The 128,140-nt window shown below is 38.0% G+C and overlaps 1 protein-coding gene and 1 non-coding gene across 5 annotated transcripts; one reads left to right on the top strand and one right to left on the bottom strand.

Annotated features, from left to right (window-relative positions):
* Nucleotides 1-23,775: 23,775 nt before the first annotated feature.
* On the bottom strand, nucleotides 23,776-23,990 carry LOC123456774. Its single transcript, XR_006634656.1, has one exon. It is a non-coding gene; the product is annotated as a small nucleolar RNA U3 (small nucleolar RNA).
* Nucleotides 23,991-55,188: 31,198 nt separating this feature from the next.
* Nucleotides 55,189-127,861, top strand: Mcf2 (MCF.2 cell line derived transforming sequence). 4 transcript variants are annotated; one of them, XM_045140263.1, is made up of 28 exons: nucleotides 55,189-55,241; nucleotides 60,354-60,468; nucleotides 62,327-62,417; nucleotides 74,602-74,721; nucleotides 75,484-75,600; nucleotides 76,979-77,128; nucleotides 80,049-80,182; nucleotides 81,062-81,176; nucleotides 84,640-84,759; nucleotides 86,985-87,176; nucleotides 88,358-88,549; nucleotides 89,795-89,963; nucleotides 91,182-91,229; nucleotides 94,881-94,918; nucleotides 97,962-98,050; nucleotides 99,902-99,968; nucleotides 101,111-101,226; nucleotides 101,330-101,399; nucleotides 103,962-104,054; nucleotides 110,551-110,643; nucleotides 111,660-111,785; nucleotides 112,459-112,680; nucleotides 118,644-118,736; nucleotides 119,530-119,608; nucleotides 120,502-120,568; nucleotides 123,706-123,827; nucleotides 125,563-125,675; nucleotides 127,052-127,861. In XM_045140263.1, the coding sequence occupies exons 1-28, from the start codon at nucleotides 55,217-55,219 to the stop codon at nucleotides 127,082-127,084; spliced, it is 3,009 nt and encodes a 1,002-aa protein (XP_044996198.1). In that variant the 5' UTR covers nucleotides 55,189-55,216; the 3' UTR covers nucleotides 127,085-127,861. The 4 variants fall into 4 exon arrangements, with proteins under 4 accessions (XP_044996198.1, XP_044996199.1, XP_044996201.1 ...); XM_045140264.1 differs by lacking the exons at nucleotides 55,189-55,241; nucleotides 60,354-60,468; nucleotides 62,327-62,417 and adding an exon at nucleotides 66,882-67,226 and having other exon boundaries at nucleotides 127,052-127,859; XM_045140266.1 differs by lacking the exons at nucleotides 55,189-55,241; nucleotides 60,354-60,468; nucleotides 62,327-62,417; nucleotides 75,484-75,600 and adding an exon at nucleotides 66,882-67,226 and having other exon boundaries at nucleotides 127,052-127,860.
* Nucleotides 127,862-128,140: the final 279 nt, after the last annotated feature.

The raw sequence follows: 128,140 nt of genomic DNA, 5'->3' as shown, positions 1-128,140 counted from the left end.
TACCTTCACATACTATAATTGTAATATTGTTTTGGAGCATAAAGGCAGGAATTTTTATCTACTCATATTTTATTTATTGTTATAATTTCTATGTGCTAGACTATACCATCTGGTTGAAAAATAACATCACAATTATGAGAGCCTGATGTTTTAGCTGATGTGGTGCCAACATTCACTGTCAACCTCTAGTCCACCATGAAACGTGGGTGCAGCTTTCACCCTGTGGCACCTGAAGTCACTCTGGCTCCTCTTTTACCTTCATGCAGTGAGAAGTCTGTGTCCATAAAGCTGCAATTAAGTTATTTCAGAGCAGCCTGATCATACTAATACCAACTTTCTTCAGAGGAACCATTGTGTGATGCTGTCTCCCTTGATGATGGCATGGGAGGAAGTCATCCATCTTTTCTATGAGCTCTAAAAATTTTCTTTTCCTTCATCTACATAGATAACATATAGTGTTGTGTCTCTTTAGGAGTCTGTTTCCCAATGGGCCTTCTCCAAAGGACAGCCTGAATAATAAAGACTTTTATTTCCTGATGTGGGCCAAAGTTCCAGACCATCTGCTCCCATCAGTCTCTGCTTCCCTTTTCTTATTAGTTATTCAATACCTTCATTCCCTGATAGCCTGTGGGCTCCACTGTGAGTAGTGAGGAAAGTTCTTGCAAAGTTCAATCCTGGTCACACAGTAAGATCCTCAATAAATTCAAGTGCTGTATGACTGTGGCACAAAATAATCCCAGGCAAGGTTGTGAAGGCCATAGTCCCTCACCCATTCAATACCTAAACCACTTTCATCTCAAAGCAGCATCGGTAAGCATGCAGAGTTTATCACTTATAAACAGGGTAAACTTGTGCAAGTCATCTACCATCTCTGTGTAAGAGGCTCCCCATCTGTTGACTAGATATAATAAGAGAATAGGTTTGTCATATATGTAAGGTTCTCAGAACATTTTAGTAGGCCCTACATAAATTTCACCAGATAATAACAACATATTTTATTAACTTCCATATGACCCAGTTATAATCTCCCTGAAGATAGGATGCCCTTCCTGGTTTGATTCTCTCATATCCCTTGATGACTAGCACAGTAACAAATGAATTCATAAACTGACTACTCAGAGGCTTACTCTCTTCTAGTCACTAGTCTAATTACTGCCCCTATGCCTTGCCACAGCTCTTAAGTGTTTTCCTTCCTCTGAATCACTTCATGCACTTTTTCTAGATCTAGACCTACTGCAAAGTCACCTTACAGCCAGTTCTTCCAGATGTGTCCTAAGGGAAAACACAATTTATTCCTGAGCAACAGTTCTGGGTATAGTATACCAACCTTTGGAGAACTTTTAAATCCTAATGTATAATTGACAGTAATAATGCTACTTCCATACTTGTGACATCTGGAGATCTGGTAGACATGCATTTTTGGATTTGATTCGAATAATTGATTAAAAATAGATAACTGCCGGGCGTGGTGGTGCACGCCTTTAATCCCAGCACTCGGGAGGCAGAGGTAGGAGGATCGCCGAGAGTTCGAGGCCACCCTGAGACTCCATAGTAAATTCCAGACCAGCCTGAGCTAGAGTGAGACCCTACCTCGGAAAACCAAAAAAAAATAAAATAAAAAATAAAAAACAAAAATAGATAACTGACAGCAAGAAACTATACAAATAATATGTTGAAAGTTATGTATGAGACAAACTGAAATATGTAATCCTTACAATGTTAGGATAGTGAAATTATGGAATAACTGCTTTGTGAGTGACTGACAGAGGATAGCTAATGGGAAGAATGGCAGATAATAAGGCTTTATACTACTGAAACATAGGTAACATAATATTGAATGCAAGTGTGGATTCACAAAACCTGGGCATGGTGGCTCTTGCCTATTATCCTAGCACATGGGAGGCTGAGGTAGCTGGATTTCTGTGAGTTCAAGGCCAGCCTGGGCTAAAGTGAGACCATGCTTCAAACAAACAAGCAAACAAAAAGTAAATTCACAAACAGAATCAACTCAAGAGTGTAATTTCCCTGTAAAATACAAGGATCAAATGTGCTTTCAGTACAGTTTAACCAGATGTGCATTGTGGGAGAAATTCCACTTAGACTTTTCCAATAATTAAACTCATGTGAGCTATCACAGGACAGATGGCTCTGCTATTTAAAACAAATTATAACCTTCAAAGACGAACATGTACTATTGAAATGTAAATATAATTCTGCTTTGCATTTTAGTTGTAAAGCAGATACAGCTAATGTAAAGACATCAGTGATATTTCTTAAAAAGTAAAGTGTAGCAGACAGCTTCATGTTCACTGAGATGAACTTCCAGACCAGGCAGAGTTATGGAGGAAGTGATATTTATTGAAGCCTACAGATCCAGGAGAAGTTCCATAAATGGCAGAAGAAGCTGGCCTGCCTTCACAGGACCAAGCAGAGAAAGAGAAGTACAAGCCTAAAGGTCAAAAGCCACAGCACACTTTGGGAACTCCAGCTAGGCACACTTTGCGTATCTTTAGATTGTAATCTGAAACCCACCATCACACCTTAAGATCCACCCAGTGACACTGCCTCCAGCCAGGTGGCTGCAGATGCAAACTACAAACAATAAAGAATTGAATATATTGGGGGCCATCTATTCAAACTACCACATTCCACCCCTGGCCCCCAACCCATTTATAACCATCACACATTGTAAATTGTACTCAGTTCAATTTCAAAGGTCCCCACAGTCTTGACCAATTTAAGATATTACGACCTGTAAAATCAAATAAGTTAAACATTTCTTACATATAAAAGCACAGAGTAAACATTTTCAACTGGTACAGGGCATAGCAAGGAGAGATTAAAACAATGCAAACTCAACCACTATCAAACAAGCATCAAACTTCTGCAGTTCAAGTTCAATACAACCAGGGACTGATGGTCTCCAGATTTTCCAATTCTGCCCCTCCAGCTGGGCAGAGTTGCCAGAGAACACTTCCATCCTAGGCCAACAGTGCACCCTATGGTAGCCCTTGCATTGTGCTGGTATATACAAAACATCTTCAGTTCTCCATGCAAACCACAGTCCATCTTCCAAAGGCTCCTTCAGCTTATCAGAGCATCAGGTCCTGCCTCATGCTGCATCTCAGCTGCAGCTCCTGGAACTGTGTGCAATTCACAACCACTCCTCACATCTTCCATGCTTCTGAATCCAATACCAATATAGAGCACAGCCATATTCTTAATTCACAGATAAAATAAATCATAACCTTGAAAAGCAGGTTCCTTATCCAATCAACTGTTTCTAAAAGTGTTTGCATTTTTATGATAGTCTTTCCTCAGGCATCCTTTCCATGGTAAAGCAATTGGGCCATCTTCCTTGAAGATTGCTAATATGTTTGACAATATCAGATTCAGTAACCTAAAACAAGTCTCAGTACCTGTAATTTTAACTTGCTTGAGGTTTTCCATCTTAAAATCTTAAATCTCTCAGTCCAATATGTCTAGCTAAGCACATCAGTCCATTACAAACTTAACCTTGATCAAATTCTCTGGACCTGGGCAGCAGGACGCAGCCAGCCCTTATTCCAGTAGCCCAGTTCCAACCAAGTCCTCTGTAGTCTTTCCTTCCTCTTAGAAAGCTCATTAAGTCAAGCCTCAAGGTTCAATGTTGTCTGCACTTAGCATTCTCAGACTTTCATCAGAATAGTCCATAAAACATGGCTTACCATTCTAGAAGACATCCTCAGTTGCAAGCACCAAGTCCATGCCTATTCCTCCAAAACAAAGGTTCCAAAAGATTAACATCCACATGGTCAGGTTCAAACTACCACATAAAGTAAGAATATACTTTAAATGACAAAAATATTAATCACACAAAGTTTATTTATTAAATTTGACAATGTTTCTGGAAGCTTCTGAAGACTCTTTTTTAGGCATTTAAATGATCTGTTGTATTGAATAATTTTGGATATTAGAAAGCCATGGCAGGCTATTACTTTTGTTTTCTTTCTATGCCTCAAAGTTGGTCTGTATATAGAATATTGGTAGCAATTTTAACTTCTGTACCAATCACTGATGTGTCATCCCAGGATGACATTGTGCTCCCTCTGGCATATTCATTATTTTCCTCCAAGCCTCTATTTTATTGTCTTGCCGTTTTATTGAAATAAAATATTCATCCAAGAGTGGTTGTTCATGCCTGTACTTAGAAGGCTGAGACAGAAGGATTGTTGTGTATTCAAGGCCAGCTTGGGTAATAGTAAGAGCCCTGTCTAAAAAAGAGAAAAAATAAATAATTAAAGCCAGGCATGGTGGTGCACGCTTTTAATCCCAGCACTTGGGAGGCAGAGGTAGGAGAATTGCCATGAGTTTAAGGCCACACTGAGACTACATAGTGAATTCCAGGTCAGTCTGGGCTAGAGCAAGACTCTACCTCAAAAAAAAAAAATTAAAAATATAGGACCAATGTTCATTGTTTAGATATCAGTGTTTTAAAACTTTGATTATTTTTGAGGTATTGAAAATGTAATATGTCTACATTTGCAAGTTTTAACAATTGAGATATTAAAAAATAGCTTGTGCTAATGTAATCTGTTAACCTCATTTCAGCATTGATTTGATATTGAAAGCCTAGGCATGTTTTGTTCAACACTTATAAAAAGGCAACTGACAGTGGGAAATGTGTATATTACTTACTGAAATAGTGTTCAAAATTGTAAACACTTTAATATTAAAATGACTGTGGTTGATATTGAATAATGCAATTAAGGCTAGGTTTGCTTTTCTATTTTTTAAAATATTTTTGTATAGTTTGCAAGTCTTTTAGGATGACAATGTATTATCCTTATAATGCAAAGCAAACATAAAATTTATATCACAAAATTAAAGTATCACAAATTTGAATACTTTAATACTCCGATTTCTCAAAACAGAGTTTTAACCTGCAGTCCAGTTGTAATTGCATCCACAAACATGTTCTAGTTCAATACTGAAGTATTAAACATTGATCCATTACAGCTGCTCTTCTGTGTAGAACATGATTGCAAGTGAAATGCGATGAACATGCCAGGGCTGAGATACTTCCATTCATTCACAATTGCATTTTCAGATGTCACCAGCCTAAGGACTTACTATCTCACTACAAGTATAGTGATATGGGTGAGGCAGGACCACTGGTCCCCAGGGTGCTTTTCCAGTGAGCACTTGCTCAGGTGCCTGACACTATCAATCTTCTCTCTGATCTTTCATAATTTAGTGGCTTTTATGCAATGGTCAGTAGGGTGATTTTCTTGTACCTTCAGTCTCAACATCCCAGATTGAAATCAAGATGCTGGTATTGTGTCCACAAATGCTCACAGAGAGTTGAAGAAAAGTAGTGGGAGAAATTGAAATGCATGATCCTAGATTAAGAGAATATCCATATGATTATAGTTTAATGAGTAACTTTGTCCTTTTAGTACAAGAAACAAAACCCATAAAAATTAGTTGTTGAAACTGTGAAAAATATTTAATATTAACATAAGAATAATTTTAGATCATTTTAGAAAAATATTGCATTTCAGAGAAAAATCCATTTTGTGTGATCTGATACCTTCTCAAAATCAAGCAAGACCTAATATGAAAGAGAAAGTCACCAATCTCCTCTTTGGCATATCTGTGTATGTGTATGTATTATATGTTCATATATAAATTAGGCAATTGTGTGCATACTATTTTCTCATTATTTTAACCTAAAAATCATGAGGCCACCCCATATTAATTAATTGAGATGTGTACATGTTTGAAACAGGTAAGTAGTATTTTAGGATGACAATGTATTATCCTTATAATGCAAAGCAAACATAAAATTTATATCACAAAATTAAAGTATCACAAATTTTGAAACATTTTAACCTAAAAATCATGAGGCCACCCCATATTAATTAATTGAGATGTGTACATGTTTGAAACAGGTAAGTAGTATTGTTTCATGCATATGCTTAAATGTTCCCAAGTTGATGACTATTGAGATATCTTACTCCCACAGGCTGCCTGCTATTATGAATAATATTTTACATACAAAATATCTGCATTATTGCCAGATTTGTTTCTTAGTACAAAATCAAAGGGGTCAAAGGATATATGTGTTCAAAATTCTTGGCTGGGGTGGCAGGCTGGAGAGATGGCTTAGCGGTTAAGGCACTTGCTTGTGAAGCCTAAGGACCTAGATTCAATTCACCAGTACCCATGTAAGCCAGATGCAGAAGGTGGTACATGTGTCTGGAATTCATTTGCAGTGGCTGAATGCGCCCATTCTCTCTCACTCTATCTGCCTCTATCTCTCTCTCTCTCTCTCAAATGAATAAAATATATTTTTAAAAATTCTGAGCTGGGGAGATGGCTCAGTAGTTAACAGAGCTTGCTTGCAAAACTTAATAGCCTGGGTTCAATTTTCCAGTACCCACATAAATCCAGATGCACAAAGTCGCACATGTGTGTGGAATTCATTTGCAGTGGCAGAGCCCTAGCATACCCATCCTCTCTCTTTCTTTCTGTCCCAGTCTCTTTTTTTCTAATAAATAAATAAATAGCCAGGTGTGGTGGTGCATACCTTTAATCCCGGCACTCAGGAGGCATAGGTAGGAGGGTCACTGTGAGTTTGAGGCCACCATGAGACTACATAGTAAATTCCAGATCAGCCTGAGGTAGAGCCAGACCCTACCTCAAAAACAAATAAATACAATCTTTTAAATCTGATATATAGATGCAAGGGATGTAACTCAGTTGATAGTGAGTTTGCATGAAGGCCAGCACAGCAAAAACCAGGGGTGGTGTTGCTTGCCTATAATCCTGGCACATTGGGCAGGAGGATTAGAAGTTCAAGGACATCCACAGTCACATAGGAAGTTTGAAGCCAGGTTGGGATACTTGTGACCCTTTTTCAAAAACAAAATCTATCATACATATATATACATACATACATACATACATACATACATACATACATACATACATATATATCCAAAAATCTATATTAATCTATACCACCACCAACAGAGGATCAGTGTCCCCTCACCATTCATAGCAGTAATCATTCCCAATACCTCTGAGTTTAGTGAAACTATAACATAAAGGACAAGTTTAGTCAGAATATTTGCTTTTAAAGGATTGTAGAGAATAAAAGGCAATAGAATTGTGCAGTAGAAGCTATAAAGCCAATAAAGCTGGAAATTTCTACTATCTGGGTCTTTACAGTAAAATATTTAACAATCACCCAAAACATAGGAAAAGTAGTATCTTGTTCTTTTTACTTGTATTATTTACTTCTGCATTATGGTGACCAAAATATTCATCCTGTGGCATCTTGGCCCATTTACTTGGGCAGAACATACAATGATAGCAGAAACATGTGACAGAGGGGATTCATCAATTCTTATCTAGCATGAAGCAGGAGAGAGAAAAACAAATAGAGACCATGGACAAGATATCCTCCTGTAGTAGGCAACCTTAGGTTCATTAAGATGAAGTTCCAAACCAGGCACAGTTATGGAGGAAGTGATATTTATTGAAGCTTTTAGATCCAGGAGAAGTTCCATAGTGGCAGAAGAAGTTGACCCCCTCTTAAAGGACCAAGCAGAGAGAGAGAGAGAGAGAGAAAGGCACAAGACCAAAGTCATACAGCACACTTTAGGAACTCCAGTTAGGCACACATTATATATTTTTAGATTGGAATTTTAAATCCACCACTAAACCTTAGGGCTGGACCCACTGAACAATCCACCCAGTGACATCACCTCCAGCCAGGTGGCTGGAGATATAAACTATAAACTAATAAACATTGAATATATTTGGGGCCATATAATTAAACTACCACATTTTGTCCCAGATCCCCAATAGATTCAAAACCATTATATATTGTGAATTGTATTCAGTCCAATTTTGAAGGTCCCCATAGTTTTTACCAACTTAAAATAGTTTTCAAGTCCCAAGTCTCATCTGAGATTTAAGATTGTCTCTTAGTTGTGAGTCCTGGAAAATTAAACAAGTTATATACTTTTAACATATAAAGATACAAATTAAACATTTTTAAAAGTCATAAGGCATAGCAAGGAGTGACTAGATCAATGTAAACTCAACAACCATCAAGCAAACATCAAGCTTTTGTAGTTTAAGTTCAGTGACTTGTAGTCTCCAGATTTTTTAATTCTGACCCTCCAGTTGAGATGAGTAGCCAAGGAAAACTTTCCTTTCTAGTTAACAGTCTCCATGGTAGCCTTTGCATAGTCTTGGTATATTCAAAACATTTTCAGGTCTTCATGTAAACCACAGTCCATTTTTCAAAGGCTTTTTCGCCTATCAGGGTCATCATGCTTGTATCATGTCACATCTCAGTAGTGGCTCTTGGAACCATGTATAATTCATGACCATTCCATGTATTCTTGTTTTTAAAACTAATACCATGTGTGCAGGACATAGTCATATTTTTGATTTAGGGATAAAATAAATCATAACCTTGAATAGCAGGTTCCTCTTGTAGTTAACTCTTTCCAAAAGGGTTTGTATTTTTATCATAGTCTTTTTTTAGGCATTGTATCCATTGATTTAATATAAAACAGTTGGCTCACCTTTTTTAAGATTGTTAATGTGATGACAATAGCAGCTTCAGTAACCTAAAACCAGTCTCAGTGTCAGTAATTTTAACTTGCTTGAGGTTTCCCAATTTATAATCTTAAATCTCTCAGTCCAATATCTTTAGTCAAGAACATCAGTCCATTACAAATTTAACCTTGATCAAACCCTTTGTGACTGGGCAGCAAAGCGTAGTCAGCCCTTATGTCAGTAGCCCAGTTTCAACAAATTCCTCTGTAGTCTTTTCTTTCCCTTAGAAAGCTCATAAGTCAATTCTTGAAGTTCAATAGTCTGCACTTAGCATTCTCAAATGCCTATCAGAATAGTCTATAAAATTGGCTTACCATTCTAGATGGCATCTTTCGTTGTAAGGACCAATTCCATGTCCATTTTTCCAAAACAAAGGTTTCAAAATATCAAAATCCACATGGTTAAGTTTATCTTATCCTACTCCTGGTAGCAACTTCTATAGTAGACAGCTTCAGGTTCATTGAGATGAACTTACAAACCAGTCACAGTTATGGTTGAAGGGATATTTATTTATTTATTTATTTATTTATTTTTATTATTTATTTGAGAGCGACAGACACAGAGAGAAAGACAGATAGAGGGAGAGAGAGAGAATGGGCGCGCCAGGGCCTCCAGCCTCTGCAAACGAACTCCAGACGCGTGCGCCCCCTTGGTCCTTGTGCATCTGGCTAACGTGGGACCTGGGGAACCGAGCCTCAAACCGGGGTCCTTAGGCTTCACAGGCAAGCGCTTAACCACTAAGCCATCTCTCCAGCCCGAAGGGATATTTATTGAAACGTTTAGATACAAGGAAAGTTCCATAAAGGCAGAAGAGGTTGGCCCTCTCTTAAAGGACTAAGCAGAGAGAGAGAGAGAAATACACAAGCCAAAAGTCATAAAACACACTTTAGGAACTCCATCTAGGCATACTTTATATATCTTTAGATTGGACTTTTAAATCCACACCACACATTAGGGCTGGACCCCAAGATCTACCCAGTGACATCACCTCCAGCCAGGTGGCTGGAGATGTAAGCTACAAACTAATAAACATTGAATATATTGGGGGCCATCTATTCAAACTACCACACTCCCCCAAGGAATTCTCCCCAGCGACTCTAGCTATACCCTACATCCTAAAGCTTCTGCAATGTCCCAAAAGAGTGGCACCATCTGGGGATCTAGGCTTTAACACATGTGCTTGTGGGGTATGTTTGAGACACAAACCATAACAATAATGTTTACTTTTCTATGCTTATTTATGACTTGAAATATTTTTTGTAAGCATGCAGGTGTTTTTATTTCATTTTTTTGGTCAATTCCATATTTCTTAGACAGGTTCAGCAGCATACACCTGTAATCCCAGCACTGCAGAAGCTGAAGCAGAATCATCACTTCAAGTTGGAGGCCAGCCTGAGCTGCATAGTGATCTGGAGGCCCGCTGAGGTTATATAGTGAGATTCTGTCTCAAAAATCCAAAAGAAGCCGGTATGGTGGTACCCAGCACTTGGGAGGCAGAAGTAGAAGTATCACTGTGGTTTGGAGGCCACCCTGAAATTACTTAGTGAATTCCAGGTCACCATAGGCTAGAGCAAGACCCTACCTAATAAATAAATAAGTGAATAAATAAGTGAATAAATAAATAAAATAAATCCAAAAGGAGTCTGGCTTGGTGACTCATGCTTGTAATCCCAGTTGTTGGGAGGCTGAGGTAGGATTACCATTAATTCAAGGCCAGCCTAGGCTACAGAGAGAGTTCAAAGTCAATTTGTGCTACCTTGCCTCAAGAAAAATCCAAAAATAATAAGCTGAACAACTTTGTGCCTTACTTATAAGAGCTCTCTGAAATCTAGGAAAATATGCACTTTATCATGTATTTTGCAATTATTTTTTTTTGTCAATTTACCATTTGTGTATGTTGTATTTTTACATTATACAGGATAGTGTATGTGTAGTCAACTCAGGCCTTTTGTGAATAATAGTGAATGCTATTTTGAATTTGGTAGTGAAAGAATCTCTATTAGACAATGTGATATTTTAACAGAGAACTGAATAGAGTGAGAGGCATCATTTCAGATATGTAGGTGAAGCTTTACTTTGGCGATGGGAAGGATAAATGTATTAAACCATGAGCTGGGAGCTTACATGTCATATTGGAGGCACTTCCAGGAGGCTAGTGTGACAAGAATGGTGGGAAAGTCACAGAAGTTGAATTTAGACAGACAGAGAAAGAATGATGATATCATGTAGAACTTTAAAGACCATACTACAAATATTGAAATTCCTTTAAGAGTTTGAATTCCAGAGGCAGCTTGAGGTTTTAGAAACAGAAGTGTGACATAGTCTTAAGTTTAAAAGGAATTACTTGGCTATATTTTTAAATATGTATGATAGTTTATTTTTATACATTCAATACATACCAACATTCATGTACATAAATAATATAAGAAAGTATAAGTAACATAATGATGACTACACTTCAGTAAGCTTTTAGGAATGCACATCTATATCTCTATATCTATACATGCATCTATATGTTCAAAACTTAAGATCCAAAGCTGGACGTATTGTTGCACTCCTTTAATCCCAATATTTGGGAGGCAGAGGTAGGAGGATCAATGTGAGTTTGAGGCTACTCTGAGACTACATAGTGAATTCCAGGTCAGTCTGGACTAGAGTGAAACCCTACCTTGAAAAACAAAAGAAAAGAAAGAAAAGAAAAATACTTAAGATCAAGAGACATCTTAGAGGGCTGGAGAGATGGCTTAGCGGTTAAGCGCTTGCCTGTGAAGCCTAAAGACCCTGGTTCGAGGCTAGGTTCCCCAGGTCCCACGTCAGCCAGATGCACAAGGGGGTGCACGCGTCTGGAGTTCGTTTGCAGAGGCTGGCAGCCCTGGCGTGCCCATTCTCTCTCTCTCCCTCTATCTGTCTTTCTCTCTGTGTCTGTCGCTCTCAAATAAATAAATAAAAATTAAAAAAAAGAGAGACATCTTAGAGATTTCTTTGTTGGGACGGGAGGGATGGCTCAGCAGTTAAGGTGCTTGCTAGAAAATGCTGACAGCCATGTGTCAATTCCTCAGTATCCACATAAAGTTAGAAGCACAAATTGGCTCATGTATCTGGAGTTGGTTTACAGTAGCAAGAAGCCCTAACAAACACCCTTTCATCTTTCGTTCTTTCTCTTTCTCCCTTTCTTTCTTTCTTTCTTTCTTTCTTTCTTTCTTTCTTTCTTTCTTTCTTTCTTTCTTTCTTTCTTGCTTGCTTTCCCTTTGTCTCTGTCTCTCTCTCTCTTTTTCTCTCTTTCTCTGTCTCTCTCTCCCCTTAAAAATAAATAAATAAACTATATTTTTAAAGCTAAAGGGTAAAATAGTGAATAGTCCTGTAGAAAAAAGATTGCTTCTCCTAGAAAGAAATATAGACATTACAGGCAATTGAACTTCAGCAAAGATGCTGAGCACAAGCGGGGTTCTAGTTGCAGTGGCCCATGCATATTATCCCTGCGTTCAGGAGGCTGAGGAAGTAGGGTTGCCATGAGTTGAGGATTAGCCTGGACTACATAGTACATTCTGGATAAGTCTGGGGTAGAGTAAAACTCTTCCTCAAAAAAAAAAAAAAATGGTGCCAAGAACATACAATAAGAAAATGAGTGTTCTTAGGCAGGTCTTGTGGCTAAAGCCTCTAATCCTAGCTACTTGGGAGTTTGAAGCAGGAGGACCACAGGGTCAAGAGCACTCTGAGCTACCGAGTGAGTTCAAGGTGAGACTCTATCTTAGTGTAAAAGTAAGAAATAAAAGGGCTATATATGTAAATCTCAGTGGTAGAGCACTTGCCTAGCATGAGTTAAGCCCTAAATTTAATCTATAAAATTATGAAAAAATAAAAGCAGGGCTGTCACCTCAATAAATGGGATGAAAGTGTAGTTCAGTGATAGAGCCCTTGCCTGCCATGGCTGAGGCATCTGTTTTTATCCCTCAATATCAATAACTAAATAAATGAGCAACGATTGGAAAATGGTATATCCACATACAATGGCATAAAGTTAGATCTTTATCTTATGGTATATGCAAAACTGAAGTTAAAATATTCAATGGAGTATTATCCTGCCATCAAAAGAACGGAATTCTTTCATTTGTGATACTGTAGAATTTGTAGTACAGTATATTGAGTGAAATAAGCAAGGCTCAGAAAAGCAAATTCCTCTTATTCTCACATATATGTAGAATCTGCCAATATTTAATTCAAAGAAGTAGAGAATACACTGGGCATAGCAGCACATGCCTATAGTCCCAGATACTCAGGAGGATGAGGCAGGAGGATCATTGAGTCTAGGAGCTAAAGATTGGCCTAGGCAACATAATGATGCCCTACTTCAAAATAATGAAAGAGAAAAAGATAATAGATTCATTGTTATTGTGGGCTGGGCGGGGAAGGGAGATGGAGAAATTGGTCAAAGAATAAAATCTTCCATGTGAAAGAAGAAACATGTTCAAGATAACAAGTACACATCATGAGGATTACAGTTAATAACAATGTATTATATACAAGAAAATGAGAGTAGATTTTATACATTTGTATACAAAAAAGATGGAGTGAGAAATATGTGATAAAGTATGTCTGGGGCTGGAGAGATGGCTTAGCGGTTAAATGCTTGCCTGTGAAGCCTAAGGACCCCGGTTCGAGGCTCGGTTCCCCAGGTCCCACGTTAGCCAGATGCACAAGGACCAAGGGGGAGCACGCGTCTGGAGTTCGTTTGCAGAGGCTGGAGGCCCTGGCACGCCCATTCTCTCACTCTCCCTCTATCTGTCTTTCTCTCTGTGTCTGTCGCTCTCAAATAAATAAATACTTTTTTTTTAAAAAAAAGTATGTCTGAATTGTGAGCTGGTGATGTAGTTCAGTCTGTAGTGCGCAAGAATGCAAGAAGTCCTGGGTTTGATCTCCAGCATCATGTAAATTGACTAAGATGGTACACACCTGGAATCCCAGCATGATTCTATATTTTAATTTTTTTTTTAATTTGCAAGCAGAGATAGTGAGACAGAATGGGCACACCAGGGCCTCTTGTCACTGCAAACAAACTCCAGATGCATATGCCACCATGTGCATTTGGCTTTACATGGGTACTTGGGATTTGAACCTGGGCCATCAGGCTTGTAAGCTTAAATTAACCATTCTGCTAGGTATTCATGTATAAAATTATAACATTGTACATTATGAGTATATAATCTTTGTAAATTCAAAAATATCTACCTGCAAACTTGCCATTGTGTGTCATGCCTATAATCCTAGTACTTGAGAGGGAGGCTGAGTGTGGTGGTTTAAATTAGGTGCCCCCCTAAACTCAGGTGTTCTGAATGCTAGGTCCCAAGTTGATGGCAATTTGAGAATTGGAGTCAGTAGAGAAGGTGTGCTGTTTGAGGTGGGCTTATGATTGTTATAGCCAATTTCTCCTTGCCAGTATTTGTCACACTCTCCTACTGCTGTTGCTGACCTGATGTTGGCCAGGAAGAGATGTCCATCCTCTGCTCTTGCCATGTTTTCCCTGATGTCTTGGGGCTTCCCTTCAAGTGTACAAGCCAAAATAAACCCTTTCTCCTGTCATCTGCTTCTGGTTGGGTGATTTATGCCAGCAATGTAAAGCTGACTGCAACACTGAAATAGGACAGTCACCATGATTTTGAGGCCAGCCTGGGTTAGAGAATGAGATGCAGATCAATCTGAGCTAGAGGAAGACCCTATTTCTGTGTGTGTGTGCACAACATACAGTCCTTTGTTCATTCTGTGCAAAAGTATTTTACTTTAAACTTGGCAAACTAACCTTTTGTTAGTGAAGTTCATTTCTTCCAGATTTGTCCTTGAGAATAAAACAATTTTAGGTCCACTTCCTCTGCTATGATACAGTGTATGATTTGTAAAATTTGTTTCTGGGTTTTACTGCAAGCCAAGGCTTCTTCACATTTTTTAGCTACTGACAGCAAAACAGATTTGAAACTTTTTGCATGATTAATGTGAAGGTAAGAGCAAGAATGTGTCCTCTCTGGATTGGAGCATGTACAGACAGGATGTGGTAGACCCTGGGTTCTTTGGACTGAGATAAAATGAGCCACAACTGCCTTAAGTACAAATATTTATGGTTAGAGTTTCTATCTTACATTAGTGTAAGAAAAGGATGGAAGTGTGACAGAATGATTTCTGTATTTGAATATTCCTATACAAAATAGCACCCTCCATAGTCAGTCCTTTTTCTCAGAGTCCTCAATTTGTAAGACCAGTGATTTTCAGGACATGGTGCAATTCTTATAAACTGGTCTCACATACAGACTGTAATATATTGCATCTTTCTCTAATGGGTAATTGCTCTACTCTTTAGGGGCTTCTTAAAATAATTAGGAATGTCAAGGAAACACAGGAGGGATGTTTGCAATGCTGAATTAGGACCTCATCATGAGTACACCTGGGATTACTAGTATGTTAAATCTGATCAGCTGGCTCTTTACATGTGTGCTTCACAGGGAGTCTGCACCTCAGTGGCATCCCTAAGGGATCCAAGCATCCCTGTCTCTAAGCTCTACAGTGGTCAACATGAAAACCTGCCCTGCCCTGTGCTACCAGAACTTGCCCAGGGTTAGCTTGTACTTTTTGTTCCAGGATTTTTGTATTGCTTTGTTTTGTTTTTGTTTGTTGGGTTTTCGAGATGGGGTCCCACTTTAGCTCAGGCTGACCTGGAATTCACTATGTAGTCTCAGGGGGGCCTTGAATTCACAGTGACCCTTCTACCTCTGCCTCCGGAGTGGTGGGAGGTGTGTGCCACTTCGCCTGGCTTAGTTTGTAGATTTTAATGCCAAAATATACATTTTTAGTGAAGAAAAGGCCTATCCACTAGTTGAGCTCAGATTTTTTTTTCTGGGTGTTACATTTCTCCACATGAAAGGAAGCTCCCTTGCTCCCCAGAAGTTGACTGGGGAAACAGTCTTGAAAAGCAAATGAAAATGAGAGGGCTTCAGGATAAATTTTCTAAAACAATATTTCTCACTTTTTCTTCCCTTTTTTGGTTGCTTTTGAGACAAGATCTTACTCTGTAGCCAAGGCATATTTGGAACTCACTATATGCTGCAGGCTAGACTCAAACATTTGTCAACCTCCTGCCTCAGTTTCTTAAGTGCTGGGATTACAAACCTGCACACAGCTCATTCCTCTCATTTTGAGTTGAGCATCTAGTAAAGCAAAAGTTCACATTTTATTCTAGCTCAGTAGTATTGATTTATAGAGGTAGAAAGTTTCTGGGGATGGCATAAGACCATTTTAAAAAGAGCTTAGTAGTTTTCTAAAAATGAGGAAGTTAGATATTCCAGTTTGTTTTTTCTCTTATTCTCAGACTTCTAGTTTGCAAGGACCAAAAAGGCTTCAATACAAGCTCGCTATTAAAAAGACAGAAAGGGTAGGAGCAGCCAGCTAGCTCTAAGAGTTCCCTGTACTTCCATCTCTTTCTAGAATTTTCTGTCTGCATTCACTTCTTCATTTGGGGGGGGGATATATTCTCTAGTAACTTCCAAAGGATCATTTCTGGGTGACTAGCTTTGTTTTTGTTTGTTTGTTTGTTTTTCATAATTTTAATGAGAGAGAGAATCGGTGTACCAGAGCCTCCAGCCACTACAATTGAACTGTAGACACATGCACCATCTTGCACATGTGAGACCTTGCATGCTTGTGTCACCTTGTGCTTGTGGCTTACATGGGTCCTGAGGAGCTAAACATGGGTCCTTAGGCTTCACAGGCAAGCACCTTAACTGCATCTCTCCAGGCCAGCTTTTTGCATTTCCCAAAATGACTTGTATAGTTCCCGTATTTGTCTACTATTATTTTTGTATGAAAATTTGGCTTTTATATATAATCCTAAAATGAAAAGTATTTCTCATTAGTTAGTGAATGTGTGTATTTTGAAACAGGTTCTCATATATCCCAGACAGGCCTCTCCCTATATATCTGAGGATGACTGATGACCTTGAACTGATCCTCCTGCCTCCACCTCTCAAGCGTTGAGATTACATGCTTGCAATACCATGTGTGGTTTATATGGTTCTGAACACAGAGCTTTGTGCAGGTGAGGTGAACACTGCCAATTGGGCTACATGCCCAGCCCTTATATTGCTTTCTAGAAACCAGCATTGTTATTCAGTGCCATATTTGATTGTTCATCTTTTCTAGTACATTTACTTCTGTCCTTCTATAATATTCCTATCTCTATATACAGGTTTGTTTGCTATACAGGCAGCCTTTAATATTCCTAAGGACATATGTTGATGCAGTTTTTAAAATTTGTCTTGTTTGCATTTTATCAGTTGCTTTCTTATTACACTGAGGATGGAATTTGGCTTTGCTAGGCAAACCTTCTACCTCTAAAGCTATGTCTGAACATTTTGATAGCACATTTTAACATATTTATTTTTACTTATTTGAAACACCAGGAAAGGGCAGAGGGAAGGGGGCAGAGAGAGAGAGAGAGAATGGGCCCATCAGGGCATCTAGGCACTGCAAACGAACTCCAGATGTGCCATCTTGTGCATCTGGTGTACATGGGACCTGGAGAATCGAACCTGTATCCTTAGGCTTTTCAGGCAAGCACCTTAACCACTAAGCCATCTCTTCAGCCCTAATCAGGCTTTTTAATGCAAAATTTCATTTTCTACCATAAATTTATTTTCTTTTTTCCATTCCTCTACATTTTCTCTGTTCTATCTTTGACTCCTGTCAAAATATTGTACCTCATGCATCAGTTATGTCTATTGTCTTTACTCTCAGTAAACACTGTCACAGTCCTACTACTACACATTCTTAGAGATTGACCATTTTATCTCTCCTTTCTTACTCAAATATCCCACATTTCCACTCCTCTTCCCTTTTCTCACTAGCATGTAATGACTTCAGTTGGAGACTTTGGAAAGAAAATAAGTACAGGAGCTTTACTAAAGCATTTTACTGTAATTATCTCATGCAGAAGAGTAGGAAGAAGGATGAGCTATTGGGTAAGGAAGAAGAATGTTAGGCTGAACCGATGTTTCAGTAGCTAAGTGTCATTACTGCATGAGCATAAGGGCCTGAAGGGGCCTAGAACCAACCAGATTGGAACTCCAGATCCCAAGTAAAGAGCTGAGTGTGTGCACCAGTCTTGCAAAGGGGATCAGAGACCAGGGAATCCCCTGGGCTTGTGAAAAGCAGCAAGCTCTGGGATCAGTAAGAGAGTTGGCTTCAAACAAGAATGGACAGATGAGCACCCTCCCCAAGCAAGTGCACATACATGTAAATGTGCATACACCACATATCACACACATATTACACCACACACTCACCGCATTACACACACACAGGCACACACACTGCATTATAAACATAATGACCAAAAAAATGTATAAAGTGACTTTAATAAAAACCACATTTAACCCTACAAGAAGTTCTGTAACTGGATAATTTTTAGAGTGGTCTTATTTATTTGGGGCAAGGAAGCTGGACTTCTGCACTCATTGTGCTAAGTCATTGAGTATGTGCTGCTATTAGAAGGGATGGTGAACTTGAACTAGGCAACTTCTTTTAGCTGAAGAGATCCTGTAATGGGAGCTGATGGCCCAAGACTTCTCAAGAAATGGAAAAGTAAACCTTCCTATCCTGAAGGAAGATCTGAAGCCCATGGTCTGGCTTCTACTCCATCACTCATGGTGCCTATTAGTGGTGTTCTACTGGAAAGCCAGTTCTGTAACGCCCTTCCCAATTCCATGTTTTCTAGCTAAATTTTGACACATCTAGAATACTTATTTCTTTAGGTTATTTTCAGACAGAGCCTCATGAATTATCTGAGTTATCAGACTGGCTATGTAGCTGAGGATGAACTTGAATGTGGGTCCTTCTGGATGCACCACCTGAAGGCTGGGCTTCAGGTGGACTGATTCCTACATGCTAGTCAAGCATTTGAGCTTGGGAGCTAATTAACAATTCTTTTCTCATTTTCTCTATTCCCTGAACCATGTCTGTTTTTTTCCAGGGATTTTCTCCCCACTTACATCCATCCATATACTAATCTTCAAGTGTTAAGGAACAAGGCATTGTTTTAGGTGATAGTGATACAACAGTAAACAAGACACATGAGACAATAAACTAGGAAATATGCCAATAAATAATAAAACATGAGAAAATTGCCCTTACTTTTAATGAATAAAATTCAGTGTGATGGTATGGAGGATGTAGGAGTGGGGTGATGTCTTTTTTGCAAAATGATCATGGAAGATGTCTGAGGGGATACCATTTGAGCAGAGACCTGAACACCAAGAGAAACAGATGAGGTAAACCCTTGTGGTATCTAAGTAGACAAAAATTGAACAGGGCCACATACATCAAGACTGCTAGTGTGGTATTTTGGCTGCAGGAAACTGAAAAATCAAGCTGGAGCTGAGATGAAAACCCCCTGCTTGTTGACTAACAGTTATAGTGATAAAAAGGCCTACACAGCATTTTGGAGAAGAGTCTTCCACACCCTTAAGCAGCAGTGGATCCCACAAGCTTTATGACTGGCCTACCAGTCCAAATACACTAACTTGTTTAATGGTAACATGTCTAATATGGGGAAAAACAACTGCACTTTGATTAGATTTAAGGCCTGCTCCACAGGAGAGAATTCCTACCTAAGACTTAAAACTTAATCAAAAGCCTATGGCTGGGGAGGTAATAAGCCCTAGGGGGAAAACTACTTCTGGTTTCTGGCTAAATAGATATATTATGCCACCAAACTATCCTCTAAATATTTGGTTTTGTCCATTTTATTTCTGTTTTTTGGAGGTTGGATCTCCCTCTAGGATAGGCTTACCTGGAACTCAGTCTGTACTCCCAGACTAAAAGATTCCTTACAGTGTGGACTTCCAGACACAAAGTGGCCACTATCTTTATGACCTCACATAGACGAATGCTATCTATTCAAGGCATGTACAATATATGCTCAAAATGACATAAAAATACAAGAGGAACTAGTTGAAAAGAAGTGCAAGTTCAATGGAGGGGAATAAGAGTGGAAGGACAAAGTAGGGTGATGATAGGTGATAATGACCAGGGTACATTATGTGTATGTATAGAGAACATCATTAAAAAGGGTTTTTTATTTTATTTTACATATATTATAACAGGATATACACTTACACACCCTCTCCCTGGCTCCCATTACCTTGGAGGCCCTCCTCAGTGGGGTTATAATATTCATTGTAAGGTCATAAAGGCCTCAATCAGTGCCTGTGGTGCGGCAGGGGGACCATGTCTCAGTGTATTCCTACCCACTCTGTGGCTGTTACAATCTTTCCACCCCTTCTTCTGCAATACTCCCTGAGCCATGGCAGGTCTATTAGAAATCTGATATAGTATTGAGTTCTCTGTAGCTTTTGGGTCTTTGTTTTGATGGATTTTAATTGATCACAGTGTCTGTCACCATCATTCTGGAGCTGGTTTTCAGGCGAACAGTATGAGCAGTATTCATGTCCCTGCTTCCTCTGTGATTTCTCCTGAGCCTTGGCAGATCTGGGAGAGGTGGCACATCTAGTGGTGGGCAGTTAGCTATCTTCTTATCTTACCAATGGATCTTAGCTCTCCTCCATTTTCTCTGCCATCTGTAAAATAAAACAGATTCTCCAACCAGAGTGATAGCAGCTTAGGTTAAAGGAGGTATGCAAAATTACTTGAGGGATTTTTTGTGTGCTAACCCACTATTCTTCTCTACAGAGCAGTGGAACTTTCTCTCTGAAGTATAAGATTCCTTACCATGAGATTCTGCCTTGGTTTCTAGTACAGGATATGAGTTCTCTCCCACTAAGTGGACTGGCCCTGTGTCCAATTAGAGAACAGTTTGTTATTTGCAGAGGGTGCCACTATTGCACAAGTAGGTACTTATCTGGCTGGTTCATCTGTTGGTGACTGTTTTCCTCCTGCAGCTCACATAAGGCTCTCCAGCACTAGGAGGGCTAGCCAGGAGGGAGCTAGTTTCCCATTTGGTTCAAGCATGATATTCCAATGTCCTACAAGAACAGCCTGTGGTGTCTTTATCAAGAAGGTCTTACCTTTTAGCTCTGGCAAGTAAGCAAGTGTTTTGGCAATGGTCTACATTATTTTGGAGACCTCCTGGGCCTCCCTGGCCAAAAGCTCACTGTGGAGGGTCAACCCAACTCTGGGCCTGAGATTTACTGGCCAGAGTTCCTGGACTGAAGCTTTTTCCAACTTCCGTCTAAACTGTTCCCCCAGCTCTTTATTGGTGATTACATCACCAGTGCTAGTGACAATGAGGGCTTCTATTGAAGTAATTCATGTTGTCTTCACTTTTTTTTTTTTTAATACTACTAGTGTGGCTGGAAAAAGATGGACCAAGAAGCTGTTGTAAGGTGATGAGTATAGCAAGATAGGCAGGGCCTAGATCAGTTTCACTATTTATCTATCTGTTGACTATCAACAGCATGTTATGTTTCATAATGCATCTGTTTATCCATATGTGTATGTATGTATGTATATGTAAAATCTGGGCTGGCGTGATGGCTCAGCAGTTAAGACCATATATGTAAAACCTATTGTTAGAGAAGAGACACAGAGGAAGAGAGAGGGGGGAGGTGTATGTGTGAGTGAGAGAGAGAGAGAGCGAAAGGGAGATCAGAACTCTCAGAAGCTAAGCAAGTAGGAGTTCAGGAGAGGATTATCTCAAGGATTTGTCTTAACTGTGGGGGTTGACTAGGAGGCAAATTTGTACATAGGGCTGGCAGATAGGCTGTGAACTCTTAGGCTAGAGCTGAGATGCATAGAGACTTGCTTCAGCACTTCTTTCTAGGTGAAACTTTGCTGCTAGTGCCTTTAAAGAAATATATATATATATATATATTTTTTTTTTTAATTGACAACCTCTATACTTACAGACAACAAACCATAGTTAGGGCTTTTAATTGACTGAATGAGGCCACCCAGGTTTTTAAGGATTATCTCTTTTGCTTAAAGTCAACTGATTTGCAGATGTTAACACAGCTTGAGAAACCTCATAGCAGCAGTCAGATTAAGTGTTTGAATAACTATGGCCTAGCCCCAGGGAATGCAGAAAAGTAACCATCTGAGTGACTTACCTCAAACATTTGGTGATTTGCTTGTCTGTTCATATTTAAAAGTGAGGCTCAGGAGCTGATTGGGGAGCTCAAAGCTTGCTGACCTTAAAACTTTGCTATAAAGTGAGAAAGCTGAGTAGGAGAATCCCATGATGGCAGACCTTAAAAAAATACTAGAATTAGCCTTTTCTCCCTTGGAGCCCCTTCACTCACCCACAAGGAAGTCTCTGCTCTCTTTCAAGGAGAGTGTACCCAATACAGTTGTATGTTTGTAGTGGGTGGCATTTTAGCCACATTAGAGTGCTTTAGTGAATGTCATCATCTTTAGGTGCCATTCTCTCTCCTACCCTTCCCAGTACACTTCACATATCTCCAAATATCAAGGTAGCCAGCCCAGAGGTGGAGATCCAAAGAAGCCAGTTTCCTTTGGTTCACATACCTTTCTCCAACACTTGCTCCCACTTCACCCAAGTTAGGACTCCTACAATGGCTCATCATGCCTTTATTCATTTGTGACTCCAGAAATTATCCCTGTAGAGTCATAAATTAAAAAGAAGTTGTGGAAGTGACATGTTCCTTTTGCCATTTCAGACCACCCAGGCCAAGTTTTGCATGGAATAGACTAAGTCAAACATTGGATACAAGGGAAAAAGGGTGTCTTTGATTTTACATCCTTGAGAACCACAATGACCTGGGAGGGGTCTGCTGCAGCCAGTGCTGCAGACATCATGTTTTGAGCTTACATGCTAGAACTCTAGTTCTAAGCTTGGAGTAAGTTTCCTTCAGTTGCAAGGCAATTTCCTTTTATGTATTTTTAAATATATTATTTATTTATTTATTTATTTATTTATTTATTTATTTATTTGAGAGAGAGAAAGAGGGACAGAGAGAGAAAGAGAGAGAAGCAGAGAGAGAGAAGAGAGAGAATGGGTGCATCATGGCAAACAAACTCCAGACACATGCACCCCCTTGTGCATCAGGCTTACGTGGGTCCTGGAGAATCAAACCAGGATCCTTTGGTTTTGCAGGCAAACATGTTAACTGCTGTGCCATCTCTCCCCCTGCAAGGTAAATTCAAGTCATTCCAAAGTAGTGTTAAAATGCATATGGTTATCATTTGCCTGATATGACAGGATGCTATGCAGCTCCTGTTGGGGGAGGCTCAGTTGAGGCTGTTCTGTCCTTCTGGCTTGAGAGCCTCTAGACAGGACAGATGAAAAACAAGGTTCTGTGTAGAAGACATCCAAAGGCAGGACCTTAAGAACAGAAAGGTAAGTCTGGTGTGGTGGCTCAACCTGTTATCCCAGGGCTGAGGCCAGAGGATGGTTTGGAGATTAATTCTAGCCTGGTGTATATAGGTACATTCAGCTCTGACAGCTTGAGCTACAATGTGAGACACTGTTTCATTAAGAGGAGGAGGAGGATGGAAGGAGAGAAGGAAGAAAGGAAAGAAGAAAGAAGGAAGGAAAGAAAACAAAAAGAAATCTGACCTGTATGAAAAAGATAGACCAACGCAGAAGAAACTTCCACAAAACGAAAGGCAGTAGTTGGGTTCAGCCTGAGAATCTCCAAGTTCTCATCCTTTTCATCTCCTCATCTTCCCCATCATAAATTCATTCTCATCACCTTTTAGTGAATGCTCATACTGCATTCTAAGTTACTCAATCAGAGACTTCAGGAAAGGCCAAGGGCACAATCAAGACTAAAATAACAGATACAGGACTAGGAAACAGAATAAAGAATTGGCCATAGCAATAATAGTAAGATACTTTGGTAGGCTTGCCTTCAAAACATTTGAACATGAGGGTAATTTTCTTTTTCAATTAGAATGCAGTGTGTTCTCTGTGCATATTTCAAGTTTAGATTTCATATTTAAAAAATAAGATAGTGTAGCTGGGCATGGTAGCACATGCCTTTATTTCCAGCACTTGGGAGGCAGAAGTAAGAGTATCGCTGTGAGTAAGAGGCTATCCTGGGACTACAGAGTGGGTTCCAGATTAGCCTGGACCAGAGTGAAACTCCACCTCCAAAAAAAAAGTAGTGTTCTTTATTAGGAGAAAAATATTTATTTATTGCCACTCAGACCCTGTCCAGTCCCTCCAGCTCCTCTGAAGGACAGCAGGGATGATTATCAATGGCAAGTGGCAGTTGCAGCAAAACATTACCAAGAGCTGGCTTCACGCTCAGGAGAGAAGCTATACCTTCTCCTCATGGCTTCCAGTACTCTACTCAGTCAAAGAAACTTCTCTAGCAAAGAACTATAGAAATGATCCCTGAAAGTATAGTCTTGAGAAAAATATTTTATTTGTTTAAAAATATCAAGGATTTGGGCTGGAGAGATGACTTAGTGGTTAATGCGCTTGCCTGCAAAGTCAAAGGACCAAGGCTGAATTTCCCATTACCCACGTAGAGTGAGATGCACAAAGTGACTCATGCATGTGGAGCATTTACAGTGGCTGGATGCCCTGATACACCCATTCTCTCTCACACACTCACTCTCTCCCCGTCTCTCCCAAATAAATAAAAAAAGTTTAAAACATTTAGAAAAACAAAATATCAAGAATTTGATTGGGGTTATGGGTGAAAGCCTATAATACTCAGTAGGCAGAGATAGGAGGATTGCCAATTTGATGCCAGGCTAAGTTCCATAGTAAGACCCTATCAACAAAAACAATAAAACCCACCGTTTTTCAATACTAATGTGATTAAGAAATGAGTCTTTGAAATATGGTATATACATACAATGATTACTATTCAGCCATAAAATGAAATGAACTACTGATACTTGCTACAAACTATATGCAACTCAAAAATAAGATGTCCAGTGACAGAAGCAAAACATAAAAGCTTTATATATTGTATGATTTTATTTATATTAATGATTCACAATAAGCAAATCATAGAGACAGAGAGTAGATCTGTGGTTGCTAGGGCCTTGGAGGTGATGACTAAATGGTGTAGATTTCTTATTGGTATGAAGACACGCTCTAAACTTAGCTTATGATGATGTGTAGCTCTGTGAATATACAAACACCTTGTTCTAGAATATTAGAAGCCTTAAAACTTCTCTTGTAATTGCTGAGATGCATTTCCTCATGGATCAGGACACTATGTTTTTTAAGCCCTAAAATTCCTATAAGACAGAGGAAGCCTGAGAATTATAGGATTTTGATCTGGCCTAATATTTTAAAGCTTTATATCACAATTTGTTAATATGACTGTTTTCACTTCAAAAAAAAAAAAAAACTTAGGAGTTGGGGATGTATCTCAGGGACACAGTAGATGCCTAGCAGGTGCAAGGACCAGGGTTTTATCTCCAGGAAAAAAAAAAAAGCTAAATTTAAAGTGAGTTTTCCAGACAAGGTCTAATTATGCTTAGACTAACAGCCTGAATTTGGGCAGCTCACCTCAAAAGTGATCCTATCTTATAGATTTTATTTGTTTATTTATTTATTTATTCCAGAGAGAATGAGGCAGAGAGAGAGAATGGGTACACCCGGGCCTCAGGCCACAACAAGCAAATTCTAGAAGTATGTGCCACCTTGTACATCTGGCTTACATGGGTCCTGGGGAATTGAACCTGAGTCTTTAGGCTTCACAGGCAAGCACCTTAACTGCTAAGCCATCTCTCCAGCCCTCCTGTAGATTTTCTTCAGAGGATCTAATGAGAGGACAGATACACACACACACACACACACACACACACACACACACACACCATATATATAATTTTTGAGACAGGATCTCTTACAGCCCTAGTTAGTCTGGAACTCACTATCTAGTGGAGGCTGCCCTTGATCTCGCTATAACCCTGTCTCAGTCTCACCAATGCTGGGATTACAGGTGCACACCAAACTGCCTGGTTAAAAATATATTGTTTTGAAAAATAGCCTTGGTAGGCTGTACAATCAGAGATCTTAGCTTTGGTCTACCACATATACTGTTTGTTTGTTTTTTAATTCTCAGGTGACCTATATAATACTGTTGGGTTTCTTTAGATTGTACTATTTTACATAATTTTCTTTGCAGATGTCAGAATTGAGTTCCAATTAATCTCAGTAAATATTTGTTTTGACAGTATAGAAATTTAGCAATTGATGCTCATTTCCTCTTCATTGTTTTATCCTAACCTCTACATGACTAATCTTAGATAAAACCTAAATAATCCAGAGTCATAATCCCAGATTTCTACTTGAGTCAATTTTTCTACAGGCATTGAACATTGCCATTTATGTATGTCTTCATCATGTGAGCAAGTACTCGAAGCATTTTGTTAAAAGACTACCAACATCTGGGCTGGAGAGATGGCTTAGCGGTTAAGCGCTTGCCTGTGAAGCCTAAGGACCCTGGTTCGAGGCTCAGTTCCCCAGGTCCCACGTTAGCCAGATGCACAAGGGGGCGCACGCGTCTGGAGTTCGTTTGCAGAGGCTGGAAGCCCTGGCGCGCCCATTCTCTCTCTCTCCCTCTATCTGTCTTTCTCTCTGTGTCTGTCGCTCTCAAATAAAAAAAAAAAAAATTAAAAAATTAAAAAAAAAAGACTACCAACATTTACAGAAGCAGTTGTTTGTTCCCCTTCAAGTATAACTGTATTGGAAATATTCTTAAAGCATGTAGTTATCAGAGCATCAAATATAGAAAAAGCCATTTCTTTGATTGAACAACAGAAATAAAAACATTTACCCCTGGCATGATGCTTTCCTTACACATGTAAATTTTGAAAACATCAAAACAAATGAGAATATGTTTTCTGAGGAATTCCCTGAGAAGGGATGAGCTTAAAAAAATTTGTATCAGGGCCTGGATTCAGATCAATTGGTTCATTAATTTCTTCTTTCATGCTTAGCCCATGGTGTCAAAGTGACTTCCTGGGCTGGAGAGATGGCTTAATGGTTAAGACACTTGCCCACAAAGCCAAAGGACCCAACTTGGATTACCCAGGATCCATGTAATCCAGACTCAAAAGGTGGCACAAAAGTTTGGAGTTTGTTTGCAGTGGCTAGAGGCACTGGAATGTCCATTCCATCACTCTCTTTCTCTCAAAAATGTATGTGTGTGTGTGTGTGTGTGTATATTGATTCTTTTAAAAAGTGACTTCCACATTTTTGAATGTTTTTGTTTCTGGAATTTACTACATCTGGAAGGTACCATGATGTCAATATAGAATTAAATTTGATTATATGTTACATTACTCATATATTAGCTGATTTTTTTTGGTTGAAAATTTGAGAACTCCAACTGCAAGCTGGTTAAACACAAGAGAAAATGTAATCATCCATATAACTGAAAAATCCAAAGGGTGGGTATGTCTTCAGACCTGGAAGGATCCAGTTGTTTAAATATTGTCATTAAGAATCTGTTCTTTCTTTGTATCAGCCCTGCTTCCATCATATTGCTGTCATTCTCAGAGAGACTGTCTCTGCAGTCTCAGGCATAGTGCACTCTTCTAACAAAGAAAAGTTCTACCATTACTTCCAGAAAGTTCTAGAATTGTGTCTCATTGCCTTAAACTTAACACAATAGCCAAGGAGACAGAATGTTCTGATTTACTAAGTCAGGACCAACCTCCCACCCTGAAGTGGGGGTTCACTGGCAGTCTTGACCCCATATCATAGGAAAAAAGAGTGGGACATAGAGGTTCTTTGCAGAAACATTGCAATACCTAGATGCTAACTACACAAGTAAAAGTGAGAGATATCCCCTATATACATGGCAGAGAAGCCAGTATAGTATGAAACTAGTTGTAGCTTTGTAAAAAAAATATTTAAAAAATATTTGATTTATTTTCAAGGCGGCAGGGGGAGGTAAGGGAGGGAGAGAGAATGGGCACACCAAGGCCTCTAGCTACTGTACATGAACTCCAGATGCGTGTGCCACTTTGTTCATCTGGCTTTGTATGGGTTCTGGGGAATCAAACATGGGTCACTAGGCTTTGCAGGCAAGCACCTGAACCATTTCTCCAATATCCAAAATATTTTTATTTATTTGCTTGAGTGGGGTGGTTCACACAAAGGGCATATTGCTACTGTGAATGAACTCTAGATGCATGTGCCACTTTATATATCTGGCTTTATGAGGGTACTGGGGAACCAAACCCTGGCCTTCAGGCTTTGCAAGCAAGTGCCTTAATTGCCGAGCCATCTCTCCAGTGCACTATTCACATTTAATAATACAGACTGTTTGCTACCAGCCTAGTCTGCAGATGAGTTTTCATCAGGGAACCATCTCATATGTGAAGAAATCTGATTTCTTTAGATCCTATCCAAAGCAAAGGCAGTTATTTTAATTTCAATAAAATTTTATTAATTTTAATCTTATTACCTACCTCTAAATTCAGCATTTCGGAGATTCTGGTTTCATTTTTGTTTGTATTTATTTATTTATTTTCAATGTATAATTTTTTTATTGACAACTTGTGTGTGTTTCCTTCCCCTTTCCCTCTGACTTATACTTGCCTGAATCCACCCTCTTCAGGTATAAATTAGTAGTTCCCCACAGTGTATAAAAGATACACTTGTATTGGCCTATATAATAGTCCACTTTTCTGTAAGAAAACTTTGCAAAGGATTTTGAATAAAGGAAAGAAAGGAACTTGCAATTTCCATAAGGACTCATAAGGACTGTTAGCATGAGAGTAACATCGGAGGGGACACCCATGCTGACCTCTACTCAGCTGCTACAGTTTTCTGGGCAGCCCCCCATGTGCCTTCCTTCCAATGGTCCTGACTGAGCTCCTGCCTGGGGACTTGGGGCTCAGGGGCAGGAAAGGCTGAACATCTTTTTTTTTTTTTTTTTTTTTAAGGCAGGGTCTCTATTTTAGTCCAAGATGAAACCAACTCTGTAACCCAGGCTGGCCTCAATCTCACTTCCTGGACCCTATTACCTCAGCCTCAAGTATGCTGGGATTGCAGGTATGAGCCACCATACTCTAGTGGGCTGAACCTCTTATCCTTTCCTACTTGGCTTCTTTAAGAAGTTGCGTCCTCTAACTTTTTTTTTTTTTGAGACAGGTTTTCTTGTGTGTGTGTGTGTGTGTGTGTGTGTGTGTGTGTGTGTGTGTGTGTGTATTCCAGGCTGGCATCTACATAGGTATATGTAGCTGAGGATGATGGCCTTGAACTCCCTGGGCTTTAAGTACTTTAGGCATTCACTTAATAAAATAAGTAAAGCTCTTCCTTGCCCTTACTTTTCTGTTATTTATTTAGCATCTTCTCTAAAGCAATTTGATTCCTTAGCCCATAAGAGATGGCAGTTCAGTGTGTCACATGGGACTTCCCAGGCTCTTAGCATTTGGGAATAAGAACCTGGAGAGTGCGAGGCTTGGCACCCCATGCCTAAAATCCAAAAGTTTATTGCAATTGGTAGGATTGTCTTGGGAAGGGGAGGACACTTTCAGTAGTTAGTCCTTTCAGACTCTCCAGGAATGCTCTCCTCTTGGTATCTGTAAAAAGCCCTGACAGGTATACCTGTACATGCCAGCGCTGTGCACATCCTCACCTCCACCGTGCCTCTACCGTGGGAAGGACCCACCAAGAAACCTTGCACCAGTTACCCAGGGAGTGCTTTCCCCTGGCCACAGTCTCCTTCCACAGCTTGAACTAGCCTACCCCCTCCTTTCCCTTTCTAGACAATGGGCGTCTCTGCGAGGGCTGTCCCTTGAGATTCCTGGCGGCCCTCCTACCACCTCCTGCTTCTGCTTAGCCCGCAGCGGGGTGCGCATTCATGCGGAGCTGCCCTCATCCAGCGGTTACTGCGGCCTGAAGCCCTCGGTCCGAATCCTGAACTCAGAGCAAGTTTCTGGGCTCCAGTGAGCAGCGCTGAGCTCTCGGGGTCTCGGGCGTCTCTATTCCAGCTAGGGAGATGCGCCCGTACGCTCAGGAGTGGCCATTGGAGCCGAGTTCTCAGCAGTTGGCTGAGGTTAGCTAGTGGTCCCGGAGTCCCCAGTAAGAATGGCGGATGCAGGGTCCCTACCTCCCGAACCCTCGCCAATATCGGCTGCCAAGAGCTTGCCCAATTTTTCTGTGGCTCCCTGGACCCGCAGCCTCCTGCTAAGCCCAGACGGCTGCACTTTGCTGCCCATCGCGCGAGCGATCCCTGTGAAGGTGGACATGGCGATGGCCCTGCAGCGCGTGAGGATTGCGGAGAAGTATGGAAAGAACTACCTAGGCCTCCTGCAAGCTGTCTTCATTGCAGGTTAGTCCCCTTTTCCGGCTCCCTCGCCACCAGGCGGCCTGGGATGTCTAGTCTCCAGCCCTCCTCCCCCTCCTCCCCCACTCCTCCCTCCCCACCCTGTTGGGGGCGAGCACACTTTGTCTTCCCCTCCACACTTGGCCACACACATTCTCACTCCCTCACTGCGGTGGCACTCTCTGCTTTGTGCTCCCAAGGACGGCGCCCTCTGTCCATCAGGCCAGCTGCCCTGCTTTCGGACCGCGAGAAGTCCATAATCCAGGTAAGAATGTTCCCGCCGTTGTTGGTCCACATTTCCTACCCACTTCCCAACACCTGGTGAAAGTGGTACTCAACATCTTCCCAACAAATCCCGCCCTTCAGACCCCTTCCCCTTGTATGATTCCTTGAGGTTGGAAAACTGTTTTGTTGCTTCTTGTTGTTTGTTACAATAGCATGTGTGGGGAACCTAGCCAACAAGGCGCCTGGCTGGTTCTGAAGTTGGAGGAAGACTTGTTGGCAAACAACAGCTACCAAGAATTTAGGCTTCTCACTCCCACTTGTGCATCTTCCCAGGATGGTCCATGAGGTGCTCGCCTCATGGATCTTAGTTACAAAGGCAGAAGCTTTTCCTTGTTTGTCTCGGAGGGACAAACGAAAGTTAAGGAACTCACAAAACCGTTACTGCTACTGCTGCTCTTTGGACAAGGCGTGTGAGTGGTGTGAAGCAGACTTGATATTCACACATTAACCAAGCTGGGGCTGCCCAGTTTGAGGGTTGGTTTGCCAGGGAACGGTGCTGTGCTTCTCAGGGCTCAAGTTCTCTGGGACCATGGAGACCAGTGCGAGGAGGCACCTGCACGGTGCTGCAATTGATAGGCATAGGTCCTCCTGTTCCCATAGAATTCACCCTGAGCGAAAATAGATTTGGTGAAAAATTGTCTCAAATCAGGTAGCCACATCTTATGATGTTCCGAAAAGCGCGCCTTATTCCAAGCGGTCCACAAATTGATAGAGGGCATGTCAACCTCAAGAAACACATTAAGGTCCTGCCTAAGCATCTTGGTAATACAGAAGTTTTTGGTCTTGCCTGTTTTGTTTGGGAGTGGCCAGTGTTATTTTCTATGTGGAATAATAAATCATTAAGGGAAATGTGGCGATGGGCCACAAACTCCTTCAGGGCTTAAAGACAATTTCCACGCTATTTGGAGGCTGTGAAAGACCTCGCAGAAGCTGTCTCCGCTGTGCTCAGTGGAAAGTACATTTTGTGTTGTTCTCCTTGCCCTCCTGAATCTTCCGGAGAGCTGAAGCACAGCTTCATAGGAGAAATGCATACTTACTGAGACAGGCTACTTGCTAAGTAGCCTTGGCTTGCATGGAAATTGCCTGATAATCTTCCGGCCTCTGCCTCTGCCTCTGCCTCCAGAGTGCTGGGATTACAGCAGAGCACCACCATCTCCATCTCTAAATACTTATACCGATTTTGCAGTTCTGGAGATTTAACCTAGGGATTTATGGAGCTACGCAAGTCTCTACCATTGAGCTACAACTTCAGCCAAGAAATGTATGCTGTGTGGAAGGTTGTGGAAAGAAGCTAAGAGCTAAGGGATGGGAAGGAGTGCTTTTGGAATGCTGTTTATCAGACACAAAGTGGCAGTTGCATTTATGACTTCACAGTTGCTGTTGAAACCACAAGACCTGAATAATTTGAGGGGGGCAAAGACATCAAAATATAAGAGGAACTAGTTAGAAAGCAGAGATTCAGTGGAAGAGAGGTATATGGTGGGGTAGGGGGGAGAGAAGAGGTTTGTGGAAGGGGATTATGAACAGGGTACATGAAGGTTGTGAATAAAACGGTAAAGAAGAGAAAATAAGCAGTAAGTTGCTTAAGTTGGATTTGAACTTCTGTACTTAAATGATCCTCCCAACTCAGCTTCTGTAGCAGCTGGGGCCACAGGTCTGGGCCACTATGCCCAGCTTGTACTTATTTGTTTATTATTCATGTATGTATGTACTTATTTATGTGTGCATTTACTTGAGACAGGTCACTTGGGGCTGGTCTCAAAATTGAAATCCTCTTGCAAGCTTGTAAGTGTTGGGCTTACAGGTGTGCACCACCACACCTAGTATATACCTTTAATAATATATTTAATAATATTTAAATGTGAAAAGGATTCTACATAATTTAAAATATTTATATACATATATATTTATACATATATTTATGTATGCATAAATATATGTATTTATTTATACATATATATTGTGCGAAATGTTTTCATTGCTATAAGGAAATCTGAAAAAGCATATATCAGTTAATAATGTATGCATACATGGGCTTTCCTGGGGAAAGTCTTATGGGGAGAGGGATGCTTGAAGCATGAGTGGTTCAAAAATTTTCAGGTGGACAAGGGTGGGGGTGCAGTTGGAAATAGCAGAGAAATAATATTCTAGCCAAGGGGAATAATATGGGCAAAGACAAGAAGGAAGAGTATCCCAAACATAGTAGGTTTGCCTACTTGTAGGTGCTTTTAAAAGGTTTTTTTATTTGCTTACTTGCAACCAGAGAGAGATAGAGAAGAAAGAGAGAGAAAGGGAGGGATTGGGAAGAAATAGGCAGGCCTGGGCCTCCAGCCACTACACTGTGCATCTGGCTTTATGTGGGCACTGGGGGATTGAACCTTGGTCATTGGGTTATGTAGGCAAGCACCTTAACCATTTAGCAATCTCTCCAGCCATAGGTACTTTTTAAAAACTAATGATTACAGATGTGTGGTGATACACACCTGTAGTTCTAGTTACTTGAGGAGGCTTGATCCCATGAGTTTGAGACCAGCTTTGTTAACATATTCATAATGAGGCTCAGTCTCAACAAAACAAAACAGCAATGTGTGGCAGAACAAACCAATCTCAGCACCCAGGAAGGAGAGGCAGCAGTATCTATTAAGTTACGGGACAGCCAGGATTATATAGCAAGAAACTGATCTTGAAAAGAAACAAAACCTCTAGTAGTTTGGGGTGTAAATGAAATAATTCTGGAGAGATAGGCACGGTCATACCAGTCATAACCTTGTAAGTAAGACATGTTATATAGACTTACATTATTTCCAGGGCAGCAGGGAGCTATTGCAGTCTTGTAAGTAAGAGACTATGATAAGGCTGCTGCATATGGTTGAATGAGTTGTGTACTGCAAAACTCTTAAGGGCACCATTAACGCATAATACACCACGAATAATGCACTTGTCAAGGTTGCACAGTACATACATACAAACATGCAGTGCTCAGCATGCACATGGTCAACAGTGGCTGCACATGGGAGGACTGTATGCCTTAGTACAGATCACTCTGGCCATCCTGTGGAAACTGGAGTATGTGGACTAAGAAGCACAGAGGAAGACCAGTTGTAGAGGGACGAGAAAGAAAGCAATTGAAGAGAGCTGAGTGTGAGTGGGTGAAGGCATGGACTGTCACATCAGGAAATGGGGAGATGGCGAGAGGCTGGAGAAGGTAAAATTGATTTGATTTGGTGACTAGTTAATAGCATTTGTGTTACAGGGAGGACAGACACCTGAAGCCAGATGTGTAGATAGGGGATTGTTTGAAGAAATTTAGGGTTTCTTTAATTTATTATTGAATTTTAGTGCTGAGGATGAAGCTCCGAGCAGCACCACACATGCTAAGCACGTGTTCTACCATTAAGTTACATCTCCAACCCTGTGGTTCCATATTGAATGTGTGGTATTTAGGGATGAATATTTAAGTTTAAATGACCAGGTGTGCATCTGGCTTTATGTGGTCATCACCAAGTGGACATCTGAACTTCAATATTCAGTTGAGATGAGAGGAAGTAGGAAGAACTAAATCTTCTTACTATCCTGTATTAAACACCTCACAAGCACTGAAGACCTTTCCTTGAATCAATTTACCTATGAACAATCTTGATATCTAAGCATATACAGTACAGAAATTACCACACATTTATTATAAAATTGCATATGGTATTTGCCCTTAAATAAAGTTTTTCCCCCTCACATGTTGCCTTACCTAATGATGAATGGAGAAAAAAAGAGATGTTTTGGATTCCTTGCAGAAGAATGTAAACTATATCCACGTAGCTTAACCTCAAACAACTCAGTAGTCCAGTTGTGAAAAGATATTCAAGTACAAATTTGGTTTCTAGTGCAAAGTTTGCTTCATCAGGTTTTAGCTCAGACGTGCAAATAACCACAATATTCAGTGAACAATGCAGGATGGAGGAAAATGTATTCCAGTGATGATTTTATGTCAGGCCACATTATATGGGATGATGCCCATAATATATTTTTCAGGGGAACTGAGGATCTACACTTGTCTTTCCTGATTTTCCCCCCTCAAAATTGTAATCATTTTGCATGGTATGTTTTTCAAAGAGTTGACTTACCTTCCTGATTCCTGAGCCTGGAAGTAATTTCATCTTTTCTGATGACTCAAGATTGTCCTTATAACAGCATTAGTTATTTTAATGTGACATATTCAGTGCTCAGGGGCTCTAGTGGAGGCTCTTTGTCTCTATGGTAAGTGGGTACAGATATTTCTGCCTTTTAATTTGCAATGTCTGCTTCTTCTAATCTTTCCATATATCCTGTCTTTCTTACCTGTCATTTCTTGCTGCTGTGAACATGTCACTGCCTAGGCTGTACCCCCCTTTGCTCATTTGGATATGTTCTGAGCTAAGGAACATGATGGTTACTAAACTTGTCAAAGCTATCATAAAATATGAATAATAGATTATTAGTAGAGCTGTGGGTAATCTGCCTCGACTAATGCATATAAACTTTTGGAAATGGACTCTGATATCTATTGTGACTGCATTTTGATTTCTTTGGCTGAGTTATAGAGGACTCGTGTTAGTAAAATCTCTAGTTTATTGACCTAATGCAGCACACGAAATTGTAATATTTTCCTTCCTTGGAAAAGAAAATGACAAATTTTATCTATTGTGTGTTCTCAGGCACACCTATCAGTACTTGACATTTGGAGACACTTCGTTCTTTGAAATTGCTCCCAAGAATTGATTGAAAATATCCATGCCCTTGCCTGTCATCTTTTCAAACAAGCACCCTCTTTTGAAGGCTCAATGGACTGTCTATACAGAACAGAAGCAGAGGCCAGTATTGTGAGGAGATGGATCTTCTGACTGCTGATGAGGAAGGCCTTTTCTATGCTACCAGATGACAGCGGCCAGTGGCAGAACACCTTCTTCCTATTTGTTCTTTTAGCCAGACCTCTTCTTTCTCCACCTTGTAGTAAATGTATGGGATGTATGAGCTTGACTGACTTCTGGTTTGGCCCTAGAAAAGGTGACTAAGCAAAGTTCTAAAGGAGGAGAGCAACCAGGGAGTCATCAGGGGACTCTAGGGGGCAGATTGAGCAGGTTGGCAGGCTGGTAAGAGTGCTCACACAAGTTCACATGGACTGAAGTAGACTTTTTTTTTTTATTATTCACACAAGAACATGTAGGAAAAACACAGATACAATCAGGTGCGGTAAGAACTTCACGAAGTTTAGGCTTGAAGTTTTAGGAAGATAAGGAGCCATGTGAGGGTATTGAGCAAAGTGGTTGCTTGCTTGCAGATATGTATATATCGTAGGCTTCACAGGCAAATGTTTAACCACTAAGATCTTTCCAGCCCCGTTTTTTTTTTTTTTTTTTTTTTAAGGTAGGGTCTCTCTACCAGTCTGACTTGGAACTCACTCTGTAGCCCAGGCTGGCCTTGAATTCATGCTGTTTGTCCTACCTCAGTCTTTTGCAGTTCTGAGTGCTGGGATTAAAGGTATGCATCATCACCCTCAGAAATGGCTTGCAGTTTTGCAGGATGCTTCTGAATTATATGTAGAGAGTGGACTGCAGGTGGCATGGAAACATGAGTCCAGTGAGGAGAATTTTAGGATTCTTCATGGAACCAGGGAGTGATCGTGGAGTGGTTGTCTAGTGATTACCATATATATTTTGATAAGCCAGAATGATTTGATAACTATTTGGATCAGGGATATGAAAGGAGAGAGAGAGAGGGAGAAAGAGAGAGAGAGATAGAGAATAAGGAGGAGGAGGAAAAGGAGAAGAAAGTAGGAGAGGAAAGGGGAAGAATATGAGAGAGAGAGAATATGAATAATGCAAAGATATTTGGCTTGAGGCAGCAGATGACAGATTTTTTCATTAGTGTAGTGAGGGTGGCCTGCAGGGGGAGTATATTTGTGAGGAAAATTATGAGGTTGAAAGTGCTGGGGGTGTAATGTAGCATAGTTGGTAGAATGCAGACATGGTGAAAGCCTGCAGTCTCAGGAGGTGGAGGTAAGGGGATCAGAAGGTCAATAACATTCTAGCTACAATAAGTCCAACGATACATGTTAATGTCTCAAAAAGTCATGAGGATCAGAATTTGTTAACCCGGAGTTCCTTGGAGATGTGTAGTAGATAGTTACTTATGGGGAGTAGAGGAATAGTCAAGGGGAATAAAGCTGAGCTGGTATCATGAGTTTGGAAGCCACAAGTATGTAGGCTGGCATTTAAAGCTAGGGTTTGGGACAGGGACTAGTATAGCCATCAGTCAGAAGAGGCAATTAATTATTCCCAATTCTCTCTTGGGGAGGGAAGAATGCATTATGTTGAAGTGGTACTCTGAAACTACAAATTAGTTCCATTGTTTGATGTTCAAATGTTTTTTTTTGTGTGTGTGTGTGCGGTCAGATGGTTAACAGGTCACTTTGAGTCATGTATGCCTGTTCCGTCTGGAACCAATTTAATAAGTGGAGATGAAGATAGGATGTGGGGTGGTTAGGCCATGTTGAAATAGGGAAACTGCAGCTTCAGTGTTAGCTGATCGTTTTATGTGGATATGAAAAAATCTATAGTTTAGCCATGTAACAATGTAAGTTTGTGCTACAAATGAGTCTTCCCCAGCTGATTTTTTCCTCAGTAGAAATATTAAGCAGCCGCTATTGTTTTCTAATTGAAAAGACCTGGATCAAATTACTTCTGTGGTTTTCAATATATGATAACATATCCTGAAAATAAATGCTATAATTCAGTGGACACTGATGGAAATTGGTGCTGCATGGGCTAAACTCAAGGAGAACTTGCATATGAGGGCCAACAGAAGAGGGAAAGAGGAAGAAGTAAATAGGAGGTATAAAGGCAGAGAGGGGAAAAGATAGATAGGGTGGGAAGAAAGTAGCTAGACAAGAGAAAGAGAGAACAAAAAGAAAAAAAAAAAGCTGTGCATGTTAACCGGACAGATGCTGAGGTAGAAGACTTAAGCAACAATTGAAATTTACACATATCTGTGGAAAATTAGGAGCTTGAATCCCAGTGGAATTATTTCTGCTGCTGCCATACATTTTTCTCAATACCACTATGAAAACAGCATTCCAATTGGAGGGTTGGTAGGCAAGAACCCTTTTTTTTTCTAAGCCCCCCCCAACTCCTTTTGGTGAAACAGTTTCAGGTTGTAGGTGGCCTCATATTCACCATGTAATCTAGGCTGGCCTGAAATTTAGAGTGAACCTCCTATCACAGCTTTCTGAATGCTGGGATTGCAGGTATGAGCTGACAAGCCTAACATCGGATCTTAATTTTTTAAACTTTTTTTGAAATTTTTATTTATTTATGAGAGAGTGAGAGAGAAAGAATAGGCATGCCAAGGCCTTCAGCCACTGCAAACGAACTCCAAACACATATGCCACCTTGTGCATCTGGCTTATGTAGGTACTGGGGAATCAAGTCTGGGTCTTTGGCTTTGCAGGCAAGTGCCTTAAATGCTAAGCTATCTCAACTAGATGTCTAATTCTCTAGCCCTGATATTATTTTTAGCAGCTTTTATTAAGACTATTGATATACTATGTAATTAAACCAGTTAATGTATACATTTCAGTAATTTTAGTATGATCATCGAGTTGTGTATGATCCCCACAATCTAGATTTAGAATATGACCAGCACCTCTAAAAGAAACTCCCCCTTCATCCAGCTCCTGAACATGATTTTCTATATCTATAGATGTGTCTACTCTGAATATTTTATATAATAGAGTCATACAGTATCTTTTGGGCTTGTTTCTTTCACTGAACACAACATTTTCAAGATTTATCCATGTGATAGGATATATTGGCACATTATTCTTTTATATAACTGAATATTTTTATATAATTTAATATATTATATGCATATCTGGTATATGTTCAATAACCTTTAGGGTGTTACCACTATAAATATTCTTTTCTGAAATAGTTTCAATCTAGATCCCAGGCTAGCCTGGTACTTCTATGTAGTCCAGTCTTTCCATCACTCTTCTGGGTACTAGGATTACAGGTGAGCAATGGACACTTTTACACAAATTTTTGTGTGGACATGCTTTTATTTCTCTTTGGTATGCCAAGGATTGGAAATTTCTGGGTCATAGAATAACTTTATGTTTAATTTTTGAGGACTTCCCATGCCTTTTCCCAAAAGGGATATACCAGTTTACATTTCCATTAGCTAAGATTTTGTTAGAAGTTGTTTACAAACATTAGGTCAATTTAGAGAGCATTTATTAATTTATTTACCTTGCTTTTAAGATAGGGGTGCTCCCTAACTGCAGGGTATTTCTATTTAAGGAATTTCAGAATTTTTCATTGTAGTAGATAGTCACAGTCTATCCATTCACACTCTTGTTGGATATATTCATTTTATATTTTTGTTTATTTTACTATACATTATATTATTTATTTATTTTGGCTTTTTGAGGTAGGGTCTCACTCTAGCTCAGGCTGACCAGGAATTCACTGTGTAGTCTCAGGGTGACCTCGAACTCACAGTGATCCTCCTACCTCTGCCTCCTGAATGCTAGGATTAAAGGTGTGTGCCACCACGCCCGGCTCTCATTTATTGTTTTGTTTTGAAACAATGTTTCATTACATAGTAATGGATAATCTGGAACTAGCCATGTGTATCAGACTAGCCTCTAACTCACAGATCTCCCTGCCTCTGCCTCCTGAGTGGTAGGCATGAGCCACCATGACCAGTTAGATACTCATCTCTAGTTTGTCATGAATTTTAGGATGATTATATTTATTCACTTATTCCCATTATGAAAGTTATTCTAGAAGCCCTGATACAGGTTTAAAAGGCAAGATAACACCAAGGGAAAACAAAAAAAATAGCAGCTAACTCTATTACTGACTCAGTTGCCTTAGTGTTTCTGATTCTGTGCAGGGCTGGGATTGGGCAACAGAAAATAAGAGACATATGCTTTCATAATCATACTCGCCAGGAATCTGCTCAGGCCTTTGCAAGCTGTATAAGACCACTTTGCAATCAATTCTTCTATGTGGGAAAACAGATTGCAATGGCTAGACAGATGGGTTTAGACAAACTCTCAATGGATTTGCTGATACTTTTGGCAGGAAAATCATTGGCTCAACCTTATTTTTATATAATGTCAGTTATTCAGTATTGTAGTACTTTATAGAATGATTCAGTCCCTCAAAATTGACCTTTATGTTTTGGGAGGCTGAGCAAAGAATTCATTAGGCTGTGGTTGTTAGGAGGCTTCCCAAGACAATGGCCCCTCCTTCTTCCGGACTGGGAACTCCTACTTCCTCACAAGAGTTGGCGCTTGGGAATGAAGGAAAAGGTTTCCACAGACAGGGTTGTAATTAAACACCTAGTAGGCTGATGATGTTACTCTGTTCATAGAGTGCCTGCTTCACCTGCACAATACCTTGATTTCAATTGCCAGCACAGGTTAACTCCAGCGTGGTGGACAACCTCTGTAATATCAGTATCTTTGGGAGACAAAGGCAGGAGGACCAGAAATTCAAAACCATCCGCAGCTGTATAGCAATGATGAACCTGAAACTCTGTCCAAAACAAAACACAACACAACACAACAAAACAAAACAAAAGCATATACCACCCCCCCACCACACACACAAACACCTATGATAGAGTCAAAGGGTAGCAACCAGGAACATCAAGCTTAGTGGTGGAGGTTTTGCTTTCAGTTCCCAGTGGTTGCCTGCCAGTTTCCCTCATGTACTCTTTTTCATCCTCTTCCTTCTCTCATCTCTCTCTTTTGGGTTCCTTTTGTGGGGAAGATGAGAACTTACTGCACTATTCATGTTCGTCAACTGTGTTAAAAAAAAAAAAATGTTAAGCCGGGAGTGGTGGCGCATGCCTTTAATCCCAGCACTAGGGAGGCAAAGGTAGGAGGATCACCATGAGTTCGAGGCCATCCTGAGACTACATAGGGAATTCCAGGTCAGCCTGAGCCAGAGTGAGACCCTACCCTGGGAAACAAAAACAAAACAAACAAACCAAAAAAAGTTAAGTAGAAAATTCTAGATGTTTGTGTGATTCATATTATTAATAAGTTTCATTATATTGTTTCTATTATTGTTCTATTTTATTAGTAGTACTTTTTAAGACAAGGATTCAAACTGCATTCCAGGCTGGCTTCACACTCCTGGCAATTCTTCTAAATTAGTCTCCCAAGTACTGTATGAGTCAAAGCCCAGTTTTTATTGGTTATTGTTGTTACTTTCATCCTGTGCCCAATTCATAAATCAAGTTTTGTCATAGGTACATATATGTGGCAAAACACATAGTATTTAGAGAGTTTGGGAGTATCCACAGTTCTCTCATCTACTGGGGATATTGGATTTATCCATCTCCTGCAAATAAGGAGACATCTGTGAGTGAAAGTTACTTTTTTTTTTTTTAAAAGCCAGGTGTGGTAGCACACACCTTTAATCTCAACACTTTATTATTATTCTATTTTTATTTTATTTATTTATTTGCAAGCACAGAGATAGAAGAGAGACAGAGAGAATGGCCATGCCGAGGCCTCCAGCCACTGCAAACGAACTCCAGATGCATGCGCCTCCTTGTGCATCTGGCTTATATGGGTCCTGGTGAGTCGAACCTGGGTCTTTTGGCTTCACAGGCAAATGCCTTAGCCACTAAGCCATCTCTCCAGCCTGAAAGGTACTTTTGGACTTAGTCCAATTCTACTCTCTGGCGGTAAAAACTGCTAACAATTTGAGCACAGACACAGGAGTTTTTTTTTTTTTTATTAATGAATATAGACATCAACTCAATTTAATGTAACAATCTACTGTTGATTACTTCATATACAATAGAAATTATTGGAATATCTTACTGAACAAACTTTGTTCATGCCATCGGTGAACGATTTCTTATTGATGAGAATTAAAAGAAAAAAAGATCCACATAAGTAGGTGTGGTGAAACAATCGTATAATCCCAGATACTTTGGAGGCTGAGATAGAAAGATTCCAGGGCAGTATGGTCCACTTGGACATTGTCTCAAAATCATATATTATATATATGATACATAATGAGAACAAAATGGGGGCTGGAGAGATGGCTTAGTAGTTAAGGCATTTGCCTAGGAAGCCAAAGGACCCAGATTCAATTCCTCAGGACCCATGTAAGCCAGATGCACACGGTGCACATGCATCTGGAATTTGTATGCAGTGGCTGGAGGACCTGGCATGCCCATCTTCTCTCTGCCTCTCTGTCTCTGCTTGCAAAAAAAAAAAAAAAAAAAAATCGGGGGCTGGAGAGATGGTTTAGCAGTTAAGCGCTTCCCTGAAAAGCCTAAGGACCCTGGTTCAAGGCTGGATTCCACAGGACTCATACTAGCCGGATGTACAAGGGGCGCAGGGGTCTGGAGTTCGTTTGCAGGGGCTAGAGGCCCTGGTGAGCCCATTCTCTCTCTCTATCTGCCTCTGTCTCTCTCTGTCTGTCACTCTCAAATAAATAAATAAAATCTGTAGGGTGTAACTCACTGGTAGAGTCCCTGACTAGAATGTACAAGACTCTGTGGTCAAGTTTCAATATGAGAAAAAGTCTACATGTATCTAAATACTTAAGCAAACTAGGATCATACCCTATATGCTTAAGACTTATATGTGGTAAACCCAACATGACTCAGGGAAATTTTGTGGAAGACGGGGCAGAAAGAATGTCAGAGCCACATGTTGGGTCATGATATGCAGAGACATTTATGGTACCAATAACTGTGGGTAACTCCAGAATGTATGACCCATATACCTCAACAAGGAGGGGCCAAAGGGAGGGGGTAGGTCATGGATGAGCCTAATAATGGTACCAAATTGACTGTTCTTGCTGAGTACAAAACTAATTAATAATAAAAAGACTTATATTTGGATGTATGTATGTACATTTCTATTTTGAAGAAGGATCTAATTCTATCATGAACCTGGAACTCACTTTAGCATAGGCTGACCTTGAACTCAGGGCGATCCTCTTCAACCTCCAAAGTGCTGGGACTAAAAGTGAGTGCCTGGCTTCAAGTGGGTTTATTTATTTATTTATTTAGGCTCCCTTCTTTTTTTGAGGTAGTGTTCACTTTAGCTTAGCCTGTCTGGAACTCGTTCTATAGTCCCAGACTGGCCTCCAACTCACCCCATTCTCTAATCTCAGCTTCATAGTATGGTGGGATTAAAGACATGTGTCACCATGTGCACCTTCAGTTGGTATGCTTAAGAACATATTTTGCTATTAAAATTTTGATACACTGGGCTGGAGAGATGGCTTAGCGGTTAAGCGCTTGCCTGTGAAGCCTAAGGACCCCGGTTCGAGGCTCGGTTCCCCAGGTCCCACGTTAGCCAGATGCACAAGGGGGCGCACGCGTCTGGAGTTCGTTTGCAGAGGCTGGAAGCCCTGGCGCGCCCATTCTCTCTCTCTCCCTCTATCTGTCTTTCTCTCTGTGTCTGTCGCTCTCAAATAACTTAAAAAAATTTTTTTTGATACACTTAGAAGTGTACAGGACATGTGAGATGTATAATGTCATTGATTATGTTACTTTTAAATGTTCCTTAGAAAATGTATCTTTCCACATAAAAAAAGAATTTGCCCAATGTTGTCTTACTAGGCTTGTAATAAATTTGAACAAACCCATGGAGTAGCTAGGATATTTGAGAATGATATATTTGGGCATAGTTATCTCTAGTGCTTATGTCTGAAATTAGCAGAACATATATTTAAAAATTTATTTTATTAGATATGGACATACTTAGTATGCAAACAAAACATGTTGGTACCATCCTTTCCCTCATTCCTGCCCTTTTTTCCCAAAGGTCCTCCTCTTTTGGGATGCAGGTCAATCCCATGGGGATTGTAAATCACGTACTATGGGGGCAGCAGTCAGTTAATTGGACCTAAACATCTATATTTCACTCCCACTTCTCGAGACAATTCTATCAATACAACAAGAAGAATATTTTTTCTGTATTTTTCTTCAGGGATATCAAGTTCTCTTTTGGGGGATGCTGTGGGTTGAACCCATGGCCCAGGGCCTCATACATACCAGACAAATGCTTGATCACTCAACCATGCCTCAAGTGTTGTTTATATTTATTTACATACTAAAACATGCATATGTACTTAATCTATGTAATATGTGCTATATAGTCAATGTTTTATATGAGATAGGGCCTCATAACAGCTCAGGTGGACCTCAACTTTGTGATCCACCTTCCTCAACCTTCCTGACTGCTGAGATTATGGGTTTTTCCTACCTTGCCTGGTTCATAGTTCATTGATGACTCAGTTACTAGGACGCTACTAGAATATGAATTCTGCATATCTCTGGGACAATTGAGCTGCCCCTTCCAATGTGCTCTGGCCAGGCCAGCATCAGCTGCTTTTCTATTAGTGGCTTGAGAATGCTGAGATCATCACATCTTCTTTGCACTGCTGTGCCTCGGTTGGCTTCTTAGTTGAAACCTTAGCTGTTGCATATGCAGTGTAATGAGGAGGGAGACCTGAAAGTTATTTCAAATAATACTTCCTCTATTACAAGTGAAATTCTTTGATTAGGTATGAGCATTCTTAGACTTTTTGTTGATCATTACAAGGAATATGCATGTGTAGGAATATTCTTGAGTTCATATTTGTAAGCCAGCTCATTTGATTTGTCATTTTGCACCTGTCCGTTCACAAAAGAGGGTCAGTTTCACTTCCTTTGTTACCACTTGGGAAGGCCACTAACAGATATTATGTGTTCTCCTGCATGCGTCATAAACTAAAGTAAACCATTTTAATTGGATTTACAGTTGCAGATGCTTTATATTTCAAAATTAGATTTTCTAAACACAAGAAGTGATGAGCAGCCATGGAGTAAGAGATCTGCCATTTAGTCACATGTCTACATGTATATTATGAGTTCTGACATTAGTGGGTCATCTTGTGTATTTTTATAGCTTGTGCTTTAAATAGTTGCTCTCAAAAGGTCAGGTATTACAATTAAAATTTAAAAAGAGGCAAATGTAAATACCTACTGCTAAAATAATACATTTAGAATATTTAGTTAGTGGATGTGGCTCTAGGGCTGGGGATTATCATTGTATCTTTAAGCTCATATGCAAATATGTCCCTACTCTTGCACTGTGGGTATTAAATGACAATAATTCTGATGAATAAAAGAATGCCCTTCAGGTACCTTTTTCTCAAATTTTTTAATAAAAAATGGTCTGGAACATTTCAAAACTGTATAGTGAAGAAGTCTTTTCTGTTTTGTTTTTTTTTTTCAAAGTTGTGCTTCCAGAATTACCAAAGGAAGCAAACTCTCAAGTGAATTTTTTTTTTTTTTTCTGATGATGCCAATACATTTTTGTAAAAAGTCCCTTTTGTCATTTAGTAAAGATTGTCTGTGCTTGTGTCTGTGTGAGTTGTTGTTGTTTGTTTGTTTTTTTGGTTGGTTGGTTTTTCGAGGTAGGATCTCACTCTAGCCCAGGTTGACTTGGAATTCACTATATAGTCTCAGGGTGGACTCGAACTCAGGGCAATCCTCCTACCTCTGCCTCCTAAATGCTGGGATTAAAGGCACAGCTACCATGCCCGGTTCAAGATTTTATTAGGTTTTATGAGCTGTAAAATTCAAAGACACTATCAAGTCAGAAAGAAACTTCAGAATGTAATAAGGCTGTGCAAAGCAGGCTTTAACTTTTCCTTTGGAGAATGTCTTAAACTGTGGATTGACTTCACAAGTGGTAATTAGGATGGACAGAAAGCTTTTCAAACCTCCTGGATTTTAATCACAATACTTATATTTGCATATCTTTTCATTGTATGCACATGCATATACATATGAATATCAGTGTTTATTAAGGCTATCCTTTCACTTGCAGCCAATGCAAATGTAGCTGACCCAAAGAAAGGTGAGGAAGCAGTCAAACCACCCAGCTTTACCAGAGTCAAGAGCTGCTCAGAGTGCCTCAGGACTTATTCCCTGTGGAGTAGGCTAGAAAACCATTTGTTTTTCATTTCTTCTGCATGATCTATTTTATCAGTTTAGTGCTAGATGTCTTTTCACTGTGTACCCACTGCACCCTGCAATCAGTACTGTCCTAATACTTATCACTGTGCCTCCTGCCTCCTGCTTCTAGATAAAGTGCCCCCAGATCCGGCCTAGCGTCTATCTGGTTTCTGTAACCTGGCTTAAGATAGGAGTCTAAGAGAGCTTTGTGGAAATAACAAATGCATTATTAGAGAAGTTGGTGGAAAACATGGAAATAAGTAGCAAAGTTGGGTGGAAATGTGGATTAACTATCTTGTATTCTACTCTTTCCTTCCATCTTCTCTCTTTTTTTTTTCCTTCTAGTTCCCAATTTCTTCTAGTATTCCACCTAATTTTATTTGGGGGTAACACACCCCAAGTTTCATCCCTTCAAGGCGTGGTTAAAAGGCTGAGGGCATGAGGACTACTAGGTCGGTGGACATTCTTCCTAGATTTGGAAGTTATCCATTATTGCATGCCTTGTAAACAGTGGTACAATACTTAATGCATAACAGGTACTCGGGTAATACTTCCACTTCCAAATATTTTTTTCTTATAATTCATATCTTAACTTTTTTCAGGAGATAGACTCTCAATATGTAGGCTAGGCTAGCCTTGAACATTTTGACAATTCTCCTGCTTTAACCTTTCAAGTGCTGCTGAGCTTAGAGGTATGTGCCACCACACAGAGTATGCAGAGACCAAATGCCATCTCAGATTTTCTTTGACCTTAGTTGTCACATGGAATGATTTCACCCTACTTCAGACTTTTTATGTTATGTCATCCTTTATTTAGCCCCCAGCTTCATCAGTGTAAAGTTATACTTCATATTTTCTTCCAGTCTTCGCTAAAATATTTTTAAGGTGTCTTTCAAAATGGATGCTTTGTGAAAAATGAAAATTAAATCAGTGATGAGCCCAAACCCAACCTGAAAACAAGTCTTTATGCTCGTGCTATTCAATATATTCAACATATAGACTCTCTCTAATATTAGATATAAAAAACCTTGTTTAAATCATTATCATCAAAGGTTGTTCAATTGTCTTTGAAATTTAAATTGCACATCACAAATGCAGTAAAGCATCTTTTCAAATGTCTGTTGGCTACTCCATTTCTTCCATGAAATGCACCCTTTTACCATTCATCCATTAGGATTTTTTCTTATTTACTTATAATCCTCTGTTGTATCCTTTACATTAATTATTGATCTTTGTTATTTACATAATTATACTCAGTTTGTGGCTTGTCTCATGACCCCGGGTCCCATGCTGTACCACTGAACTACATTCCCAACCACACATTACTTGTTTATGACTTTTAGTGAAAGGAATTTCTTTTTATGTTTTATGCTTCTTGTAACCTGTGAGTGTTTGGAGGAGGTGGGATTCTATTTCTCCTCAGATTATACAGATAATATCCTACATTTGCTTTGACCTGATTGCCAAAGCTGTATCATTTGAATCTTCTTCATGAGCGTGTACCCACTAAAGCCAAGCCGTGGACATGGAAGTGTAACTCAACAGTGCAGTAGGTTTGCTCTGCAGCTTTGCAGACAAGGATGAAACAAGCTCCTTCATCTGGGAAGTGGCAGCAGATACCCTAGGGGCAAATGCTATCTGTGCTCAGTTGGCCTCACCTTCTGTATATTCACCCAGGTAGAAGTTGTAGCTTCTGCGGACTTCCTTGACTTTCCTGCCATCTTAGGTGTGTAACAGGATTTTTATTTTAGTTTTTCCACCCATTTTTATAACTTTGTAACAGGAAGCTCCTATTCCCCCTTACAGTCAATAAGAGAAGCTCTTTGAGGGTTTCTACATTTGACAGCTTTAGCCTTATCTTCCCAATCGCCCCCCCCCCATTTTAAGCAGTGCTGAGAGTGCACCCCAGGGCTTTCTGCTGGCAAGGAAAAAGTACTCTACCATTGAACCACACCTCTCAGCTTGCCAGTTCATGTCTTCATATTAGAAGATGACATATAAGAGTTTTCCTTCTGTATAAGACCTGAGATATACCTTAGAGAAACTGTGCTATGACTCTTTTTGCAGGTGACCTAAAGGAGAAAAAAGATGGGACTTCTGAGTGTATAAGTGTTTGTGAGTGTTTTGCAAAGATGATGCAGAACTAAACTCTTCCCACAACTGCCACCATTGTCACTCACTACATCTATCTTCACTTCCACACTAAGCTTCTGGAATTATGATCTTATTTTTTCTTGATTCCACAACAATAGCTAACATATATTGAGCACTTACCACATGCTAGGCACTGGTATGAATGCTTTGTGTATAAAAACAATTTTACTCATTACAATCAACCTAAGAGCAAAAGACACAGACTAGGTAGCTGGGATTAAAGGCATGCGCAACCACACCCAGCTCAGAAATACTTCTTTATTTGAAAACTCAAGAGGTAGGGCTGTAGGGCTGGAGAGATGGCTTAGCGGTTAAGCGCTTGCCTGTGGAGCCTAAGGACCCCGGTTTGAGGCTTGGTTCCTCAGGACCCACGTTAGCCAGATGCACAAGGGGGCGCACGCGTCTGGAGTTCATTTGCAGAGGCTGGAAGCCCTGGCGTGCCCATTCTCTCTCTCTCTCTCTCTCTCTCTCTCTCTCTCTCTCTCTCTTTCTCTCTGCCTCTTTCTCTCTCTGTCTGTCGCTCTCAAAGAAATAAATGAAAATAAACAAAAAAAATTAAAAAGAGTTAGGGCTGGAGATATGGCTCAGTTGTAGAGCACTCACATAGCATGCACAAGATCCCCAGCACTGCAAAATAAATAAATAAATAAATAAATAAATAAATAAATAAATAAATAAATAAAATAGACAACCTCAGAATGTAATGTGTATATATCACCCAAGAAAACATCAACCAAATATAGCATGCTGTGTAGATCCCCTTACTGTTGTATGGCTTTTCATGCACAACCTTTACATTTTTCCCTTTGTCATGTAGTTCCAAAGGTTGAACCCACTTCTTGTGTTGGTAATACCTTTTCTGTTTTTCATGATTCAATTTCTTTGAAAGAAAAAATGAGCAAAATTGCATCCATTGTTCAAAGGAACTGTTTTCTTACTAATACCATTTTACTTGATTTTTGTAATACTTTTATTGAAGAACAATTCCCTTGCTATAAAACCTACCTGTTTGAATTCAATGCTTTCCCAATATTCGCTGAATTTTGTAACCTATCGCTGCAATCAGTTTTATAATATTTTATCACTTCCTGAAAAATCTCTTTACTTTAGCTACCATCTCTCCAATTTCTCAAGCCGTGGTGACCTCTAATCTACTTTCTATCAATTTTGGGGTGTATGATCCCTTTAATAATGTTTTCTAACCCATGATCATGAAATAGCTTTCCCTTTATTTCAATCATTAATTTATTTCAGCAATGTTTTATAGTTATTAGACTTTAAGTTTTGCTTTCAAACTTTGTACAATAGAAATACAAATGGCTTTTGTATGTTGTTCTTGTATCCTCCATCCTTACTGAACTTGCTTATTCATTTTTACAGGTATATGCATTGCTTACATGTGTGAATTTTTTTATAAAGATGATTTCATTTGTGAATATAGTTCTGCTTTATTGTGGGAAGTGTCTTGGGATGGGGGATTTGTATATATATATATATACACATACATACATACACACATGTGTATATATATATGTATATACATACATACATACATACATACACACACATATACGCATGTGTGTGTATGTATGTACACATCCCATGACTATAGTCATGTATATGTATATATGTGTGTGTATAAATGTCAATTATGAAGAAGTTAGAATTTATTTTTGAATTTTCTACTTTTTCCTTTTCATGGTTGCATTTGATAAATTCTGTGGCACTCAATACATAATATTGAGCAGAGAAAAGTCAAAAGCTAAAATCAAATATGAGGATGACGTGTAGATCTGAGATGTGTCCAGACTGTAGAAGCTTGCTCACCTCTGGAGTTTGGCAAAGTTCTCCAGTTTCTTCTGCTTCTAGACTTGCTTTCCAGTTTTAGCTTGACTATTTTTTAAAGATTTATTTATTTATTTATTAGAGACAGAGATTGGGAGAGAGAGAGAGAAAGAGAGAGGGAGAGAGAGAGAGGGAGAGAGAGAGAGAGGGAGAGAATGGGTGCAAAAAAACCCTCCAGAACTCCAGATACATATGCCACCATGTGCATTTGGCTTCCATGGGACCTGGAGAACAGAACCTGGATCCTTGGGCTTTATAGGCATGCAGCTTAACTGCATAGACTAACTGCATAACTCCATAGACTATTTCTTTCTTTATAGTCAAATCATGTTAGGTTATCTCTTCTATTTGGAATCTCCTCTGTTAATGTATATGAATTGTAATTAATTTTTAAGCTCACATGTCCCATTATTTATTAAACCTTTTCTCCCTCTATCAAAGTAGATCTGACAATTTATCTCCTTTCCATACTCTACTGTATGAAATATTCAGTAGTTTTATGTCACATATTCCTCATTTTTCTTTTTTCTTTCCTTTATTTTATGTTTGCTTTCCTTTTTAAAAGAATTTTTATTTATTTGTGTGTATACATGTCTGTGTGTGAGAGATAGAGAGAGAAAGAGAGAGAGTGAGAGGAAGGAGGGAGGGAGAAAGGAAGAATGGATGTGTCAGGATCTCTTGCTCCAGATGCAGGATACTTTATGCATTTGGCTTTACATGGTTACTGGGGAATTAACATGGGATGGCAGGCTTTGCAAGCCAATGCCTTTAACCACTGTGCCATCTCTCCAACCCACATGTACTTAGTTTGTATTAAGTCCCCTTTCCCCTTCTCTGCCCTATTTCCCTGCTCCCTTTCCCAGCCCAACCAGGAATTCATGATCTTCCCTGCCTGGACCTTCCATTTTCTGAAATTGTAGGTCTATATCACTCTTCAGTTCTTTTTTTTGAAGCTTTACAAGGTGAGGTGAGCATCTGTATTTATATTTCCATGGACCACAGTGCCTTGTGTAGAGGAGCCAAATAAGAAAGATTGAATTACAGTGGGTTGGAAAGATGCTCCAGTAGGTGATAGCAGAAGAACAAGTTAGCAAGAACCTTGATTTTTATGTTGCTAGTCAGAATTATGTGAGCCTTTCATAGTATATTTTTATTACAGAACAAAGTATTGCATAGTTTGTTCTACTATAGTCTAATGGGAAACTATTATGTTCCATCTTTTAAATCATAACATTTGTCAAGACAGCACTTCAGTTTGTTGTGTGTGCAAAGTCATTACTGCTTACAGATGGTATGGAGTATCAGTGTTCAGACAGAAAGAGAAAAATTACATTTAAAGAATCCCATCTGCCTTGCAGCAGGATTTGAGACCCACAACAAAACCTAATTTTATCTGCCCAACACATCAGCCATAGGGGATGCTCAGAGATGATTCCTAAAAGGAAGCATTACTGTTAAGAATTTCAGATTGTAAAAATAATGAAGTTTCCTGCAAGATTCTTGATATGGTTTTGGAAGAAACTCATTCTTGGAAGAAAATAGGTTGTAAAGCCATATCTAGTTAATAATTCATGTGAGAACTATCTGAGTGTATTCTGAGTACAGATTGCACATGGCCTATCTGAAGACCAAACCAGAAGATACTGTAACATCTTAGTGACTCTCCTAAAATTCTGCCTTGAGGAGATTTTGAATAAATAAGGTATCCTCTCTGAAATATTAAAGATTTTAATATCTACCTTGGAGGATTGTTGATATTTTTAGTTGTATAGGTCCATTAATAATTCATTCTTTCTTTAAAAATATTTTATTGAAAATTTTATATATGTACAAAATGTATTTTGATCTTATATTTTTTCCTCTTTACTCTTTATTAGTGCATGCACATAGTTTTTCTTTAAATATTTCATTTATTTGCTAGGAGAGAGGGGGGGTGGGGAGAGAGGGAGAGAGACAGGAGAGAGATAGAGGAGAAAGAAGGAGAGAAGGAGAGAATATGGGTTCATCAGGGCCTCCTTGCCACTGCAAACAGACTCCACAGGAGTGTTCCACTTTGTGCGTCTGCTTTATGTAGGTCTTGCTTGGGTAATCGAACCCAGGCCATCACACATTGGAAACAAGCACCTTTAACCACCGAGGTATATTTCCAACCCACGTGTACTTAGTTTTTCTTAACCACCCTTCTGCCTCCTCTGCCCCATCTCCCTGCCCCTTCTCAGCCCTGACATCCCCCCTTCTACTTAAGATTCGTTAGCTTTCCTACTCTACTTGCTTGAAGCCTTCGATTTTTTAAAATATATTTTGTTTTTATTTATTTATTTATGTGAGAGCAACAGACAGATAAAGAGGCAGATAGATAGATAAAGAATGTGCACGCCAGGGACTCTAGCCACTGCAAAGGAACTCTAGACGTGTGTGCCCCTTTTGCATCTGGCTATTGTGGGTACTGGGGAATTGAGCCTTGAACTGGGCTCCTTAGGCTTGGCAGGCAAGCGCTTAATCACTAGAACATTTCTCCAGCCCAAGCCTTAAACTTTTACCCTCACATTGGCCTTTTTTAGTTTACTGTCATCTACACACTCCCACAATAAAAAAGAGAGCTTCTTGTCTTTGGTACCTGGGTTATCTCACTTGGGGCCAGCCTGGGCTACATGAGGCTATGTCTAAAAAATAGAATGAATGCAAAATCCTTCTTTTTGGGGTTTAGAATGTACCCTGAACCAAGGTGACATGTGTTCTGATCCTTCTACTTCTGCTTCTTGAGTGCTGGGATATGTGCATGAGTCACTATGCCATTTGTAGGGTGCTAGGGATGGATTGGGCTTTGTGCATACTAGGTGAGCACTCTGCCAATTGATCTGCGTTCCAAGCCTGAGACGTTTTATATCTTAAGCTTTGGAGTTAAAGAGTCAGCAAGAGAAATGGGAATCATATTTGTTCTTTCTTTCATATTTCTGGAAGGAATATATATGGAATTGCAGGAGCATCCAATTCAAAGCAGGGTGCTACTTGATATCAAAACTTTTAACTAGGAGTCTAGTATTTCCTGCTTCATGTTTTCAACAATAGCTTCCCTTGTCTTCCATAACTGTTCAATGAGACTGTCAAGTTTCCTGTTGACTTTCTTGTGTTAGATCCTCTCCTCTGTTGCTTTGTTGCTAATCTAGACTTTCTTAACTATCATCTCATCCTTTTTCAATAGTATGCAAATGTTATTATCATTATTATTTGGTTTTCTGAGGTAGGATCTCAATCTAGCTCAGACTGACCTGCAATTCACTATGTAGTCTCGAGTGCTGGGATTAAAGGTGCTCGCCACCATGCCCAGCTGCAAATGTTATTTTAATGGCACAGATGTGGGAAACATCTTAGGGTTCAAAAATACAACATATTTTCCTTATATGTGTGGATTTTACATGTTATGGGAATATTGTTTGGGAATATAAGAGTAATGAGGGAAGAGGTGAGGGAAGACTTACTCAAAGTTACAAGGAAACTCCCTGGCTGAGCTAAAGTGAGACCCTGGTCTTCCTACTCCCAGCATACAGCCTTTTGTTTCATACTCCAAGGCCTCTCTTATGTGAATGTTAAAATTGTAGGGTAAGTAGACATAATTTTTTACAGTTAGGCAATAGTCTGAATGGTAAAGAATCGAGTCACATATATTGCCACTTCCAGATTTGCCACCTGATATAATATCCATGAATTAATCTTTGTATGTGTTCCTGCTGTTCAAATCAGGGGGAAAATCTGAGTCTTTACTCTGTGGGGATATTTCCACTTGTGCAGGCATGTGACAGGAGGGAACATTCTGGTCCTTATAATATGTGCTTTCTACCATATCTCTATGTGACATATTTTTGACTGTTATGAACATATTTATCTGAAGCAACACAACAGTGAAAGGAGATTTGTGGATGTTTATGTCTATGCTTAGGGTTGAGAGTTATCAGGAATCTAAACATGTCAATAATTGTATATATACATATATGGTATTATGAAACTTTCTTTTGTTAAAAATATATTATTTTATCAAATAAATAAATTTAAAAATATATATTATTTTATTTATTTGAGAAACAGATAAAGATGCAGGAGAGAGAGAGAGAGAGAGAGAGAGAGGTGGGGAGAGAGAGGGAGAGAGAGAGAGGGAATGGGCATGCCGGAGCCTTCAGCCACCTTGTACCATTTTGTGCATCTGGCTTATGTGGGTCCTGGGGAATTAATCTGGCTCCTTTGGCTTTGCAGGCAAGCTTCTTAACTGCTAAGCCATTTCTCCAGCCTAAGACATTCTTTTTTTGTGTTTGTGTGTGATGTGCATGTGTGTGTACATATTTATATGTGTGTGGGGTGTATATGGGTGTACACATATATGTTGGGGCCAGAGGGTGACATTGGGTATCTTCCTCCATGGCACTCCATTTTTTTTTACTGAGGCATAGTCTCTCACTTGAACCCCCAGCTTGTCTTGGGGATCCCTTGTTTCCCCCTTCTAAGTACTGGGACTATAGGTAGGCTGGGATTTTCATGTGTGCTGAGATTCCAAACTCTTTTCATTAAGTACTTTATTTACTGAGCCATCTCTCTCTCCAGTGCCAAAACATTTTTCAAAACTAGTTTTTATATTCTGATCAATTAGACATTTATAATGACTTGTATCTTATGAAAAAAGTGTCAATTAACTGCTTAATGTTTTCATTTGGGAGAATCATTCTGTAATATATTTCACTGCTTGAGATGACTCATTGAGAATTTATTCAATTCTCTTGAGAAGTATTGGCCTTGGTAAAGCACATCTATATGGGAAGATTTGAGGAACACCAGGAAGGGTGTGTCCTCAGCCTGACACCACCAAATACTAGAACTTTGAAGGTACTTTTATCAGAGAGCAGGTGGAAAATATGGCTGCAATATAAGATGTGGAGCCACAGGCATTAAAACAGCTCTCCAAATAGCCAAGTTGAATGACCTATTTTCTTTTAAAAAGTTATCCATGTTCAAGGACCAGAGGCAGATAATGGACTTTGATTTCTGCCCCTACAGAGTTCAGTAGATTTGAACATCACAAGTTCGCATTTAAGATCTAGGACAGCTAGGCCATGCTGAACAATTCCAGGGAGTCTCATTTGTAATGATAAAAGTGAGGTACATGCTATTGTTTATTGAGCACCCACTGTTATGCCAGCAATTTTACATGTCAGTGCATAGCATCTTGAGAGGTGGATATTATTATGCCCAAGTTACAAGTGAAGAAATAGCTTGGAGGCCCAGTGAGTCTGGGTAGCTTGCCCATGCAAATTGTTATAGCTACTGAATGTGGCAGGCTGTATTGGAATCAATATCTGTGTCAGTATAGAACCACTAGACTATGGTCTCTTCTCATTTTTTCCTGATTTATAACATGGAATAATAATAATTTTAGGATTATTTATGGCCATTTTAAGGATCTAATAAAATAAACGGTTCTCAGAGCCAGGTATGGTGGCACATGCCTTTAATCCCAGCACTCGGGAGGCAGAGGTAGGAGGATCACCATGAGTTTGAGGCCACCCTCAGACTACATAGTGAATTCGAGGACAGCCTGGGCTAGAGTGAATCCCTACCTTGGAAAACCAAAATAATAATAATAATAATAATAAATAGGCCTAAAAGTGCATTGTAATTTGTGCAGTGAAAGGCACTTTCAGAAGTTCATGTGCTACAATGTCTCCACCTGACTGTCCACCCTTCAGAAAAGCCTGGATGTCCTTGTGTTTGTACCTTGTCCTAGGTTTCGTGATAGACATAGATTGTGAAACAAAGTAGGTCATTGGCCTTATGTGTCCAGTGATGTTGTCAAGAGCATGAATATCTTACCCTGTAGCCGAGAGAGGAAAGAGGAAAAGGATGCTGCTGATGTGGCTACTTCTTTCGGGCACAATGAGAAATCCTGTATGTTTTGAGCTGCACTTTGACATGGATGCTGTTTCTTGTTTGTCATAGAAACTGGACTGCTCCTCCCCGTAAAGGACATCAGTCATTTCCTAATGCAAGACATTGCCTTCCTGTCTGGTAAGCAAACTTTATCATGGAAATAAATGTAGGAATTGGTCAGTAGAGTTAGTTTGGCACTTATTATGTAAGTGGCTTTCTGTCCATGTCCATATCCATGCACCATACACCATACACACATACATTAGCATGAGAAACATTTTGTTTATTTTTATTTATTTATTTGAGAGTGATAGAGAGAGGGGGGAGGAGGAAGGGAGGAAGGGAGGGAGGGAGAGGGAGAGAAAGAGAAAGAGAATGGGCATGCCAGGGCCTCCAGCCACTGCAAACAAACTCCAGACACGTGTGCCCCCTTGTGCATCTGGCTAATGTGGGTCCTGGGGATTTGAGCCTTGAACCAGGGTCTTTTGGCTTCACAGGCAAGTGCTTAACCACTAAGCCATCTCTCTAGCCCATAAGAAACATTTTCATAAACAATATAACATGCATCTTGTTGCTAAACAAGTGAACACTAAGAATAATTAAGAGGTTTGAAATATGTGATTAAGCTGGGCGTGGTGGCGCACGCCTTTAATCCCAGCACTCGGGAGGCAAAGGTAGGAGGATCGCCGTGAGTTCGAGGCCACTCTGAGACTCCATAGTGAATTCCAGGTCAGCCTGAGCCACAGTGAGACCCTACCTCGAAAAACCAAAAAAAAAAAAAAGTGATTAAAACCAACCTTACTACTCTTTTTTTAAAAAAGTTTATATCTATTATAACCAGTACACAGTTTTTAATATTTTATTTATTTACTAGAGAGAGAGAGAAGCAGATAGAGAGAGGAAGAGAATGGTCATGTCAGGGCCTCTAACCACTCCAAACATGGAAGTCCAAACTCATACATCACCTTGTGCATTTGGCTTTATGTGGGTCCTGAGGAATCAAACCTGGGTCCTTTGGCTTTGCAAGCAAGTGCCTTAAACATTAAGCCATTCCTCCAGCTCCAGGATATATTCTTATTATCCCTTTGTCACAACTCCCATTACCCTGGGGGCTCTCCTCAGTGGGGTTATGGTATTCACTGTGGAGTCATGGAGACCTCAGTCCCTGTGGGGTAGCACTGGGACTATGCTTTAGGATACTCTTACCCACTCTGTGGCACATACAATCTTTCTGCCTCCTCTTCCACATTGTCCCCTGAGTTATAAAAGGCCTGTTGACAGTTGGATTTAGTATTGAATACCTTCTGGATTTCTGCTTTGATTAATCACCGTGTCTGTTACCATAACCCTGGAGCTGGTTGTCAGACTAGCAGTAAGAGCAGTAGTCAAGTTGCCACTTCCTCTGCAATTTATCCCAGCAGACATGGTAAAGGTGGCAACTCTCAGGCTGGGCAGACTTGTCTTATATAAAGACTTGGTTCTGCCCATTTTCTCTGCTATTTGTAAAATAAAACAGATTCTCCAGCCAAGAGTGATAGCAGCTTGGGTTAAAAGGGGAATGCAAAGTTATTTGAGAGACTTTTTGGTGTGCAAGGCCACTTGATTTCTCCAGAGAATAGAAGGGACTTCTCTCTGAAATCTATGAGTTTCCTGGCCATGTAGTTCTTACCCGGTGTCTAGTACCAGATAGGTGTTCTCTCCCATCAAGTGTGCCTCATGTTCAATTAGAGAATGATTACTTGCAGAGGCTGTGTGTCACTGTTGTACAAGTGTGTGCTTCTTATATAGTTGGTTGATTTGTTAGTGAGCAAGGTCCCCTGCTTATTCATGCTGTTGGTGACTACTATTCTCCAGTGGCTCCCATGGGCTTTCTAGCACTATATGGCTAGCCAGGAGGGAGCTGGTTCCCCTCTCAGTTCCATCATGCCAACCTCATTACTCTTGTACATTTACTTTTCTGAATAAGTTTTCAGAAACTCAGACAGGAGAATCCTGGATGTGAGGGTAACAGTTGAGGTAGATTTTGAAGATTTCTCCTCCACAATAGAAGCTTATTACTCAGAGGTTTATTACAAATGATGGCAAGCAACCTAAAAGATTTCATTTATACATGATAATGCTTACTTTTCTTAAGTATATACATAATTACTAGAACTATTTTAAATGCACACACACACATACATTTTTCGGAGGCAGTTTCTCACTGTAACTCAGGCTGACCTGGAATTCATATTGTAGCTCAGGGTGGTTAAAACTCATCCTACTTCTGCCTCTCTGTTTATAAGCAAGCACCATTACCGCCTTCTCTTAAAGCCATAGCAAACACCATTTTCTTTTCTGCCTCTATAGATTTGACTGTTTTACTTACCTGCTAGAAATGGAAACCTACAGAAGACTATTCGGTGACAGGCTGCTTTCCTTTAGCATCAAGTTTCATCCACATCATGTGTCAAGTGCCAAAATTGTTTTGTGTTTTTTTTTTTAACCAGAATTTTATTTTCTTTTCTTTCTTCTCTTCTCTTCTCTTGCTCATTCTCTTTCTCTTTCTCTTCTCTTCTCGCCTTCCTTCCTTCTTCCCCCTCTCATTCTTTCTTTCTTTCCTTCTTTCTTTCTTTTTTGAGACAGAATCTCATTCTGTAGCCCAGACTGTCCTCAACTCACTATAGCTCAGTCTGGCACTAAACTCATTGCAATCTGCCTGCATCAGCCTAATGAGGGCCTCCATTACAAGTGTGAGTCATTCATGGCTGGCCCACGATTATCACTCACTGAAAATGAATACCAGGTGCTTGTGAAATATTTTATATATGGTTTCATGTGCCTTCTGGGGAATCAAACCCAGATTATAGAATTTCTAAGCAAGTGCCTTTAATTGCTAGGCCCCAAAATTTATTTTTACAAATGAACAATATTTAATTTTATGTATATGCTGCAGTTTGTTTATTCATTCATCCATCCATTGATTACTTGGACTGCCTTTTTCTATGCTTATTTTGAATGTTGTTGTATAATCATTCTATATTTTTTTATAAATATAAATATTTTGTTGCTCATTTTGTTTCTGGTCAGATTAAAGCATAGTTTGGCTTTAAAGTAACAAAATTGCTTTGAGGTTCTAACAAAATTTGATAACATTAAATATTATGTTTACAATATGAAACAGACAAAGAAAAAAATCACCAGTATACACATTGATTTTATGTAAGTGAATGTTTTCTAGGTATTGAAAATCTAAGAAACTATCACATTCTTTTAAGTATTTATTTCTTCCAGAATAACACATACATGCTCATTTTACTAAACAGGCATATACTTTACAGATGTTCTTAACTGATCTTTATCTTTTAAACATTTTATTTATTTGTGAGTGTGCCTGTGTGTGTGTGTGACGTGTACCAGGTCTCTTGTTGCTGCAAATGAATTCCTTTCCAGCTTTATGTAGGTGGCTGGGGCATTGAAATTGGGCTGGCAGGGTTTGCAAGCAAGTGCCTTTAACATCTGAACTATCTCCCCAGATGGCCTTTACTTTTTGTAATTGTGAATTAATAGTGATTTAATGTTGCTTTTTTGAGGCAGGGATTTCATTCTAGGCTGGCCTAGAGCTCCTGCCATCCTTCTACCTCAGATTATTATTATTAACTTTTCTAAGTAACATAAATGTGTGATAGGTAGTAATGCTTCCTTATTTTTACTTTGTTGTTTCCATTGCTTGTGATCAACTGTGGTCTGAAAATATGACATGAAAAATTACAGACATAAACAACTCATATATTTCAAATGGTACACCATTCTGAGTTTTGTGATAAATTTTCACCTGGGAAGCGAATTATCCCTTTGTTCAGCTTATCTATGTTGTATAAGCGTCAAGCCTGTTAGAGAATTAGTAGCCATCTTGAGTAGCAGTTCACTACCATGCCATCAAGGTGTTGTGTTCAAAGAATACTTTTTCTTAATATGGTCCTCAAACCTAAAGTACAAGAGCAGAGTCCGAGGTTGATTTCAGTGCTCATTCAGTTTGGGGCTGTTGCTCAGTGCATAGAGTCTCCTGTGCCCAAGAGCTTTCACATCACTCTAGGGTTCCCTAAACTGTGAGCTGAATAGACCATCCTTTGGGCTTCTCCTCACTTTTTCTTGTTTTTCTGCTCTTTTGTAGTTAATTAAAAATACATCTTCATATATTTTCTTTTGGAGAAAATGCTCCAAATGGAGAAAAAGGAGAAAAATTTCCCAACTTAGAATACAAAGATCTATTTTGTTCTCTTATCACAAATTTTATATCTAGAATGGTACTTATAAGTGCTTGACATTTTGATAGATTAAAATCTGGTAGATGAATTGGTCAGTGATCTTTTTCCATTATAGGAGCCATGTACCATTTACATTGATGGACAAACTTTGCATAAGCTTTAGGTGGTTCTGTCCTTAAGAGTGCTCATCAGCATTTTTGGGAAGTGTGTGTGTGTAGGTTCTGTCAGATATTACAAACTGATGTTAGGATTTTGAGCTGTCAATTCTGCTTAATATATTTTGCCCCTGTATTACTAGGTTCATGAGCACTTAGGATTATATACCCTTGAAGGACTGAGCACTCACCATCATTAAATGAACTTTAAAAAATATCTAGTAGTATTCTTTGCTCTTAAATCTAGTTTGTCTAATACCAGACAGTGTTGCTTTTAGTGCATTTATAGTTCTCTATTGAAAGTGTATTCCTTGTATGTAGCACATGGCTGGCTTTTACTTTTTTAATCTAGTCTGATGGCCTTTGACTTCTAGTTGAAATATTTAGACCATTTATCCTATATGGGATCCTGTTATTTTTTTTTTTTCTTTTTTCCATGCTTGCCATGGACTATGTTTTATGAAGTTTTCTGTCAGTCACTCCTTTGGAATTTACTCTCAAAACCTTGATGTAGAAACTCATGTTTCCCAATGTTCCTTGGCTGTCCAACTTGAGGGGTCAGATCAGTTCTTCAATCGTATTTATTATATGTCCATCACATGAAATTTTCTTCTTAGTTATTTCTTCTGTTCTCTTTGTTTATTATTTTTAATTTAGAAATCATTCTTCCACCCTTTAAATCTAAAGTATCAGGCACTTAGTATTGTTTTGGCTAATATAGAAAACATGATTTTCATAAAAATTCTTACCCAAAATAATCTTTTAATCACTCCCTTAAATCTAAGATTCCTCTTTCTTGTGTTGTCATACAAATTGATAATTTGGCTGAATTTGTTTTGCTATTTTAGGTGGCCGGGGAAAGGACAATACTTGGATCATCACATTTCCAGAAAACTATAATTTCAGATGTATACCAGAGGATGTAATAGCAAAGGTGCTCAATTATCTAACATCTATTGCAAGGTATAATATTTTCTTTTTGTATTTGAAGCAGAGTTTCACTCTAGCCAGGCTAACCTAGAACTCATTCTATAGCCCAGGCTGTCCTCGAAGTAACAAACATCCTTCCACCTCAGTGTCCTGAGTGCTGGGATTAAAGTCATGAGCCATGGTGCCTGCCTTAATTACATTTATAATTATTTTCTTTTGTATCAAATGTCCATCTATAAGTTATAACAGTAATATAACAATGGCTTTTCTCTGTTTTTCTCACTATCTGCCTCTCTCTCAAAGAAATAAAATAAAATATTAAAATAAAAAATAAAAAGAGCTAGGCGTGGTGGTGCATGCCTTTAATCCCAGCACTTGGGAGGCAGAGGTAGGAGGATCACCATGAGTTCAAGGCCACCCTGAGACTCCATAGTGAATTCCAGGTCAGTCTGGGCTAGAGTGAGACCCTACCTCAAAACAACAACAACAAAACAATAAATAAATAAAAAGAGCCAGAGAGATGGCTTAGCAATTAAATCATGTGCTTGTGAAGCCTAAGGACCCAGGTTCGTTTCCCAGTACCCATGGAGGTCAGATGTACATGGTGGCAGATGTGTCTGTAGTTCCTTTACAGTGGCTAGAGACCCTAGCACACCTTTCTCTTACTCTCTCTATCTGCCTCTTTCTCCTTCTCTCTCAAATAAACAAATTAAAATATTAAAATAAAAAAAGGCCTGTTTGTATGGCTGTTATGTTGGCATTGTGAAGAATAAGCAAACTTACCTTCAGAGTAGATTAATATAATAGAAAGTGGAGGCTGACAGCTACTTAAGTTGCCCTAAAAATATATTGAGGAGGACTGGAGTGTAGCACAGATGTTAGAGTGCTTGCTCTACCATAGATGATATACTTGGTTTGATCTACAGTATCTCATAAACTGGGTATGGTGCCATACACCTATAATCCCAGCACTCAAGAAGTAAAGATAGGTGGATCAGGAGTTCAGGATCATTTTCAACTACATAGGGAGTTCAAGGCCAGCTTGACTTACATGAAACCTTGTCTTCTCTGTCTGTCTGTCTGTCTGTCTTTCTGTCTGTCTATCTATCTATCTATCTATCTATCTATCTATCTATCTATATCTATCTACCTACCTATCTATCATCTATCTATAATCTATCTATGACCCATCTATCTATCATTTATTTATCTATTTGTCATCTATGTTATATATCCATCATCTCTTTTATATATAATATACATACACCCACATTATATAACACACACACACACACACACACACACACACACACACACACACACAGTGTTTACCTTCAAGAAGAACATAGGCTAAGTCTGATAATTATGCATTAAAAACATAAAAGTGGTACTTTTAGAGCAAATAATAGATATCCTCTAAAGGGCCTTCCCTCAAGGAGCAAAAAAAAAAAAAAAAAACCAAAAAAAAAAAACCAAAAAAAAACTTAACAGTATGTTTCAAATGAATAAATATACCATTGGCTCTTGATAGACTGTCATGAAAAAAATTGAATTTGATGCTATGAAGAACAGATGTCTTTATGTTTTCTCACCCTCAAGATTTCAGTATTCCAAATACATTTTTCCAACTTGCCATTATTGTACAATCATTTTCCTATTAAAAAGATTAAAATTAGTATTATAAAAGAAGTTTAAATGGAAGTAGAGTAATATAGAATGTTTTTTAAAAGCTAGTACTTTGTAAATATTATTTCCAAATTTAAACCTGTCTTCAAACATCAAATGTAAATGAATTTATAAGTAAAATATTACAGAATACAAAGCTTATAAATAAAATCATAGACAAAATTTTGGTTATTACTGAGAAAAAATATTTCCTTTTATCTTGCAGGCAAAATGGATCTGATTCCCGATTTACTATTATTCTGGATCGAAGACTAGATACATGGTTCTCTCTCAAAGTTTCACTTCAGAAAATCTCAGTAAGTACTATGCACTGTACAATAACTTATTTTTATTTTACATCACACTTACTGCTTGGGAAGCTACATTATCTTAGTCTTGATAGAGACAGTGAGAATAGATGAGATAGAGAAGTAAAATGGTAAGAAGCTTTTGTAGATATAACTGAGGTAAACCACTTGCCCTGGTGCAATTATGTGTAGGAAAGAATGAATAGTCAGTGGCTGAAATTATGAGTAAGCAAAGTTTATGGTTCTTTATGCCTTTCAGAACAATGCATAGTTTTATAAACCCTTTATAAAATATGCCTTTCAGAACAATGCATAGTTTTATAAACCCTTTGTAAAATGGGAATAACTGTGCTATATACACATTATATATAGAAAAGCAGAAAAACATTTAAAACTATAATCAGTAATCCAATCACTGAGAGGTAAGCACTTTTTAACCTTTTTTGTGCGCATTTTTGACTTGTTTTTTCTAGGATAGAGTCAGGAAGTGAGTCCTCCAAAGTGACCCATTTCTGCTACTGGAAACTAGCCCTCCAAGACCAGAGGGAAAGAGAGAGAAAAGAGTTTTCCTAAAAGAAACAATCTGAAAAACATAGATCTTCCCACAGTCGATATGGATTTACAATATTAAACTTTCTAGAGATGTAATGTCTTGGTGTGATGCTTCCTTTTGCCAGTCGAGGAGCTCACAGGCCTCTTCTCAGCGCATAAGATTGGGGCTCTCTGTGGAAATTTCATGTAGCCCACTTCTCTTACTTTTTCTTTGAAATGTCAGCATGATATCCATGTGATTTTTTTGTTATTTAATTATTTTGTTTCCATCACTTTGTTTTGTTAAATCAAAAACTCAGCAATACAATGTGTAGTTACTTTTCAGCTGCTAAGTAGAAGAACATAAAAGTTTTACACATTTATTATATAAGCATGTGTTGTTTAATACTTCTATACAATATATAATGTTTAATTCAAGACAATTATACCTGTCTCCTCAAACACTATCATTTCTTTATGGTTAAATCATCCAACATGCTTTATTCTAGCATTTTGAAATTTACAGTACATTACTGTTGTCTGTAAGCACCTCTCCTGTGCAATAGCACACCAGAGCTCCTATTTCTATCATCTGAAGTTCTTTCATTGTCCAGGGGCTGACTCAAGCTACTCCTAAAAAATGTTGATTTAGTGACAAATGCAAGATAAAAAGACCTTGGGTTGTTGAACTTCTGAGTCAATATTTTTGCTATATTACTTTGTCAATTAGCAAAAAAAATATACCAGCACTCAGGCCGGACATAATGGCAAAAATAAATCAGACCAGTCTTTTCAAATCCAGTATAGATTATTTCTAATCTTATGTAATTCAGCAGTGTATTTTTTGCTTGGTCTGGCATGGTGACAAATGCCTTTAATCCCAGCACTAGGGAGGCAGAGGTAGGAGGATCACTATGAGTTCAAGGCTACCCTGAGACTACATAGTGAATTTCAGGTCAGCCTGAGCTAGAGCGAGACCCTATCTCAAAAAAAAAAAAAAAAAAAAAAAAAAAATATATATATATATATATATATATATATAATGTAAAATAGAAAGATATTTTGGCTGGGCACACTGGCACACGGCTTTAATCCCAGCATTTGGAAGGCCAAGGTAGTAGAATGGCTGTGAGTTCAAGGCCAGCCTGAGACTATAATGACTTCCAGGTCAGCCTGGCCTAGAGTGAGACCCTACCTTGAAAAGAAAAGTAACAAAACAAAAGAAACAAAACAAAACAAAAAATCTAATCATAAACAGCAAGAACACCAGATTCAGACAAGTTACTAAAACAAAATGCCAAAGTCTTTAGGTGTCTATTTTTCTTACTCCAAAGCATTCATGTTTATTAAGTAACATTGATACTCCTTATTTCCTAGTTAAGTAGTGGAGTGAGGTATCACTACAACTTGTTTCATGGGTGCTTCAATTACATTGATATGTCTTCTTTGGAATGTTTCTGTAATGAATCCAAGGTTCAATAGCTAAGTAGCTAAATAGCCAAACCATGAGTTGAAATTTTATGAACTCCAGTAGAGTGTTTTCTACCTGCAACTTTACATCATGTCCACATGACTTCTGGATATACAATTATATTCAGAGTTTGTTTATTTTTCTGATAAAAGGCAAAATCATTTTGGAGATAGTAGCTCTGCCCTTCATGTACCATTTAGCCATTATCAGTGGGGCTCAGTGAAGTAAAAGCCATTTCCTTTGCTGTGTCTTTTTAGAATTGATCCTTGGGCTAGTTGAGTAGACTTTGATTTATATCAATAATTAATTTTTTGTATTTTCATTGTTTCTTCAAGGTAGGGTCTCAGTGTAGCCCAGGCTAACCTGGAATTCACTATGTAGTCTCAGGATAGCCTTGAGCTCATGGTGATCCTCTTTCCTCTGCCTCCACATTACTGGGATTAAAAGCGTGCACCACCATGCCTTTTTATATTATTTGTTAATGAATTTAATGAAGATTTATATTACATTTTATATTAGTCTTTTCTCTTTGTATATTTTTTGTTTATTTTTATTTATTTATTTGAGAGTGACAGATAGATAGAGAAAGAGGGAGAGAGAGAGAGAGAGAGAGAGAGAGAGCGCACCAGGGTCTCCAGCCACTGCAAATGAACTCCAGATGCAAGTGCCTTCTTGTGCATCTGGCATCCGTGGGTCCTGAGGAAACGAGCCTTGAACCAGGGTCCTTAGTCCTCACAGGCAAGTGCTTAACCACTAAGCCATCTCTCCAGCCCTCTTCGTATGTTTTTATTGTTGTAATAAAATATTTTTTTATTGCCTAACTTGTTTTCTTTTGGCCACGACTATACCTGCTTGGTTAAATTGATTTTCATTGACTATTTGCACATGGCATTGGTCTTTGGGTGAAGTTTTAGTATTATTAATCAAATAGGTTGTAACAGAGGTCTATCTTTTTTATTATTACACAGAAACATAAGATTAGGTGCTGATCCTATCAGCTTCAGCTCAACTGAAGAGTAATGTAGTTTTTTTAAGGGGCTTCAGAAGTGCTGCTCTACCTTTTTGTTCTATGGCTACTCTCTGAGGGAGGAAGTAAAGAGCTTAGAACCCTCTTTTTAATCTCATAACTGCCAAATTGATGATTCTGGGCAAAAACAGGGGTACAGGTAGAGTCTAAAACAAAGAAAAAACTCCCTGAGGTACAAGTGGCTAGGTGTTTTTTTAAACATTTTAAATATTTTTACTTTAGATAGAGTTTTTACATCTGTATTCAGAAGCACATTAATTATATCTCAACCATTAATAACTATTGGGCATTATCAGAAATAAATGTCAGTATCTCAAGAACCAGCTGATTTCAATAACAAAAGTTGTCATTCATGAAGGACTTCTGGTGAAAGTAACTGTTGTGTAGTGTGGTGTATTGCTTTAAGTGAGGGTCTGTAAGATGATCTTAGAGTTCAAATTTCAAGACCTCAACCCTTCCAAAAATAAAAGGAATCAGCTATATTATACTTCATAGCTAATGAGAGGAGATATATAAAAATATTGATGTTTGGCTTTCTGGTTGAGCACGTACTTCTAAGGAAATGAGATGATTCCTTCGGATATATGCCTAGGAGTGCTATAGCTGGGTCATATGGTAGATCAATCTTTAGCTGTTTTAGGAACCTCCACATCTCTCATATGTGGATCCTAGCTACAGATGATTGGGCTTCTGCGTGAGAAGGAAAATTCTTAGTAGCAGAGGCCAGTAAGTTAAAAAGGAGATATAAAGAGAAGAGAAAGGAAGAGAGGAGGGTACTTAATAGGTTGATATTGTATAAATGTAACTACAATGATTGAGATGGGGAGGTAATATGATGGAGAATGGAATTTCAAAGGGGAAAGTGTGGGGTGGGGAGGGAGGGAATTACCATGGGATTTTTTTATAATCATGGAAAATGTTAATAAAAATTAAAAAATTTAAAAATATATTGCTGTTTGACACATCATTTTAAAAAATGGGATGTTGTCACAGTGATCAAACTAGAGTATTAGAACATTCATCCCATTAAACATTTATCATTTCTTTGTGATGGAATATTTAAAATGCTCTCATCTAGCTATTTGGGGAAAGGTTAATTTGGGAAGGAATCATCCACCTTAAAAAATAAGTCTGTGTTTGCCCGATTATTATCAGGAGAAAATTCCCCAAACTGTAACCTTACCCAATGTTTAAATCCAAAATACAATGTTAAAAAAAAAGAACAATACAGAATGAAAATTTAAGTCTCATACCAGAGTAGGAACAAGAGCAAAAGTTATCAGTGAATACTACCTTCACAAAGAACTTTAGCATTCCACCTTAAAAATCCAATTGCGCAGAGGAGAAAGCCAGTCCCATCCACACTCCTTGGAGGAGAGTGGTGTTTTTTTTTTTTTTTTTTTCTTCCTCCACTCTTAGGACATGCGTGCTGTTCTCCAGCAGTCCCACACAAGCTAATCCACAAGGTTCAATCAGGCTAAGTAGTTGGCGGACTGTGTCAACTCTGAATTACAATGAGCAGCAGGGGAGGATCTGTCAGCTGACTAATCAAGGATAGTGGATTTTTTTGCAGCTCTGCCGCGGTGGTAATGGGTAATGCAAGCAGCCCCAGCCCTGGTAGCTTTGTTTGATAGGGATTTTTGGCTGCCGTTTTTATATACCACCCAAGAAGCAGCTCATATTTCATCAATGTTGCATTGACAATCGGAAAAGAAGAGTGTAATTGTGTATAGGCGAGATGGCAGAAGCTAATCCCCCGAGAGGCAAGATGAGGTTCAGAAGGAATGCGGTAAGGGCTCTGCCTGCAGTCCTGGAAAGCCTATTCCCAAGTTTAAGTGCAGAGATGCTGCAGCTTGGTGTTACAGCACAAACTGCTGAGTGTGGCTTTTAAGGACAGATGGAGAAATGGAGTCTTATATTTGCATGCATTGCATTGATGTGATTACTGGGAGAGGTAGAATATCATTTCAAAATCTAAATGTCATCAAGTTTGTTAGAGAGCATTGTTGGTCATGTTATTTTGTTTAAGATTGTATTAGTAATCTGGAATCATTGCGCTGCATAGATTTAAATTACGATTTAAATAATACTTAACAACAGGAATTATGCATTCTTTGACCATGGTCAAGTGGAGTGTGAAAACATAGATAGAACTGGGGATGATTTCATCAGCACTTAAAAAGGCAGCCCTTTTTAGCTCTCACTGAACAAGTGAAAATATTTAAACAAATGAAATGATATGGAATTTTAATTTTCATCTTTAGTTCTTTTATAAGCTTCCACTTTAAAGATGGAATTTTAGTCTGTTGGCAACTGTTTTCTTGTAAGGGAAAAGAAAGTGGCTTGCTTGCCAATATAGGCTAAAATTTGCAACTCTCTTCTTTCAGTTACATTCCCAAAACTCTTCTACTTAAATGTTCCCTTCATTAATTCATTTATATACTAACTTACCCAGAAAATTTCAAACAACATCTTAAGATCTGTTTTGGAGAAACATTGAAATAGCAGTAGATAATTTAATGAACTGGTCACCTGTAAGGCTTTAAATATCCCCCTTTCTTTCTAAACTTAAGATAATGTTATTGGTGTTATGGTTTAAGACAGAAAATTTCTCAATCAGAAATTGAGACAACACACACAAGTGAGAAGTTGAAAACTAGTTATATAAAATCTATCCTTTTAAATAAAAAATAAAACAGTAAACATAAAAATTTCATTAATGTTGAATGACTGTGAATGCAATTTGTATTTTGTGATAAGGCTTTTAGCACAAAATATTATTTTGTGCTAAAATTATTATGTGCTAAAATATTACCTTTTCTAAAAGGCATTTAGCATAAAATGTTTTGACAAATTTATATATTCATCTCAAAACATGATTTTGTGTTATGAGAATAATAGTTTCAGACAAATGTCTGAACACAGCAGTTCATAAGAAATGTTTTTGCAATATTTTGTGGATCTAACATTGGCAGTTAGTTCTATTACCAAAGGAAACTTTACTTAAACTTTCAGAAGTTCCTATTTCTTTTCTATGAATAGGTGGTTTCTCAGTGCCAACCTTTGTTTCATATATGCACACATTATTATATACAATTAAATGCAGCACATATGCACACATTGAATACGTCAGCACTGGGCTACCTATAACCCAGGCTACAGCGGGCAATCTGTAATCATTATTGGGCCCCAGGAACTCTGTATGATAGAGAAGATAAAGCATGTTTATAAAGAACTATTTCAAAGGAACTCCAAAGTGGCCTTTTTTTAAAAATTTTTATTAACATTTTCCATGATTATAAAATATATCCCATGGTAATTCCCTCCCTCCCCACCCCCACACTTTCCCATTTGAAATTCCATTCTCCATCATATTACCTCCCCATTACAATCATTGTAATTACATATATACAATATCAACCTATTAAGTATCCTCCTCCCTTCCTTTCTCTACCCTTTATGTCTCCTTTTTAACTTACTGACAGGAGGTGTCATTTGTTTAGACCTTAAGTTAGGGAATAACATTTACATTTTCTTTTCTTAATTCCTTCCCATTATTGTCTTTTCCTTAATAAATGAATCACTTTAAGTGTTCCACCCAGTGCAATTGATAAATAGATACTGAAGCCTGGAACTATAGTGGCAATTAAATATGCATTCCTCAATGAGTGAAATAAAGGAACCCCCTATCTGGTGACAAAATGGCTTACTTTGAAGGATTTTTGGAGTTGTACTGATCCTGGAGGTTATGATGGCCTAAAGTTTGGTTCAGTGAAATGGAAAATCTATACAGGATTAATTGGATACCAGGTGATGAAGAGGGAATGAGAAAACATTGCATGTGATAAGATGGGCAGACCCCAAGGAAAGATTATTGTTAGGATAATTTGTCATTTGTCATGTTGTTTGGCAATGTGTCAAGCAATTCATATGTCCTCTACTCTTGAAGAGTGGAGACATGGGTTGGGGGGAGATACTATGGAAACAGCTCATTCTACTGAAAACTCTTGTACATCCTGAGTGAGCAAGGCCATGGGGCTTCTCCAGCATATTCTGCAGAGATGGCTCAGATCTTACCAAGGTCAATCATGTGTCAGCATCTCAACATTATATACTGCTGTGATATTAGATTACAGTAGTGACCCTTCTGGGTCTCAGTGATTCTCAATTGTTCCCATAACTTGTTTTAAATGCTGATCTGGATCCTATTGCATAGAGTCAAAGTTACCCATTTCTAAATGTCAAAAAGAGTAAATCTATATGTGTAAGAAAGGTTACATATCTAGAAAAGGCTTGTGCTTAGGATCCAGATAGGCCTTAGTGGCTCTGCTCATCAGCAGTGCTTCAGTTTGCTTCCTTGTGGAAGGGGTAATACCTACCTTGATACAGTAGAATAAGGCTAAATAGGAAAGTGTCTTACAGCCTGGAGTGTCAAGGGTTCCTCTTACCATGATTATGTTTCTTTTTCCAAAAGATTATAAAAGAAATGCTATAGGACTAGAAAGTGCCTTTTACCAAACCAAATAACATTTCAGGCCATATAAGACACTTTAAACATTTTAAGGAAATGATTAGAATAACTGAAGGTGTCATAAGGTGGGTGAATTATCTTCCTTAAAATATTGAACAAGAGTATTGGACAAATTTACTTTCTAGAATTTAATAGTTAAGTCATATATTGGGTTTTGCCCTTTGTGATTCTTATTACCTGCTGAAAGACCATATATCCAGGCAGTCCTATAGCTGCTTATAGTAAAAAGGAAAAAAAATCTCTTCCCCAAGAGGGAAAAGTGATAGGAAGCTTGGAGAACCAGTAGGAGCTGCTGCAGAGGTTTGGCTGGGGCTGTGCAGTGATTGGACACATGACTCTAAACCCGGCTACGGTAGGCAGCATGCTCCTGTGTAGGGATATGCCTTTAAGCAGTCACATGTTGGAACTAAAAAAAAAAAAAAAATGCCTGCAATAAGCTCAAACTAATGCTGTTCACTCTCTCATGCAAAGTCTTTTCAAAGAAAATAAATAAAGCAAGCTTGACCCATGACTATATCACTTTGCTTTTTTTGACAAGTTCTCAAAAATGATTTATTGTTTTGGAATGTAGCATTTAATTTTGGAGAAAGTAGAAATTGTGCCTTTTCATGTTTATATAACCATACAGATCAGGGATTCTTAAAGCAGCATACCAAAGCACTTAGAAATACTGTATTTCCAAACTGAAATAGCAGAGTACAATGATCTTGATCTGTACTTGATGTGATATGTACACCTGCATCTGATGCTACATGCGGTTTGATTGTTAGTTTAAATACTAGCTTTAAAATGGATTATCTGGATCTTTTTAGGTATAAAGACCATGTTCCCTAAATCTATGCTCACATAGACAGGCGTAAATTAATCTTATTGCTCTGTGGCCTGTCATGGTAAAATTTCTCAGATTTCTCTGTTCCATCCACATTGTCATAGCCACCTAGCACAGAATAAGGTGTAACTGTTGCCTTCATATTAGGTATGTGAATATTTATATTCAGAAGTTATAACTTGGCAACCCAAAGAAGTGTTTTGTTTATACTCTAAAATGATTTTACAAAATTTCAATTTGTTCTCATCTTTAAAAATACAAGTTTTGGGCCTGGGAGGTGGCTCATTTGGTAAACTGCTGATTGCATGAAGAGCTCAGTTAAGATTCCTAGCACCAACAATAACAGTGGGTATACTGTGTGCCTTTAATCCCACTGCTGTGGTGGTGGAGACAGGAGAATTTCTTGGGCTTCCTGTCTAGCTAGTCTAGCTAAATCTGTGAGCTCTGGGTTCAATTAGAGACTGTTTCTCAAAAACTAAGAGGGAGAATAAATGAGGACACCTGATATCGATCTCGGGCCTTCATATACTTATACTTATATACTTATGCACACACACAAACACATGTGCACATGCACTCCCACATATGTACACCCACACACATACAAACGTAAACACACATTAAGGAAAATACAGGTTTCACATAGGAATTTGACTTTCCAGATTGGGCAACATTTGGCTGGGCTGACTGGTAAGTTCCCAATGTTTGGATACACTCTTGTTCACCACAGTGCTCAGTACTTCCTATGGCTCTTCAACATGTAAGAAGAGTGTTACTTGTCATTTGCTACCTCATTTGGGCTGTACTTTAATGAAACCCTGACTGCACCACATTTACACCATTTCCCTATCATAAGGTGGCGATTAGCTTGACCACCTTTGTTTTAGGTTTGTAGCCTCAACTTGGAAAAGCATAGTGGTTTATTCGTATTGTACCATGCTGTTTCCTTTCTTCACTAATCTTGCATATTACTCCCAGTCTTTGTCTTTGGAATTCTTTCATGTGGCAACTGTTTTGAGCTGCTTTCTATATAGTACCTCTGTTCTAGAAGCTGAGGAAATAGTGGCAAACTGGGATGACATTCTGAATCAATAAATCCAATTAATTTCTTTTTTTGCTTCAAGACCACCCTGGCCTTGGTCTTTCACAGACTTTATGCTATTACTTCTTCATATATATCATTCTGTTCTTTTGTTTCAGTAATTTACCTACTGGACTATAGTTAATAATTGCTAATGGACTCTGCTATTAAACTGTCATTTCTTAAAAGATGGGGAAGGATAGCATTTAATTTCTATAACTTCTATGTCTAAAGGTACTTCATCTAATATGTATTTTATCTTTTGTGCATAGGCGGATGTATATGTGTATGTACACTTGTGTATATATGTGTCCATGTGTATGAATGTGAGCATGAGCATCCTACAGTGACTGTGTGGAGGTCAGCGGACAACTTTCAAGTCTGATCTTGCTGGTCTATCTCATTGGAAGGCAGTGTTTCTCTTGATGTTGCTCTGTTGTTCTTTTTTGTGTATTGGCTAAGAGCTTCAGAGAAATTCTCTTGTCTGCCTTACATCTTGCTGTTAAAGTGATGGGATTACAGAAGACCATGATTTGTGGCCTTTTAAATGTAGAGTCTTGGGTACTCAGGCTTAAGTGGCAAGTGTTTTACTCACTGAGCCATCTTTCCAGCCTTGATCTTTCATTTAAATACATGTAATGAACACATGGAAATTTTCAAGGATGACAATAAGGATTCCTTAGATTAAAACAAAAAAGTGGTTCTATAATATAGTTTTATTTCATTGTTTAGTGCAAAGAGAGTAGTTCAGCTCCCTTTGCCTTTTAGCTTATTTTAAGAACCTGCTTCCTATTTATGTTTTTACAGGAAATAAATGCAATTTGAGTTCAAATTTAGCAACACTGTGGCATAAAGACTAACACATAAACCATTGGAACAGAAGAAAATTCAGAAATTATTTCATAATTTTATTGTCAGCTAATTTTCAAACAAAAGCACAAAGAGGGGCAGGAGAGATTGCTTAGTGGTTAAAGGTGCTTGCTTGTAAAGCCTGCTGACCAATCTGAGTCCCATTCTTTTCAGCACTGAATGGAAATAGAAGGTAGAACCATGAGAATTTGAAGCTAGTGGTTTGTTTGCAACAGCACAAGACCCTGTCCCAAAGAAGTTGGAGGAAAATGATATTGAGGTTGTCCTCTAACCTTGACAATACATTATGGCATGAGCATGCCTACCCCCACACACATACACACCAAGAAAAACACACAGAAAAAGCACCAAGAACATGCATTGGACAAAGGTCAGTTTCTTTAATAAATGGTACTGAAAAACTGGATGAACATATAAGGAAGAATGAAGGTAGGCCTTTACCACTTACCATAAAAATTTAACTTAAGATAGGCATCATGTTTCATGTCTTTCATCCCAGCATTTGTGAGGATGAGGTAGGAAGATTGCCATGAGTTCAAGGTCAGCATGAGTTAAATAGTACATTCTAAGTCAGCTTGGGCTGGAATGAGACCCTACCTCAAAACACATACACACACACACAAAAACCCCAAAACAACTCAAATCAATGATCTAAATGGTAAAACTGAAAATTATGAAACTCTTAGAAGAAAATGTAGGGGAATATTTAAAAGAATTGGTGTAAGCCAAGTTCTTTGGATATGGTTCCAAAAGAACAGGCTAAAAAGCATAAATAGGCAAATGGGATTACATCAAACTAAAAAGCTTTTGTACAACATAGGAAACAATGAGCATACATTATAGGAATATAAATTAGTACAGCCATTATGGAAAATGGGATCCTTAAAAAAATTGAAAATAGAACTACATATAATGCAATAATCCCACTTGTGGGAATATGCAAAAAATTGGAATGATATTAAAGAGATATGACATATCGATCTTTATGACAGCACTATTACAAATAGCCAAGGTATGGGATCCTTCAAGGTATCTATCAATGGGAAAATGGTAAAGAAAATATGGTATACATACATAATGAAATATTCAGCCATAAAAGTGTGAATTACTATTATTGTAGCAACGTAGATGCAGTTGTGAGACATTTGATCAAGTCAAAAAGCCATGTCCCAAAAGACCAATAACTGCATGCTTTCATTGGTGGAAGCTAACAATGTTGATCACATAGAAGTAGAAAATACAGTAGTGGTCACACAATCCAGGAAGGGTCAGGTGAGAGTGAATAAACGGTACTAAAGTACAGTTAAAGAAGGAAAAGTAGTTCTGTTGTCCTACAACACTGTAGATTCATTATAATTAATGATAACTACAGAGTAGTTTGAAAGTTGCTAACACGTGAAAATGCTAAAATTTGAGAAGGTAATTCTAATCACCCTAATTTGAAGGCTGTACATTGTATATGTGTATCAAATTATTATAGTGTACCCCATTATGAGTCAAAGTTTTATATATCAATTAAAAATAAGTGAAAATATAAAAATTAAGTGAGAAAGAGAAACCAAACTAATTTCAAAGTTAAGCTTTACAGTTTAATCTTTATAACTTAGGTTCTGCTTATCTAGTGTGAGAAAATTTCATACCACGGGTATTACAAGAATCTGTCCTGATAACCTTATGTTATTTTTATTACTATTTCCATGTTTTTAGATCTTATCAGTATCCATTTTTTAAGTGTTGGCCTTTTACTGACTTTTATGACTTTAAAATTTATTTCCTGTGTCTGATACATGTTCAGTTGAAAGGTTGTTTTGCCAATTTTTCTATCTTTTTTTTTCTCTTCTTTCTTGCTGCAGGCTTCCTTCCCTGGGAGCTTACACTTAGTTCTAGTTTTACGTCCTACCAGTTTTCTTCAACGAACTTTCACAGATATTGGATTTCGATTTAGCCAGGAAGACTTCATGCTGAAACTTCCGGTAAGAGAACTGTTTAAAAGTTTTGCCCTTCTAATTCTTATGTAGACTTTATATCATACTGTTTGTTTATAAAGTTGTGCCCATATACCATTTAAAATAAGTAGTATTTGTCTTCTAAAAATAGAAATCTGGAATGGCCCACAGCCTTCTGCTTCTTTTGTTAAAAAAGGAGTTGTTCAAAAGTTTACAAAGAACATTCCTTTTGCAAAAAATATATGTTATATGTTATGTATGTCTGTACATATATATTTATGTGTATATGTATATGGTTAGGGACTTTAATTTTAGTTAGCATGAATGTGTGTTTTATGTATCTAGAATTTCATAAATTCACATCTCTGAGCTAGTTCAGAGTACCATGTTCTTTATTTTGAAAATCTATCTTTTTTATTGTTTGGAATAGAAAGCCCATAACATTTGATACTTAAATCATAACTTACTACTATGTAAAGTCCTTTTGCTTGCTCTGAACATAGCATGCTTTTCAAAAGCTTGGCTATTAACAATCAAATTTTTAGGCAACAGTTTTTTGGTCTGTAAGGAGGTTGATTTTGCTTGACATAGATGTTTTGTAAACAAAAATCTATTATTAACAAAAAGAGATAATGAATATAGGTATGGGGGGCATGTAAAGGAGAGAACTGTTCAAAGCAATTATGCAACATAACTTTCTGCTAAGTGTATGATAAAGTTCATTTTGCAGTTTAATGGAGGGATGCCATGAAGGACAGTTAACAGTATCTTTCTTGCTTATTTATATAGGTTGTTATGCTGAGCTCAGTTAGTGAGTTGCTGACATACATTGATGACAAGCAGTTAACCCCTGAGTTAGGCGGCACCTTGCAGTACTGCCACAGTGACTGGATCATCTTCAGAAATGTATGTTGCTTTTGCCCTTACTGTAGAGCCTATAATTTGTACTAGCCTTTAAATCTAGTTCTGAAAAAGTAAATCCTATTTGAGAAAACCAGATTTTGGGTCTCTTCAAATACTCATATAATCCAACATTTTGATTTTCTTCCATAGGACATATCTAGAAATGAGAAGAGTCACTGAGGATGGCAGTTGAAGGAGAGGCCTAGGGAATAAGGAGATTATGCTACTGCCCATCCCTAACTGTGGTCATAGAGTAATGCAGAGACAAAGGGTTTGGGTTCAAATCCTAGCACTTCTGAGTTTTACAAGGCTAGGGATACTCCTGAAGCTATTAGCTTAGTGGCAGAGACCTGTATTGGAGATTTACAAAGAGGTGAGACCCACGTACCTCCCGGATGAAAGTCTGTGATTTAAGTATCTTGACTTCAGATCTCACAGTTATAGGAACTCTTCTAAAGAAAATGGTGATGTTCCCTAAACTGGGGTTGCATTTTCCTCATGTCTGTTCTTCCCTCAGCACTTTGTTTAGCAGCTCACTCAGTAATTCAGTGGTTCACATGAAGGTGGGTTATCAGAATTAGAAATGGCTAGTGCTATGTAACCTACAAAAACAATCCGAAACTACAGACACCCAGAGTTGCATGGTGAGCAGATGTTTTATATGGTCTCTGCATGTTCTTTACCTTATGTGAGTAATTGATTTTGGAAACAAGATAAAGTAACCTTCCTTGCCATTTTAGGGCAACAGCACTTTTGGAATAGCAATTTCAGATCTTTGACAGTACCTGCAATGAATTGTGGCAAGTTGTTCTCCAGTTCCTTATATCATCGTGTTATTTGGAGGGTTAATCATGAATGCTAATCAGTATAAAGTGGCTTTGTTATTCTCACATCTTCTCAGAAGGAAGCTTATTATAAAGCCATTTTACCAAGTACAGACTTTGATAGACTAAGGAAAACACCAAATTCCAGAGATATAGAACAAATTACTCAGCACATGGTACCCCCTTCACACCCCTGGTGCTGAGGACCAAATCCAGGGCTTTGTGCTTGCTAGGCAAATTTTCTGACACTGAGTTAAATCCCCAAACCCAGGAACATAACACCTTTAAGAAACAGGTTTCATTAGTGTTCAAGAAATAAGTCAAAAAATTTTAGAAGAACATATTTAAGAAAACCTTTAACATTACTTTTAGTTTCTTAGAGTCTGAGAGGCAGAATTAGAATTCTTTGCCAAGGGTAATACCAAATTTCCTTAGGAGAGGAAAGTTCATAGTGTACATGTTTGCTATTACACCCAAATACAGATAAGTACAAATTACTGATAAAGATTTTTATATGGTGACAGAGTTTCCATTAAAGATTCTCTGGCTTTTTACAGGCCATAGAAAATTTTGCCCTCACAGTAAAAGAAATGGCTCAGATGCTACAGTCCTTTGGAACTGAATTGGCTGAAACAGAGCTACCAGATGATATTCCATCACTGGAGGAAATCCTGGCAATTCGTGCTGAAAAGTATCATCTGTTGAAGGTATGTCTGATTGGACTAGACAGACACAAGTTTTTCCTGGTCCTTTTGATCCTCTTGAAACTTGTGGTCCTTTCTTTTGTGGTGCTGGGATGGAACCTAGGGTCTTGCCCAAGTTAGGCAAGAACTCTACCACAGATATACATCCTGAAATGATTTCTTTCATCAGGCTCTAACTATATAGCCAAGACTGACTGGAGTTTACTATGTTGACTAAACTGGCCAGGGACTTGTGCTCATCTTGCTACAGCCTACTGAATGCTCAGATTATGTGTTTGTGCCACCCCCCTGGCTACAGGGTGTCTCTTTTTCCAGAAAAGTGTTTGGTGGGTCCATTTGACAAAAATTGTTATATACAAGAAGATAAAAGATATTTATATATTGTAAACAACTAAAAAATTGTACCTTCAGAAGGAGAATGTTTTGAGTATTTGAATCCAAGTGTCACCTTTGTAATTGTATATGACCTTAAGTTTAGTTGAAAATATAATATCTTATAAATGTTCCAGAACAATAAACTGTATTTATTATTATTATTGTTATTGTTATTATTAGTATTTTTTTCAAGGAATGATCTCACTTTAGCCAAGGCTGACCTAAAACTCACTCTGTAGCCCCATGTTGATCTCAAACTCATGGCAATCCTACTAGCATAGCCTCCCAAGTGCTGGGGTTAAAGACGAGTGCCACCATGCCTAGCAAGTTACTTTTAACTCTACATTTGTCTCTTATGCAAAAGGTCTCTCATATGGAACGGAAAAGTAAGCATCAAGAGTTATACAGGTGTTCTGTTTAAACATTCATCAAAGGAACAGTGTGTCATGTGAGGGGTGTAAGGAGCAATTCATGAAGATGCAGGCTTGGTTTCATGTTCCATCTCTGCCACAAACCATTTGGGATCAAGGCAAACATTGCTTAGTTGATTACAAGCTTTCCTACACAGTGCTGGTACTTTGTGTGTTCTATGGTACACCAGGAGTGGTGAATTGATTTTGTTTTCCTACTCAGTTTTATCTGGGGCATTGTGTTATGAATGATTCAGAGGTACAATTCTGAACAACAATAAGGCCTTTTAGAATCTTCTTTTCTCAAAATGAAGACAAACTAAACAAGAATTGGACATATAAGTATATTTCATCTCCCTCTGGTAACAAGCTTGCTGGGTGGACTGGCTGGTCTGAGATCTAGGTAGAGTGATACGTTTAGATTAAGGTAGGGAGATAGCCCGAGTATTTCATATTAAAATCTGAAAGCAAACTCTGTTGAAGGGAAGAATGCTTTGTTTCTCACAGGGCGTAGTGCTGGGCAATTTGCCTGCACTCTCCAGTAATTTTAAGTTTCCTTATATGTCCAAGGAGGTAGGCGACTGTGGTGATGCTGCTGCATGACTGTCCTGTGTACCATCATTGTGAGGATGAAAGGAAACCAAACATGTAGTGTACATATGACAGTTTTTAGCACATGGTTAGTGCTTTATAAATGTCAGATTTTGGATGGTCTTTATTTATTTATTTTTGCTGGTTTTATTTTTGTTTTGGTATTAAGGATTACACATACTAGGGCCTAATTCATGAAAAACATATATACATACATACATACATACATACATACCCATTGAGCTAATCCCTTATGTAACCTTCTTAGATGGCCCTTGGACTTCCTGAAGGAAATCTTAGATCACTTAGATATCGGAAGCATCTCAGGATGGCCTTGAACTCTCGGTGATCCTCCTACCTCTGCCTCCCAAGTGCTGGGATTAAAGGCGTGCGCCACCACGCCCGGCTCAGAATATTTTCCAAACAGAAGACCTTCTGGATAGAGGCACATACTTCATGGTTTTACTTAAACTTGACTGTGAAGTAAAATAAGACAGAAGGCAGGAAATGATGGATTATAGTCAAGGGTTATCAAGAAAGATATGAGATTCTTTGTGAATATGCATTACAGCTTTCTTGCATATGGTGGTGGTGGTGGTGTGTGTACTGATACAGCATTGCGATTGCTCAGGTGCCACCCCATGTGATTGCCTGAGGCAGATGGAGGAAAATACTGGGTGTCCTCTCCATTAATTACCTGCCTATTTTCTCCTTGCAAAGAAGTCTTATTAATTCTGAAATATGGCCTTTGTGAGCACCAGCAATTCTCTGGTCTCTATATTCTCCCAGGATTGGGGTTACAGACATACATGGCCATGCCCAGGTTTCTTTGTAGGTTCTGGAGATTTGAGCTCAGGTGGTGTCAGGCCTCCATGCTTGCACAGGAAGCACTTTTAATCACTGATCCATTTCTCCAGCCTGCTATGCATTAAAACTTCTTTGTATCTGTGTGTTTCCTGATATGGTAATTGTGAGGTTCTTTTCATTACTTTGATCACTTAAAAATTTTAGAATGAAATGAGATTGGCTACAACTTGCTATCTGTCAGAGGCTACAGACATCACATGCTACTTATGACCCTTACAGTTTGATCAATTAATGTTTGAAATGTGTGTCTAAGGCAGGGCCTTCTTGGATCTTCACATCTTGCAGATTCCTCTCATCTTAAAATATTCCTTGAAGGCTGGAGGGATTGCTTAGTGGTTAAGGCATTTGCTTGCAAGGCCAAAAGACTCAGGTTCGATTCCCCAGGACCCACGTTAGCCAGATGCACAAGGGGGCACATGCATCTGGAGTTTGTTTGCAGTGGCTGGAGGCCCTGGCATACCCATTCTCTCTCTCTTCCACTTTCTCTGTCAAATAAAATAAAATAAAATATGTTAAAATATTCCTTGATTTTTTTTAAGGCAGCTGTGAAAGCAAAACCCATTCTGGAATCCCTGTTTATATCCTGGGTGCCATCCATTCATAGGTGTCTATTCCCTTTTCTTCAAGTTACTCAGGTTGGACTATAACTGGCTTACACATCCTCTTTTGCTTTTGCACAGAATGACATAACAACTGTAACCAAAGAAGGAAGAGTTCTGCTAACAAATTTGGAAGTGCCTGGCCCTGAAGAAGCTATCAGTTCAAGTCTTGAATGTCATCAGCAAATAAGTGGCGATTGGCAGACTATTAATAAGTCAGTGCTCCCTGTTTGCTTTAGAGTTACTTAGTGAATATGTTTTAAAAAGTAGTTTTTACTGTTGTCTGTTAGTTGTGAAAGTGTTTGTGGGAAGTCTCTGATCCTTTTCTCTGGGTTGATCCTCAAACATTTGTTTGTAGAGTCAAGCCCCATGGACATTTATTTTTCTCTATCTGAACCAAGTGCCATAGGCTATAGTTGCCTATAATAATTTTTATATAATGTTATTATACTATTTTCAAACAAATATTCTTTTTCATTTATCTTCTCCCTTTTCCTTTTTGTGCCTGTCCCTCAATTTCTCCTTTCATATGACATGTTTCTTTTTGTCCTCACCCATCTCCCTCTTATCATCTCTAATTTCCCTCTCATGGTCTCCTATTTTAAATCATAGCCCACATTCTGCCCCACATCCCCCTATATACATACAAACATTAAAAGTGAGAACCCACAACTAAGAGAGAACATGTAATTTTTATTTATCTGGCTTTTGGATTCCTCACTTACTATCATATTAAACAATTGCATCCATTGTCCTGTATATTTCATAACTTCATTTTTATTTACAGCTGGGTAGAACTCCATTATGTGTATGAACCACATTTTCATTACCTAGTCATCAGTTGGTGGACATCTGGGTTGATTATATTTCTGAGGTATTGTGAATATAGTCACAATGGACAAGTACCTCTGTGGTAGGATATCGAGTCCTTTAGGTATATGCCCATATTTTATTTCACTACTTAGCTTTTAGAGCAAACTTCACATTGATTTTTATGATTTTTGCCTATAGTTCTTATATCCAGAACAGTTTGAAGTAAATACCTGCAACACAAGTGGTTGATTTTAGGGAATTTTGTGACTTTTCTTGTTAAGATTGCTTGCCCAAGTACATGATATGGAAACCGCTTTTGATGGATTTTGGGAGAAACACCAATTGAAAATGGAACAGTATCTGCAGCTATGGAGGTTTGAACAAGACTTTCAAGAGGTCAGTTAAACATTTGCCATGTTTCTTTCAGTGTGTTAGAGGATTTTCCCTGTGAGCATCAGAAACATAGTCTTGCAAGATGTCTGTTCCACCACCCTTCTGAAGGAAAAAAGGAGGCAAATGTACTTTGCCCAAGATCCCAGGTCTCCTCTTCACTTACTCTTCTTATATAGGGAGACTCTGACATGCCAGCAGCAGAAACAGAAGCTCTCTACCCCCAGGCTTACTTTTTAAAAAAAATTTGTTCATTTTTATTTATTTGAGAGTGACAGAGAGAGAGGGAGAGAAAGAGGCAACTATATATATAGAGAGAATGGGCGTGCCAGGGTCTCCAGCCACTGCAAACGAACTCCAGATGTGTGCCCCCCCCTTGTGCATCTGGCTAATGTGGGTCCTGGGGAATCAAGCCTCGAACCAGGGTCCTTAGGCTTCACAGGCAAGCGCTTAACCACTAAGCCATCTCTCCAGCCCCCCAGGCTTACTTTTAAGAATGGAAAATTCAGGATTAATAAATATGTATAGGAAATAAAAGACCCCTGAGAGAGTGGGAGGATTTTCCAAGAAAGCAAGGTGGTTGCTATATCAGGGGCTTGGAGCTGGGAATATAAAATGGAAAAAGCTCCAAAGTGTCCGGGCAAGCATGCTTAGGATTTCAACTGGCATCTAAAGAAGAGAAAGAAAAGGAAAAAGGAAAAGTTATTTTTTTCTGAATTAGAATTCAGAAAATCAGGTGAATTTAGCAAGGAGAGTCTGTGGGCAACTCTCCTCAAAACTGTTTTAAACTTAAAGGGCTTTCAGGTTATATAGTTGCTTTCCAAGGAGACAGCAGCCACTTCCTTCTTGGTTCTTAAATACCACATACCTATGCTGCTCACATGATATGACAAATATTCAAATGGTATTATTTTTTTTCTTTATTAGTTATGTACGTACTCAGTGTGTAAACAGCCACATTGGTACCACTGTTAGTCTCCTCCCTGTCCTACCCCCTCCAAAGGGACCCTCCTTGTTTGGGAATGTGTTTCATGCATTGTGGGATTAGCAATCAGTTATGGGGAAGAGGCAATGTCTCTGTGCATAATGTCCCAACTTGTGGCTCCAACAATCTTTTCAAAATATTTTTATTTGGGCTGGAGAGATGGCTTAGCGGTTAAGCGCTTGCCTGTGAAGCCTAAGGACCCTGGTTCGAGGCTCGGTTCCCCAGGTCCCACGTTAGCCAGATGCACAAGGGGCTCACGTGTCTGGAGTTTGTTTGCAGAGGCTGGAGGCCCTGGCGCGCCCATTCTCTCTCTCCCTCTATCTGTCTTTCTCTCTGTCTCTGTCACTCTCAAATAAATAAATAAATAAAAATTTAAAAAAATATTTTTATTTGTTTGCAAAGAGAGATTGAGAGAATGGGTGTGCCAGGGCCTCTTGCTGCTGCAATCAAACTTCAGATGCAGGTGCCACTTTGTACATCTGGCTTTATGTGGGTAATGGGGAATCAATCTTGGGCCTACAGACTTTGCAAGCAAGCACTTTAACCACTGATCCATCTCCTCATCCGTGGTATTAACTTTTCTTGTTTTTGGAGGCAAGGTCTCATTCTAGCCTAGGAAGATCTGAAACTCACTATACAGGTTCTATAGAGCCCCAGGCCAGCCTCTAACTCACTGTGATCTTCCTACCTCAGCCTCCATTTGAAATGACAATCTCTGAACTGTTTAAATTGCATATATTCTGGCCCCATTCTCCTAAATATTTTCTATTTTTTCTCTGTCTCATGCTGGGGAGATTGTTCAGTGGGCAAGGGTACTTGCTGAGCCAGAATGAGGACTTCAGATCTACCCTCAGCATCTATGATATAAAAAGCCAGGTGTGGCCACACATGCTTATACCCCCAGTTCTTAGGGGCATAAAGACAGGAGGATTACTGGGACTTCCTGGTCAGCCAGTCTCATCAAAAACAGCATGAGCTCTGTGTCCTATGAGTCACTCTGTCACAGGAGAATAAGGTGGAGCAGTGATAAAAGGATACACATCTTGTATACACATATGCTTTTACTACACACCTCACACATGCCACACTCATACTCACTATAAAGAAACATACTTTTGTATAACCACAGTTGAATTGTCAAAATCAGTAATTTAACAGTAGTTCAAGAAACTTTTTCATTCTGTCAATTGACCCAATAATTTTTTAATTTTAATTTTTTTAAAGAATCTTACTAAATAACTCTGGCTGGCCTTGAACTTGGGATCTTCCTTCTTCATCCTTCTATATGCCAGAATTACAGGCACCACTTTGTGTTCCCAATAATGTCCTGTATACCATTTCTTTTTATTTCAATATAGGTTTTAGTCTACAGTTGAATAATGCTTGTTATGTCTCTTTGGTGTCCTTGAGTGTGGAACATTTGCACAGCCTTTTTCAGCTTTTATGACAGTAATATTTTGAAGAATATAGACCTTTTAAAGTAAAACCTCCTCATCTGACATTTTTCCATGATTAGATTGTTTATATATATTCTACTACAGAACCATAGAAACAATATATGTATTTAATGGCATCACATCTGGAGATGAGTAATGCCCACTTGCCCCCAAATGTTAATGTGGATCTGGATTAACCAGTTAGAATGTGGTTGGATTTCTGTACTGTATCATAACTCCCTCACTTTTTGTAACTAGGAAAAAATATATGGGAAGAAAATATAAGGCAATACAAGTTATCTTTAATCCTCATTAAAACTGTCCATAGACTCAGCATCAATTGGTTGTTCTATCCTGAACCAATCTTTAGTATGGTGGTCTGCAAATTCTGTCCAAAATAGGAAATGTGCTCAAGTAAAAACCTTCCCTTCTTATTTAGTTATTTTCTAGATTTCTACATTTTTCTTAGCTGATAACTCATTGTTATTGTTAACTTCTTTGGTGTTTCAAACTGGCCACTTTATTGTTACATATCCCAACACTTCTAAAAAAACATATCTTCACTTTCTAGTGGTCTGAGATATTCCAAAGTCATGTTGTACTTGTTCTGCCTTGACTTGGAAACAAACATTTTCCTTAAGTCCATGGTTTCTTCTTCTGAGGAATGGTATTAAAGTTTAAGGTGTAGGTGCCAGGTGTGCTCATTGCTACTGAAAGTTCTTTGTTTCCAGGACCAGACACCACGTAGATGGAATGTATATATACATACATACATACATACATACATACATATATGTGTTGTACACATTAATTCAAATATGTCAGCATATATATGACTGTACATGTACATAGTGACATGGAATGAATCATGAGAATGGACTTATATTGAAATTCCATTTTAATAGATTATAGATATTTATATATATGAAGTAGCTGAACATATGCATACTTTTCCTATATTGATGTTCTTGTTTAGTAGGGAAAATGCTTACTAACTTCTGTATGTATTTTTAATTCATGAATTTTTTAAAATCTTTGCTGTTTCTAGCTTGTGACTGAAGTTGAACTTTTATTAAGTCAACAAGCAGAGCTGGCTGATGTAACAGGGAACATAGCTCAAGTGAAACAAAAAATGAAGAAAATAGAAAACATAGAAGAAAAATCTCAGGTAGGATTACATTTTAGATATTTATTGTATTGTTGTACTATATTAGTTATATTTTATTGGAATTAAGTAGTATAAACCCCTATTATATTTCAGCTTTCATATATACATAGGTTATAAAATAATATTAGCTGAAATTCTATTTTATTCAGTGTGGACACAGGGTGATACTGCAGGTATGTCATATAGTTGAAAGGGAGACCTATGAGATTATGGAATGAATTGTTTGAAGATCACTTGTAGAAACAAGAGGGCAAACCATTTTGGAGAAGTTACAAAAAGGATAAGGTTCCTTAAAGGCCCATTTTGTGATCTGTGTAGTTAACTCAAACCTAGATGCACAAAGTCTATCTGTGAATTTTGCTGAACTTATTACTAAGCCTCAATGTCCTCACCTATAACTTGGGGATAATATGACCTACTTTGCAGTGTGGTGGTAAGGAAGTATTTGAGTTTATGAGAAGCACCCACCACAGTTTCTGTGATACATAATAAATACTCAAAAGAGGTGGTAGTCATTAGTCCTACTAGTCCTAAAGCTTGGAATCCTGACTAATACTTTAATGCAGGCCTTGTTATCCTATCTTGCATATGAAGGCAAAGCAATGCTCTTAAAGATGTATTCTTAGGAAACAGATTTATGGGTGAACCATACTCAAATAAATGCCAAAAGTGAGAGGCAACAGTTGCAGTCAGTAGGTCTGGAATTGTACTTGTAGATCTTTGTAAATGTAATAGTAATAATTTATAATTTATATATCTCTGTGGTCTAGTGGAAAGAGAAGACAAATGGACTTGAAAACAGTAGGGCTTTGTTTTTAATTCAGTTTTCATCACAGTATTAAACATATAAAATTTTCCATTTTCAGCATCATTCAGTTGTGTTCAATGTGTGTATGTTACTATGCAGTAGACCTCTGGCATGTTTTTATCTGTGGGACTAAAACTATGATCCATTAGACAGTAACTTCCTATTCAATTATTTTTATTAATTAGTTTTGTACTCAGAAAATACAGTCAATTTGGTACCATTATTAGGCTCATCCATTACCTATCCCCTCCCCTTGGGCCCTCCTTGTTGAGGTATATGTGTCATGCATTCTGGAGTCAGCCCACAGTTATGGGTAGGATAAGTGTCTGCGTATCATGACCCAACATGTGGCTCTGACATTCTTTCTGCCCCATCTTCTGCAAAATTTCCCTGAGCCATGTTGGGTTCATTTTTGGTCTGCTTCAGTGATGAGGTGCTGGGAGCCTCTGGGTCTCTGGATCTCTGATTTGGTAGGAGTTGATTTTTCTCTGTGTTGATCTCCTTCACCCTTATGCTGGTACCTGGTTCACCAAGAAAACAGCACCCTTGCTTGTTTTGCCAATTGTTCTTAGTTTCAGCTGGGGCCCTTTTGAGGTATGATGGGGTGGCTCTCTCCTTAGGATCTACATATATCTGAAAAAGAGAAGCAGATTCTTCAATGGAGAGTAAGTTAGTACAGACAAATGAGATACCCTTACTTTTTTTTTTATAGAGAATTTAATAGGTATAGGCCCTCTTGTAGCCACAATTGGTGGTAGCTTGATAGTGGAGAGCGGGCTTATGTTTGGATATGGTTCTGACTCGTTTCCCAGCTGAAACTATGGGTCCTGTTCGAATTTTTGCTTTCCCATTAGCCAGGTAGTCTAGTCACCTTCTCTTCTGGGCTTCTGTTTGCTTTGGTAAGCATTGTTTGAGCTTCTGCTGTGTTTCAGTCACTGTACTGAGGAAGTCAGTACTTGACATTCTGAGAGAAGCCATTAGAGTCTCTTTTGATGTTCACATTAGGTATGTTCAAGGACAACCATAAATGAAATTTCCAAGAGTGAGATGATATGAAGTACAATAGATTTGATTTAATTTGTGTCCACCCTAGGTGATGTATGTGGTTCTGTTTTAAGTCGATATACACCAAAAGATAATCTCTACAATTATGAGTGGAATGGGGCTACTAATTTTCAGTCTACATAACCAGAAATGTGTGACCCTCTGATAGATGACATCATTGTTCTAGCTAGTTATTGTACATGTAGAATTTATTATTTTTTCTTTAAGACTGCATAGGTATAACATATAATGTTGTTTTGAGGCATATATTATTCCATGCCCAAACACTTTTTTTCTCCATAATTTTCTTCCTCTTTTCTTCTGGATGAACAGAAGTCATGTAGTCATAATTATCTTTCTTTCTTAAAACCAGGAACTGTTAGCAAAGGCCCGGTTAGTGATATTACATGGCCACAAACTTGCATCCAATCACCATTATGCGTTGGATTTAATCTGCCAGAGGTGCAATGAGCTACGCTACCTTTCTGATATTTTGGTTAATGAGATCAAAACAAAACGGATACAGCTGAACAGGACCTTCAAAATGCATAAACTCCTGCAACAGGTAATGTGAGGGGAAATGACACATTTCTGAAGTAGACTATACTTTTTTCCCTTTGTCCTTCCTATCCTGACATATTTTGTCCTAATGTCTTACCATATACTGTTGTCCTCTCAGAGGTCGTGGGTCAGGGTCTGGTATAGCTTTGGATTTAGACTTACAAGAGTCCCCAGGGACTTGACTTGATCATGGTTTTCAGTCCAACTACCTATGCACTGTTCATGGAAGGTTCAGAATAGAACCAACTTTGTCCTCTTCTGAATACTGACATTATGGTGGCCATGGCTTTCTTCCTAGTTTGAGTAAGTCTGAAACGTCCACTGGTAATACTTTATATTCAAAATGCTTTTAAAAGCCTTGGGCAAGCACTTTGCAGAAGCCTGAAATTTTTTCCACATTTCATAGTATTCTCCCCCAATATTAAATGATGACTGAAAAATGCTCTTTTATGCTTGTGAGTCTAACCACTTTTGTGATTAGACAATGAGTTAAAAGTTTCCCCTATGAATCTGGTCTCGGCAATGGTATGCAAATAAGAGCATTACATGTAGACATCATATCTGAGCATAAATATTATAATCTGTCCATCTCCTTTTTTGGCAAGGAAACCATTACTTGTACTTTGGTGATTATGAATCATTGGTATTACACTTTGTATTTTGCTAGGAGTTCCATATTTCAGTTATTGATTTGTGGAAAAAAGCATACAACTAAACTGTTAGTGTTGAGAAAATTGCCAGCCTCCTGCTGCAGAAGAAATTACTTGTTATGAAATAAATGCAGTGCTTCCCAGCTTTGGCTGGGCATGAGCAATACCTGCAGAGCTGAAAAAGTATCAGTGTTTGGCTGGCAGCCCAGAGCTACTGAATCACAATTTCTGGGGACAAATTTGAGATCTCTTTCATTAACATTTCTGAAAGCAATTCTTATTGAAGCAGCAAGATAACTCTCTTAATGAAAAACTTATTTTGCGTTTGTTCATTCATATGTTTGTATATTTATTTTATTTTGTTTTTCGAGGTAGGGTCTCACTCTAGTCCAGGCTGACCTGGAATTCACTATGGAGTCTTAGGGTGGCCTCGAACTCATGGTGATCCTCCTATCTCTGCCTCCCGAGTGCTGGGATTAAAGGTGTGTGCCACCACACCTGGCAAATGTTTATTTTTCTTGATTTTTCTCCTCAGGCTCGTCAGTGCTGTGATGAAGGGGAATGCCTTCTGGCTAATCAGGATATACATAAGTTTCAGTCTAAAGAAGATGTTCAGAAAGCCCTTCAAGACATTGAAAACTTTCTTGAAATGGCCCTGCCCTTTATAAATTATGATGCTGAAGCCCTTCAGTATGAATTTGATGTGCTTTTATCTCCTGAACTCAAGGTAGGAAGCATTTTTTCAAAGATATTCTATTACTTGCTTTTCTCATTGCTATAATACTTGAAAGAAAAGAAACCTATGGGAAGAAGGATTTGTTTGACTTATAATTTGACATTATAGTCCATCATGGTAAGGAAGGCAAGTCATGGTGGCAGGAGGCAACCGATCACATTGTGTCTGTGGTCAGGAAGCCAAGTGATGAATACTCTATCTACATAGCTTGTTTTCTCCTTTTTATTCATGTTATTTTATTTATTTATTTATTTATTTTTACTTTTTTGGTTTTAGTGTCACTCTTTCCCAGGCTGACCTGGAATTCACTATGTAGTTTCAGCATGGCTGCTGGGACTCATAGAAATCCTCCTACCTCTGTCTCCTCAGTGGTGGGATTAAAGGCATGCACCACCATGCCTGGCTCAGTTTTAAATTTTTATCCATTATTTTCCATTTTGTTCATTACTTATTACACTAGTGCAAGAGTTTCACTACCCTGTAACTAACTTGCCCAGCTTGCATACACAGCCCTGTGAGATTGAGGGGAGGTAGTAGTACTACTGTGCAGCTTCAGAGTGCAATCACAAGTGCTTGCTATGTAAAAAGTAACATACACTTTGAACTCTGAGAATGAGCATAAACATTGCTTATATTCTCAGAGAGAACGGGTGTATGTGGACCTCTAGCCACTATAAATGAACTCTAGATGCATGTGCCATTTTGTGCATCTGGATTTATGTGGAAAGTGGGTAATTGAACCTGGTTCATTAGGTTTTGAAGGCAAATGCTTTAACTGCTTAGCCATCTTTCCAGCCCCTCATATACATTTTCTTGTGCATCCTCAGAGAAAGACCCTAAATTTCTCTAGAATGTTATGACCAGTTCCATGGCTAATATATTTCTCCCTTGGGTTATTTTCATTAAGACCTTTGTTTTCTTTCTATGTGAAAAGAATATACTAATATTCGATTTCTATTCTAAAATTCTTGTAGTTATATATTAAACTGAAAATTAATGCCAGATGTGGTGGCACATGCCTTTAATCCCAGCACTTGGGAGGCAGAGGTAGATGGATCACCATGAGTTCAAGGCCAGCCTGAGACTACATAGTGAATTCCAGGTTAGCCTGGGCTAGAGTGAGACCCTACCACAAAAAAAAGAAAAATTAATGTTTTGACTGAACCTGAGAAATGCAATAGTGGTTGCTTTGATTATTTCAGATAATATCTCATAAAATTCTTATGTGACCCACAGGTTCAAATGCAGAATGTACAACTCAAGCTTGAAAATATTCGGAGTATATTTGAGAACCAACAGGCTGGATTTAAGAACCTGACAGACAAGCATGGGAGGCCAATTCAATTTGCACCTTCATCTGAAAATTTGATCAGACCTAGAATGACATTTTTTTCACCTAAACATGGTAAAGTAGCTTATAGCACTTTCTCTGTCCTTTTATTTTATTGCTATTTATTTTGCTAATTTATGCAAATGCTGATTTTTTCTTTTGCTATTCTGATAAACCTAAAATTTACTTTCGTATCTTACTCATGTTTAAATGATACTGTATGCAGCAGGACTCAGAATAAGGTTTTTGTTTATTCCCAAGATGCAGTAGCTGCAAAGAATTGTGCAAAGTCATAGCTACCTCAGGATGGAGGGTTTTAACCAGAGAATTGAGTATGACAATTCCGTTAGTATCAAAGCCAAACTTTTCTTTAGCAGGTAGGGAAAGGTATATAAATCTTATGCACACATGGGTATCCAAGCACACATGTTTATTACTACTTCAGTAAGTTTTTATTTGGTTTTTATATGCTGACAGTATATAAGTACCTTACCTAAGTAGGATGACTTGATTTTTCTAAGTAAGTGCTAGTAAATAAAAATTCTGTTAGTACTTTTCTGTTACAGAGTACATTTTCTCGAGGTAGGAGGATCACTGTGTTTTTGAAGCCACCCTGAGATTACATAGTGAATTCCAGGTCAGCCTGAGCTAGAGTGAGACCCTACCTCAAAAACAAAACAAAACAAAACAAAACAAAACAAAACAAAACAAAACAAAAGAACCCAAAACTATATTGTCTTCAATGAAAAACTATTGACTGTAAATTATATTTACTGTAATGAAGATATACTTAAGATATTATCACTATCAAAATACTACAAAAATAAAAATAAAGAAACAACATTAAAGACATTAAGGGGATTAAACCCAATAGTTTTGGTACAAAAATAAAATAGGTTGGTATTTTTAAGCAGAAGATAGATGTCAGTTGATTTCTGGCTCTTTTGGTTTTGTGATCTTGGGCTGTTCACTTATCATGTAGCCACAGTACTTTGTCTGTGAAATAGGGGTAGTGATACATACTGATTTAATGTGTTCTTGTGAAGAGGAAATTTGAAAAGTAAATGTAGAAGTACTCAATAAATCAAACTATTCTTTCCCTCTAGTTTAGAATTCTCTCTTAATATACTTTGAAGCTTACATCTTCCTGAAATGGAGCACATTGGGTTTTGAACAGTCTTTCCAAATCCAATCACACCATGATTCACTCAAAGAAGATTTTGTTTTATATCATTTCTTTTTTCCTTTCTTTCTTGTGTTCTTATTTAATGTCATTACACTTTCTTTCTGCAGTGGGAATTGGATATTCTTTCTTTCAAGCATGCAAACTTTTTTCAAAAGGTATTAAGTTTTCTTATTTTTATCACCAGTATATTTTCTGAGTTTGTGTACACATGAAAAACCAGTTTGACATCTAAAAATAGCAGCAATTCATTCATTAATTATGCCTACAAATATCTTATTTTTAAATAACAACTATTCATCTGTCTCTCTGTACGAAATTTACCTTGAAAAATGATGATGGAAACATAGATTATTTTTCCAAACTTACTTTGTTTTATACAATGACCACTCAGAGATAAAAGGAAAAAGAATCAGTGATATTAAAGTGAACCATGATTTCTTTTATTTTAAAGATTTTCTTGTCATCAACAATCCAAGTATTTGTTAGGAATAGCTCAATTTACTTCAATTTAAACTACTTAACACATTTATGAGGAAGAAGGCAATTCAATGAATAAATGGCATCAATGGATTAATAATTCTCTCTATTATCCATCATGGTTTGTAAGTGAAATTAAAGCAATGTTTATGCTACTAACCTTATTCACATTTCTGCATTGCTTTTTGGGTAATGGGGATATAATACATTCCAGACAAACTAGATGAACTGTGAAGAGTTTACATCATTAAACTAAGCATAAAAGATTTGGCCAAATCAAAGCATGTGCTAATTTTTCATACCAATAAGTCAAACTGTTTTTTTATGCTTCGTTTTTGCTTATTTGGTTTTTATTTTACATCAGATTGAATCATCCACTGAGCAAAGTGCCTGACAACTAGCCAGATTTGATAGATAGTTATTAAAATCACATTAAGTATAGAGAGGAGTTAGGGGAGGGCAGTGAGGGATAAAATGTAAAGTCTGTCTTTCTACTTTGAATCTTTCTCCTAGCACCATACCAGTGTTTACAAGATGTAATTTCCTATAGGAAATAGATACCACATACTTCAAATGAATCAATCTTTGCTGCAAAACTTTTCTTCTCTGTCTTACCAACTAGCACTATGATGTTCCCAGTTCCCCAAGCTTATTACCTCAGTTTCTCTTACTCACTTCCATGTCACCTTTAATTTGTCAGAATCTTGTGTTCTGTGGAGTTTTGCAGCCTAAATGTTTCCTGTGCATATGATTCTTCCCATCTTCATTGCTGTCTATGTTGTCACTTTGTGAGCCCAAGATGACATCATCAGCAGCCTTGACAGCTGTAATTACTAGCCTGTCTCCCATCACCCCACTGTTCCTGTTCAATTTTCTTTCCTGTCTTACTTATCTTGTGGACGTTAGACACACTATTGTCTCTGTGGAAAATGCTCCCTCCTCTTCCATTGCTTCTTTGCTAGCTTCCCACCTGCTCTTCTCCTCCCCTGCAGCCCAGCTCAGTTAGTCAAACATGTCATATAACAACAACCCCCCTATTTCTTCTCAGCTTTAGTTTACTGCTTGTTTTTTTTTTTTTTTTTTTTTTTTGTCCCTGTTGTTAGATTGGAAGCTCTGCAAGCTCTGGACAGACAGGGATTGTATAAAATTCATCTTCATGTATCTTTATTTTTTTTCATTTATTTAAAAATAACAAGTTGTACATACACATATTTCTTTTGTATCTCTTTATCTTGACAAATATTTAATCAGTAAAAGTAACATCTATTCCCTACATTACCCTTAGAACTAAGTACACATCAATATATGTTAGATATGTTTAAAGGATGTGCATGCCATTATTCTTTTAGAAACTGGTTTATATGGTAATCCTCAATAAGTCTAATGTATATATATATATATATATGACTTGTTACTATAAAAAAAGTTCATATGCATATGCAGATATTTATTTTAACACATGAAAGTGGAACTGGGAAGATGGCTCAGTGTATAAAGCACTGGCTGTGAGGACCAGAGAATAGATTCCATAAAAGCCAGGTAAGCATGGTAACCTGACTGCAATACCAGCACTCAGGATTCAGAGATCGGATGTGCAGGGAAAGTTAAAAGTTAAAAGTTAAAAAAGTTAAAAGTTAAAAGTCAGATAAAACCCAGTAAATTGGCAAGCCCTGAACCCAAATGAGAGATCCTGCCTCAGTAAATAAGGGGGGAGTGATCAAGTAAGACACTTGATATCAATTTCTAGTCTACATGAGCACCCATACACATGTCATCATGTACACACGCACACACACACACACACACACACACTCACACTATGCACATACAACTGAAAAATTAAATGAAAGCTAAAGCATATAGTTTAGAGAATATAATAACCTGTCCACTCCCTGAATGTGATTGACACTGGCCCTTAGCAAGGATGTTAGGACAAAAAGAGAAAGTCTTTCATGAAGAAACTCATGCAACCTGCATGCATGGCAGTCTTCATTAGCCCTAACAATTATTGACTCAATATACTCCTTGATTTGATCACTCTCTTGGCTGTGTAAGCCATTTAAAAAAAAGAAGATCATACCTTTGAATTTTTATTTATTTATTCTTTTGGCTTTTTTAGGTAAGGTCTCACTCTAGCTCAGGCTGACTTGGAATTCACTATGTAGTTTCAGGGTGACCTCGAATTTACAGCGATCCTCCTATGTCTGTCTGCCAAGTGCTGAGATTAGAAGCGTGCACCACCACACCCCACTTAACGCTTTGAATTTTGATGAAAGATTTTTTTAAATTAACTTTTTAGAGTTTTATTTATTTATTTATTTGAGAGAGTCAGCAAGAGAGAGAGAGAGAGACAGATAGACAGACAGACAGATGGAGAGAATGGGCATGCCAAGGCCTCCAGCCACTGCAAACGAACTCCAACAAATGTACCACCTTGGGCATCTGTCTTAGTTGGCTCCTGGGTAATCAAACCTGGGTCCTTTGGCTTTGTAGGAAAACACCTTATCTGCTAAGCCATTCCTCCTGCCCTGATGAAAGGCTTTTAATCAGCATTTTACATCATCCCTTGAAAATGTTTTATATAGTGACTAGAAACTTTCATTTTGACAATGATGGTTTTAAATATGCTTTTGCTTCTTGAACAAGATATTAACCTTATTTTCTTTCCTATTAAATGGGGATACAAGTTGTTATACATAACCCATGGTATATTTGAAAATTAAAAAAAAAAAAAAAGATTATGGCCCAGTTTGCAATAAATTCAAAGGAACTGTTGGATGCTCTAACTACTAGGCTCTACTTGAATTTTGATGTTTTTCATTATTATTATTATTTTATGTTAGCATACGAAGTAATGAATTTTATCAGAGCATTTTCATACATAGTATGTTCCTATTCATCTGCTACACCTGCTGCTTGCCCCTGTTCCTGCTGCCCTCATACCTTCAGGGCTAGATTGAAAAAAAAAAATCTTTGATCTAATTAGTCAGTAAACTATTGTCTGATTAAATTTCTGTGATTCAGAATGACCACTAAATTAGAAAATAATTGTAAACACTAGCACCATATCCTTGTTTTTTTGGGGGGGGGTATATAAGAATGTGTGATGAGTGAGACAATAGCAAAATCATGCTTGATCAAAAATTGGATTGATATAGCTATTCTAACCAATCACTGTCTTCTGTTAGTATTTAACTTAACATTTTAAAATTCTAATATAAATATGTTGACATATTAACTCTAATTATTTAACAAACATGTGTGTGCTTTCACTAAAAGTGCTGACTTTAATTCTGTTATGAAATTTTTCTTTCACATTTCCCTACCAGTGAAGAAGTCTTGGAGACAAAATCTGAGCAACGTAAAGGTAAGCATAATTCAAAATTGCCTACATGGCTGTAATTGCAGAATTGGTCATCCATGACTTCATAATTTTTATTCACTACATGTACACTGTGCATTTGAAAGCCCATTTCATCAAAAAGAAAAGTTCCTGCTGCATTATGTCTAATTGCAGTACTGGCATGGCTCCAGATGTGTGAACTTTTTTTTCTTTAGGTCTTGGTTCATGTTCAGAATAGTTTCTATAAAACATTACCAATAAGTTTCAGCTTCTCTTCATGCCCCCTACCTTCATATACCTAAATAATGCTACCCCTTTCTATAGACGGCCCCTTCTTTCATGAATAATCATAGCCTTGGAAGTTGGAAGCAGGCTTATAGTGGACCAAGCAGAGGCTGACTCTGGGCTCAAGTAACACAAGCATTTGTCTCTTCGTCTGTATGGTAGACCCCCCTCCTTAACTTTGGTTTAACTTTCTACTTGGTTTCCATTTTTCCATTGTTAGCAGTGCTCCAAAAATATTACATGGGGAATTCCAGAGAAAAGAAGAGTACAGAAAGAAGAGAGAGGGCGAGAAAAACAAAGAGGGAGAGAGAGAGGTCGTATTCACATACCTTTTATTAGAATATCCAGTTAGACTAGTTCTATTTTCTTATGAATTACTGTTAATCTCTTATTCTGACTAATTTATAAATTAAAAGTTATAATGTATACATATTGGAAAAATTGTAGTACATAGTGGGTTCAATACTATCCACAGTTTCAGGCATACACTGAGCTTCATCGAATGTATCATTGAAGAAGTGGAAAGGACTCGGTGTTCAAAAGGTCTCCCCTCTTAGTTCTCTGTTAATCACTTAGAATTAACAATGTGTGGCATATAGTTCTGGGTGGAGGTTTCAGGTATAAGAATAGCAAGGTAGCAATTAGTCTATGTTGATATTCAAGGTCTTGTTATCATATAGTATAGATCTAGCTTCTGATTTCAGGAAGGAAGCAAGATGAATACCAGTTTCCATAGCCTTAAAATGTCTTTCAATTCCAGTTTCAACTCATGGCACCTTTGCATACCTCTACCAGATTTTCCTAGGTCCATGGAAATCATATGGAGCTGGAGCTGTGTACATTTTCTTGATGGAATGTCCAGCTCACAAACAGTTCTAAACTGTATTCTTCTGATTCAAGTCAATTTAACAATACTTAGATTTCCTTCCTGCCTCCCTTGCTCCCCCCCTAAGGTCCCCTTCCCTCCCTTCCTCCCTCCTTTCCTTCCTTCCTTCATTCTCCCTACCTTCTTTTTATTTTTCTTTATCCTAATTTCTTCCTCCCTCCTTTCCTTTCTAACTTCCTTTCTTTGACACATGTTCCTGCTATGCAGCATAGACTGACCTTAAACACAAAGATTTTCCTGCCTATACCACCTCAGTGGTGGGATTACAAGCATGTGTACCACATCCAGTTAACAGCCCTTAGTCTTTTAGAAATATGAATTTATGTTTCAAGTCTTTTCCTTTTATTTCAGTAATGTGTTAGGAGTAAATGATTCACACCAACCTGAGAAGTGGAGTATGCAATATATTTAGTGTTAACTGTAACATTATTACAGTTATTGGTATATTTGACAGAAATAGGAAATCAGTCCACATCCCGAGTGCTTGACCACTTTGTCATTTAGGATGCATACCCCCTTGACCATGTTACTAAGCCTTTATGAATTTTGCTTTTCTAGTCTTTGAAATGCAAGAAAGAACACCATAGGTTTCTAGATTGCTCTGAGCAATAGATAGGATGTTATCCATTAAGTCTGTAGTATTGTGTCTGCCAAATATGCAGAAAGTTGCAAGGGTAATAAGTGCTTTTTGTTTTCAGTATATATTTGTAACACATAGATCATATTTTATGGAAATAGCATTTTGCTAATAAATCTTGCACTTAATGGGTTTCTAGTTGTTAGGACTAGATTCCCAGTACTATGTGCCACATATAGTTAGTTCTAAGTGGTTAACTAAGAGGGAGAACTGTTAGGCTCAGAGTCCTTCTCACTTCCTCAATGATACATTCCATGGTGCTCATTGGATGTCTGAAACTGTCAATAGTATTGAACCCATTATGTGCTATAATTTTTCCAATATGTATACATTATATATATTATAAACTTTAATTTATAAATTATGCAGAATAAGAGATTAACAACAATAAATCATGATAATAGTCCTAACATAATGTTACTTTGACTTAGAAGTCAGCTGGATCCCAGGTCTATATTTAAATGCTTCCAAAGAGCAGTTATTCATTACGTCTCATGTAGTTGGCTCAGTTTAAGTCATCATCATTGTCATCTACTCCTCATTCTCTCCCTTCTCCTTTTGATCCTTCATCTGGCAGTACTGAGGATCTAACCAAAGGTCTTCTACATACCAGGAAGACACTGTAATCACTGAGTTATGACCCCAGTGCCCGTTCAAGCATTTTAGAATCTGAAAAATAAGGCAGTGGTTTTAGGATCAGAGAAGCTGTGTTTAGCACCAACTAATGTGTGCCAGAGAGAAGAGCAGAGAAGTACAGTTAGTTATAGCTCTTTGGAAAAAGAATAGACAGTTTTGCATGTCTCATTAGCCCTGGAATGTATCATGAGATTTTTATCACATTCAAGTTTATGGTATGCCACTGAGTCATTAGGAAAAGATTAAGCTATGTTGTATCCTGGATTAAAGAATTCAAAGGTGAATGTAATATTTTCTAGATGGGTTTCTGTAAGCAATCATAGAGACTAAAATAGTTCTTTGGTGATCTAGAAAATCAATTTCATATGAACTCACCTCATTTCTCAAAAGAAACAAATAAAGTAGACAAAATAAATTCAAGTTAGTATCTTAAATCTATCCTCTCAGATAACTCAAAGTGATTATTTTACTAGAACATATCTAGCCATTTTAGGAAAACATCACTGTGTTTTATTTTAATTTACCTACACACTTAGGACCTAGAATAAATTAAATTTTAGCTAAATTATTTGAAGTACTGTATCTATATAGATGCTAACTTAACCTTTGTTTTTATATTTCAGATTGAAGTCATACATGATTGTCAAGAAAAGAGAAATTCTGATCCATCTTCCAGTTTGAACAATGACAATAACTTGGATATTTTGAAAAAGTATTTTTTATTTATTAACATAACTTTACATATACAGCTCCTTGTGGGAAGCTCTGGATCAGTGTTTAAGGCTCATGTGCTTAAAATTTTCCATTGGTAAAATAGGATTCTAATGGAATGGGACATGACAAAAAATAACTAGTGAGGTGTCAGGAGTCTCAGATTTAGGCTTGATTAAGCTGTGGTCTGTTTTATGTGGCTTGAGAAAAATCAAGTATACTTTCTCAGGATTTTATTTCTTTGCATTAACTTGGGGATTGCTAGACAAGTGCTAAGCTAGTAAGCTACATTTCAGCCTACTTTTAGGACTTTTGTTTCTTTTCTTTCCATATTTGTTTTTGTTCCCCATCCCCAGTTTCATTGAACAACTGGGAAACAAAAGTTACACTCTGTATCAAAGCATCTCATCATATATACCTTAAGCACCTATGATGTAGTTTCCCAATTATACTTCAGAAAAGCATATTTATGTTCTAGTCTTAAGAATATTTACTTTTATGTTCCTCCATAGGGACTGACTAGTACATTCATGATCCTACAGTGATTTACATTAACTCCCCTGTGGAAGGTTCTCAGTGGACTGGGAATGAGAGAGGGAATTAAAAATATAACACACTGGTAATATGAACAATTTGTAATATGTTCATGTAGTAAATTCCTCAATAAAAAGAATATTTGCCTTTAAACTTCATGTCACAGAGTTACAAATAGACAGAATTTTGGATAACATACATGGATATATATATATATATATATATATATATATATATATATATATATATATACTTTATCTCCCAAGATTATTAAAGAGTATTTAAATTGATTATTTTTGAAAAGAGAACACTAAATTCTTCCAGATGCCTAATAAAAATAAGATGAAGAGAGAGAGAGAAAGAGAAATGTCCAATGGTGGACATTAAATTAATTGATTTACTTATATATGAAAGGGTAGTGGATTTTAAATTGGTCAGTTAGAAATCATAATGATAGGGAAATATATTTTATTTTACAGAGCAAATGGACATACTTGCTGTAGAAACTTAAGTATGAGTCATACATGAAAAGACAAATGTAATATGTTACATGTCTTAGAAAAGTTTAAAAACTTACTAGAAACTGGGAAACATGGTACCTAATCTACTGAAATTATTTTATTATTATTATTAGAGAAAAAGATAATAAGGCTCAAGAAATCTAACCATTAAAAATTCTGAGATTGAGAAGTTGATTTTTTGAATTTTTAGTAAATTTATTCTTAATCTAAGTGAACTAGAAATGATTTTAAGTTAATAAATAGCCTTTAAACATATACCACTTTTTCTTTGAAAATTATTTAAAAGAGTCTTGGGGTGGGGGATTTAGCTCACTGGAGACACTGGGTTCAATCTTTAGCACAAGAAAAAAAATCACAAGAGTAAGAGTCTTTTGAGTGGTACTTGTCCTGTCCATGAATAAGTTTCATATCTTGATTGTAAAGCAAAACCCTCTGGCAGTTGCCAGTGCATTATCTATTTTAGATAATTAAAAAAATTGTTTACTTTTATTTATTTACTTGAGAGTGACAGAGAGAGAAAGAGGCAGATAGAGGGAGAGAGAGAGAATGGGCGCGCCAGGGCTTCCAGCCACTGCAAATGAACTCCAGACATGTGTGGCAATTGTGCATCTGGCTAACGTGGGTCCTGGGCAATCGAGCCTTGAACCAGGGTCTTTAGGCTTCACAAGCAAGTGCTTAACCACTAAGCCATTTCTCCATCCCCTACTTTAGATAATTTTCAATGAAAATAATTCAAGCATTGTAATATGATACTGGAATGGGATAGTTAACTGACAAATATGGTCTTTTCCTTCTAGCCATGTCCTAAATGAGCTGATACAGACTGAGAGGGCGTATGTTCGAGAGCTGTTTACTGTTTTGTTGGTAAGTGAATCAAGTGTTCCCCCTGCCATTTTCCACAGTGTTCTGCTATATTCAACCAAGGGATTGAATCAGTCTTCTATTTCTCTCTGTCCCTGGTTGTCACATGGTAATAGTGGGTATTTCTCTTATTGTCTGAGGCTATGTGTTGTTTAAGCATATATATTTATGTCATATTTTAGTCTTGGATTAAGAATTTATTACAGAAGCAAGAAGCTATTTTCTTAGTGATATAGCATGCTGTCATAATTATTCCAAGACTTCTACTTAGAAGTTGTAATGTAAAGTACTGAGAATGGGATGAAAACATCCATTTGACACAAATGTCAAAATAGTAATTTGGTTTTAAAAAACCTAAGTGCTTCAGTTTAAGGAGAAGTTGATGGTTCACTGTTCTACAATTTTCAGTTGATTTCTAACACTATAAGAAAAACTCTGAAGGCCAAAGTACTGCCTTTTATTCTGCCCACTGAATGGAAAACCTTGGCTTCTATATCCTTCCTTCTAAACCAATGTCATAGGTAACTTTGGGGCTTAGAGGACCTAAATGTTAAAATTCAAATAGCTGCTTTCCAAAATCCCCTATATTTACTGCTTCACTTACACATTTGATAGCCCAACCAAAAGCAAAAGTAAAAAATTTAAATTGCAGAAGTGTGTTTATTTTATTTTTTTATTTGAAGTTATCTTCATTTTTATTATTAACAACATATAGTGTATGGACACATCGTGTGTTGGTACCCTCTTTTCTCTCTTCCCTGCCCCCATTCAACTGGGAACCCTCTTCAGTGGGTTTGCAGGTATACCCTATGGGGTGGGTTATGTGTTGTGGGAGCAGCAGTCAGCTATTTGGGGGGGGGGATGCCTCTGGGCAACATGTCTCAACCTGTGGCTCTTACAATCTTTCTGCACACTCTTCCACAAAATCCCCTGAGCCATGGGTGAGTTTCAAGTCTACTTCAGTGATGAGCTCTTAGGTGCCTCTGGATCTCTGCTTTGGTAGGTGTTGAGTGTCCCCAGGGTCTGTCTCCTTCACCCTGGCACTGATTATCAGGTTCAGTGTGGAAGCAGAACTCTTACTTGTTTCTTCAATTTCTCTGTGATGTCACACAATGTGTGGTCTCATAATGTGTTTATTTGAATAGGGCTACAGAGCAGAGATGGATAATCCTGAGATGTTTGATCTTATGCCACCTCTCCTGAGAAATAAAAAGGATGTTCTTTTTGGCAACATGGCAGAAATATATGAGTTCCATAACAAGTACGTAATTGCCAAATTTTTGATGACTTTTTAAAAGTACCCATGACTGGTTTATTATTAATATTTATCACATCAATATGTTTTGTCTCCTAAAAAATCATAGCATTTTCATGAGCAGCCTGGAAAATTGCTCTGATGCTCCAGAAAGAGTGGGACCATGCTTCCTGGAAAGGGTTAGTGCAATTATTTGTTTTAAAATTGTGTAAATATTTACAACCCGGACAGTGACTCTTGTAGAAAACAGATTTGTAGACAAGATAGTGTTTTTTTTCGGGGAGGGGTCTTTTATAAAATACATTTTAAATTATCTGTTTATTTGCAAGCAAAGAGAAAGGGAGAAGAGAGACAGAGAGAATGGGCACACCAGGGCTTTCAGCTACTGCAAAGGTACTCTAGACACATGTGCCACTGTGTGTATCTGGCTTTACATGGGTACTGGGGAATTAAACCCAGTTTAGGCTTTGCAAGCAAGCACCTTAACTGCTGAGACATCTCTCCAGCACCCTCACCCCTTTTTTTGTTTGTTGTTTTTCAAGGTAGGGTCTCACCTAGTTCAAGCTGACCTGGAATTAACTATGTAGTCTCAGGGTGGCTTTGAACTGATGGCAATCCTCATACCTCTGCCTCCCAAGTGATGGGATCAAAGACATACACCAGGCTAAGATAGTTTTTTTTTTTTTTTTTTTTTTTTTTGCTAATGTCTTAATGTTTTAGGAGAAGTCACACCAACTCCAGCAAATACATGCATACTAAGTTTTCTTGTAGAACTGATGTGATGGGGTGGTCAAGGTCTGTGTTTTTTATTCTGTGATGTCACATAGAATCCAGGGACCACATTGGCTATGAAGATGTGAGAGATGGGAAGATTTTATCACAACCATCCTGATTTGGGTAAATTTAGTGTAAAAGATGCCTTGATATCATTTTCTAATACATGTAAAGTCCTAGGATTGAATCTATTCTAGCTTTCAGCTCTTAAGTTATCATAGGAATTTCACAAAACAGAGAGGTCTGTTCTTTCTATTGAATAAAATCAGTCAGGGAAGCTCATCGCTCCATCCCCCCAAAAGTATGCTTATAGTTGACTTCATACATTAGTCATTGTGTTATCTTCCACTGGACTTTTCTCTCTGAAATTTCTCTGAACTCTCCTTCCCTGTCTTCACCCCCTTCTGTTTCTTATGTCTTTTGGACTCAAACTCTTGATCCTCCTTCCTCAGCTTCCTGAGTGCTGCGATTTCAACCCTATTGCACATGCCCCTGGCAGTCAGCATATGATTTGCTTAATTTTCTTTGTTTATGTAATTCCTCTTCTTAAGAAACCAACTTTGTCTTAATATAGGAGTCAATTAGATAGATATTGTGGAAAACTTCATAATAACTGTTTAGAAAGTGTTGAAGAGAATAAGGCTGAGAAAAATGAGATTAGAATAAAGATAAGAAAGAACTATGTGCCATTCATTACCTTTCTCAATGTTTTAACCTTACATACATTTGAACAATGAACAAATTCTTCCCCAACTTTGTACAACAGCAGCTCTTCCAGCTTACCCTTTGTAGCCTACTATTTAACTACCCTGCTACTATGCATGGTATGATGGTACATGCCTGTAATCCAGCATTTAGGAGGTGCAGTCAGGAGAATTATGAGTTTGAGGCCATCCTTGATTGGACTGTAAAGTGAGACCTTCATCTTAAAAAGACTATGCCACTTATTGGAGATTAAAAAAATATTTATTTATTTATTTATTTATTTATTTATTTATTTATTTATTTGAGAAGGAGAGAGAGAGAAGGGGCATGTTAGAACCTCTGGCCACTGCAAATGAACTCCAGATTCATGTGCTGGCATGTGCATCTGGCTTTCTGGCTTTTGTGTGTTCTGGGGAGTTAAAACTAGATCCTTAGGCTTCATAGGCAAGTGTCTTAACCATTAAGCAATCTTTCCAGCCTGAGATTTTTATATTTACTATATGTGTGTGTGTGTGTGTGTGTGTGTGTGTACATGAGTTCTGTCCCCAGATTCATATATATATATATCTTTGTAACTCTCAAGATTGCAGATTTTTTGGCTAGTAGTGGTAGTATTTTCTGATAAATGCATGCCAAGGATACGTTCATTCAGTAGCTATAAAAGGGTCCTCTGGAAGCTTAAAAGATGGATATGTTTCATAGCTTGAGAGTATAAATAGTCTCTGTATAGAAGAGGAGACTCATGAGATGAATGTTAAAGAATAAGTAGGAGATAGCCCAGTTGGTAAAGGTTAGGGGAAGATGACTCAAGGGAGAGCAAATCATATAGGCAGATATCTGGAATGGTTATGTTACAATGATGATGTCACAGTGATGAGCCAAGAACTCAAGTTCTAATGTAGAAGTTAGCCACAAAACCTTTGCTTAGGCAGTTAAGAAACTAGTATCATAGAAAGGGTGTATTTCTTGATGCCTGTTAGATCATGGTAATGAAAAAAAAAATAATTATGGTTCAGACAGAAAATTTCCCTTGACTGTTACACTTTGGAAGTGGAAGTTCTGAAAGTACTTGAGTAATTAACTGTCCTGTCATCTAGTTGAGCATGGTCGATACATAGTATGAAGAACACAAAGAGCCCCTTCCTGTCTTCCTGTCTCGTTGCCTACAGTGGTTGACCACCCTTTCTTTGCTCAGCCTTTCTTGATCACAAAAGATTGTATGAAAAATTTGGTAACATGTTTGAATTTTCTCTCTGTTACAGAAGGATGATTTTCAGATCTATGCAAAGTACTGCCAGAATAAGCCTCGGTCAGAGATGGTTTGGAGAAAGTATTCTGAATGTGCCTTTTTCCAGGTAGAGTAATTATTCTATTTCTTATGAGAAAAATCATCTCCTGCTTTGAGTATGAGCTAATTACATATGTGTATATGTTAAAGAACACTTATACCCTCTCTAGCACACACAAGCACATAAACATGTATTTGCTTTTCCCCACAGGCAGCTACTTTTAAGTACTTCCATATCACCAAAAACATGCTTCTCTTTTGCCTTCTTGCCATGGAAAAAGAAGACTTAGCTTCTTTTCACTGTTACCTGCCTCATGACTATATGGACATGATTTTCTTTTGCTCACTTAACTTTCTAGGTACTTTCTCTGATTCCTACCCAAACCTCTTCCAGTTTTAGGAATTATAAAACTTTATTCTCTGTATATTTGTATTTATTGTCTTTCAATTTCATCATTTCAAGGAGATCTTCCAGATTCCATTGTTGCTGCTTAGAAATCTGGTGGTAGTTTGACTTCTGTTCTTTTGCGAGATACCTAGTTTTTGTCCCCCAAAAGATTATGAGAACTTATTCAATATTTAGGGCTTGTATATTGGCACTGTTTTCATTCATTATATTAATATTTTGGCAATTGTCTACTTTGTGGTGCTGGGCATGGAATCCAGGGCTTTTGGCATACTCCACAAGTGCTCTCACTTTTGCTGAAACTTTGGAACCCCCAGTTTAAGTTTACTCTCATATTCTTCTTTGATAGTCTTCTACCCAATTTTCCTCATTTGCCTCTAGAATTTCTGTTGCACAGGTGTTGGAATCCTAGACTGCCCCTTGATCTTATCTTTTCTGTGTTTTCTAAGATTTTGTCTAATTGTCTTACTTTCTGGGGTTTATCTTTCACTCATATTGAGGGTTTTATTTCTGCCATTACATTCTTCAATTAAAAAATGTATTAATGGTCAGGCATTGTGGCACACTTTAATCCCAGCACTTGGGAGGCATAGGTAGGAGGATTGCTGTGAGGCTGTGAGTTTGAGGCCAGACTATTCCTGGTCAACCTGGGCTACAGACTCCACCTCAAAAAACCAAAAAAAGTATTAATGGATATTTATTATGCAATGTTTCTTTTGGAGTGTGTGTGTAGTATTATGGTGTGATATGTGTGTATATAATGTATGTGTTTATGTGTTCATTTTTGTCTCTGTGTGTGCATTTGTGTGTGTGTGCAGATGCATATATCTTGTAAGCATATGTGTGGAGGCTAGAGAATTTCTGGTGCCCTCCTCTATCCCTCTTCCACTTGTTGTTTTAAGGAGTCTCTCACTAAACCTGGAGCTACCATTATTTTTTAGTCAGATTGACTGACCAGGGAGTTCCAGAGATTCTCCCATCTCTGCTCTCCCACCCAAGACTGGTGTTACAGGATTTTGGCTATGCCCAGAATTTTCTGGTGGAGGGTATGTGGCTGGAGCCTGAACTCAGCAAACACTCTTATCTGTTGACTATTTCCCCAGATCCTCACAATAGTACCGTTTTTCAAGTACTTTGATCATAGTCATTCCTGTCTACCTTTTCCTGTCCTCTGCCCTTTCCTCTAGTCCTCTTTTCAAATAGTCCTTTAAATAGTCTTTATTTTTATTTATGTAAGTAATACACACAAATATATACATGCTCTAGATTTCTTGTATTAGAGAAACCATGATATATGTATTTCTGAGCCTAGCTTATTTTGTGTAATATGGTGTACATTCCCACCCTTTTTCCTACAAATGAAATAATTTCATTCTTCTCTATGCTTTACTAAAATGCCATTGTGTGTATAAACCACATTTTCTCTATCCATTCACTTGTTGAAGGGGATACAACCTGGTTGCATATTTTAGCTTTTGTGTACAGTGCTGCCATGAGCATAGATGTGCAAATATGTCTGGTTTACACATATGGAGTCCTTTGGATATAGGACCAAAAGTGGCATAGCTGGGTCATATAATAATTCTATTTTTTAATGTTTTAAAATATTTTATACTTTTATTTATTTGACAGATATATTATATATATATATATATATATATATATATATATATATATATATATATATATGGAGAGAGAGAGGGGGGGGGGAGGGAGGGAATGGGCACTCCAAGACCTCCAGCCACTGCAAATATACTCTAGATGCATGTGCCACTTTGGGCATCTGGTTTATGTGGGTCCTGGGGAATCAAACCAGAGTGTCCTTTGTCTTTATAACAAGCATCTTAACTGATAAGCCATCTCTCCAGCCTGCTAATTCTATTTTTAGTTAATATATTTTTACTTAAAAGGCTGTATAAATGATATAGTTTGTGTGGGCGTACATTTAAGTATGTGTGTATGTTTGTTGCAGTGTGCATGTGGAGGTCAGAGAACTTTGGATGTTGGTGCTCGCCTTCTTCCTTGCCTGTGGTGGTGTCTCTTATTGTTTATGACTGCATTTGCTGGGCAAGTTGGCCTGTGAATTTCCAGGGGTTCTCATGTCTCCACCTCCCACATTGCCTTAGGTTCACTGTGATTACAGACACTATTGAGTCTAAGTCCTCATCCATGAGCAGCTAGTGCTTTACCCACTGAGCAATCTCCTCAGCCCTTAGTTTTAGTTATTTTGAGGAAGCTGAATACTGATTTTCTTACAGGCTGTCAGTTAATTTTTTGTTCTCTTCCATTTACTTTTAATAGAATCCTGCTTTTGAAAAATATTCTTTTCAGTTTTCTATATAAAGATAATAGATTTTTTAAAAATAGTTAACCTCTGTTTGCACAGTTCCAATTGCCTTGAAATTGCTTTTCTATTATTTTTCTTCACTTGATGTCTGCCACTCATCTTAGATGCTTTCATGAAATGTCTCATAAATTTCTGCTCAGTTACCTTAAGAGTAGCCACTTGAAAACTCATCGGAAATTTCATGTTGATTTCTGTGTGACTGTGATTCTCAGTGGATTATGTTTTCCAGTTGTTTTCTTAGGTGTATCGTTTTCAGTCCTTCCTCTAAAGAGGTGGCTCGAGCTGCTGAGATCTTCTAGACTGACTTGATGTAAAAAAGATCTGGCAATTATTGCTATAGTAGCTAAGTTGGAGGAAAAGGCTGTGAGGCTGTAATTTGGCAGAGTTACTCAACTCCTCTCCTTGTTTTCAGTATGGTATTCTGTTCTCAATTAGACTGTATAGGCCTTAGTTCAGAGGCCCTCTGTTTTTAGCCTTCATAGATAAACATACATTTCTCTGCTAGTGGGAGGGAAGGACAATTACTCTGTTATGTAGAAAAATGAGGTTATCTATTTTTTAATTTTAGATTTTCATGTCTACTAAATTTTGTTTATTATTATTATTAGTTTTTCGTGGTGGGGTCTCTCTCTAGCACAGGCTGACCTGAAGTTCGCTATGTAGTGTCAATTTGGGCTTGAAACCCCAGAGATCCTCCTATTTCTGCCACATAAGTGCTGGGGTTAAAGGTATATGCCATCATGATAATTTTTGGTAAGTCATTACGATGTACTTAAAGTACCATAAAATAGAACATAAAAATTCACCCTTTATAGTATACAACTCAGGGATTTTTAGTATATTTACAAAACTGTATGGTGGGTGATCATGACAATCCTTTGAAGAACATTTTTATCATTAAAAAGAAAAAGAAAGACCTTTGGGAGGCCTCTGAGGTGGGAAGAGCATTGTAAGTAAGAGGCCAGCCTGAGACTACATCATGAATTCTAGGTCAGCCTGGTCTAGAGCAAGACCCTGCCTAAAAAAGAAAAAGAAAAACAAAACAAAACAAAACAAAACAAAACAAAACAAAACAAAACAAAACAAAACAAAACAAAACACCTGTAAAGTTTCTCACGGTGGCACACACTTGCTATCCTAGCACCGGGCAGGCTGAGGTAGAAGGCTTGTGAATTTGATTTGAACCTGGGCTATACAGTAAGACCTTGTCTGTGAAAACAACAAAACAACACCAAACAAAAATAACCCGTATTTACACCACCCTTCACTTTTAGCACTACTTAGTCACTGCCTCCCCTCCCCCAATGCATTCAGCCCTAGGCAACTGCTAGTTTGCTTTCTGTACATTGAGCCTAGTTTGGACATTTCATGTGATGGGAAATGCATAACCTAGTTTTTTTTTTTTTTCTTGTATGTGGCTTTTATTCACTTGGCATATTTCAGAACTTCATATGGAATGTAACAATATTGTATTACTTTTTCTGGTTGAATATTTCATTGAACAGATATATCACATTTGACTTATCCAATCATTTATTGATAGGCAGTAGTTGGCTTGTTTCCACCTTTTTTTGTTGTTTGTGTGTTCTTTTTCAACTAGGGTATCACTCTAGCCCAGGCTGACCATGAACTCACTCTATTCACTCTGTACTATCAGGCTGGCCTTAATCTCATAGCAATCTACCTACCTCAAACTCTTATGTGCTGGGATTAAAGGTTGCACCCACCATGCTGGCTTTTGTTTCCACCCTTTAATTAGCATGTATAATGTGGTTAAGAAAATTTTTATGCACATTTTTTTATGTAGTCATGTATTATCATTTCTGTTGGCTATATACCTTAGGGATAAAGATCACTCAGACTGGGCTGGAGAGATGGCTTAGCGGTTAAGCGCTTGCCTGTGAAGCCTAAGGACCCCGGTTCGAGGCTCAGTTCCCCAGGTCCCACGTTAGCCAGATGCACAAGGGGGCGCACGCATCTGGAGTTCGTTTGCAGAGGCTGGAAGCCATGGCGCGCCCATTCTCTCTCTCTCCCTCTGTCTTTTTCTCTGTGTCTGTCACTCTCAAATAAATAAATAAATTAATTAATTAAATAAAAAAAAACCAAAAAAAAAAAAAGATCACTCAGACTGAGGATACCTTTGTTTACCATTTTGAGGTCTTACCAGACTGTTTCTACAGTGACCACTGTTTCACATTCCCAGTAACAGTATGCAAGAGTTCTGAGTGCCCCACATCCTTACCCCAGACTTATCATTATCTAATTGTTTTGCACACTTTTTTTAAGTTTAGGTTTTTTTTTTTGTTTTTTTTTTTAATGTAAGAGAGAGAGAGAGAAAGAGAGGCAGATAGAGAGACGATGTGTACACCAGGGCCTCCAGCCACTGCAAACAAACTTAAGACACATATGCCACCTTGTGCATCTGGCTTATGTGGGTCATGGGGAATCAAACCTGAGTCCTGGCTTTGCAGACAGGTGCCTTAAGTACTAATCCATCTCTCCAGCCCCCTTTGAAATTTTGAATCCCTCCACTGACACCTTCAGGGGTGCTGGTTATGTCAAATTGCAGTCTTTGAAATGAAGAGAGGAGTGTTTTCTATAAACTGGGCTATCACGTGTATCTTTCCTCTATTAACTCGAGGTTCTCTTTTCTCCATTGTGATCACTTGGTTACTTCTTATACATCTGCTTTATTTTCTAAATTTTGGCAATATTTTCTCCTTCATCTTCACTTTTTGTTGTTGTATGAGAAATAAATTTTCCATCACTTTGGGTTGGGTGTCTTTGTTTTCTTCAGGGGATTGGGTTTCTTGAAGGGGTAGGTCAAACTATATACATCAGTCCTTCATCTTGAAGCATATAGTGTTAATTCTTCTTCTTCGCTTTTTCTTATTTCTTTTCTTTTCTTTCTTTTTTCTTTTCTTTCTTTCTTTCTTTCTTTTTTTTTCTTGGTGAGGTCTCACTCTAGCCTAGGCTGACCTGGATCTACTCTGTAGTCCTAGGCAGGCTGTGAACTAACAGCTAACCTCCCATTTCTGCCTCCTACCTCTGCTCTGCTGGGATTAAAGGCATGTGCCACCATGCCTGGCAGCAGGTGTCAATTCTTACTTGAATTAGTTTATATGCTGAATTTTATGCATACCCAGTGGGAGGCTTTGCATCTTATCCAGGTATGTCTTCTCTTAGTCTCTTTGTGTTCTGTGCTTCCCATATGCACATTTTCTTCTAATCACTCTCATCTTCCCCTAATTAAGGTCCCTACACTGTTCCCTGGACCCAGTGTCATGAACCTTGGCATTTATACTTGCAGTGAGCCAATTACTATGTAGCAATAGTTGATGAGGGCTATTTTTTTTTCTTGTGATCTTAAAAAGTCTGCTCTCATACCCAATCTGATTTATATTTAGCACAACCTATTTCTTTTCAGGGCTTTCACCAGTGGTGCTGAGTCTTTTGTCAATTTACTTAATAGATTTACAAAAACTTTTTAATCATTGTAACTTAGTGACCTTTTTTTGCTTTCTGAACTTTGAAGCAGTTTATGTCAATATGAGTTATATGCATGAAAACTGTCTAAATTTGAAATGCTCAAATTTTGTGTCACCTAAATTCACAAAATTCTATTTACTATATCTTATAGTACATTTGGTGATACTATATTTGTACTATATGCACCAGTGATTTCTCATCTTTGATGTGTTAGAAAGATTCATTCATTCCTGAAACTTTATGGGTCAAATCAGTGACTTAACATTTTCACAAATACATGCCTCACTTTAACACTCATTGATCATTGTCTTTTAATGGCAGGAATGTCAAAGAAAACTAAAGCATAGGCTTGGTCTGGATTCCTATTTACTCAAACCAGTGCAAAGAATCACTAAATACCATCTGCTTTTAAAGGTAATAACATGAAGAATTTGTTTCTTTACTTACTTTTTGTGTCAGAGGGCACTGAGCAATTAAAAAGGAAGTGGTTGAATAGGAACTACTAGGAATAGAAGGCTGAAGGAGGGGCACTGGAGTCAGCAGTAGGATTTGTGCAGCATGCTCCTTCATGGTGTCTGTGCTAATGATGCCTGGAATAGATATCAAGTCAATCATGCTGAGAATATTTGGAGTGTCTCCTGTTAATTCTCAGATCAATTGGCATTAATTTATGTGTGATGTTTTACAAAATAACTTTTAAAATTGTTAATAAGATCTAAATAAATATTTCTTACAGTTTTGAGAGTATATTTCCTGTGAGCCTTCTCAATGAAAAATACAAATAATATTCCCCTAGTATAATATGCAAGGATTATAAAATCTGTGTTCAGCATAAATACGACATAGCATATTTTAAAAGGTACTCTTCACACTTCACAATTTTACATGTTGTATGCACTGTGAATGTGTCATGAATAACAAATGTGTGCATGTAAAAGACAAAATCTCATGAGTAATTGAATTAAAAATTAATTTCTAATGTGTCTCTGTCATTAGTCATTATTGTTCTTCAGCTCTAAAAGCAGCAAATGCCCTTTGTTTTATACTGTTCAGTTGTTATTGTACTTCTTACCTAATTTTGACATTGTTATTAAATATAATATTAATGTGATAAAGAGCATATTGAAGAAATTATTCTAAAAAGTTGATGTTATCTTTGGATTCTTGCTTGAAAGAATTTTAACCAAAATGTGCTCAGTTTTTCCAGCTTTTTTTTTTTTTTTTTTTTTGGGTTTTTCAAGGTAGGGTCTCACTCTGGCTCAGGCTGACCTGGAATTCACTATGTAGTCTCAGGGTGGCCTAGAACTCTCAGCGATCCTCCTACCTCTGCCTCCTGAGTGCTGGGATTAAAGGCGTGTGCCATCACGCCCGGCTCCAGCTATTTTAATACATCCCTAATATTAAGTTTAATTCCTGACTTCTAATTGCAGGAGCTATTGAAATATAGCAAAGACTGTGAAGGATCTACTGAGTTAAAGGAGGCACTTGATACAATACTGGATTTACTAAAGTCAGTTAATGACTCCATGCATCAGGTAGCAATAAATGGCTACATTGTAAGTATGCATTAACAATTGTTGGAATTATAGAGGATAAGCATGTCGATAATCCTTCATTGCCTTTAGGAATCAATTCGGAAAAACATATAAAAGGCAGGAAAATGGAGATCAAAACATAAGTATTATTACTTATAATGCTAAGTGGAGAATTGGCTTCAGGTCAGCAACAAAGTGGATTTGTGACATCCCCCTTGTCCTTAGCAGTCTATCCTCAAGTCTAGACATCCAGAGATCTTGCTTGGGTCAGCTAAGTAGATATACTATCCTGGAATTTCTGCTTTCCCAAGTCTACAGTAGATATGAAAGAAAAAGTTCTAGTCTTTGTAGCTTGCAGCTTTTCCCAGATCAGCTCTATCCAGAGGGAAACCTTGGACTTATATATACCATGAGGAAGAGACAGAAGGGTTTTCCTAGCTGAAATAGCTCCTCATGAAAACTGATGTCAAGCCAGGGAAAAAGGAAGTTTCCTTTATGCACCATGATTTTGTACATATGTGATTCATAGCATGCTTCAATGTAAAAACTTACCCATAAAAGATTAAAGACATGCAAATTGTACATCAGGTTTGTGGTAGATCATGCTGGAAACTGAAAAAAAAATGATGCCAGAGATGTTAAAACATCTCTGCCTTGTTTTAATGGATTTTGATTTTTTTTTTTTTCATTCCAGGGAAACTTAAATGAGCTGGGCAAGATGGTAATGCAAGGCGGATTCAGTGTTTGGATAGGACACCGGAAAGGTGCTACAAAAATGAAGGATTTAGCTCGTTTCAAACCCATGCAGAGACACCTTTTCTTGTATGAAAAAGCTGTTGTTTTTTGTAAAAGGCGTGTGGAAACTGGAGAAGGCGCTGATAGATACCCATCATACAGTTTTAAGCACTGCCTGAAAGTAAGGAAATTTGAGTTTTTTGATGTAATATTGCTCCATACATATATTCCACTTTGCATGCTTTCTTGTTTCAAGTGAGTACATCTTATAGTTCAGTTGTACATCCCTTTGTTTAAAAATTTTTTTGGGGGGACTAGGACTTACTATGAACTATTATTACCTAGAACTCACTATGTAGATTAGGTTGGCCTCAAATTTGCAGCAACCCTTCAGCTTTTTCCTCCTGGGTACTGGGATTATAGGTGTGTACCACCATACCTGGCTTCAAATAAATCTCTCAAGTAATAATGTGATACAGAAGTCTGATAAAGCAGAACCTCTGTGCTGGACAAATCAATGCAAGCTGCCATTGTGGAATAACATTAGTGTGGCATTAAAATTAGGACAGTGTTGTTTGGGGAAGTTACTATTACCCAGTAACACTTTTAATTGGTTTTGCCACCAGTAAAAAAAAAAAAAAAAAAAAAAAAAAAAAAAGGAAATTCCGGTTCACATGAGGCTGTAATTGGTGCATGTGATTTTTTTTTTGCATGCATGTATGTAATGTGTATGTGTGTAGGTACACAATGTGCATGTGCATGTGAAGGCTTGAGGTTGGTTCACTTTGGGTGCCTTCAATCAGTCTCCATCTTCCTTCTTTCTTTCTCTCTCTTCCTTTCTTTTTTCCTTCTTCTTTCCTTTCTTTTATATTCTATCTGCTCTATTTCTTTTGTGTGAGTGTGTGTAATGTGATGGTGCTGTGTACTATGTGCACATGCTTGTGTTCATGTGGTGCCCTCTGTGTTCGCCTGCGGTGGCTGGATAGGAACATCAGGTGTGTGCATCCATTGCTCTTTCTGCTGGTTCCTCTCTGAACTAGAGAGTCTCTTCCTGATCCTTGAGCTTGCCTTGTTTTTTGTTTGTTTGTTTTGCAAACACCATTGATTCTCTAGTTCCTGATCCCCACAATAATGGGGTTACAGTAATATGTCACCTTGCCCAGCCATTTATATGGGTCCTGGGGTTCAAACTCGAGTGGTCTCTCAGGCATCTTCAGGCCCCGGTATTTGCACAGGAGGTATTCCAACCACTGAACCATTTCACCAGCCCCACCTTACTTTTTGAGGCAAGGGCTCACTGAACCTAGAACTCACCAATGTGTCTATACTAGCTAGCCAGCAAGCCCTGGGACCATTCTATTTACACAATGACAGGTGCACACAGCAAGCACTTTACCTACTGAGACATCTCTCCAGCCCCAGAATCTGATTTTTTACACTTAATGAGTTGGTTTTAAGATATATACTCTAAAAGCAATATAATATTTTTATAGAATAGTTTGAAAACAGAAAATCCTTACTCTTAAGTCTCCATCCATTATCATTTTAGTCATTTTTCATGAGTGTTTTTTCTTGTAATAATTATCTCTACTATATATTTGAGAACTGATGAAATTTCAGCATTGCTTATACTGAAGGCAAGCAATGTCCTATGATGGGCCCTAGGTATTCTTGTCACAAAGATACCTGATAAGGAGGCCCTGGCAACTGACTCTCTCCAGAAGGTCAACTGCCCCTATCTATACATATCAGAATCCCTGCCCAGGGTCAGGTCCCTGAGCCCTTCTCATTGTCTTTTTCTCACTGCTTCATTTGTGAATCTACAGCAGCTACAAAACATCTTTAAAACTGCAACTATCTTTGTAATATCAGTTGGTCTCTTAATACTCACAGTCCGTCTTCAAGGTCCCATTAATTATTTATTGCTTTTTAACAAAATAGTTATACTTTTAGACCCCTCTTTCCCCTACCCCTGTACTGCTGAGTGTCTTCTTCAGTGGATTATTGGTATTCATTGCGGAGACCAAGAGGCCTCAGTCAGTCTCTGCATGGGTGGGGAAAACATGTCTCTGGCTATTCCCACCCACCCTAAGGCTCTTACAATCTTTCACCCCCTCTTACACAGTGTTCCTTGAGCCTTGTCAGGCAAGATAGGAATCTGATTTAGTGCTGTTTTCTCTTTTGACTCTGTATCTCTGTTTTGGTGAGGTTTGAGTGGCCACAGTGTCCATTGAAAGGCCCCATATTTTAAGGGTTGTTTATAGTATTAGCAAGCATTGTTTGAGAACCAGGAAGTTCTAACATATTTCAGACAGGACATATATATTTTGCTGTGTGTATATTTATTTCTTGAGAATGTACTTTATCTTGGTAGGCATGTTTAACCCAAATTCATTTGATTCATATTTTACTTGTGGGATGATCTAGTAACTAATGCAGAATTTATGATTTGTATTTATTTTATATTTTGCCTTAAATTTGGCACAAGGTTTGGCATGTCAGCAGCATTTCTCAAGTACATTAAAGTAAAGAGGCTCTCATGAGGTAATGAAGTCGGAACAATTGAAATTATAAAATTATAACAGTTGCCATGGAAACATAGAATGGGATACATGTAGGAACCATTTCAATGGAAGATAGACATGAGGGTTTAGTGAGTTGCCAGATATAGAAAATAAATAATACTGGGCATTTGAAGGAAGAACATCTGTTGGATTCTTTGGTTTGCTGACATGATATTATCCTTTAGTTAAAGATGTCTGCAAAGTTTCAGATGAGAACTTGTGAAAGAGGGAAATTAGAATATTTCTTAGGCCTCACTCAGCCTGCTTCCTCTTATTACTTATCACAAGAATCCATCTTTACTGGTGTGGCACTAAGCAAACCTAGTCTTACTTGTGGTGAACTTACTGCTGAGAAACTCTTCTCTCTCCCAAATGGACTCTTTTCTTGATTGCATCATTCTTAACTTGCTTCTAATGACTATGTGTTCTATTATAATTCAACCACTTACATGCAAAGAAAAATTCTATGCAAGGTCATAGATTAATCAGATGGTGAGATTTTAGTTTTTCAGATTTCTCAGATCATGTGCTTCTTATTCTCACCTGTTCTTCCAATTTAATACATAGATAATAGTGGCTTGATTTCCAGAGCAATTCTAAAATTCACTTAATCAATAATGTTGTGCTATAAGTTAGCAATGGAAAATAGCAAAACTGGGCTGAAGAGATGTTTTAGCTGTTAAGACATTTGTTTGTGAAGCCAAAGGACCCAAGTTTACTTCTCCTGGTCCCACATAAGCCAGATACACAAGGTGGCTGAAGGCCCTGGCATGCCCATTCTCTCTTTCCCTCTCTCTCCCTCTTTCTATCTCTCTCTAAAATAAAATAAAATAAAATAAAATAAAATAAAATAAAATAATAAAATAAATGAGCCAGGCATGGATGTGCATGTCTTTAATCCCAGCACTCAGGAGGCAGAGGTAGGAAGATCGCTGTGATTTCAAGGCCACTCTGAGATACATAGTGAATTCCAGGTCAACCTGGGCTAGAGCCAGATCCTACCTTGAAAAACCAAATAAATAAATAAAATAAAATAAAATAAATTTAAAAAAGAAAAGAGCAAAATTTATGCAATTCAAACAAGAGTAGAAAACAAATCTATACTTTTTTATGGGAGGAAAGGGTTTATTTCAGGCTTTCAGAATCCAGGGGAAATTCCATCACTGTAGAAGAAGCTGGCTCACTCAAGCATCCAGAGTAGAAGAGAGAGTTTTCTCCAACACTAGCAAGAACCATTAGCCGGAGCTCAAACTGACTCTGAACACACCTAGAAGGGCTGGAATACAAGATCTGCCCCCAGTGACACTTGTCTAGCAGGGCGGGTGGAAACTCAAGTTGAAAGCACAGTCTTAATCAAAACTCCCTGAGACTATGGGGAAGACATGCATTCACATTCAAACCACCACTCTTGGTTATTAACTTGCCCTCCTGCCATGTTGTACTCATCACTCATCATAGGTCACAAATAACACTGTTTATTCTGGAGGATCAAGATCTTACTAAAACAGACATTTCAGATTCTGCATTTGACAGTGGGTCTTGGCTTGGTTGCTGTCAGAGTCCTTAGCATCTTGATCTGTCTTGGGTCCACTGGTGGACCTGGCTGTGCCAGGACATGGTGTGCCCAAATCTATACTTTAAAAGTTCATTATATGATCTCAGCATGCTGTTTAATTCTTACATGAATTTGATGAGATATACATTTTTTTAAAATTTTATACTTGAAGCAAAATTTTAGAAAATTCAGGCAACTTAAACAAAGTTATAGAGCTGATGAATTGTAGGGATAGATAAAGTTTTTAACCTGGTTTTCTCTGACTAAAACCTATGTGTTGGTTAGCTTTCGTGTGACTGAGACAAAACCATGTGATAAAACAAAATTAATTTAAAGAAATTGAGGGCTGCAGATGTACCTTCGTTGGTAAATTGCTTGCCACACAAGAATTAGAACCTGAATTAAAACTCCAGGACCCATGTAAAAGTAGGGTTTGGTTGAACAGGCCTATAATCTCAGTATGGGATATAGATTGGCGGATTCCTCTGGTCTACTGTCTGATCTCAAACTGCATTTGAGAAATGGAACCTAAGATTGTTCTTTGGTCTCCTCACACATGCACAGACCAATGCATACACACATATACTCACACAACAATTACATAACAGATGGAATATGAGCACTATACATCTTTCACACTTGAGTATTTGAGTAATTAGTGTTGTACATTAAGGATATGAAGATATTTGGAGACATTTCCAAACCTCTGACTACATTTAATCCAGGTAGATGCCAGAGGCTCTTTCATTAACATGTTTATACTTCATTTCTAAGCATCATTGCTTTCCTTTTCCCTTCATGTAGGAATCTCATGAGCACTCTCATTTTAATTAGGCTCCTTTGAGGGGTTCATAAGTGGAATGGAGTGTGATATTCCTTCAGATAATTAGGTAGGAATTGAAAGAAAATAGGAAAGGCAGGATGAGCTGAGAGAAAATATATGTATATAAGGGAGTGAAATTGTCCCAAATGGAATTAACCAAGGTATTAGCAACAAATAATGAGATAGCTGTGAGAAGCACAAGTCTGTGGAGGAAAAGAAAAGCTGTGTGGAGGAAGAGAGATTATGTATAAAAGTTTACTGGCTAAGAAAAAGTTGCCACTATCTTGAAAGACCTATTTTACTTATAGAGAGCAAAGGACTGGTGGAAATACAGGGATACTCATATACCTCAGTGGTTCTTTCCTGCCCCATTGTTGAATTACCTTTACATTTTAGGGTTAAAACACCCGACCAAAGGCAACTGATAGGAGAAAAGGATTTATTTTGGTTTATACTCTAGAGGGGAAGCTTTATGATGGCAGAGGAAAGCATGGAAAGAACAGAGGCTGGGTATCACCTCTGCTTATAGCAGGTAGAAAGCAGCAGTGCAAGAGTAAGAAAAGTTCTGGCAAGTGGGGGTGACTATGGCCCACCACCAGAAACACACCTCCTCCAGCAAGGCTCTGCTTCCAAAATTACCACCAGCTGAGGATGAAGTATACAAAGCACATGAGTTTATAGGGGGTATTTGATTGAAATCACCAGACCCATAAATTAGCTATTTATAACTGGTAGGGATCTATAGAGATAATTAAGAAATGTATAAGATTAATTAAGCTGGACAATAATTAAAAACATGAAAATTCTAGAATAAAATGAGATTGGTTACAACTTGTTATCTGTAAGAGGAGGCTAGAAACATATCACATGGTACTTATGTCCCTCATGGTTTTATAAACTAGTGTCTGAAATGTGTGTCTACAAGGCAGGGTCTTCTTGGAACATAACATCTTGTAAGGTTTTTTTTATTACTTTTACTACAACAAAACATTTTTTAATATTGTATAATGTATTGATAACAGAACTCAACTTTGGACAGGCTGCTTTGCTATATATGGCATTTGTGTCAATCACAGGACTGAAGCATATGTGTTTTTCCAAGTGATAAATTTTGTTCAATTTAGATTATGGTGGAGAAGGTTTAAGTAATTTAACATTCAAAGTAAAGTACCCAGGAAATTTTAACCTTTAATTTGTTGTAGATGGAGGAAGTTGGAATCACAGAATATGTTAAGGGCGATAACCGCAAGTTTGAAATCTGGTACGGTGAGAAGGAAGAAGTTTACATTATACAGGTTGGTTATTTTAAAATTATTCTAGAAACCACAATCTGAATTAAAATAAAAATGTCTGAGCTGACAAAAAAATTCACAGTTCAAAATATTTTGCTTCTTTACCATTTTTTGTTACCACATTAGAAGACATATCCATGATAGCTGATAGTGTGGCAGATGTTTATTATCTCCTATTGTGTTTGTAGAGCTGCAATACTATAGTAGTTCTGAATTTTTGTCCTTAACATTCAAACAGTACCTGGTTATAAGACATGAAGATCTGACAGTTCAAATTTGTTCCTTCCTTTTATAGAACATGGTGAATGCCCTATACACATGTGTTGTAAGGGCCACTCTGTATCAGGAAAGGGAGAGAATTTCACAATGTTGTTGTCATATGTTTATTAAATATTTGTATCATGACGTGTGAATAACCATCATCTGCTATTATGTGTTGCCCATTTTCATTGGTTTTAGATTGTTTTAATTTTACACTCACAGTGATCTTTAAAAGTACGTTTTCTTGGTTTTCCTCTATTTATCTTACTTGGTATTTTGTTTCAAGCTCATCTTATAAGTAATGAGAGGAGATTTAGGGAAGCTATGATGTTTCTATCAGTCCCAAAGATTATTAGTTTTTGGAAATATTAGGATGTGCTTTGCTTTGTCAAAACTAAACATATAATTAGAATCCAAAAGCTAGAATTTTCATCTAGTATTTTAAAGATTGTATCATGCTTGATCTAATATTTGTTTTATTGTAAAAATGCTTTTAAAAAAGAAATGTAACTTCTCCATCTTTTGTAATCTATAGGCTCCAAATATTGATGTAAAGATGACATGGCTAAAAGAAATAAGAAATATTTTGTTGAAGCAACAAGAGCTCATGACAGGTGAATTTCAATGTGCATGTTTCAAGTGACACACATGTATGGCTCAATAGCTCAGATTTAGTGAAATTTTTTGCAGTGAATGGGGCTTGTACATTATTTGGTGTATAATGAAAGGACTTATTAAACCAGTAAGTGAAAGATTGAGATTCACAGGGCCTTAAAAGCCTAACCCGAGTGCTTCAGAACCAGTTGAGAAGCAATACAGCTCTTCCTAGGAGACAACTGTTCTCAGAACCTCACAGGATTACTGCTCAGTAAGGTTAGGCTAGGAAGCTGGTTGTAGTTCTAAGCTTGGACTCTTTTTTGCTCTTCAAGTTATTTGATTATTTTTGTTCTTCACAGTTTGCACATTCAGTGAGCTGCAAGACCAGTATCTATCTTCTTTTATTCCACAGTTGTATTAGATTTTGATTTTCACGGGCATCTTTTCTTTCTCATATAGTACCTATGCTCTTCTGACAGTATTATTGGAAAGACCGAGGGATCTGGAATCCTGAAAGACTGGGTTTCAATATTGGCTCTTCCACATGACAGACTCCTGGCAAATTTTAAAAATTAAGTCTTCATTTTTGTCTTTGAAAGTGTGAGCCATAATACCTGCTTCTCAGTGTTGCTGAGACATTGTACTGAAGAAGCACAAGTGAGAGTGCCCAGCACACAGCAACTGCTGTGGCTCATAGCAGAAAATGCAGAAAGGGTTGCTTCCTACAGATCATCAAGTAGTACACAGTTTGGACACTGTCACAATCTAACTTTAGACTGACCTTCCTTTCCTCATGGTCATTCAAGTCTCTGAAAAGTTTTTGGTGTGGTTGTGTATAAGTCAGTAACCTGCAAGGAAGTAAGAAGTGTGGCTTATAAATGACACTTATATAAGCTTTGTTTTATTTCAGTTAAAAAGTGGAAGCAACAAGATCAATTAACTGAGCAGGAGCAACCATCTCCTCAGCAGAATGCTGAGTAAGTGATCTTTTCCTTCAGAAATACCTTTTTTGCTACCTTCTGTTTTCTATATATAACATGAGCCAACTATAACTACAGTATCTCAGAGAAAAAACAGCCCTTCTTTGTTAACAGTAACTCATTGAGTTACTTAAAAATGATATTTCTTCAGGACCAGCTATGTCACTGAAACTGAATAATCCACAACGGTCACTACAAATTATCAGGCTGGCTTTAAAACAGAATTAAAATGATTTCCTCACAGTGTACGATGGAAAGCTTTGCATTTAGGCTCATAATAAGTATGTCTGCAATCAGCTTTTTCTTCAGTGATTTTGTTCACATCCAGTCTTACTGAATAAAGTATGAGAATGAAGCAGATGAAGGACTGGCTCCCAGCTTTGTGATCCATTCATGATGACCACTTTCTGGTGATTTAGCTTCCTTTGAACATAGTTAGACAGGACTTATGTGTCCTGGAAAGAAACTGAACCTGAACATACCCCACCTTGAAGTCCTTAAGGAAGGCAACAGTCCTGTACAGCAGCTGACTGCTGCTACAGTAGGGTCTGTGGACTTTGTGTTCCACCTCCAAAAATTCAAAAAAGTACACTGTCCACATTTGCATATACACAGAGAGTACCTGCACTGATCCCAACACCTCACCATGGAGTATCTGTATAATCCAGGAAGCATTGAATAACTCATTAGAATCATGATTTTTCCTTTGTTAATATCATCTTTAAGAGATGGCTAAAATCAGAGGCAATATATGATTTTCATTTGGGGCTTTAGAAGAACCCAAATCACTGGGAAGGTCTATATGGTAGGGCTCATGTTATTGAGTATTTTATCAAACACAGAAGTAAAGACTAAGTTTCATATATAGTTGACTTAACAGTAGCAGACACACACTTATCACCATGAACCTGCTTAATATTTCCTCTTTATTGTTGCAGTCAGGTTCACATTGCTTGCAGAAATCACCTGAATGTACATTCTGTAGAGTTGGGGGTGGAATGTTATGTAGATATCCATTAGGTCTAGTTGATCTATAATGTTGTTGAGCTCTATTATTTCCCTATTGATTTTCTGCTAGGAAGATCTGTCTATTCATGATAGTGGAGTACTGAAGTCTCCAACTGTGATGTTGTTGTTTATTTCTGTTTTATTGTCGAGTAGATTTTGTTTTATAAACTGTGGTGCCCCTGTGTTTAGCGCATATCTATATTTATAATAGTGATGTGCTCATGTTGGATCATTCCCTTGATGAGTAAGAAGTGGCCTTCTTTGTACTTTTTGATTACTTTTTTTTAGCATTGCAATTTTTTTTATTAATTAGTTTTGTACTAAGTGAATACAGTCAAGTTGGTACCATTGTTAGGCTCATCCATGTCCTATCCCCTTGCTCTGTCCCCTCCTTGTTGAGGTATATGGGTCATGCATTGTGGAGTTAGCACACAGTTATGGGTAAGAGAAATGTCTCTGCATATCAGGACCCAACATGTTTATTTTAGGTCTGTTTTTATCAGGTATTAATATAGCAACACCCACTTGTTTAGTGTGTTCATTTGCCTGGAACATCATTTTCCAACCTTTAACCCTGAGGAGGTCTCTAACTTCATTGGTGAGGTGGGTTTCTTGATGACACCAGATAGAAGGGTCCATTTTTTAAATTTTTGTAATTAATAACTACATGATTGTAAACAATATACCATGGTAATTCCCTCCCCCAACTCCACTCTCCATCATACCCATTCCCCATCTCAATCAGTCTCTTTTATTTTGATGTCATCAACTTTTCCTCCTATTATGATGGTCTTGTATAGGTAGTTTCAGGTACTGTGGGGTCATGGATATCCAGGCCATTTTGTGTCTGAACGAGCACATTGTAAGGAGTCCTGCCCTTCCTTTGGCTCTTACATATTTTTCTGCTACCTCTTCCGCAATGGACTTTGAGCCTTGGAAGATGTGATAGAAATATTGCAGTGCTGAGCTGTATCACTTCTAAGTTTTATGATCCACCCTGATAACCTGTGTCTTCTGATGGGTGAGTTAAGACAATACTTAAGGTTATTACTGTGAGGTTTGAATTAATCTCTGCCATGATGTGGTGTTTTATGGGGTTCGGTGCTTTCTTGTGTTATATACTCTTTTGAGCCAGGTTTATTTTGGTTATTGTGATCTTCTTCTTGATGGCAATTTTTTTTTTTTAATCAGGGTCTCATTGGTTGATGTGTTTTTGTTTTGGGAGTAAATTAATGTTGATTTCTCTATGATTTCATTGGAGTTTTCTGTAGTAGGACTAGGTGTACTTTGTGGAGATCTCTCAGTTTTCTGACTTTTCATTGGCCTCTTTGCATTGTTGTCTACCCACTTTAGGAAGACTTTATTTTATTGAGGAGGAATCAAATTTTTGGTTTTTTGTTCCATTTACCCTCTGACTCAGGTGAACAGGGATGTTGATACTTGGAGTACAGTCAGGATACCAGGGCAAAAGGCCTCATTCCACAGCTCCCACAGGGTCCAGGCCTCCCCACACAAGGCACAATGGGTCCTACCAGGAACAGGGGACTGGGAGGAACAAGGGATCAGGGATCTGGCCTACTTAGTGCTTCAGCCTCCAGGACACAAACCAGTGCAGGCAACCCAGACTGGGGAGGTGGGAGGAGCCCAGATATAGGGGTCCAGTCTACTCACTCCAGGCTGCTGTGCTTGCCCACACATTGTCCTTTCAAGGAACCCAGACCCAAGGGCTGGGAGGAGCCTGGATATGGGTTGGGTGTACTCACTCTAGGCTGCTCTGCCTGCCCACAAGGAACTCAGACCCAAGAGCTGAAAGGAGCCTGGAAATGGGTCTGGCCTACTCACTCCAGGCTGCTTCACCAGCCCCTACACTGTCAGGGCAAGGAACCCAGACCTGAGAGTTGTGAGGAACCTGGAAACGGGCCCTGCCTACTCACTCAAGGCCACTGTGCCTGTCCACTCACTGTCCATGCAAGGAACCCAGACCCGGAGCTGTGAGGAGCCATATCAGCTATTTTGAATGGATTCTTGGCTTGTTCTTAACCTGGTAAAAAGACATACCATTTGTGGTTCCTTACTGTTCTTAGACTATACAACAGCTCACTTATTTTTATATGTTACTACTTCAGAAAGCCACCAGAAGCTTTCTTAAGTGTTGAGGAAACTGAACTAGAGCACACCAGTGCTGTGGTGGAGGTCAATACAGCCCTTGTGCCAACTCCAGCAGAAGCTAATCGAGAAGGTAATGCAGGTATGTTTCATGGTCATCCAAAGATGATATTCATGGTTGTGCAAGTTTTTAAAATCTATTTTTGCTAATAGGGAAAATCTATGTTATTTTGCATGATGAAAATAAAGTAACCTATTTTTATCAGGCTTTCATATCTTGCATATGAAAAGTACTCTGGTGGGCCTTGCAAAGCAGTGTTCTGTGAATATGTGGCTCGTGGGTCAATAAAATTAGCATCATATGGGAATTTGTTATATGGAAGGCAAATTCTTTGATTATTTCTGCTTCATCTTCTATAATCTGGGTATGAGGCCTGAAAACTCCAATGTTGACCAGCTTTCTATATGATTCTTACCTATGCTCAAGTCTGTAAACTCCTACAGTACAGGTTATAGAAATGAATAAGACCCATATATTAGCTTCAAGGAAAACATTCTTCATTTATATCCTTGGGTTCCTGGTTGCAGCTGGGATATTTGCTTTCTTCTGAGAATTGTGTTATTTGAAATGGTTTTAAAATGTACTTCATTTTCCAAATATTAATGTGAACAGTGCTCTAGGATTTGCACAAATGATTGTATGTGAAATCCAATTAAGGTACACTCAGCTGCCATCTCCACAATGTTAAGAGGGTAGAAAGATAATTCAACAAACAATTAAAATTGAATATAGCAAGTTTTGTAATCGGAGGTACAAGGTACCATACAAGCATACAGCAAAATCCCCTAAATAACTCTGGAGAAATGCAATACTCAATACATGTACATGACAGGCCTCATTCTGGATGAGTTTGCCATTAGCAAAAGTAATGATGACCTTGCTTATTTATCCATATAGAGGTCATATCTACGGGTGATTATGTTGTAGCCTCTTACTCCCAAGAACAGTAAGAAGAGAGCCTAAGATCAAGCCTTCATTTGACAGATGGTGAAACCATGTTAGAGAAGGCTGACATTATTTTACTAAGGCCATGTGAACGATTTAATGTGACCAAGATGAGTTTCTGTGACTTGGATTACTTAATCTAAATCAGTTAAATAAAAACAATGAAACTCTTCCTATATTCTGGCTGTTCTTATGAGATGTACAATATATAACATGTGGTTTATAGTCTCTGCTTACTGAGGCAATCCAAATCAAAATAATAATACCATGCAGCTTCTAAAAATATTATTGAACAGAATGAATAAAAAATACGGAAAGAACTTTGGGAGCAGTTTTTATTTCATAATAAAGGATATATATTTTTTAAAAAATATTATTTCACTTACTACTTTAAAATATTTTATTTTTATTTATTTATTTATTTGACAGAGAAAGAGGGAGGGAGAGGGAGAGAGGGAGAGAATGGGCATGCCATGGCCTCCAGACACTGCAGATGAACTCTAGATGCATGCAACCCCTTGTGCATCTGGCTAATGTGGGTCCTGGGGAATCAAACCTGGGTCCTTTGGCTTTGTAGGCAAATGCCTCAACCATTAAGCCATCCCTCTAACCCTTAACTTATTACTTTAATAACTACCACTGACCTCAACTTCCAACCATTCTGAAAATTTAGAATTGTGTATGACAGCCCAGACCCTTTTTGAAATGTCAAATTTTAGTACAACATAACTGGTAATTTTTTTCTGTACAATAAAATAGAAATCTTGGTCCACTGAAGGCCACAGCCTTAAATGTACCATTGAGTTTACTTCTTTCATGATGGTGCACCAGAATCTTTAAGTAACAACTGCACTTGATGTTTTTCTTATAGTTTGGACTGCGATGCCACTATCTGCTGAAGGCCCTGAACAGCCTGAAGATTGTTCAAGCAACTATTTCTACTCTACTTATAATAGCAATGAAGAAGCAGATAGGTCCTTGATGGTCAGTAATGGCATATTAAATTGAAACTCTTGAGGCAGTTTTATTGATGAAATAATTAGAGCACATAGGGATGATCCTTGGTTATAGTCTTTGAAGTAATCAGGTATATCACTTAATTAGAAGATTAGAAATAAATCTCACTAGAAACAATCAGTAAGTACTTATTTCCTTATGTAGAACTCATTTGAACATTACTGAGATATCCAATCTCTATAAATCCATCAGTTTATTTATTTCTTTTTTTGGTTTTTCAATGTAGGGTTTCACTCTATCCCAGGCTGACCTAGAATTCACTGTGCAGTCTCAGGATGGCCTTGATTTCATAACAATCCTCCTATCTCTGCCTCCAAAGTGCTGGGATTAAAGGTATGCACCACCACACCACCCAGATGTGGCTTCCCTTGGTCCTGGGGACTCAAACCTGGGTCCTTTGGCTTTGCAGGAAAGCACCTTAGCTGCTAAGGAGTTTCTCCAGCCCTAAAAGCAACATTTGTAAACTACAAAAAAGAAAAAAAAAACCTAAAGCAAACTTGGGCCTTTCAAATGTTCTTATAAATCTCACTAACGTACAGCTTAGTCCAAGACAGTTGGATTCTTGTATCTGTGTTTGAAGGCAAACTGTTGTGTCAGCACACATGAGTTAGCCTCTAGAAAAATCCATAGCATACTTGAGAGGATTTGAATGAAAAGGGAAAATAATATCTTAATGTCAGCTTGGATTTTAAACCCCTTGAAAGGGTTCCAGAACAAATCCCAAGTGGATTTTCTTCCATAATTTAGACTAATTTAGACTTACTTTAGACTAGTATTACAAAAAGCAGAATTTCCTTAATATCATCTGTAGATTAATTAGATTGGGGTAGTTGATTAGATGTAAGAAATCAGAAGGACATCAATTGGTGTTTAAATATTTCCTATTGATTATCTATCCAGGATCATCAAGAACTGAGTGTTAAGCATTTATCCAGGAATATGGACAGGAAATAAATATGAAAATATAATTAATTCTTTAATCACAGATAATGAGAGTGCAGAAAGAAAACCCAGTTCCCCAATAGTTTTCTGAGTTGAGCTACTAAGAAAATCATGTAAGTGAACAATGCAATGCGTTCCATAACCTTCCTTACTTTAAAAATAAAAAGAAACAGGGATGACCTGTTCATTTTGCTTCACTCCTCAAATCAAAAACTGAGGAATAAATTAGTCCTGATGGCCCATGCCTCAAATCCCAGAACTTCGGAGGCTGAGGAAGAAGGATTGTGAATTTCAAGCCAGCTTGGTCTATACAGTGAGTTTCAGTTCAGCCTGGACTATAGAGTGAGACCCTATCTCAAGAAGAAAACAAAACAGTGTAATGGCTTCTACTTCCCTTGTAGAGACCTGTGTCAGAGATGGCTCTCCTATTTTGATGAAGCTACTATGTCATGTGGCCAGTAGATCTTTCCTGCCTGCTTCTCAGCCCATGTGGAGCCACTGCTCGGAAGACTTTCAGCTCAAGTGATGTGGATGCTTTTTTCAGGTTCATATTCCTTTTGACATGCAAAAATCAATAGCACATACTTATTTCTTTTCCTTCACTTAAAAACATTTTAATTGTGGTACTCTTTATTTTTAAAATTGTGTATTAAGTATGTAAGAGAGTGCGCTGGGAAAACTCGCATCTCAGAACACTTGACTTGAAAATTGTTTTTTCTCTATCTACTTTGTAACCAAATGCAATCAGCGTGCCTTGAATTATTTAGCTTATTATAAATTAAGTTAAAATTATGGCTGCAAAATGATTAAGGTCAAGTGAAGCACAACATTATGATTCAATATGCTTTTATTAGACCTAGAGCTTTTGTGCCCATTATTTTAACCTGTAAAAGATGATATAACATCTACATTTTGAGGGGGGGCATTAGTAACTTTGTTCAGGGCTATTGCCTTTTATATGTGACAGGATAAAATTTTCATGAGAGTGGTATACAAATAATGGTATTTAAAATTTAATATTTTCATGCTTGTTTTTGTTTCTGAATTTATGCAAATTTCTGTAACACATTAGTTGTGCTCTACTATCTTCTGTACATTTCATGCTGTAATTCTTTTTTTCCAAATAAAAATGAACTCTTTGGGTTATATAAACATGTATTCTGCTTTTTTCCCATCACAGACTCATTTGGTTGTTCCTGCAGAGGTGCTGCAGCTATCACATATGCCACTAAAATCAAGAACGAATTCTTTAAGTCATAGACAGCAGGCAGCTATGCATATAGTTTGTCAATCAAGTTTGTAATGTAGTTTTTCATAACAATTTTATAGTGTCCAGGTAAATATAAGGCCCTAGCAGACTGCAGGAAGAGAGGTTCAGACCTCCTGGTAGAAATGGAGAAGACATTCAGTTTCTCCATGAAGATGCTGAGGGTCAGTGGTAGGTGTGTTTGCAATGCCTGTGGTGACTTCTGGTTGGTTCACAGGTGTAG

The sequence above is a fragment of the Jaculus jaculus genome, chromosome X (genome assembly GCF_020740685.1).
Source record: "Jaculus jaculus isolate mJacJac1 chromosome X, mJacJac1.mat.Y.cur, whole genome shotgun sequence".
Lineage (NCBI taxonomy): Eukaryota > Metazoa > Chordata > Mammalia > Rodentia > Dipodidae > Jaculus > Jaculus jaculus.
Note: the sequence above shows the minus strand (reverse complement) of the source record. Positions and strands in the feature narration are given on the sequence as shown.

What these genes read in the sequence shown, in the direction of transcription:
- Mcf2 (XM_045140263.1), top strand. Translation starts at nt 55,217, where the DNA reads ATGCAAGACATTGCCTTCCTGTCTG. An exon ending in ACTGGATCATCTTCAGAAAT is followed by an intron (nt 75,601 to 76,978) that starts GTATGTTGCTTT and finishes GGCTTTTTACAG; the next exon opens with GCCATAGAAAATTTTGCCCT. An exon ending in GACCATGCTTCCTGGAAAGG is followed by an intron (nt 101,400 to 103,961) that starts GTTAGTGCAATT and finishes TCTCTGTTACAG; the next exon opens with AAGGATGATTTTCAGATCTA.